The sequence below is a fragment of the Eupeodes corollae genome, chromosome 2 (assembly GCF_945859685.1).
Source record: "Eupeodes corollae chromosome 2, idEupCoro1.1, whole genome shotgun sequence".
Classification (NCBI taxonomy): Eukaryota; Metazoa; Arthropoda; class Insecta; order Diptera; family Syrphidae; genus Eupeodes; species Eupeodes corollae.
The window spans coordinates 99,137,443-99,251,989 of NC_079148.1; the positions used below are offsets into that span (position 1 = coordinate 99,137,443).

Genomic DNA, 114,547 nt, shown 5'->3' on the forward strand with positions numbered 1-114,547 from the left:
TTTTGTTGACGTGGTTTTTTCGAACTCAATTTTCGGGAGTCTATTATTACTATCGTTATGAGTCTGTTTTTTTGTAGATTGAAACTGATGTTGGAAAACATTTTGATCTTAAAGGAGTGAACAAAATTTTAAAATTGTAGAGAAGAAAATATTTGGTTCTTAAATTTAAATAAACGAATTCTAAAATTATTAAATAAAAAACTATTTAGGTAAACAAGTAAGTTTTTAATAAACTTTTGTCCAGTTTTAGAATCTCTTTTCACTTCAGTTCTCCAGAAATTCAAATCTTGTATATTAATAGAAATGACCCGTTAATCGTGTTTTTCAAGTTTAACAAAAATGTCACTGTTTTTGGGATATTTATAGTCTTGAAATTCATGTTAAAATCTAAGTTCTAGAGCATCTAAAGCAAATTCACTTTAAAAGCTAGATTTATTTAATTTTTAAGATTTTAAAATCTTTTTTATTCAACAGAATACCAATTTTTCTTCCAAAAAGCTTATTTCAAAATATTAAATATATTTTAAGATTTGAAATTGCACCTGCAAAATACGTTTTCCTTAAAAATTTAAATCCCATTTTATATCTCAAGGAACCTAGATTAACTCAATTTTTTTTTGATCCATTTGTAATTTGATTATCAACAACAGCTTGCAGAGAAGTTTATTGAAACTGGTCCATTAGTTATTGAGAAAACTTAAAATAAAATAACCGTTTAATAAGGATAAGGAGCACCCTTTTGGAGCAATACCAAAATACGTTTTTCTTTTAGAAAGAAGACAAATTAAGAACAACAAATGTAGAGAAAGTTTTAAAAACATCTATCGGTTCATGAAAAAGTTCGAATTTTCGATTTTTAACAAAAAAAATGGTACTGCAGTTATTTTTCGTTTTAAAGCAAATTAAAAAAACGCCTTACCCTAATCGAACCCCACCCCCTGCTGGATCCACTATTGGAAAAATGCAAAATTATACTTACACAAAACAAAGTTGGTCGCAACTTATTTTTTGTCCAGAACAATTTGGTGGAAACAACGACAAATCGTTTTTAGGCGTCTTGGCGATGTCAATTGGTCATCTCAGAGCTGCGGACTATAGTCTTTGTACTTTTATTTTTTAGTAACCGTGAAGGACCGTTGTCATGCCAACAATCCGGAAACGATTTAAGCCTAATCCAAGTTCTAAAGAATTTCAACAGCAACAAATTCTATTGCTGAGCCCGCAAAACTCGCCAAATTTCAATGCAAAAGCATATGTGGTTCCAAAGGATACGAACAATTATAAATACAACATTCTAGAAAAGATTATAAAGACTACAGCAAAAATCTCAATAATAAACACAAAGATTTCGAAAAAAAAATATCCGGCGAAACCAAAGCTCGTACTTTTAGAAAAGAAACCTTAAGAACAAAACCACAACTTATTACCCAAGAAAAAATAGAGCTAATCGAACTCAGAAAAATTAAAGATCTAACATAACGAAAGTAATTAAAAAATGGATTAAGAGTATAAAGGACCAACACACAGCCGTTATAAGAAACCGAAAAGACATTAATGTATATGCAACTACATTTTTTGAAAAACTGTTCACCTAGACAAAATTATTACAGAAGAAGATATAATCGACCAACAATCCCATAAACTAACTTGGAGACAAAATATGAAATAAAGATATGGTGACATTGTTCTTAGCAATTTAAGATTAACAGACAATATAGTTTATTTCTAAAAAAGCTACACCTATTCAAGACATGTTGACGGAACTAACTACGTGTAAAAATTATGGACTTAAAATAAACAAATCGAAAACTATGACAAATCACACAAAAGACGATAACGACATAGGAGAAATACGTGGAAGATTACATATATTTGGGACAGCTTAAATCATTTAAGGACCAAGAAGAAATTAATAGATTTATCAAGACCAAATCAGAGATACATACATATCTAAACTTAGGTAAAGATTATCGAAATAAAAATAAAAGCAACAAAAATGGACCAGATTCGTGAGTTTAAATTCTTAAGTAACAAATTCAGACAACATTATAAAACTAGCTATGTATTTCCTATTCTACAGGGGCCTGATTATGAGGTTCGCGGTGGATCGTTTTCAATTCGACATTTCAAGTTCGACTCGCGTTGTATTTCCTTATTAAAGAATTCGCGGCGAAGTGAAAATAGTTCTTCCTATATTCCAGTGATTTGACGCTTTTTGTTTGACAGCTTTAAAAAAATGAATTTGTGAAATTTGCGGTGATTTATTCTATAAACAATATTAAATTAAAAAAATAGAATCAATTATGGGGTATATTTATTCTAAAAGGGACGAATTTGATCATCAAGACTACGGGAGAATGAATTTTAAAATTTTATATTTGAATGTGAATAAATTATTAGAAAATTATAATAAAGCTAACTCAATTTTTTATAAAATTACAATCAACAAAGAATTCACGAAATCATACAGTGAAAAATAATAAACACTTTCAGCTGTGAATCCGCTAAAAAATATGTCGGATTTCAACTCGTCAACAAACATTATGACATTTCAAATTCGTCTTCCAATTCATTAATTGATCGAATTCAAAACGAAAAATGCGAAAGCTATAGCAATAATTGAAAAATGGCAGACATGCTAACAAAACGATTCGCCGCGAATCCTATAATCAGGCCCCAGGTCTCTTTCCGAGAGGATGGAAAACAGCACTTGTTCAGAATGTCCCTAAAAAGGCGAATCTTTCTCCCGCTTACTCCAACTATCATCCAATAGCACTCACTCCCTTTCTTTCTAACGTCATAAGAAGGCTGATTATTTATCACTTTAAAAAATATCTGGTAGAACGAAAGCTTCTTAAGGAACGGCACTATGGCTTTCGTAGCAATAGGTCCACTGGGGATCCCATTGTTTATCTAACCAAGCAGTGGAACAAATCTTTACATCGTTTTGGAGAATATAAGATTATTGATAGAATTTGCACCTAGCTCTTTTATCGAAAATGCGTGCTTTTTGAAATAATGAATCTCTTCTTCGTTGGATTAGGAACTATCTTTCAAACGGTTCAATACAAGTTGTATTTGAAATAAACGCTGGTGTTCCACAAGGCTCCGTTTTGTCTCTGACTGTCTTCCTGATATTCATTAATGATCTTCTGTCTGCCACTTATAATCCATTTAACTTTTTTTATAACTTCAGATGCCACTGTCCCAAACACCCCAGATGCCACTATCCATGAGTGGCACTTGCATCCATGAAACTAATCCATCTCGGTATGTGTATCACACTTATGATAAAATATTCAATATAGCCAAAAACTCTGCTAGATGCTTAGAATTTCTCCGACTGTGCAATAAATTTGTCGTCTCTTATGATATGGCTGTAATTTACAAAGTCTTCATAAGTCCAAGACCCTAAAACAAGCTTATATCTCTGGAATAGAACTCAAAAAAGGACTTTAAAAATGATAGGTGATAGGCGCTGCAATTGTTGTCTATAAATGATTGTTTTATCGATATTTTTACAAACAATATTCTGCCGAATTGGTCAGTTGCATTCCATCCCTTAAACGATTTAGTCGTAAAACTAACTCTTCCAGGAATTTTCGTCGGTTTGTTCTTGAGCTCAATTTCTGGCGTATTTTTAAGTAAAGAGATTCTTTCTTAAACCACACATCGAGAATGTGAAACGCTTTGGCAAACTCTGTTTTTCCCTATCATTTTGATATTCAAAACTTTAAGACCGATGTGCGTCGGTATCTCCTATTAAATCCTTCCCTTTTTTCCTAACACCCAACTTGTGTTTAAATATAAGCATAGAAAGGGTATTAATAACCCCTTGAAAGCCGGTAAATTATAAAAAAAATATGAATCTATTAAACCATCCTACGCGTCCCCCAATCATTTTCTCAAACTCTTCTTCTTGTATCGTTTTACCCCAACTGGAATACGAACACAAATTTGAAAAATGTATATAGGAGCCTATAATTCTGTCACATTGATTTCTTAGAATAGCCTATTTATTAAAAGGTATTATATTTTCTACTTATTTCATGAATAATCATCTATAACATATTTCAAATTAATATGCCAATAACTATACAACTATCATGGATGAACCTGCCTCATAGGTATGAAATTATAAAATTAAGGAATCATAATTCCTCACATTTTATGGTGGGAAAGGCACCTAAAGTATTAATAATACAAATTATTTAAATTACATTTTCTTGATGTCAAAGTGGATTATAATCATATAAAAATATAAACGGTTCTTGTGCGGTGGATAGATTTTGCATAAATCCCAAGATGAAAGATGACAACCAGCCAACTATGGAATACAGTACAAATCTGGGCCAACTTAAAGCCTCTTAGGGCTTTAATGAAGAGTAGAATCATAGCTTCTATATTTTGTTTGGTTTCATTGCCGGCTGGGTGCATTTTGATTTTGATTTCGATTTTTGTTTTTTTAATTGAATGGAGTAAGAGAGGTTATTGCGCACTGATGGCCAAGTAATATTTCGCACATATCTAGAAATTATGGAGCATAAATAAAGAAACACCTGTGTTGGAAAGAACAGTCCTTTTGCACACCTGGAGACTGAAAGTTCCTTTTACTATTATGTTTTATTTTTGTTAACTATATTTTTATTTATGACTATTATCTAAGTTATAAAACAAAAGGAGAAACTGAAGTTGATTTTTCTATATTCCTGTAAATTAGTGTAATTCAAAAGGTTCGTTAACTAACTAAAAATAAAAATGTTTACTTAATATGGAGATTTGTGTGTGGTTAAATTATTTATGAAATTTGCGAATATACGATTATTTAATGAAATGCATAACTTAAAACCAACCTTTAAGTGTGATAAAAGCTTTGAATGTTATTAAATAAGATCTCTGAGGTGCATCTCTGTTCCCAGTGTTGTGTAATGTGCATGAAATAACCAATATTCAGGTCGTAATGTGTTTACAGGACGTATTTGTGCTGCCGGCCGGCGCGGAGCAACGCGCATTTGCAAAAAATTCTTATCATAAAAATAATGACAAAAATGATTTTAGAAAAGCCGAAAGCAATTGCATCCCGTTAAGTGCTTCATCTCTAATCAATTTTTAAAATTTGAAAAACTTTCCACACAATTTAAGTGAATTTAAAAAAAAATACTTGTAGGTATTTGTTTTATTTAAACTCTAAATTGTTTGCGAAATAATTGTGTCTTTCTTTGACAAATATTGGGGCAGGTAAATCTTTATGTAATAAAAGATATGAAGAGACGACTGGCACAATTAACAATATCGTTACATCATATTAACTTATGTAAATTTTTCTGCAACAATATTGGCTGTTAACAGAAATTTTCGTAAGCAAAATTTGTGCCAAAAATGTGAAGTGTAAATTTAAATCCCGGCTATATTTAGTAAACGTCAGAGTAAGACAATCGTTATCTAACTATTTGACAATGGGACTTTGTTTGCAGTACAATGCTTTCTTTGAAATTAAATTTTGACCAAGCAAATAGTTAGTTTTTCAAGTTTCACAAAATTCTACTTCTAGTTGATCGTACAAAAATACGTACATACTAAAACCATTGTTGTCTTTAAATCACTCTTTAGGGAAGCTATTAGTCCATAGCGACTTGTGTGTCAATATTACTCATTAATTTTCCCTTTTGCATAAAATATTAAATGGAATTGTGCGGAAAATAAATACATTATATAATAACAAAGTTCAGCTTTCAATTTATTTTAACATACATGTCAACTTGACTTGATATGTAGAGAGATTTTTCTTGACTAAAACTAAGTATACACGATTGGAAGATCTTTCAATATTGGCAGATTTTTCGAAAAACTTTTTGAGACACGATTTTATCTGTCAAAAGTGATAGAAAAAAATTGATAGTCCAGCAAAAAATTGGCCGACTTCTTTCATTCGTTTGTACTCGTTCAAACACCCAATTTTCTGTGTTTTCAAATAATTGGGCGATTGTCCACTAATAAGATAATGGATGCTGTTCTTTCCATACATCACTCAATTTTTAGTCTCCAGAAAGTTTTTGAGCAGGATACAACAACACAAATTTACACGATTTTGAAACAATTTCACAACTACAATCATCAAAAAAAAAAAATAGGTAGCTAAAGCTATACCAAAAAAAAGCTTGAAAAGAATTGGACAACTATTGGAAGGAACAAATGTTAAAGCATTTTTTTTGAGAAAAACTTATTTTGCAGGTCCATTTTAACCCAGTTGCATTTCATTTCTCTCGAAACTGTTGGAATTTGGGATGCTTTCATTTGAGTCATCCAATTTAAATAGTTAGACCATACCTTAGTGGACAACAGTGTTCTTAATAATTTGATAACTAATGTTGTCATTTTAGCAATTAATTAATTTTGTTAGAATCCTTTACAAAACATTAAAGAACATTTTTAAGCGGTGAGTAAAAACTTATCTAAGTGTGTGACCCTCCCCTGATGAAAAGTCTGGATCCGCCCTTGACTTATTATGCTTGACGGTGACGCAAGGAATATTGGTGAACAAAATTTAGTGGGTGTCGCTATTGGAGCTGCCTGTCGTGACCGTACCATTGCCTTCGCCTCCACTTCTGCTACTTTCTTCACTCGAGCCTTCGACTAATCCAAATGGGAGCTATTTCTCAGACAAATGTCAATTTTGTCATATCTCATTATGGTGTGAGTATCGGTGAAGTTGGACCTAGTCAGATGGACTTGGAAGATATTGCTATGTTCCCGTATTGTTAGTGGAAGCACAATCTTCTACCCATATCGGATTCCGTGAGTTGCGAAAGAGCCGTTGAATTGGCTGCAAACACAGAAGGAATTTTCTTCATCTCCACATCCCGACCAAACACAGCCATCATTTATTCAAACGAAGAACCATTTGTCATTGGTAAAGGTTAGATTGCCATAAAATCAGGCCAAGATTATGTCTTGCTGTTCGGCCAGAAATCACTTTGTACGAGTGTTTGTAGGCCGCCGCTCTGTTGGAAAAGAGTGGGATACATTCACGAGTTATGGATCCATTCACCATCAAGCCAATTGATGCTGCAAAGATTCTGGAAAATGGACGTGCGTGTGGGGTCGTATTGTTGTTGTTGAAGAACATTACAGGGAGGTTGGTCTTGGTGAAGCTGTAAGCGGAGTTGTTGCCGAACATCGTGACTTTGTGGTCAAGCAGTTGTACGTTCCAGCCGTGCCCAGGTCAGGACCATCTGATGTTGTAATCGATATGTTTAGCATATCCGTTAACAAAGTCGTCGCTGCCGTTACAGAAGTTTGAAAATTGTTAACACTAAGAATGTATTAAAAATACCACCCCACATACATATTTAATATTAGGTGAACAACTTTATTCCGTTTATTGAAAGTTTTATTTTAATAATTTAAATTTGTTGTATGGTACTTAGTTTTCGTTACGAATCATATTTCCGCAATTTTTCTAAAAGCAATCCATTTCTATAAAGAAGCAAGGTGTTAAATTGAAATGATAAAATTATTTAAATATATAAATTTATTTACAACTTAAAGTAGAGGTTTATGAAGTGAAGTTTTGAATTTGAGATTCATGACACTTGAAAAACTAACAAGTTGCCTTGTTCAAAGTGTTTCTTTAAAAAAATTAAGTTGACTGCAAATGAAGTCCCTTAATTTGCCTGAACCTGCCCATTACTCCCCACACATGTCACTGCCTTCCCAGCTGTCCAGAAGGCTTAAATAATGTTCTGTTTCGAGAAGGTAATGAAATTAATAGTTGAAGCCATCTGGAATTTCCACGACATGTATTTTTGCTAAATTTTAGACTATTTTCCTTTCGCTTTTAAGTGTTTTACAATCTTAATTACTCGTTTCACTGTAGCCAAACACACTTAACACCAGTTTCAAGTCTAATTTCTGACGCAGTATGATGGGGATTTAGCAGCCCTGATGATTGCACGTATATCGGCCATTGATGTGGCCCTTTAAGTTTCATCTTTCATATTTGCCCGTAGTTATTATTGTTCCGCAAATAATTACTCCCTTAAAATTTTTTCTTCTTTGAATTTTGTTTTCAAACTTCCATGAAACGCTTTCAAACAATTCGCTTTACCTAACAAATTTTAGTTCATATCACCCACGAACAACAATTAAAAGTATTTTTTTTTTGCTTTCGAAAATATTCAGAAGAGCTAATAAAACGTACAAAAATACGCAACTAGAAATGACCACCCAGCATATCGGTTTTATGACCCTCATTTTATTTTAGACACCAAAGTGGCTTATCGTATAGTGTGTATTTTTAAATGAAGTAATAATTTCTTTATGACGGTTGTTTTCTTTGTAGAGGGGTAGTAGTTTTCAATCTTGCAATCCTTTTTTCGGAGTTGGTCTTTTCGACGTCATTTGATTTGATTTATGTTCAGTTTGCTTTGCCATTTCATAATGAATAGATTTACTTCTGAATAAGGTTTGAAAATCGTGCAAATTGGTTCCAACAAGACGGTGTTATATTTGTCATACAGTGAGTGCATTACCTTGCGTAGGATTAGCAGAGACCTTTCACGCCATGGAAGAGAATAATCGGCCTAATGATAACATAAAGTCCCAATTCCTGCAAAAAGCGGAAGAAGAATTGTACCTTTCGGCTGGAATTTATTCGATTCAACCGCGGCGGATAATTGAAAGAAATTATTTTTAAAATATTGACATACCCTTATCTTTTTAATCAAGCTAATTTTTCAAAATTATTTATGTTTATTTCTTCTTAAAAACAAACTTTAAAAAAAAAGACCTACAGTTACTCTCAAAATTGAGCGTACACCAGCCAACAAATTTTTTTCCTGTTTTAAATTATTAAAATCTTATATTTTTGGAATTTTATTATCAATGTTCTTTTATTAAATATTTTATGTTAACACAAAATAATAAAAATTAATACAAAAGGGAAGGAGTTTTTGGAGTTTTGCAACGACAACGGGCTCATTATTCTTAATGACAGAACAAAAGGAGACGAATCTAACTTACGTTAGTATTATAAGAGAATCGGTGAATGATATTTGTGCGGTCTCATAGGAAATGCTGATGTTCGTCGAACGGTTTAATGTAGTAAAAAAAAATGCTATATTGTCGGATTACTTACCAATAAAATTGAGTTTTCAGAAAAACAACACTGATAGCGGAACCTGCCCCAACAACCTCTTGCCGAAACTCAAATGGAATGAGACCAAAAAAGCAGACTACCAAACAAATCTAAACTTTAATCTTCAGCAAGTCAAGATCGAAAAGGAAACACTCGATTTAGCAGACTTAACCAACATAATAAAGTTGTCTGCACCCCTTCAAAACAACAATCCAAAAACGTTCAACCCGAAAACAAGTGCTACAATTCCGAATGTGAAATCGCACGAAGAAAAACTTTCAAATCCCTCAATGCATTTCGCAAATCAAGAAGTCAAGAGACTAAACTATGCTATTTAAAATCTCAACAAGACTATAAAAATGTTTGTAAAAAAAGCAGAAAATTATACCAACAACAAATTGAAATAAAAATTAATACAGTTCGAGACAGTAGAGACTGGTGACGTCTAGCCAAGGAGATAAAAAACCAAGACTAACATGTGATGGCTGACATAACTTCTTTGGAATTTCAAGCATATTTCAGAGACCTTCTTAATCCAAGGCAAGAAATGAGCAGCATACTTTACGTAGCGAATTACGTCGAGGACTCAACATTAGATATGCCATTTTGTGTTGGTGAATTAAGGAATATGCTGAGAAACGTTAAGCTCAATAAGGCGCCAGAAGAAGATAGGATTCCATATGAGCTCATAATAAATGCTACAGATACTTTTTTGGAACAACTCGCAACGACATACAGCAAAATATTAGAACAATGCAGGGTAGTAGAAACTTTCACTAAATCAAAAAGGGCGACACATATGATCTGAGCAATTACAGGGGAATTTCGTTCATGAATTGTATAGCAAAAATCATGATGGGAGTCCTTAATGAAAAGTTGTATAATGGCGTGGAACAAAATAATATATTAACAGAATGTGAGGCTGGCTTTAGAAAGAAATATTCTACAGTGGATAATATCTATAACTTGGCGTCTATTATACATATTAAGCTGGCTGAAAAAAAGAAAGTCTTTGCTTTTTTCGTAGACTTAAAGGCGTCTTTTGACAAAATCTCCAGACAACTATTAATGCTCAAGTTACGTGAAATGGAAGTCTCAACTAAATTTGTAAACCTGCTACAGTGCATATACTCTGATACTCAATCAGCAGTGTGGACAGGAAGGGAGGAAATTAACGAGACATGGCATTGTTTTTTGAGTAAGCAGAATATCAACCTCAGTTCAAAATGGAAACTCTTTTTGGCAGTATGCAAAGCTATTCAAAGTTATAGTGCACAAGTCTGGGGTTTTGGAACATTTGATGAAGTGGATAAGCTACAACGATACTTTCTGAAAAGAGTTTTAAAGTTACAATCATGCACTCCAAACTATGCATTACCGATTGAAACCGCAGCTGAAGACGGGCACTACTACACACTGGACTTACACCTCAGATATGTACAAAAGACTATATTTGAATATAGTGACAAGAGCCTACCTAAGCAACTTACCAAAATCCTCTTAGCAAAACAACTTTTTTGGGTTAAGAGATTATGATTAATATGATCGGAAACAGGTTCGGCTTGCACTGGGATGAGAACATGACATTGGATTGTCAATAACTCACAAATTCTTGATCAACTGAAATAGCATGCAAATCAAGAAGCAGAGCGGAGAGCGCGAGAAAGCAGCACACGAATTTTTAAGATGTTGGATTTTTCAATAGGACCGCAATACATAACAGATGACTTGGAGCCTTACAAAATATCATGGATTTTCAAAGCTAGATGCGATCTTATCTCACTCAACGGAAATAGGCGTGGAGGCAAAGCATCAACATGATGTAGCCTGTGCAACATGAGAGAAGAAGAAGATATACAAAATTTCCTAGGCAGGTGTCCCGTACTAAGAGAATTCAGGATGACATTTTGAAAAGGCAATTCTAAATGAAGCTAAAATTATTGCTGTCCTTAACGAAAATGGCAGGGCTGATTGGAGCTGTCTCTCGGGTTATATTTACGTGGCTATAAGCTATAGATAACAAATCTTAACAGAGTTTATTTGATTTGAAAATATTGTGAACTACGAACGTGTACACATCACTTTGAAACTTTAAAATTTAGGGTTTGCCTTTAAATTCATCTAAAATAAAACATTTTATCTTCTTTATAAATGCACTTAATAATTTGTATCTTTTCATTACCCGACAGACGACTCTTTATGTCATTGTCGTAAGTTTTTAAATCTTTCAACATAACTTTCTTTCAAGTTACACTAAAAAATGTATAAAAATATTAAATTGAAAATAAAAAAAAATTTACTACTAAATAATAATTAAAAAACTAAAAAGGTCATCGAATGTGCTGGTTTCTGGCATTATACTGCAACCATTCCTTCACAAAAAACGATTTGTGTTTTGGATCGTTATCTTGTTGGAAGTAAAAGGCTGTTGATAAATTCAGTTTTCCTGTAGATTGACGCATATTTTTTTAAGAACGTCCAAAAATGTCCACTTGTCCATGATTGTGTCAATAAATTCAATAAATTTGCCACAATTGACCCTCATAACATAACAATTCCTCTCCCATGCTTTTAACTGAGTATTATGCTTTCTCCAAACTCAATACGTTTTCGCTTATTAATTTTGGAAATAAGAGGTTTTTTTCCGAGCAACTCTGCCCTTAAAATCATTCATCCGAAGTACGCGACGAAAAGTTTCGGTTAAAACTTGTCTTTCAAAAAGTGTCGCCATTTCGGCCGCCAAGTTTGGTACAATCGTTTTGAGGTTTACCCCCAATTTTCCTAAAATAATTCGTTTGTTTTGCTGAGAAAAGATTTTAGTTCGTCCTCTTCCAGGTTTGTTTAGGGTCGTACCTTCACACCGATATTTGTTTAGTATTTTTTGGACCGTTGAATGTGTTAGGCCCACGATTTCGCTCATTTTACGTAAAGATTTGTTTAAATATGATTTTAAAATAAATTGTCTTGTAGCAATTTCGGTTTCTTTTCTCTGCCATTTCCACAAAAAATGAGGAAATGGAACGAAATTGGTTTCAAATTCAATTTAAAAAACAAGTAAACACAAGTATATCAGTTACTTTTTTGAAAGCTTGATTTAAGAAGCTATAAATACAAAGTGTACGCTTAATTTTTTGGGATTAAATGTTGAGATAATGAAGTTTTTTTTTAATATTACCTTTTGTTCATTATTTAAGTATTGTCATTTTATGTATTCGTAAGAAAAAAATAATAAAAAAAATAGTAATTAAAAAGAATTTTCCAAAAACATTGCATCTTAAATATAAAAAGTATCAACTAACTAACTCTTAATTAAGTGTACGCTCAATTTTGGGAGCAATATATGTGAGAAGGCATTCTTTGAAAAGTTTCACTGTTGTTTGTATTTTGTGAGAAAAAATTCTTTAAGGGACTATACCAAAAAATTAAATATTAAATCAAGGTTTTATTCCAAAGTTAATATAATGAATAACACTATCATTTAAATTTGTAGAACTATGCCTGAAACGAAGGAAAAAGAACAAATAATTCGTTCTTTCGACACAAAATTCAAGTTCTTAACTTCTTATGATCTGTGTAATTTTACATCCCTTGAAAGATTTACTAAATGGTTAAAAAGACCTGTAGATGGAGCTGCTCTAGGAGTATTTCGAGCTATGTTTGGTAACATTTTTGAACACACAAAGTTAATAACAACACATAATTGATCTAATGATATTATTAAAATAGGTGCAGCTATGCTAATTGACATAGCTGAAGAACGTGGAGGCAGCCAAATCGATTTGAACTTTGGAGACGAGCGGACATGCCATTTTCCGCTATTTGATTTTATTCAAAATTTCAGTCTTCCTGTAATGGGTCTTGTCTATCTGACCATGTGGCTTGGTGCACTCGGTATAGCCCTGGGATATAACTTCCGTTTGAGTTGTTTGGCCTTCATAATACCTTACTGGTATATTTTACTGTTGGATAAGCCTGCGTGGAATAACCACAGTTACTTGTTTGGTCTCACTGCGGTTCTATTAATGATGACTGATGCAAATAGATTTTGGTAAAAGAAAAAATATATTTCGATTTTAAAACTTTTAATTAAATTTATCCTATTTTTTTAAATCTTTTTCGAAAGCTCATTTGATCATCCCTTTGAAGAAGGAATCAAACCATCAGTCCCTTACTGGAATTATTTTCTTATCAAATTTCAATTCTTTATTCTCTATGCGTACGCGGGCTTAAAAAAGTTCTCCACTGAATGGTTATCCGGCTATGCGATGTCAAGTCTAGGAAATCACTGGGTATTTGCGCCATTCAGAACTGTATTCCCAGTGGAAATAATTGATTTACTTATAATACATTGGTTTACGGCAGTTTTTGACTTTACCATTCCATTCCTTATGACTTTTCGTGGTAGTCGGAGATTCGCAACACCCTTCATGTTGAGTTTTCATTTGATGAATTCAAGACTATTTTCAATTGGTAAGTTAAATTTTTCGTTTGTTATTAAATTATGGGTATAGTTTTTCTTTTTCATAGGAATGTTCCCATGGGTTTGTTTGGCTGAGGTTCCCTTATTTTTCAATTTTGACTGGCCACACAAGATTTGGCCGAGTATATGTGGCATTAAGAATCCAGAAACTAAAGTTACTCCAAGTCATGTAAAAAACGAGAAACTGAACCTAACCAAGAACAACAATAAATCCATAACAGACGAGGAAGAAGTCACTTGGAATGACAAAGCTCGCACGATATTGATTTTAATTTATTGTTGCATACAACTCTTTTTACCGTTCTCGCACTTTATTACCAAAGGTTACAACAATTGGACTAATGGCCTCTATGGTTATTCCTGGGACATGATGGTCCATTCATATGACACGATTGTGACGTCCGTCAAAGTTGTCGACAATCAAAACGGCAACATGCATTACTTGGAGCCCTTCGCTTTTACACATTACGATCGATGGACTAAGTCAGCAGACATGGCTAAACAATATGCCAAATGTATTCACAGAAATATTATTCGAGAAATTGCCAAAAATCCCAGAAACAAACTTATATCTTCCTCGAATATATCGATATATTTTGATGTCTGGTGTTCGATGAATGGTCGATTCCAGCAGCGAACTTTCTATCCAAATGTGGATATTCTTCAAGCTGATTGGTCACCATTTGAAGAGACATCGTGGTCGTTGCCCTTAATAAACGAGCTAAACCATATGCGACCAAAGCTAAAAGCTATTGCAGATGATGTTCTTTCTTGGAGTAATTATTCCGATGTGGTGTTTGTTGCAGATTTTCCTAATCTAACCTTGGACAATTTCCTATCACCCGACTTGGGAAATGTCACACTTACTATTATAGAAGGTAGTGTGACGTTCAAGAATGAGAGTAAACAATTAAATTTGAGTACTGGAGACAGTCTTTCTCTAACGGCGGGCGAGTCTCATCAAGTGATAACAACAAGTGCTCGACCATCATGTTATCAATACACTTATGTGAATAAAACTATGGAAAAACTTCAAGAGCCTATCGATGATGCGAATGCACAAAAGATCAACGGCCACCTGGCACTGTGGAAGGAATTCTCTCAAAGAATCACTAACTACAAAGTATTTATGCATCATATTTTTAAGTCCATTATGTTTATAGTATATAAAGTGCCTATCGAAAGTCATGCTAGGAATATTTAATTTTGTTAAAAATGAACAACAAATAAAAGTTCCTTTAGTTTAAAATTATTAATGAGGAAATTATCTACAATTTTTGTACATTATTTAAAGTTCAAAATATACAAATAAAAATTTTTTTCAGTTATTTTAGTTAAGTCTTTTTTGTTAGCGGCATGAATAAATAAATATATTTGTTGAAGAACCAGGCTCGATTGATTAACAGTAATTCCTGTCTGCATTTAAGATCTTGAATCGAATGGAAAGGTCTTAGAATTTTATTGCCGAAGCCGAACGACAAATTTGAGAAGCACTTTTTACAACAATTCCTCTAGGAGGATTTTTCAATAGCATGACATTTTTACGGACTAACAATCTACAATAATATTACAGATCTAAGTTAAGCGGAAAATAGAGAAAGTTATAATAGTAAAAGCCTCAAGGGTAATAAATAAATAGGACTTTGTTTTAACCCTTAACTAGTCCTACACATTTATTTACTTTTATCTTTCAAACCTATTGACTACACACAAGTTTGAAAAATTGAATGTTTCTGGCTCTGATTGGGTCGTATTGGAATTAGTTTAATGCGAACTACCGATTTTGTATGAAATATGATTTATAAAGATTATGAAATGGTTTTCTTATGAGGACCAATTAAATCACTAATACACGACTTGCAACACATAATACACATTTTTATTTGTTGTTTTGCATCAATTAAACAATAACAACGATAGAACAATTTTTTGTTTAATCAATTATGGTTTTTGGTTAAATTATAAGAGATCAGAATACCAATTTTAAACTTGCAACAACATTATTTTTGTTTGTATAAGTGAATAAATAGAAATATTGATGTACAATATAATTGATTACTTTTTAATAATTGTTTCTTACAATTTAATCCTTAATCTGTGGTACTATTTTCTTTCCATTTTACATACTAATTATTGTCTCTTTTCGGAAGGAAATCCATCATAAACATGATTCTGTCAATCATTATGGAAATGTTTTAATTGACATTTTTCAAACATCATTTCGCCTTTTTTTTAAAGATACATACATACATTTATAGAAATAAGCTTAATGAAGATCACAAGCCTCTGATAAATTAACAAAGCGTATTTAAATATTATAGCCAAAATGTTTATTTCTAGATCTACTAAATTAACATTTTTAATTTTTAATTAATTTTATTTATTATGGTTGAGTGCGATAAAATGTGGTTGAAGATAAATCTAGACTATTCTGGTTGGATCAATAACTCCGCCTGGACCTGGCAAGGTACTTGGATGTCCCAGTAGGTATGAGTCTACTTGGCGTGCTGCTTGCCGTCCTTCGGAAATGGCCCACACTACTAACGATTGTCCTCTTCGGCAATCTGAAAATTAATTAATTTAAATTAATAAATAAAATACTAAGTTAGATTTAATTATTTTTAAAACTTACCTCCTGCTGCAAACACTTTTGGATTAGAAGTTCCATAGGTGCCATTGACTGCTTTAATGTTGCCTCGAGGATCAAGCTCCAGACCAAGTTCATTTGGAACAGTTTTTTCTGGTCCAAGGAATCCCATAGCCAATAGTATCAAATCAGCTGGATACTGTTTCTCGGAATCTTTGACATTCTCCATTACCCATTGGCCAGTAGGTGACTTATTCCATTGAACTTGAACAGTATTCACTGACGCAATATGACCATCTTTTCCTATGAATTCCTTTGTGGTTGTTGAATACTGACGAGGGTCATTTCCAAATTTAACTCGCACTTCTTCATGACCATAGTCAACTCTACAATAAGAAAAATATAAATACAAAATAATCACTTGAAATATGTACCATCATTTGAAATACCTGAAAACCTTAGGCCATTGTGGCCATGGATTGTCATTTGCACGAGACTTTGGAGGTTCTGGAAGAATTTCGAATGTTGTTATACTCTTGGCACCTTGACGCAATGAAGTCGCTATACAATCACATCCAGTATCACCACCTCCAATAATTATAACATCTTTTCCCTCAGCTGAGATTATCTCCTTTTTACCGCCCAATTGTTTCTTTTGTTGTGCTTCCAAGAATTCCATAGCAAAATGAATGCCTTTGAGGTCTCGATTTGGAAGTGGGAGATCCCTTGGCCATGTTGCACCAGTTGTTATAAGAACTGCATCGAATCTGAAAGTAGAAAATAGTTTGGGGTACGTTATTAACATTGTGTTAGATCTCGAGTTGGTAAAGAACATCTTAGAGTGAAGTTTCTCAGACCGTAATTAACAGAACAATTTTTACATAATAAGAACTAAAAAGCATTCCAATTGACAAATTTTACGACTAGCCAAGTGGCTTAATGAAAATTTGTATACAATTGTGGAATGAATAAAAGCTGCATTCAATTTCTAATTGCAAATATAAGGGCTTAAAATATTTGTATAACTAAAACATTTCTTAAAAGATGCAAAACTTACTCGTTTAACAAAAGTTCTGCCTTAATATCTTTTCCGACATGAACGCCCGTCTTAAACTCAATGCCTTCAGCTGCCATAAGATCTACTCGTCGCTTGACAACATCCTTTGATAACTTCATCGTGGGTATACCATATTGAAGAAGACCTCCAACTCGGTCGTTTCTTTCAAACACTGTTACCAAGTGACCGGCTCTGTTCAATTGTTGGGCTGCCGCCAGTCCAGATGGGCCTGATCCAATCACAGCAACACGTTTACCACTACGTTTAGATGGAATTTCTGGCTTAATCCAGCCGTTTTCAAATGCATGATCAATTATAGCACATTCAATATTCTTAATCGTTACTGGTGGCTCGGAGATTCCTAAAACACAAGCTCCTTCGCATGGAGCTGGACATACCCTGCCGGTAAACTCGGGGAAATTGTTGGTTTGCAATAGTTGCCTGAGAGCCTCCTTCCATTCGCCGTGGAAAATTAGATCATTCCATTTGGGAATAATATTTCCCAGTGGACAACCATGACTGTTCGATTGACAGAATGGAACACCGCACTCCATGCACCGAGCGGCTTGAACTTTCAAATTCTTTCGCACGTGAGGGAAATTATACACTTCATTCCAATCTTTTTGTCTCTCTGTAGCATCGCGATAGATTCCGGTTTCACGCTTGTATTTAATAAAGCCTCTTGTTTTGTCCAAAATTCGATCAGCACGCTTTTGTTCCAGAGCAACATCTTGTATAGCCTCTTCGATATCTTTGACTAATGGTTCATTCTTATCGTTGGATCCATTTTCGATAGCCTTCATTTCTTTGCCAGCTTTTTCAGATAGTTTTTCCTCTTCCAAATCTTTCAGAGCCTTTTGATATTCATATGGGAATACCTTGACAAATTTACTCTGATATGTAGCCCAGTTTGCAAGAATTTCTTCGGCAACTAAAGAACCAGTCTTTTCGATAAATTCTTGCAACAGCTGCTTAACCAAATCAACATCTTTTTCCAATTCCAATGGCAGCAGTTCAACAGACTCAGCATTAACCTTTGGTTTAAATGATCCATCAATGTCATATACATAGGCAATGCCGCCGGACATACCAGCAGCAAAGTTTCGACCAGTTAGACCAAGAATTAATACTGTTCCTCCAGTCATATATTCACATCCGTGATCACCAACACCCTGTAAATTTGATGAATTATCCAATGCTCGTAGTTATATGTGAATTCTCAAATTTTACAAACCTCGACCACTGCTGTAACTCCAGAATTACGTACACAGAAACGTTCAGCTGCAATTCCTCGGAAGAAGGCTTTGCCATCGGTTGCTCCATACAGGCAAACATTTCCAACGATGACATTCAAATGCGACTCGAATGGAACAGACGCTGGTGGTTTTATGACGATTGTACCACCGCACAAACCTTTGCCAACATAATCGTTGGAGTCTCCGATTAAAGTCACATTAACACCCTTTGCAAGGAACGCACAAAAACTCTGTCCTGCAGAGCCTTCTAACTTGATATTGATGGATCGTCCTTCAGGAAGTCCTGCTTCCCCATATTTGCTATACGAAATAATAATATAGAGTAAGATATGACTACGCTGTCCCTCATAAAGGTGTTTAAAGGTTTTAATTACCATGCAATGTGGTAGCTCAAAGTCGATCCAAAAGCTCGTTCTTCATTGTGTATGCTTGACACAAACTCAACAGTGTCTTCTTTTCCTTGCAACACACCTTGTGCTTTTTCGATAAGTTTATTATCCAATCGATTTTCCAAATTGAAGTCTTGAGCTACTGATCCTCCGACAATGTTAACACCAGGTCTTAATTTAGTGGCGTCTTGCAACAAGGTAGATAGATCTAACATCGCAGCCTTGAGTGCCAGCTTATTGCTTACTTTGAGCAAGTCTGTTCGTCCAATAAGATCTTGGAATTTACGAATACCAAGATTAGCCATTATTTTTCGGATCTTTAAGTCAAGAACAAAAAGAAAGTTTCATTAATAAGGATTTCTTATGAATTCAATTAAAAAAAAACTTACATCTTCAGCTAGCATGAAGAAGAAATTGATCACATGCTCAGGTTTTCCAGTGAATTTCTTCCTTAACTCAGGGTCTTGAGTGGCAATTCCCACTGGACAAGTGTTAAGATGACATTTTCTCATCATGGTGCAACCTGGAAGAAAGAAATAATGTGTTTATTATATATTATTTTAATATAATCAGAATCATATTTTAGGTTAGGTTAAAGAGGCTGCTGGAATTTATCACAGACATCATTATAGTTTAGCATTAAGGCGGCCAAATAAGTTTGTTGACCCGCAAATAATGCTGTTAGTCTATCTACGGTTTGTTTTTTGTATGTTGTCGAGCTTTAGGCAGATTTTGCAAGTTCGTCAAGTTTGCAGTTTCCCGGAGAGTCTTTAAAAAAGATGAATATTGAACTATTTTTCATCTACGTAAGTTACGATCAACAATTTAGGTCAATTCATAGAAAAAGACTCCAATGGTTCTATGGCATCTTGCCTTCCTGAGAAGATGTGCGCTCGTATGTCAGTAGTCGATATTTTGTCAGTACAGAAGCAACCCCGTCATCAGCCTTAGAATTCATACAGCGAAACGCTTCTCTATCAAAAATGACTCATTCTCTAAGGAAGGTTTGGAAGCAATATACTCTCCAAAGTTTTCGTTGCATTTTACATTTGATTAGTCGACGGTACTTAGTAGATATCTGAACAAGTTCAGAATAATGGAGTGGCCTATATCTGTTGCCAAAGTCACTTTTTGATGGTAAAGGAACTAACAAGTTTTGCTCTCAATGATGAAATTCAGTGCGTGTACATCCTTATTCTTTGCGGCGAGAATTGCTCGTTAACTTAACCAAGCATGAATCTGATAATTCTCACTGATTTTTGGGAAAACATTTTCAATAAGAGCTAATTAAGAATCTATAAATCGGCAAAAGCCGTTGGTAAGAATAATTTATCCAGTTGTCAACTGGCACTTTTCCATTTAAAACAGCTAACAATCGTTTGGAAATTTGTGCAGCACTTTGATCATTTTGAAGTTAAACTCTCATATTAGTGGTTAGCGATAATGTTTTTACGTTATTCCACAAAAGTGATGACTTTAGGCAAGCATTCAATTCATCTGCAGGCGTTATCTTCAAAGGACGTCATGCGAAAGCAGTTATTGTATTCAAGGATGTGTTGAAGAAAATGGTTGGAATCGGGATCACTTCCATCGAACAATGGTTTCAATGGCTGTGGTGGCGGCGTAAGTAATGGACAGTTTGACTTTTGCACTTGCGCAGCACAATACAACCGTTTCCCTGGTAGACTATAAAAGGTTCCCAAAAGTAAGATTTGGTTTAGAATATAGGGCCCTTGAAACGAAAAAAAAAGTTCAATTCCACGAATCGAAACCTTTACAATAGCTTTTCTGTTGAAATTTTTCTTAAATTTTGTATGCTTTAAACCTCACGGAGCCTTAGACCTTTCCAACGAATGGAAAACATGACTTATTTTGATATTAATCATCATTATCATTAACTTACCCATAACAATCAATGGAGCAGTACTAAATCCAAATTCATCAGCTCCAAGAAGTGCTGCAACAACAACATCAAATCCTGTTCTCAACTGTCCATCAGCTTGAACAACAACTCTAATGGGGAAAAATAAATAAATTTAAATATAAACGCATTCTGCTAATTGAAATTATTTATAACATAAATTACTAATGAAACACCGCGGAACACATACATACGCATAGACGAGCTACAGAACAAAAACGAGCTACGATCAAGCGACCTACAGTCTGGTATTTGGTATTTGGTATTTAACCGCATATGACCCCTTAGTCTAGTCTCAAAGCACTGTGGTCTCGATATCGTTGTACGGTACCCCATCATCTCCACTTAACTCTGACTAGATCTGAGGGAAGATGATTATGTTCGACAAAGTTTGTTTTCTTATTCTTTTCTGTTTTCTTTCTTTTTTCTTTGTTTATAAACATTTCTCAATAAAAACGAAGGGAACAAAACATTAAAATCACATCTCACCGGAAAGACTGTGATTGAATATTTGAATGCCAAAATGCCAACAACAACAACAAATAGTGATCTGCGCTTATAAATTGCGTCCATTCGACGACCATATCCACAATCTGGATTGCGAGGTTTCAATGTTCGTGTTATGATTAATGAATTCTTCAAAATAATTTACCTTGAACGTAGATTATTTAAAACAAGAACTTGATGTGTTTCAGCAATACCCAATTCCCATGGTAAGCCGGCGTTTTTGATTCCTGTCCAGGAGCTGGCACCAGTTCCACCATCATGACCAGAAATAACAACATGTTCAGCTTTTCCCTGAATTAAATTTACATTATTATAATTTTTATATAAGAATTTTTTTTATTTCAAACCTTTGCAACCCCAGCGGCCACAACACCCACTCCAACCTCAGACACAAGTTTTACACTTATTCTGGCCTTGGGATTGGAGCATTTAAGATCGTAAATAAGTTCTGCCAAGTCCTCGATGGAATAGATATCGTGATGAGGTGGTGGTGAAATAAGTCCGACTCCAGGCACTGAGTGCCGAGTGTAAGCAATGTCTTTGGTAACTTTGTAGCCTGGCAGCTCGCCTCCCTCACCAGGCTTAGCTCCTTGGGCCATTTTGATTTGAAGATCATCAGCGTTTGCCAAATATGAAGCTGTAACTCCGAAACGACCCGAAGCAACTTGTTTAATTGCTGATCGCCTGTTATAATCGGGGTCTTGATCTGTACAAATCAAAAAATATAAATAGTTACTCTCTATGAATGAAAACGTTCCTTTTTAATACTTACTTAGATATCGGTCAGCATCTTCACCACCTTCACCTGTGTTACTTTTGCCTCCAATTTTGTTCATTGTTACCGCAAGGGTTTGATGAGCCTCCAGGGAAATACTACCAAAACTCATGGCACCCGTAGCAAACCTCTTAACAATTTCACTAGCTGGTTCGACCTCAGATATATCAATACTCTGTTTGTCAGTTACAAACTCTAGCTGACCACGAAGGGTGCATTTTTTTACACTCTTAAGAGTTGAATCTCTGAAAGTCTCAAATGCACTTTGATTCTTATTGACAGCAGCTTCTTGCAAACTGGCAATCGATGCTGGTTCGTTGATGTGACTCTCACCTCCATGACGCCAATGATACTGTCCCGGATTACGAAGAATACGAGTGTCTGGTGAAACTTTGCAGTAAGTCATTTGGAAACGATCCAATCCCTCGGTTGCAAGGATTTCCAAACTCACGCCACCAATGCGACTGTGTGTACCACGGAAACAGCGATCAATCAAGTCTTTGCCTAAACCAACAGCCTCGAATATTTGAGCACTTTTGTACGATTGCAGTGTACTGATTCCCATTTTGGCCATAACCTTTGCAATACCGGTATCAATGGCTTGAGAATAAGCTGCGTAAATTTGATTGTCTGAAACATCGGGGCTGATGACGCCATCGTTGCGCAATGAGATTGCCAACTCAAATGCCAAATATGGACATATGGCGTCAGCACCATAGCCCAAAAGAACGCAGATGTGATGAACTTCTCTTGCCTCTGCAGTCTCTACGATAATACCAACCTTCATGCGCTGCAATGTTTCGATTAGATGATGATGAAGAGCACCCAAAGCAATAAGAGCCGAAACAGGAGCTCGACCATGACCAGCATTGCGATCAGATACAACCAAAAGCTGATAGCCCTTTTCAGCAGCCATTCGGCCTTCGAGACAAATGCGATCGATACAGTTAATGTATCCTTCAATACCCTCTTCAAATGGGAATGTAATATCCAAAACCTTAGTTTTCCAACCGCGATGAGTGTTTCTCTTGAGCAAGTCGGTATCTGGAATGCTTAAGATAGGGTTTGGTAGCCAAATGCGATGAACCTGCATTGCTGAAGGCTTGAGCAGATTTCCCTCCGGTCCCACTGGACACTGCATTGACATAACCACTTTCTCACGGAATGGATCGATTGGAGGATTTGTAACTTGGGCAAACAATTGCTTAAAGTATTCATAAGGAAGTGGTTGGAATTCTGAAAGGCACGCTAGAGGTGCGTCGTTTCCCATCGAACCAAGTGCTTCTTTTCTATAAATAAAAGATTATAAATTTATTTAGTTGAATAAATCTTTATTTTTTAATTACTTACTTGTTGTTGAACATAGGTACAAGCAGCATGTTAACAGTTTCGGTGGTGTAGCCAAACAATGCCAAACGAGGATCAAATATTCCTTTCTTAGATTGATCAACTCCATTGGTATGACCATTTGATGTTGGATTCAGCTTATCAGCATTTCTAATCTCATCCATTGTGATCTAAATAAGAAACAAATCATTTATTTAATTAATAACATAAATGATAAAATTTGAAAACATGGAAGAAATGAAATATCTGGGATACAAGAGTTTTGGAACTTACCATCTAGTTCCAAAATGAATGTGTAAAGCATGAGATATAAGAAATGTTTTTTTTTATAACTTTTACTAATATTAATATTTATTTAAACAATGGATGTATATGGACAAATAAGATGATTATTTTACCTTTTGTTGAAGCCATTCAGAATGAGGTCTTGATTTAGCAATATTCGTCTTGAGTTCAACATCCTGAATAAATGTCTTCTCTTGAGTATCGACCAACAACATACGCCCTGGCTTCAAGCGACTTTTCAATGTCACTTGAGATGGATCAACATCATAAACACCAACTTCCGACGCCATAACTAGAACATTTTCTTTGGTAATGTAGAATCTCGATGGTCGCAATCCATTCCTATCGAGAACGGCTCCAATGTATCGGCCGTCGGTGAATGAAATCAATGCCGGCCCATCCCAGGGTTCCATAACACAAGCAGCCCACTGATAGAAATCGCGTTTTTCTTGAGCCATGGTCTTGTCATTTTGCCAAGCTTCTGGGACCATGGTCATGACGGCTTCAGGCAGCGAACGTTCACCGGCCATAGTTAGAAACTCCAGCACACAATCGAAAGATCCCGAATCGGAAAGATTTGGCTCAACGACAGGGAAGAGCTTTTTGATATCATCCCCGAACATTTGGCTCTCCATGACACCCTCACGGGCCTTCATCAAATTCACATTGCCTCGTAAGGTGTTGATCTCTCCATTATGGGCCAGGACACGCAATGGATGTGCCCGTTCCCAAGATGGAAAAGTATTCGTACTGAAACGAGTATGAACCAATGCCAAATATGTTTCAAATTCGGGATCCTTGAGATCAGTATAGTAGTCCCACAATTGATCCGAAGTAAACAGTCCCTTATACACAATGGTCCTAGTAGACAGAGAACATATATAGAACCGGCGACCAGGCTTTGCCAGGAGATGACTGGCTTGCTTCCGCAAGAAAAACACTTGACGAGCAAGTCTATCTTCATCTAAATCAGTGCAGGTAACAAATACCTGTCGAGATATTGGTTCGCTATTTCGGGCAACAACCCCAATAGCCGATTGGTTAGTGGGAACTGTTCGCCATGCTAACATTTTCAATCCAAGTCCCTCGGCCAGTTCGTTGAACTCTTTTTCAGCTTCAGCCTGTGTCTGTTCGTCCAAATAAAATATTCCAGTAGCATACTTGCCAAATGGAGGCAAGGTTACCCCCTGAGATTCTCTAGAATAACGAAAGAAAAACAAAAAACAAATTAATTCTATAGTTTCCCCGCAGAGCGAAATGATAACCCATTCAATAAAAAATTATTCTAGATTAAAAGTCAATTAATATAAAAAAAATTATGTGCGTAACATGCTTAACCAGATAAAGTGCTGATAGAGATTCGGGCTTCAGAAACTACGCCAATCCCAGTACAAACATTTTGATAAATCAAGTAAATCTTCATCAATGAGTTTATTAATGACCTACATGGCACAATCATGGTTGGTGCGACGACGACGAAGCGGACGATGTTCTTCAAATTAATTTAATCAGAGTCTAGCTCTAGCAATAAGCCCGTAGCTAGAAAAACAAGTCGAAAACGCAAAGGGGCTTCACAAATACGAAAATCCTGAGAAGAAGTCGAATAGAATAATTTTGTCAACAGTGTTAAATAATATAAAAGTACGTTTTTAAAATGCGAGCCAAAATAACAATTGGTATGACTAGTTTTGTGATCACAATGTATCACTTTTCCCCCTCCATATAGACTACGGTCTTGCATCTGAATATCGAAAAGAGCTTTTGATAGCTTTTTTTCGTCAAGCAAGTTGATCTTGCTGAGACAGAAACATGAATCACGGTTTCGATTAATTTCGCGTTCCTTGAACTTGGCATTGGTGGTTCGTTTATAGATAACTGAACTGTATAAGTAGGAATATGTAGATGAAGCACATTTTAGTTTAAGCGAAATGGTAAAAATATGATTCCATTAATAGATTTTCATAGATTCGAATAACAGTGATTTACATGAAAAAATCAGTTGAAAGCGCTTGCACAATCCTTAAGATTGGTGAAATTGATTCATACAATAAACCTAGAAGTATTTTTCTCACTATAGAACAAGGGTTTTGGAATACAAATTTTGTAAAAAGGTGGATACAGATATTCAAAATCCTAAACTAGCATAATTTGTGTTTAAATATTAAATGTGGTTCGGTGTGGAATTTAATGAATTAGAAAATAGACACACAAAATTGTTGACAAATAATGCAATAGAATTTTAGTAACTATCGCTTTGATAACAACCTAAACTAAGTTTGCTGTTGCTTAGTAAAGTGCCGATTTTGACGTTTAGTTCACTTCACAAAATCGATTTTTTTAAGAGTTTGTATATTTTACTTTGAGGAATTCCCGAAAGAATTGGCCAGTTTACATTTCTAAGATCTCAGTGATTTCCATATTTTTAGAAAATATAAACAAATTGTCTCGTACAAATTTGTCATTTTTCCTGTCGAAAATCTAAGAACAGAATTTATACAATTCGATTTCTCAAGAATTCTCTATCGCACAACTCAAGAATTATGAAGAGAATGAAGAATAGTATTTAAGGTCCGTTTGCGTACTTTCCTAAAACAGTCTAATTTTACGAAAAATTACGAAATTAACCTAAATCCTGTTCGCGTACTCGAAAATGTCGCAGTTTTTCGTAAAAGAGAGCGCTCACGAGAGAGTAAAATTTTTCCCCAAATTACGAATATAAGCACAAGAAATTTCTTTGGGCTGGTTTGTGAAAATTGTCAAATTTGATAGAACTTTAAATAAATTACTCGCTTTTGCTGTCACTTAAAAAAATTAAAATTCTATACCAAAAAAGAACAGCAACAAGATTGCAATTTTAAAGTTTCAATTTACTCAAGGTTTTTCATAAAGAAAAACAATGGACCAGTATGATCTTGCTTGAAGTTAACGTTTGTCTTAATTTATCCATCATTTACAAAAAATAAATAAATTCTAAACACGAAAAGAAACGATGATGTTTCAAAATTTATATTTTTTTCGATAGTCAAATTGTGGGTAAAATTTGTTGTTTTCCCGTTCGCTTACTTCTTTTTAGTTTTGTCTTTTTGTGAAGAATTTTACCCCCACTCTTTAAAATATCTCTTTTTACGAATTTTAGTGGAGAATGAAAGCGAACGGACCCTTTTTACTTTCTGTTTTGTCAATCCGTCTGACACAATTCTCAGAAATCTACAAAATATATGTATGTTATCTGGCCAAATGTTAGTGTTGATTTTGACATTCATTTCTAAATAACTTGTTAAGTGATATTTCTTACTTTGGAGAACAAAAGAAGTGGCTCTACAAAATTTCGAACAATATACTGTTTACGTTTAAGGACGAGAGAATGTTCCTTAAAAAATTCTATAAAGTCAAAGGTTCTTTTTCCAAGGCAGATAACCTAAGGAAATGAAAGTCTCGGGAGTTAAGACTTTAAAATAAGATCTTAAGAACTTGCCTTTCTACTCAAAGTATTCAACACTCAGAAAACCTGTAATTTTAATATTTTAAGACATTTTTATTTGGTGAATCAACAGATGAAGAACGTTTTGAAAAATCTCTAAAAACATTAATTAATATTTATTGAATGGATTAACACCAGATTATACCATTCCAGTTATATAATTTAAAAAATTATAAGTATTATGTAATTACTAACATAATTTATCTCCTAAGTTCCCGACTCACATTTGAATATAAAAGTAATAAACTTAGCAATAAAGTTTGATGATTTACATAAACATAATCAAAAAATTAAAAAAAAAGAATGGAACTTACAATGCTTTAACGTATAACCCGTGAGGAATCGAAGCCATAACGCCGGCGCCATCACCAGTGTCATTGTCACAGGCGCAGGCACCACGATGCTTCATCCGTTCTGACAAGGTCTGGGCATCACGAAGAATCTGTAATATAAAAAAAGAAATAGTTATAAATAAATGAAACATAAACAAATATTTTATAATGTGAATAATTAAATAAAATTAAAAAATAGGTCATCCACAAAAGGGAAGTTCTTAACTAACATTTTTTATATTTTTCTGTGAATTTAATGTTCAATTGAATTCAATTTTAAACCATTCTCTCATTGTGAAGGGGCGACGATGAGCATATTCCATTTTTGTTTCAGCGATTTAACATATTTTTAGCTGAACTAAAAACTAATGCCTACGATATTTCAGAGAAAATAATATTTTGTCATTTGGTTTAATGCAATAATAAATAAGGTTTTAAAAATTCGTAATTAGAGTGATATTTTATTTGTTGATTAAATTTAAATCAATGTCAAAAAGAACTTTACGTTTTGTCAAGAAGAACTTTACGTTTAAAAAAAAATGGTCTGAATAATAAATTTAAATTAAACTTGAAATACACAAAATTCATAGAAACATTTATAAATATTTTATACAATGAAACCTGTAGCATATTTGGAACATTTTTCTTTGAGTTTTCAATTTTACATCGAACATTTTCAAAACCCTTCGATAATTTATATCTTTAAATATTTTGCAAACAAGCGGTATAGACTTTCAATAAATTTAAGGCCATCAACAAAACATACGTGGAAATTACTAAATTTCTAGTTTTGAATATACATTATAAAATAAAATATAATAAAATAAAATAAAATGTTTGTTAAAATGAACACGTAATAGTACGACAGAAGACAAATATCTGCACTTGATTGTATTCTTTTTTTTGTATTGTATTTTATCAAATTGTTTGAAATATCAAAAATAATGTAAGCCTTGGTTTCCCTTTTCGGTGAGATGAACCTCTGAAGTTCTAGCGGAGTCATAATACTCCAGCTTTGAACTGAATATGAAATTTTTAAGATTTCTGCTAACTCTTCTGTTAAAAAAACTACTTTAAAAAATCGAGGGCACCACTGCAGAATATTTTATTAGCTTCCCAGAGGAAGTTATTATAATGGGCCCGATTTTTCAAATTCAATTTTGACATTTCTCGACGTTTCAAGGTCCCTACAGCCGAAATAAAAGATTTTTAGAAAGATGAAAACTTTTTTTTATAAAAATCCAACTGTCCGTTTTTTCATAAAAAATAAATTCTACAGGAAATAGATCGCAAATTTGGTAAGAATTGATGTTCGGTTCTTGATATGTCTCAAATTAATTGCATTCATCCGATTTGTAAAAATTTAAGAAATGCTACTAAAATTGGTAAAAATTTGTTTTTAACTAAAAATCTATTTACAAAACCAGACTTTCAAACTAAAATATTTCTTTATATAAAATATATTGTTGGAAATTTTAAAATTTTTGAGAATAATTCAACTGACAATTATTTTAACCCAACACGAAAATCTACAAAATTTCGACAAATCGACGGACGGGAAGTTATCAGTGCGGGTCGCATCCCAGCCTCTTTTTTATAATCATTTTTACACTTTTATGTACACATATGTAAGTCACCTTTAAGAGCAGTTAATACGTACAAGCTAATCGCTGTTTAAGGACCAACAATTTTATTATTGTCCTCGTCCAATAAACAAACAAAAAAAAAGAACACCTTTCACCAAATTCCATTTAAAAGCATTTTTATTTCGACAACCTTAATACGCACTGATTGGAAACAAACATTTGGAGCTGCACGTTACATTGCGCATATCTACATCTTAATCGCGCACCCCGGAAGGTCATAATGACGATGGTATTAGTACTGCATTCGCATATGAAAACTTTTGCCTGTTTCGGTCATTTTTTTCATCATCACTTTTCGACGAGTGTCGCATGGCATTCGCACGGAAAATTGCTTCGTAAAGAGTGACCTTGCACTTAAAGAGCTCTTTTTGTCCAGACCAGACAAAAAGAAAACGAAAAACCCACACGTTGCTACAATCATGTGGTGTGGCATTCAAAATTTGGGAAGGATTTGATCCAATTCGAAATTCCAATCAATTGCTATAAAAGCGCCGTGATAGTCAAATTGTAATCAGTACGAACTAACTGTTCAATCAACACAACCACTCCATTATCAACAAACCAACAAAACAATCCAAACCTAATATGGCATTCAAGGTGCGTCTTCTAGCTCTAGCAACGAGCTTGCCACAATTTACTTAACTGGAATAAATTAACTGACGATGACGGTTTCGTTTTTTTCTTTTTTTCAATTTTAGTTTGTTGCTTTCTTTGCTTGCATCGCTGCTGCTAGCGCTGGACTTATTCCCGCTGCGGCTCCACTTGCTGCTGTTGCACAACCACTCTTGGCTAGGGCTGAGCCCTACGATGCATACCCACAATACAGCTATGGATACGATGTGCAGGATGCTCTCTCTGGCGACAGCAAGAACCAGTTCGAGAACCGTGAAGGTGATGTTGTTCGTGGTCAATACTCGTTGAACGATGCCGATGGTTACAGGCGTATTGTGGACTATTCTGCTGATTCAATCAATGGATTCAATGCTGTTGTCCGTCGTGAACCTCTTGGTGTTGCTGTTGCTGCTGCCCCAGCTTTGATCAAAGCCGCTCCAGCTCCTCTTGCCGTTGCTGCCGCTCCTGCTTTGTTGAAGGCCGCCCCAGCTCCATTTGCCTATGCTGCCGCTCCTGCTTTGTTGAAGGCTGCTCCATCTCCATTGGCATACGCTCCCGGTCCAGCAGTATACGCTTCAGGACCAGCGATAGTGAAGACAAGCTTTGCGTCACCACTCATCTCGTACGCTTACTAAATTTGTCAAATGCCTTTAGTCTGATTTTATTGATAATGGAAAATAAATTAATTATGTAACTTAAACCATTTGAGTTCAATTTTTTATTTGGTAAAGGACTTAGGACGGGTATTACCGTGGGGTGATGGTTAGTGTGCTAGACTGTCATGCCAAAGGTTTTAGGTTCAAACCATGCTTCTGTCATTTAAAGTTTTTTTCACGAGTACTGACTCATGAAAAGTGCTTTATCGGCTTAAAATTGTAGGTCTTCTGCTTGACAACATTACTCGCACACACTGTTGCTCCACCTAATTTATCAATTTTATTTTTTAGGGACTTATCCTATAGACTGTAATTTTTTTGATCAAAATCTTAAATTATTTTATCGTTAGTTAAATATTTTCATAGAGATTCAAATCAACGACTAAGCGTATTTTTAAATTCAAAAACATTTTGGACAAATTTTAAATTTTTAAAATTTCCATTGATCGAAATACTTCTTTAAAAAAAATTACTAATTTGGTTTGAACCAGGTGTTTTTTCAAATCTAAAATTAAATCATGGACAAAATGTTTGTGTTACTTGGAGTAGCTAAGATGGGATTTTCCGTGAGTAAAATAATTGAACTTATTTTGTATTAAAACCTGTTAAAACTTCGATTTTTTCATATGAATATTGAAGAAGATGTAAATATTTTTCAAGATATCAATGTAATAAATATTTTTCAAACTGTGCCAGCATCAAGAAAAGTTCACTTTCAATCGACTGCATACTTTTATGTTTCATCCAAGTATTGTGTTTGAATAACACAGTGAATTGATTCGAAATGATCTTTGATATTTCTCACGTCAATATTTTTCATCAAGTCATCAGCATACTTCAAGCATTAAGCATTTTTAAGAAGAAATAGGATTTGATTAACGAATATGTTAACAATAAGTGGCCCAAGGTGGCTTCCTTAAGGTTCGTCCATCAGAAGAAACTTTTATGGTACTAGAGATGAAATTTCCTATTCCACACATTGTATCCTATCAACAAAAATGAACACCAAAAACTTTGAGCTTATCTAGAAGAATTTTATGAAAAAATGAGACAAAGCCCCTTTTACAAAATTTGTTAGTGCCAACCTGCAAGCTAGATTCAAGGGAATCGGTTACATATCTATAGAAAAGAGTGAGATTTGTTCAGTTAAATTAGCCTTGTATAAATCCATGCTGCTTAACACAAATGTGTTAATGCTAAGATTTTGATTAGATTTTTATTGTAGCTTAAAATATTACATTATTTTTATATCTTAAATATTTAAGATATTGCACAATTTACAGAGATTGGTATATAATCTACCTTACTACTGTCAAGTTTAAATAAGTTTTTAACACAAGATTGAAGGATAAAGCTTGTGTTGAAGGGATAGCTACTGAAAACCTTTATTAAAGACCAACAAAATATAAATAAATACATACATTAATATATAGAGCAGAGAGAAGGGGTGGAATGCAGTCAAAAGCTAACAATGCGAAATTTCAATAATAACTTTAACAAACCTGTATCAGTATTTAGAAATGTATACATAAACAATAAGTAATAAATAAACGAATGAATAAATAAATAATTAAATAAATAAATTAGTAAGTATATAAATAACAAATATATACAAAAATAAATAGGTGAATAAATAAATAAATATATAAGAACAGAATAAATAAATACAAAATCAATAAGTTTATTAAAAAATAAATACATAAAAAGTGAACAAATAAATAAATAACACATGAATAAATAAATCAAAAGAAAAAAATAAATATATTTATAAATTAACAACAGCAAAAATATAAATAAATAACAAAAATCAGTCTTTTGAATATTATAATTCTGAAGCCAAGTTTAAATTAAAACATTGTCAGATATTTCGCAGGAAACTGTTTTTTTTTCTTTTAATTTTACAATTTTATCAGAGATATGTTCAACATTAGCTAACATGTGTAATTCGTTGGTTGAAAAATGCCAAGGAAAGTTTAACATAATTTTTAACAATTTGTTTTGAGAAGTTTGCAACCTCCCAATATAGCTTTTTGCGCAGTTACCCCAAGCAGGTGATCCGTATAAAATGACTGCTTGAAAAATAACTTTGAAAATTATAAGTTTATTTTTTATAGAGCATTTTAATGGTTACGTTTACTTTTTTTATGATTTCTTGGACATGAATTCTAAAAGTAAGTTTACTGTCCAAGTGGACGCCAAGGTATTTAACATTTGATATCCAGTTTGCTTCTACACTATTGATTAAGATGGAATTACTTGGCAAAAAACAGGCTTTTCCTTTTCGTGTAAAAAAGAGAATCTGAGTTTTTGAAGAATTTGTCTTAATCTTCTAATCGTTAAAATATTGTAGAAGTACATTCAACGAAGATTGCAAATTGGTTTCAATAACGGAATGAAGTGAATCAGAAAATAAAAATATGTATACAGGTGTCATCTCCAAAAATAGCTTAATTGCAATTTTGCAAGATAGGAAAATTAGCAGTAAAAACTGTATACAGTATTGGGCCAAGAACGGATCTTTGAGGCACTCCTACTCTGCACTCAAACATTTTCAAAACATTTTTGCCAACAGAAACAGAAAGGACTTCACAATTTTTATAATATACGTACATTGGAAAGTTGAGCATCAAGAATTTGTGTAAGAGCCCGTCATGCCAAACAGAATCAAATGCTTTTTCAACGTCAAGTAAGACCATACCAGTACTTTTATCATTGGTAAAATTGGATTTAATGATTTTGGTTGTTCATTTGATTTGGTGGACTGTACGCTCGAAATCCAAATTGCTCAGGAGGCAGAATATTGTTATTGTTAATGAGTGTCATTAGTTTGTTTTTAATTATTTTTTCAAAACACTTACTTACAGTACTTAGTAAACTTATAGGACGATGACAAACAGGATGACTAATGTTTTTTCCGGTTTCAAGATTTGAATAATTTTAGCCTTTTTCCAATCTATTGAAAAGCAGCTTGACTTGATACAAGAATTTTAACAAATTTAAAAAAAATTGTATCCTTGACTTTGGAAGGTTTTTTAAAAAAAGATGTTATATGTTATCAAAGCCAGCTGACTTTTGAGTTTTCAATTAAGCGAGTGTGTCAATAACTTTGTTAATTGTAACATACCCGTCTTGATCCTTTAAGATGCTTGAGTTGATCAAATGCAATGATTGCAGAACTAATGATTCGACATTGCTTTTTGTTGTGGAGTTATTAGTTAGTATATGGCTATCGGTAAATATTTTGCCTAAAGCGTTTGCCTTTTCAGAATCAGATTAATTTTTGGTTCCATTCATTGTTTCTAAAGCTAGCAATACCTTCCTTAAACAAGTTTGTAAGAATTTTCATTTCTGTTAAGTCATAATTATTTCTCGTTCGTATCCATTTTCTTCTGAAACTGTTTATGATTTTAATGAGTGCAACTAAGTTAGGAGATAGAACCGTCTTGCTATTTACCCTTATTTGTTTCAAAGGAACAGATTGTTAAACACTTTCTATAACAATTTAAGTAAATATCGAAATATTTTGATCAATTTCTGAAATGGATATATCGGAAAGAAGATTTTTTGAACTCAATTGGCTTTTAAACATAGTCCAATTGGCATTTTTGAAGTTAAAAACAGTCCCGTTAAAATGAATTATCTTTAACTATAAGCTCAAAAATTTAGGAACTCCAGATATCATGAAAATATCACGACAATTAGGAACTAATTTTGGGCCTAATTTGTAAGTAGTCACTGATTGAATGGTTTTCAGATTCGACAATATTTAAAGCGGAATGGTCCAAATCGATTTAAAGAATTGAGAAAAAATTCACAAACTATTTGTAAATCAGTTTATGTTTGAAGCAGACATTTTTATTATTTAAAAAAGTCCAAAAGGTCTTTGGATCAGAAGTAATGCGGGCTTGATAACTTAAATAGAAGGATACTAATTAATTCTCTCATCAATACAAAAAAAAAACAGTATGATATTTTGTTCATATTTATGCACTAATAACAGGTTCAGTTAAATATGTACCTAACCTCAGATTGAGAGATAGTAAGTTAGAAATTGGTTTAAACCTTTCATTTGTTGTTCCTAAAACTGTGTAAAAAGTCTAATACTCAACGTTTTTTTGTTTTATTTAATTGTTGATACCTTCTTTTGGCAACGGATTTTCATCTTTTTCAACTGAAATAAACCCATTCTTCTGATATTTTACAATTGGTTACCATGAAAAAGTTATAGGTGTTAAAAAAAGAACATAGGACAATTCCTAAAAACGTTCAACAGCGATAAGCGATTATGCGTGTTCACAATTACCAAAGGCCTTAGTATACGCTCATAAGACTTAGTAAACATGAACACCTCCTGACATCTCAAATTAATGGAGATTACAGAATTCAAAGTGTCAGACTTTGATTAAAGCCAACTATTTGTAATTAATAAACATAAATTATCATGAACATTTCCAAAAATTCGGACAAAAGTTTGATGTGCCAAATAAACGTATCCAACATATTTACTGAATGGTCTATAAATGATATGACAATTCAATTTTGACCTGTATATTTTTCTTATAAATTTTAGAAAGTAGATAGAACAACTAATTCTTTTAGCGTTATGAACATTTATATTCTCTTTACATAGACGAAATTCCAATGAATTTATTAGTCAACTTAATGCATTGTTATCTAATTAACCTCTTTGAAAAAAATGTCTATACCTTCAATGCATTTTCACTTCAATTTCAGAAAAAAAAGTGAAAGAATTCTACAATGCTAAACTTAATCATCCAAATCAAAACAAACACTTTTTTGTTAACAAATTTCAAATGCAATTACTTTTCAACTCATAAACAATTGGACTTCGCTGACATTTGTTGTGTGGACTAAAATAGCAATCTCAATACACTTCCTTTGAATTCATTTTTTGAATAAGCAATTCGAATCTTAAAGTACGATGTGAAATTATAACCACTTAAATGCTTGCAAACAACTGGATAGATTGTTTATAAAATGAATAAATGCGTTGTGAGTCGTGACTCAATGAAAACTTCCTATGTCAAGTCTGCACATTCTGTTTTAATTACTTGCATCAGTGGCTACCCTTTCCTCGGTTTTATTTTTTTATCGTTGCTCCTTTGTCGTTGTTGATAACACAAAAAATCATATGACAGAAATATGTATACAATTTTTTAATAAAATAAAATAAACAAACACCTTTTTTATTTAAAACTCATAAAAACCAACTTTTTGCAAAGTCAAACTTATGTATTTAAGCAACTAATCAAAACAGCATAGCCCAAGACAGACTTCTTATCAAAAATTCTCTATCGATTCATTTGAACTTGTGTTAAGGGTTTGTAAATATAAATTAAATAAATTTAATTACCTAACATGTTTATTAAATATAAGACAATTGACACTCAGCACAACGTATATCAATCTCTATTAAACTGAATGCTGCCGTTCAAATGTTTTCAATATTTGTATGGAACTTTATAAATGTCTTTTTTTTTTTTTAAATAAAACCTTAAAAATTTGACTAAAATAAAAATAAATATAATATACCTTGTGAGAACGCTTGCCGTCAATTGCGACAATAAAGCCAACTCCACAAGCTTCATGTTCATTCTGTGGATCATACAATCCTTGTGGCCCAGGTCCTTCCCATGGTTTCCGTTTGTTATCTTCATCGTTAGCATCCAATAATTCATTTTCACTGAGGGATTTTTCTGCTTCTAGTTGATGTTTTAATGGTTGTTGCTGTTGTGAATATTCTTGACTTGATTTTTCTTCTAAATCAATTTCACTTTGATTTAAACTTTCACGATTTTCACATAAATTATTACTTTTACCACACTCAAGAATTTCATATCCTGATTCAGAATTGTTAACAATTGTTGAGGCCATTATATGAAAAAAACAACCCTAATACAAGTTTATTTTGGGTTTTAATTTTTATTTTTAAATTTATTATTATTCACCGTTATTGCGATGTTATTCAAAATAAATTTTATATAACTATAACACTAAAATAATAGTTTTTTAAAAAGTAAACACTATATTGTTAAATGCACAACGTATTAAATTTAATAACGTTTCAATAATATTTTTTTTAATTTGATTAAATTGTATATGGTTTAATAGATAGAATATTATATTCAACTGGTATTTTTGTAAGTATATATCACTATTTTCACTTTATAATAATAAATTGATAGAAATCCGTTTTATGTAATCTGAAAAATAAATAAAAAAGCAACAATTTAGCAAAATAATTAAATTGTAATCATTAAATTATAATTAATAAATGCGATAAATTAATTATAGATGCAAGAGATACGATAGACGAGACGATAGACGAAATGAGACTCGACGCCAAGTAAGGTCTTCTTATGCAGATTATATTCAAAGATAACATTCTTCTTAAAAAAAAATAAACAAACTCCTTCATTAAAATGGCTAAAGGCGTTTGTTGATTTTAAAAACCGCTAATTAAAAACCTATTTTCACAAATATGTATGTACCTAGAATAATTCAACTGAATTTGTTGTAATATTGGCGCACTATAAACTTCACATACTTTTGATCGCCTCTAACAAATTTTTAACGATGTGAACCCCACAAGAGCTTTCACGAGAATGAGCACAAATGTTCTCAGCTCGCATTTATTTTTCAATAATTTTATCATTTCAAATTTAAAACAAAATGTATGTGGATGAAAGAAAACAAGAGTCAATAAAACAGCTGTGCTCAACGGACACGACATATTTAAAACACACGCGTCTAAATAAAGCTCAAATATTCTATTCTGATCCATATCAACACTTCGTATCTCAGGATTTTAGTCACTTCTTTATTTTTAAATTTTTAGTTCTGGGACTGAATTTGACTTTTTATGGTTTTATCGAAGAAGATGTGCGTCACTTGTTGTTGTTTTCATTGTGAGATATTGGTGATTATTTTGACACTTTGAGATGTGTTTTTGGACGTCTGCCAGAGATTTTCAAAAGATTATTATAAACACTTGTTTTATTTTCTTTCAGAAAGTATTGACTTTTGGCGAAGCTAAATAATAATAAATTGTCATTGAGGTAACCATCAATTTCAATCCGTATCTCATATTTTGTCTATTAGAGTTTTAACTTTAGAGACCATAAGCATTTATATGATTTTTTCTAAAAAAATTAACTTAAAGTTACCAACAATATTTTGCGCATGATAAAATAATTTCATTTGAAAATCTATGTTTGTTAACAAGATCTTAAGTCGAAAATCAATTTTTACCAAATTTAGAATTTAATAACTATGACGATTTGTATTTGTTTTGTAAATAGTTTGGATTTTTCTTAAAACAATATCTTTCGTTAACCTCAAAATTAAGCACAGAATGGATTCATTTTGAAATCAAAACCTTCAAAACCTTTATTTATTGACGAGTCATTAAGAATCGTATATCAATTTTTACCAAATTTGCGTACTATTTTTGGTAGACTTCAATTTTAAGGAAAAACTGACTGTTGGATTAAAAAAAAAAATACTGAATATCGAATACAATATTTTCTATAAGATTTTGAAACTATATTTGAGTCGAAAATAAATGTTTTCTTCGTTGCATAAAGTTCTTTCGATGATAAAATCAGTTTTTGTTCGTAAAATATTTGAGGTGATAATTATAACTTTTATTTTTTTAAGTAACACAAAAATGTTTATTTATTTTTAAAAATTTCATAGTTTGGTATCACAGTCACAGTCACAGAATATAATATCAAATTTATTTCAAGTTCGTGAGGTATTTTGGGTTAAATTACTATGGTAAAAAAAAACACCCAATCAATTTTCTTGAGGCTCCTCTCTGCATTATAATCTGTATAACAAAATTTATTTGAAGTCGAGGTCTCTATTGTATCGTGAGATATGGACGACGAAAAAGGCTTCCCAAACCTTCAAGCACGCACAGACATCTCTCTAAAAAATCTTATATTTACATTCTAGGGACCTTGAAAGGGTGCGAAATAAGTGCGTATTTTTGGTATTCCATATATAATACAGTGAGAAATTGACAACAAAACGATCTGCAGTAGCCAGATTTTTGTATTTAAAAATTGGTACAACTGAAGATCTAACAATAAAAAAAAAAACACAAATATAAGAAATTTTTGTGAAAAACAAAAGTTTAAATTAACTTAGCAAAAAAACTAACTAAAACTAATAAAATGATCAATTTTCTAGAAGAAATGTTAAAAAAAACATCTGAAAGTATAAAAAAAGTTCATTTAAAAATTGCTCCAAGGAGGGGGTTTGTTCGTAGACTACTACAATAACATGTGGTGTTCAATTGTTTATATATTTAAATCGAGTTGAAATGAGTTTGATTTTTTTTAATCCAATTAAAGAAAAAAAAATGCACATGGAGTACGTAGTAGCATGTTTAACACGAATCAAACTATCTCACTTGCACTTGAAAAGAAATATCGAAACACCATTTACATTTTAGAACGTCAAACTTAACCATTTTTAAATCTTCTTGTGCGGTGGAAACACCATGAAGATTTATTTAATCTAGACTGAAATAAACCTTTTGTGGAAACATAGAAAAACTTAATTATCTTTTCTATTGTTTTATCTGTTAAAATAAGCCCAGTTAGTCCATTTTCACTATCAAAACTAAATAATACCAACAGTAACAGATTGATTTTTTTGTCAATGGAAAACACATGATTCCAAATGCACAACTACTCAACGAACACAGCCATCGAGATACAACTGCAATAACAATCGTACCAACATTTGAGAACAAAATCACATCAGATCCATTCGAGACTCGTATAAATGTCAAAAACCCGTCCCTAGGAAGATTCTACTCTAACTCATAACGCTATAGTATTCATACTATGGATATTGTTTTTGTTATTCTTGTAAAATCCTACTATACTAATATTAGATTTTATAAAAAAACATGGGAAATGTCAACATTTTTAATTTAATAAATTGGACCGATTACAATAGTTTCGTTGGGAATTTCAAAAGTTTTCGAAATTCCCTAAAGAACAATTTCGAATTTAAATTTTTTATACGTTATAATTAAGCTTTGGGTCTGCAGTGTTTAAAATTGCAATTTAATAACATGTCAGGTGCCAAAAATGTGACAATAATAATAAAACATAACATTATTTTACAACCAATTTGGTAAAAAGGCTGTTGTAAGAGCTTTCATTGAAGTATTTGCTAAACTAGTTGTGTGATTCTTTTGAGCGAAATTAATGTTTATAAATTAATGCACGATATTCTCAATGAATGCAACGATTACAATCTTGTTGATATTTTCTTCTCAACTTCTACTTTTTAGGGAATTGAAAAAAGCTATATTTTCAACTTGATGTAGGAATATCGAAAGTTAAAAAGTAAAAATTTGGGTGCACAAAAAGAAGTTCACAAGTTGTGACTGTATAAATTGGACGTTAGTATATTTCGTAAGAAAATATTTAGTCAGTAAAAAATAAAGCGAGTTAAAAAAGACAATTTTAAGAAGAATTAAAAAAATGTATGTCCCAAAAATCTTCGGAGAAAATATTAATGATCAATGCTTAAACAAATACTTATAACTAAGGCTCAAATTATATTTTTATAACCACCACTAAAAACTTAAGTCCATACATTATTGTTTAAATTCTGTCCAAGAGATTTCATTTCGTTGAGCACACTTATAAAATATTAATTCTAAAACAAACAAACTAAATGTCAAACTGTTCCTGAATAATTTGAGAAAAGTAAAATAATACAAATTAATTAAAGAGTATTAAGGGGGTATTCTGGTCTAGAGACATGAATTTTAGGTAATTTTTGAAGTGCTGTAGAAAAAAGCAAGCAACAATTTTACCATACATTTTTTTATACATTATTTATGCACGTTAGAAGCATACAAAAAAAATAAAAAAGTAAAAAAAAAATCAAAATTCCGTTAGTTATCAGTTCATGGAGTGGTGCGTCTCAAAAATTTGGTGCGTGACCATACCCACGATTTTAACTCTCCTAGAAATCTGAAATCAAAAACTAAAAAAGATTATTAATCTACAATAATGTCGCAATGTCTGGAACTACGGAAAAGTTACAAACATTTCTTTTTACAAAATGGCGGCTGTCTAAAGAAAAATATAAAAAATTTACCATTTTTTTGAACATTCTTCGATTTGTTAAAAATATTAAAAATGAAAATTTGGGGATGGCCGTAGTTCCGGACGTAGACAAGTCCCTAAAGAAGAATCTCTTAAAATTTCAAGTAAATCGGTTCGGCAGAACCTGAGAAATCGTGGGTATCAGATTCAAAAAGACAGTTCTGAGAAAAACGCGTTTAAAGTACCCCATTATGTCTTTTGTTCTATTAGTTGCAGCCCAACCGATTTGGATGGCTGCTCAGCAAAATACTTATTTCTCCGAAAATAATTTGAATTTGGGAAAATCCTCTCGTAGACATATTCTAAAATAGTTATACTATGAAAATATGAAAAGAAAAAAAAATCGATTTTTTTAATTTCTAGACCAGAATACCCCCTTAAATAAAATCAACAAATTTAAAATTTTTTTTTTACACTTCAGAATTTCAGAAAGTAGTAAGCTTATAGCAAGCGTCAAACTACGATCAGAGGCTCATCATAAGTGCATGTGTTAGTTGTTAGTAAAAAATAATACAAATATAGCCTAACACACGCACAAAATACAAAACAAAATTAGCATTTAACTATTACAGAACAAAAAATTACGATAGTGGAGCACTGGTTCTAAACAATGATTTTAATCCCACCTTATTTAAATTTAAATCTATCGATGAACAGTTTAAGTTATATAAAATGCTCATTCGACTTAAAGCTTCATTCTTGCCATAGTTAGTTCTATGGAAGTCAATATGTATAAAATCAAACGTGCGCAGGTGATGAGTTCCGCCCCGGTAATTCAAATGTACACAAGATAGCAAATAAGGTGCATCAATTTCACCATTAATGAGTTGATGAAAAAATACTAAGTCATTATTAACACGCCTTTGATGGAGAGATTGCATTTGAAGAAGTAGAATACGATGTTCATAGGGAGGCAGATCATAGGGATCTTCCCAAGGAAGACCTTTTAGAGCAAAGCGAATGAAATTATGTTGAATTGATTCAATACGTTTTCTATGAATTTCGTAATAGGGAGTCCATACCTGCGAAGCATATTCAAGGACGAACATGGCAATTATACAAAGAAAGGGTAACATAGGGATCATTGAACTCCTTTGCCCAGCGTTTTATAAAACCAAGCATAGAACTTGCCTTATTAACAATAACATTGATGTAATGTGTAAACTCTAAGTTGGAACAGAAATGTACACCTAAATCTTTAAATGTGGAGACACGACAGAGTTTTTGCTGTGATATACAGTAGTCAAATACGTTACTGATTAGTTTTTTAGTGAAAGTTATAGTCTGGCATTTTAAAGGATTGAGTAAGAGGCTATTTTTCCCACACCAAAATGTGAAACTATCAATGTCGGCTTGTAAAAGAATACGATCATGGTTTGACTTTATTATTTTGAAAATCTTCATATCGTCAGCAAAAATAAGAAGTTCACTTGAGCGTAGACATGACGATACGTCGTTAATAGACAGGATGAACAGAAAAGGGCCAAGATGGCTTCCCTGGGGAACACCAGATTGAGCAACGAAAGGTTCAGAATGACAATTTCTAAATTTTACCTCGTAGGATCTGTTTTCAAGGTATGACTTAATCCAAGCTAAGAAAAATGGTGGAAAACCAAGAGCCTTAAGTTTAAATAAAATAATTTCGTGGCTTAGTTGGTCAAAAGCTTTAGAAAAGTCAGTGTATACACAGTCAACTTCATAACCTTGTTCTAAAGCGTTTGAACATATGTTTGAGAATGTGAGGAGATTAGTAACGGTTGATCTTTTTTTCACAAAACCATGTTGCTGTTCGCAAATGATATTTTTACTAAAATATGCTACGCTTTCACAAACAACTTGTTCAAATACTTTAGGAATGCAAGAAAGCTTTGCAATGGGCCTGTAGTTGCTTATATCCGACTTGTTACCTTTCTTGAAAATTGGTGTAAGAAATGACTTCTTCCATATGCTGGGAAATTTGCCTGTTTTTAGGGAAAGTTTGAATAAAAACGTAAGGGGTTCAACTAAAACATTACTACACTTTTTTAGTACTATCGGGGGAATACCATCAGGACCGGCTGAGCAGTTATCATTCAACGTAGATAAAAGATCAAGGACCGTACTCTGTAGCACAGGTATGTGGCTACAGCTAGTTTGCGAAAAAGTGTGATTATTATGAAAATATACTTCATCAACTTCTTGAGGGCTATTAACAAATGACTCACGGAAATTCGTCGCGAAAGCGTTACAGATGTCAAAAGTTTTATCTAACGAAAAGTTCTTGTAATTGAAGATAACTGGAAAGCCATCTGATTTTTTCTTTGAGTTTACAAAATTCCAAAATTTTTTAGGATTCTCTTTCAAAGAGGTGCCCATATCAGTAACATAACAAGCATATAAATAATTAGAAAGAGATTTAAATTGGTTAAAGAGTTCAACATAAAAAGAGAAGTTGACTGGAGACAGAGTTTTGAGATACGTTTTCCATGCCTTATTTCTTTTGTTACGCAGTAAACGCAATTCTTTCGTGTACCAAGGATGGCTAAAGTTTGTATTTCTTGATTTCGTTATCGGTACATTTTTTTCAAAACAACAATTAAGGATCCTATAAAAAGTTGAAACTGCTTCGTCAATGTTAGAAAATGATAGTGTATCAGCAATTCCAGAACTGGTTAAATCTTCAGACAACTGCTGGAAATTGGCTCTTCTGAAATCAAAATTATATAAGCAATCAAAAGAATTACTGTGATTAGTAAGGTGATTACTTAAGTCAAAAAAAATGTCCAAAGGGGGGTGATATTTGTCATATTAGTAATTCCTGATCTAGACTCTAGAACAAGAGTACTAATAGCGTCAGAAGAAAAGACTAAATCGAGAATTCGATTTTTTGAGTTTTTAATACAGCTTGTTTGCTGTAAGTCAGTAAGAAGGACTTTATCGAGAAGAGATAGTTCCATTTGTGAAGAAGAAGGAGAGGCTTCAAGGCAGGATTCGTCTTCGGATGGAATCCAGTCAATGTGTGGTAAATTAAAATCACCTAAAAGTAAGATATTGGTGTCAGAGCTGGACAAATTTATAAGATAGTCTAATGCCAAGGAGAGATCGTTATAAACAGACTCCAAACTTTTTGGAGGAATGTAAACGTTTAAAATGAAAAAAGTCTTAGTCTGTACCATTATCTTTACACATACCAGTTCAATTGATAATACAAATGGAAAAGATACAGAAGAAGAGAAATATGTATTTTTTACCGCTATGAGAACACCTCCACCTAAATCCTTTGCATTACCAACATGACGATCTTTTCTGTAAACTTCGAACTCTTGACTAAAAAGTTCTGTGTCGGAAAAGCTTGAATTAAGCCACGTTTCTGTCAAAACGAATACGTCGTGTGGAAATGATTGGGAGTTAAGAAAAATTTCAGTAGTCTTGCTACGAAGTCCCCTTACGTTTTGGTAGAAGAGCGTAAGCCTGTTAAGTTTTTTGATTTGTTTTTCAAAGAAACACCCTGTTTTTGAATTTGAGTAAATTCTTTGACTAAAGTCTCTTCGGGCCATATGTTTGGGTTGCAAATAGAGTCAAAGTAAGTGGGATTCGTTATTAATTTAAAAGAGGAAACAAAGCTTTTTGGTTTACTGATCTTAGTACACCTGATAGATGAGCTGGAAGGTATGCTCTTGGTAGATACTAAGTGGGAAGTTATATCTTCTGGCGTAGTAACTGGGTCCAGACGAGATATAAAAATTATTTTTGGTTTGGAGACAGCTTTGATAGGGATGACGTTGTTTATTACAGTTCCTGTAACGGTGTCACTATTGGAAGCTAAATCTGAGGCAACAATTTGAGGTATATTGGTATATAATAATATTCCCAAAACATACAAAAAAACTTATCGAAAATCAAATCTGGAATCGCGTTACAAAAATAAAATGTTTATACCTACAGTAATTCATTGTTATTATTATTATTTCCATTTGTGATATTTTTCTTCTCTCATATTCGATTAAATTGGATAGTTTATAAATTTAAGATCTCAGATTTCCGTATTCTCAGAAATATAAACACACTCATAAAATATCTCACTTCTGCTGTAAGAAATCTGAGAACTTAAATTTTATGATTTGATTTTTCAAGAATTCTCTATCGCACAATTCGAAAAAGATGGAAAGAAATTTAAAGCTAATTTAATTGGTAGGTGGAGATGATAAGTGAAATGTTTTTATATTCCATAAATAATCAAATATTATATAAACTGGCCAAATGTCAATTTTGTGTCAACAAGCGCCACGAAACAAAAGTAGTAAAAGTTTTTAAGTACTATTAAATCGAAAATTACTACTAATAGTTTTTTGTTCTTACACAATTGAACTTCAAAAGAATTAATTATTTTTGTGGAAAAATAAAAATTATGCTTTGTTTCTTTACACTACATCAAATATTTCATTGTGACAGCTGCGAAAAAAATGAATCAAATGAAAAATAGCTGTCGCAGCTGTTAATATGACACACATATGGTACTTGTGTGCCACATTTTGTGTCGTTCAAATAAAAATAAAGAACAAAGACTTCTCAATTTAAAAAAAAGACATCACAAACGAAAATAAGCTGACAATTGCGATGTCAATCAAAGAATAAATCATGAGCTGTCAAAAAATATCAGTTCTAACACATATGATTTTTTGCTTCACTATACCCAATACTGACATTTACTACATCTTTTAAGATGAAGTTTTCTAAAGACTCAGACCGTAACAGTAATAAATTTGCTATGTGTAATAGAAAAACTAGTTTTGTCGAGGGTTAGGTTTTTTTACGGTAAGTTCAGATGACATAAAAGACTTTGGGTTTAAGGAGAGTTTTTTAAAAATCGGTTTGGCCAAGTGGCTAAGTGTTCTCAGTACCACACTAAAAAAATTTTCCTATAGTAAACTTGTGCGTTGGACTGCCATATAAGAGGTCTTGTTTTCCATCCCTGCCTGTGCCACCTAAAGTTTTATTCACGGGTACTGCCTCTTGCGAGGAATTAAGAAATTCTCCAAGAGTAATTCTTGTCATGAAAAAGTGCTTTCCAAATTAGGCGTTCGGATTCGGCATATAAACTGTAGGCCCCGCCCATCCCTGCAATTACTCACATAGGAATGGTTGAGAGTTGTAAGTCACTAGGCCCTAGACTAGACAGACTGTTGTTTATTTTATTTAAAGTTGTGCTTTAATTAAAATAATATTTTCCATACAAAAATATAGCAAGATTTAAAATAGACTTTTTATTGGCTGCATTCAATCTCAGACAGCTAAGTTATCCGGATTAGTTTTTGTTAGTGTTTAACGTGTAAAATGATCAAAAACAGCTGAGATGTCAAAAAAAGGAATCCAAAGGTATCCAAGAATTTCTGGGGTATGAAGGTATCTGACAGAACAGCTGATTCAACACATGGTTGAATTTCAAGAAACTTGAAAATTAATTTCAGCTTTTTGTATTCGTTGGTAAACAAAAATGTTAGTTATTTTTTATAAATCGTATCGTTTAATTGCCCCATCCGTGGCTTTGAAAACTTTCCGTTTTAAAGGAATATCTATATACTTGTGTCCACAATTAAGAGATGCGGCCAACCTTCTAAGCGTGAGATTTTAAGACCACCAAGTGATCACAGTAAATCTCATTTACTCTTATTTTTTTATTTTTATTTTATTTTATATTATTTTATTTTATAAATCAGTCTAGTGTCCAGCATTCTGAAGTTGAAGAACTAAGTTGTTACTTTTTTTTAACTTAAAATTAAACTAATTAAACATTGAAATTGTTCGAATTCACTACACTCACAAGTTTGCAAGAAAAATTCCCTGATCGTGTTATTTCTCAAAGAGGTGATAACAATTGGCTTCCGAGATCTTGTGAAGTATAACATTTATGTCTGATTTCATAAACAAGCACAAAAGCAGTTTTATCTTAAAGCTTCTTAAATTTTATCAGGCCTTTAAATTTTTTCAGTTTCCCAAGCTTGAAGTGGGAAATTTCAGGGATATTTTTGTTAAAATAGAGTTCCCCTCACAACCCTGTAAAAATAAAACCCCTTTCATCTTTCTACTTTTTTTTCTTTCTATAAAATGAGAAAGCATTATACCTATGTTTAAATGACAAGAATCTCAAAATACAACAACGTGTCTTGAACACGAATAACTAGCTATATGAAAAGATGATCAATCTAATATTGTAATTAAAAATGAAAATCCTAAAAATGATATTATAAATATGAATGATTTTGTTATCCTATTTATTCTGTATCTCCAAATATTGAGAATACAAATTTTACAAAGCAAAACATCAGTTGTTAATCTGTCATATTCGTTTTTTAATGACACTTTTAAAACTTAATGAGCCAAAAATTGGCATTTGGTTTTAAAAGCTATTTAAAATCTTGTTTACTTTAAAAAGGCTTGGTGAAACCAAAATATCCCATTTTCCAGCTTAAAATCCCGTGTAAATGTATGAAAGTTGTTTACGAAATTGGGCATAAGAGTTTTTTCTCTTGGATCATAGAAAAGATAAGGTTTCCACAATTGATTTGAAGACCTTAAAACATGCGAATTTGTTCTGGAAAATATATTGATTACTCTTCAAAGAATCTCGTTTTTTCATATGAAACTGAAACCTCTACTAATTGGAAAACCCTATATAAACAAATCTACTGCGTCTTTAAATCTATACCAAACGCTTATCCAGAATACAGCGTCAAACCGCAAAAGCAAGTTTATGTAATCTGATCTGGATTAAATCCAGTGTTTGTGTTGTATTCTTCATATCAAATCACATCACAAATCACATGGTTGCATAACTCTTGTCACTTTGATTTTATTTGTTTTATTTTTGCAAGAGTCCATATCACGTGTATATTGAAAGACAATTCTATAAATATAAATATTTTTAGTTAAATTTTTTTGTTTTTAAAAGAGTAAAGTTTTAAATAACATTTTTCAATAATTATTATCATTTCATTTGACGACAAAAATCACAAATCCCCGACCTTGTTGTGATACGAGCACATTTTATTCTAACAAAACATATTCCTAATGAAATAACGTATGAACATTGAACAAGTACATACATCAAAGATCATTTAAGTGTCGTCATTCGCGTCGTATTCATCACCCCATATGGAACTTTCCGTTTATAAATGATATGGGCCATCACAAGCACTTTAGAACTGGCGCTGCGGTGGCGCTGAGATTCATATTTCGCAATAACTCTTGATGTGTTTAAAATTTAATATTAATTTCAAAGAAAAAGCAATAAACACTTAATTTTATACTATGTTCGTTGAAAATATTTTTTCTACGTTTTGGTTTGAAATCACTATCGTAAATTTATAAATGTATGAACATGAAGTTGAATGAACGAAATATTATCGTAATGATTCGTTTAATTTTTTTTTTTATAAATACACCATAGCCGTGGCGTCCATACCTGATCTGGGTCAAAAGCAAAGTCATTTCTATACACTCGTACTAACTGATATCTATACAACAATTTTAATTTTTTTATTTGATTTTATCTTTATTGTTATTGTTTTTATTTTTATTGAACTTAACTGCGCTATATTTTAAATGAAAAGAATCTCTCTTGTTCTTGAGGTAGATCAAAAGAAGCTTTGAAAGGATTTCTTATATTTATATGTTTGTTTTACGTAAAATGTGGAAAAACAAATGAGCTTTCATATTGTTTGTTTATTTTGAACTGAGGGTACTTTTTTTTATTAAACCCACTTATGTAGTACTAAGAAAATCAAACAGAGAAAATAAATAAATTTGTTTTTTTAGAATCACAGTGCAGAAAATAATTAAAGGTTTACCAATAACTTGACAATTCTTGTTTAAAATAAAACGCAAACCATTTGAGGTATTTCAAAAACTTTGATATGGGCTAGAAGCTTAATCAAAATATTTATGAATGGAACTCCTTTTTGGTTCATGTGACAACCGCATGCACGTTTGTCTCGACCAAACATTTCGAACGAAAAGGCCAGTATTTCGCGTTCAAAGTGGGCCCTGAGCTTTTCTAACGTCGTCGTCGGCTTCTTCGTATAAACCAATGATTTTACGTAGTCTGGCGACTGGCCTATTTCTTGAGGTAACACATTCATAAACTGACTTTTCAAAAAATCGATTTTAGGATGTGATATAAGGCTTGTGCCACCATCCTGTTGAAACCACATGTCGTCCAAGTCTATATCTTTCGATTCGGGTAAAAAAAAAGTACTCAATACTGGTGCAATAAAGTTGGCTATTCAGAGTAACGTTACGATCGTTATCGTCTACGAAAAAATATAGTCAAGTACCCGTGGCATGATGGTTAGTGCGTTGAACTGTCATGCAAGGGGTCTTGGGTTCAATCCCTGCCTGTGCCACCTTAAATTAAAAAAAATAATTTTTCGCTTAATGCCTTGACAAATCCTTCAAGAGTAATTCTTGTCATGAAAAAGTGATTTCTCAAAACTAGCCATTCGGATTCGGCCTAAAATTGTAAGTCACTTCCATTCCTGACAACAGTACTCGCACACAGGAATGGTTGAGAGATGTAAGTCACTAGGGTCAAATAAAATTAGGCAATACTAGCGCGATAAAGTTGGCTATTAAGAGTAACGTTACGATCGTTATCGTCTACGAAAAATATAGTCAAATAACGCTTTTTTGTGAATGAAGTGGTGATTCGGAAGGCAATTGCGAATTTTCATCCCACCAAGAGAACATATTTTACTTATTGACGAACCCATTGAGCTAAAAGTGAGCTTTATTCAATGAAGATGATTTTGCGATAAAATTGATCAGCTTGGCACAGGGGCGAATGCAGGTAGGGGTTTTGGGATTAATCAAACAAAGTCAAATTCTCAAACTATGTTGAATGATTTTTTTTTTCAATTTGCAACGGTAATAGAAATTGTGCTTAAAATACAAACACGCTAAATTAGAGTATGTCTGTATTTTTTGGTAAAGAAAGCAAATATTTTTCTTGTTTTCATCATTTATGCTAACTATTAAAATGTTTTGTATGTTTATTTTCAAACACTGAGGTAGAGGGTTAAGGGTCTTTAAATTTTTGTATGAAGCTAAAGTATTATTATTAACACAGAGATGCTCCCTTTCGCCATGTTTTTTATGGCTAAAAATGAAAAATTGAAAACAGAAAATGACCTTGTTGTACACGTTTTTGAAACGATCTCACAGCCTCTTATGACACTTTTAAACATTAAAACACCTATAAAAATTGTTCGATTTATTTATGCAAGTTTTAATTGTAAATTAAAATAAAAAAATCTTTTAACTTAACTGTTTTAAGTTTTTGAATTGTGACACACAAATATTTTAAAACAAAAACAGCAACTCTCTTTGCCTTTGTTTCGTTTTTTTCCTATTTTTTAAAAACAAGAATCAAACTAATAATGAAAGTTACGTGATGTCTCCTAAAATCAATATTTTAAAACATTTGAATGCGTTTCTACATTTAAACATACCTTAATGTAAGATACACAAAACTATTTGGGGCATATTCATAGTCATATTTTAAACCCGATTCTATTTGATCTGGAGTCTAAATTTAAATATAGGTTAAGACACAGCTGCTATTAGTAAAGAATTTGCCAGCTGTGTTTAGTAAGAAACAGGTTTAAGGTTTAAGAAACAGGTTTAAGACTTATACAAAATGGCTTGTAGAGGAAAACAAAATTAATTTGCTTTAGCTGGAGACCTAAAATCTTTGTAACCCTTTAAACTATTTTGTTTGTTGTTAGAAAACAATTTTATGAAGTCCGGCTGGTGTTTTTAAGACTTGGAAGCACCTAGATATCAGCAAACATTTCATTGAATTTCGATCTACTCGTATAATATTTAGAAGGTCAATCATAAACTTGACAGTTTTTTTCTCGAATCGATGCCTTTCATATCTACAAATCGTCTTCATCTATTTCAAAGGGGTCCAATCGGGTTTGTTTTTTGTTAATTGGTAGCATTCCAACATCCAGCAAAATATCAAAATATTAATATCTGCTTAAGTCTTTTGACATTTTAATTTTTGTTTTTAAATTTTCAAATAAAATGTCTCGTAACTTAATTTACTCAATCAGTTTGTTTATTTATGACGTTTAATAGATTTAGAAATAGCTTTAACAGATTATAGTTTTAAAACGAGTTTAAATTGTGTGAGAATAACATAAGTTGAAGTTTAATCTAGTAAAGACAAAATCAGAACTTATCAAAAAACTATGAATATGAACTCATGGTGAGTTTAAAAAAAACGTGTTTGGCAATATTTCAAAATTCAATCTAGCAATCCACAGCAAATTTGAATATGCGAAAACAGTACCTATATAAAAAAGTGCCGAAAAACAAAAAAAAAAACACTTGACATTTAAAATATTATAATATATGTATATTTTTTGAAACCCCTCGAAATTATTTTCTGCGTTCGCCCTGTCTTAGTACATCTTCCCTAGTGTTCATTTAGAGAACGTAACATCGCTTTAAATGGTCCATCGACTTCAATTATTAAAACAGCTTGATCTTGTATAGATGTAAACCCAGATCCAATGTGGTCTGAGCGAACTCAACTCTTGAGAACGCTGCCACCACCGCCGCGCCGCCGTGAAATTGACTGATTTGGATCGTTTGCTTCGGAAATTTTAACCACAGCAATATTTGCGAAACATCGATTCAAAATATTGTACGATTTAAGTTTGTGTTGAAGCTCTTAAAGTTACGGAAGTTACGGTCACCAACTCCTAATTAAGGTGGAAAATTAATATAATTTGCTCGTCAATTTACTTTATACCTAAATGATATGTCGAGATTACTTAATAAATTCACAAAGATAGTTCGATGATTGTTTAAAGGTATTGTATAACCTGGTAAGTATTTGAAAACTCTGTTCACTGATGTTTTTGTATCGATGTTGTTTTGCGTTTTGAGTATTTTAAAAATAGTAAAACAAATGTTTAATACTTATATAGCAGCTTTAAAAATAATTTGTAAGGAAACCATTATTATTAATATAATAAAGTGTAAAGATTTTGTTTTGTTTTTCGAATTAGAGGAAGACGTATAAACGAGGTTCTTAAAAATAAATCATTAGTGGCCTTAAAAATTAAAAATGTTAAAAAATAATTCCAACTCTAACTGACCTCTTACTTCGAACGTAAGGTCCTTGGTCGGTTACTTTTTTTTAAATGACTTGCTTTTCCTTTCAAAACATAAGAGGGTCAAAGACCACAATCTATAGACCAAAATCATACAAAATGTCTGTGGACTTCTGACTCGTATTTGATGAGTTAAAAGTCCATAATTCAAATAAAGTGATTTATGATAACCTTGTGAACTTTTGTCTCGTAAACCTGAAACCCTATGACATTTTGCAGTAAAATAAACAATAAATATTTAAACAAAAAATGTGTAAGGTATAGTTTTTCTATTCTGTTTCTGTTCAAATTAATAGACTTATTTTGTATAATTTAATATATCTAATCAATTCAATTAGAGATTCACACAAAAACAGCATGTGAACTGCGCCGCAAGAAAAAAAAAAAACAAACAAAAAAAACATTTTAAGACTCATCTTCAACTGGATGACCCTATTGCACCTTATTATTTTACATTTGACTGATTCATTAGATTATTTGAAATGAAATATAAAGATAATTATACAATATTTATTTCTTTTTTTATTAATTTGTTACGTAACATTTTCGCTTCAATACTTTTTACTTCCCCATTTCTCTAGAAGTTCTCGACGACAGATACAGATACTCATAGATTGTCGTCATTTTATATTTTGTTTTAGTATATTCTTTGAAATATCATTTTTTCTGCATGTTTTGTATTTAAAATATAGAAACAATCTTTGTACATACAAATATAAACTTTTTTCAAATTTTCTTGATTAATGTGTATCATCATTTTGAGTGTTATAAATACATGTGTTGTTTTTTGTTAAATACAATTTAGAAAAAAAAACATATTACAATAAAAAACAAATAAACCCTTGCGATGGTTTTGACATTGATTGTCATTTTATTGATAAAAATTGAAACACACTTGTAGGTTTAGTTATTTGCTTGGTGGATGGAAATTTAATGCACCTTCTATACAGAGATAATAAATATTATCTATATATTTATATATGATGTGACTGGCTCCCGGAAATTTCGTCAGAGGAAGTCCGTATTTTTTGTGTTAAAAAAAAAAACATTCACCGTGTTTTACAGTACAGCCAGATACTGCGAAAAAATTCTTCGCAGAAGTCTGGTTTTGAACTGTTAAAGTTTTCGAAATTCAGACCAGCACAAATTTTAAGTAAGTAACATATATAATTTTTAAGATAAATTAAATAAATTAAATCTGAATGATATAAAAATTGAAAGAAGGGGTTTTGTTGGCATAGACTACAGTCTAAACAAAATGGTTCTTCACGTGCAGCAAAGGGTACTATCGTTGATAAACTGAAATATTTTTTGTTGATACCAACTTTTTGCAGAATTACAAACAATAAAACAGCTTAGTGTATAATAAAGAAATGAGCTTACTAAGAAAATGTTGTATTTTTGTTTACGATCAATAATAATTAAAAAAAAGATGAGATGCGACCCACACTTATAACTTCTAACCCGGTCTGTGGATTTGTCTTTCTTAAAGCTTTAACAAAATATTCTTTCTTTGTTTTTCTAATACTTTAGTCGAAAACCATTTTGTTGTGAAGGTATTCGTGTTTCGTAGTTGAATTTTTCTTAAAAAAATAGCAAAAATTACTAATAATATTTGGCATAAGATGAAAAAGTTTGATTTCAAAATCTATTTTTGTTAACGAGATTTTTAATCGAAACCAATTTTAGTAGCATATATTGAAAGTTTTACTTTTTATATAAACAAATCCGGATTGGAATTTTCTAAGATGTTAATAAGTACCTTCATTTATTCAGGAGACATCGTGAATCATATATCAATTTTTACCAATTTTACGTACTACTTATTGTAGATTGTAATTTCTATTATTATTTTACATTTAGATTTTTATAACAAAATTACTGAACTAAAGAATATTCCCAAAAAGTTCAAATTAGTTTGAATCAAGTATTTTTAATTATTGAAAAGATATTTAAGTCAAAAATCAATCTTCAGCTATAAAGCTTTACTTTAGTGATGTTTTTTTAGGTTTTTATTTTTTGTAAGAAAACGGTTTTTCTAAAACATAAGATGTCAAAAACTTTATTTTTCGTTCCATAAATTTATTTTGGAGATTAAATCATTTTTTGTTCGTCTTTTTTTATTTTTTTTTAATAATAAAAGTTTGGTAACACGTCACAATATATTATATAAAATTTATATCAAGTCGCTGGCGTAACTAATTCGTGAGTTAATATTGCTATGTTAAAAAAAACCACTCATTTTGTAGAGCCCTTTTTCTATCGTTCTGTCTTCTCACCTGTATAACATTTATTTCAAGTCGATATCTTTACTAGTCCTTGAGATATTTATCAAAAAAAGACTTCCAGAAGGCAAAGGCGTAAGTTTTGATTCTAGGGACATTAAAACTTCGAGAAATGCTAAAATGTTCAGTTCGACAAGTATGACCGATTACAGTAACATCCTATTTAAGTAAAACATAACACAAGGAACCGTGGGGAAGTCAAAGATCGATTTTATTATAATAATAAGAAGTATGATTTGAATTTTGTATCAGTATCTTTTTTTACCAAGTTTTAGTGTTTTTTTTTGTCAGGTTTTTATGTTTTGTAAAAAAAACTGTCAATTAGAACTTTGAGTAATGATTTTTTAGGTTTTTATATTTTTTAAAAAAAACTATCAATTCGATTTTTCTCAAAATTTTACCAAATGTTAAAAACTTTATTTTTCGTTGCACAAAATTGTTTTGGAGATAAAATCATTTTGTATTCGTAAAATTTTCGAGGTGATAATTTTGTTTCAGTTTTTTTAATTTATAAAAAAAAAACAGTTAATTAGATTTTTTGTCAAAAAATATATTTGTTTGGTATCGGTATATATTATATAAAATTTAATTCAATTCTCTAGCGTAATTGGTTCATGAGATATTTAGGGTTAACCAAAATTTACATTTTTTTAAATAGCTATGGTAAAAAACCACCCGCGCAATTTTCTTGAGATCCCTTTCTGCATCTTTCTGCATTTTATCTGTAAAACAAAATTTGTTTCAAGTCGATATCTGTACTGGTTCTTGAGCTATGGACGACAAAAAAACGTCGCGAACGTACGGACGTACGAACGTACGTACACACGCACCCACAGACATCTTTCTAAAAATCTTTTAATTCGACTCTATGGACCTTGAAACGTCGAGAAATGTCAACATTTTCAATTTGACAAATCGGACCCATTTCAATAACTTCCTATAGGAAGATAAAAATCAGACATACATATGTACATATTAATTCCGTGCGCGTACCTTCCTAAAACAGTCTAATTTTAACATAAAATTACGAAATTTAAATGAATCCTGTTCGCGTACTCAAAAATTTCGTAATTTTTCGTAAAAGAGAGAACTCACGAGGGAGTAAAATATTTCCACAACTTACGAATTTCAGCCCAAGAAATTTCTCTAGGCTGATTTGTGAAAAGGGTCAAATTTGGTATTTGCTCGCTTTTTGTTTTGTCTTTTTGTGAGAGAATTTTTCCCCCACTCTTTTAAACATCCCTTTTTACGAATTTTAGTGCAGAAAGTACGCGAACGGACCTTTTATGTATTCAAAATAAATTACACAAAATTCAATACTTCAGCTGATGTAAAAACACGCAAGTTACAAGATTAGAAAAATTCGTTGAAATAACATATATTCAAAATATTAAATGTTATGTAATTTCCACAGTAAAATTTAAAATAAATATTCCTTTGCAAATTCCCATATTAAAACGATTTGTTTTTGTTGCATAACACAAACGCACTATAATAAACAATGTTTACCAAAATATAATTCAAAATGACCTCAATCAGACGTCGAGCAACGACGCGACGGATGCCTCTGCTGCTGCTATTTTAATAGAAACTACAACAAAAACTATTCGCAAATTTGCAATAGATGATTCTGCTGGATTTTCCAAAAACATTTGATTCCGGGAAAATAGCCAAGTTGTTTTTATTCCACGGTACAAAAACATGTTTGTGTAAAAACAAAAAAAACTGTTTAAAATGCTCAACACCCACGACATGAAAATATAGATATATTGAAATGTGCATGAAAAGAGAATTAAAAACAAATACACTATTTATACTGCCTCTTAAGATTCAAAGGCAAAGGTTTTAAAACTTGTATGAAAGAAAAAACTAGAATTCTCTATACAAAGTATTATTAATTGAACTTCCCAAAACAAGAAAATATAATTTAAACCAAAAGAAAGGAAGGTGATAGCATTTGGTTGTGACTTCATTCTGCATCTGAAAATTCCAAATTTCGACAATAAATTTTAACTTCAAAATTTGGTCGTTACAATTTAATACATACTGCTCGTACATATTTATGTACATATGTATATGCACATATGTATATGTACTTCATTAAAAAAATTACATTTGCACAAAATTCTTCTTCAGATGCAAAAAAACTAAAGGCGATTTACTTTTGACTTGAATTTTAAAATGTTTCCATGGCAATTATCGATCTCAAAGAAAAAATCACTTTTGCTTACCTTAGTTACACTGCGTAGCTTTTAATTATAAACTATTTGAAAGAGTTCATGAGATACCATGAATTTAATGATAATGGTATTTTTCAAGAAATTCTTTTGCTTATCTCCTACAAGCAAAAAAAATGTTTTTATAATTACTCTCGCGATGGATTTCTAAAAATAGTTACACGAAATTGAAATGTATTTTTGTTTATCTTGATACTGGGATTATATAGCGCTGACACTAAAATTTATACACACGGCTGGTGGAATGTTTTTTAAGAGTTGTTTAACTTTGTTCCTAAATCTAACAATGGCAAGCATCCCAATTTTATTTAAACATCATAAAAAGTGATTCATTGTCTTTGAATATAAATTTATGTCAGATTTCAGCTTTTGAAAAAGATCATCATTAAATCAATACCCGTGTTTTTTTTGGCATTCTATAAATAGTATAGTAGACAATTCACAAGAAAACCCATCGTCAGTAGCCAGATTTTTGTATTTACAAATTGTCACAACTGAAAGAAGATCTGTCAGAATAATAAAAATAAAAGCACAAATTGAAGAAAGTTTGTTAAAAATCAAAAGTTATAAGTAACTTCAGCAAAAAAACTAACTATTATTCCGGTCAGAGACCAAAGTCGAGTCAAAGTTTATGAAGAACAACATGTGTGGAGAAGTTGGTTTTACAGATAATGCATTACAGTCTGTTTAATTTAATGTTTGTGTAAGAAAATATAGTTTTGCTTTCATAAAATTAGAACAAAAAATTGGACATGAAGCAGGTAGCATATTCTTCTATGGTGCTGAGCTATTCAGTTCTTCATTGTTAAACACGAATCAAACTAACACCATTTGCATTTTAGGAAGCAAACTTGATCATTTTTAAATCTTCTTATTCGGTGGAACACCAAAAAGATTTATTTAACCTAAACTGAGATAAACCTTTGGTGGAAACATAGAAAAACTTAATTGTTTTTTCTATTGTTTCCTCTTCCAAAATAAGCCCAGTTAGTCCGATTTCATTAACAAAACTAAAAAATATCAACTGTAACAGATAGATTTTTTTCCCCCAATGGAAAACACATGATCCCAAATGCATAATTGCTCAACGAACACAGCCATCGATATACAAATGCAATATCAATCGTACCAACATTTGAAAACAAAATCATATAAGATCCGTATAAATGTCAAAAACCCATCCCTAGTAAGATTCTACTCTAACTTTTAACGTTAGTATTCATACTATGGTTATTGTTTTTGTTATTCTTATACTATTGATAGATTTTCCAAGAAAACACGAGTATTCCTAAAACAATAATGCTAAAGTTTCATTACGTTAAATTAAATGTTTGAGAATAGCTTAGATATAGCTTTATTTATGGTTTATAAACCAAGAGATAACAATTAAAATTTAAGATTAAGTTTCTCAGAACAATATTAAAACGATGTATAAGTTTGAGACACCTTCAGGAAATCGGAAATTCAAAATTAACATACATATTCGGCACAATTTAACAATTTAGTAGTTAAATGTTATATCTACTGTACTTTTAGGGTTTTGTCAGTGGCTGTAACAGGCTGGTTTGTGCATACGAAACTGTCCACGCTGGCGTATACGTAATTTTACAATTTCTTTGTAAATAATTTCATTATTTTATTCTTAGAACTTTAATTTATCATTTTAGTGTTTTCAATAGTAGTAGTATATAAAATCAACAAATTACATACATATTTAATATCATATCTCAGCTCGAATAGTGATAATTTATTAATATAAAAACAACAAGTTAACTATTTTTCTTCTGAGTAGTTCAAACTTGCTTATGAGAAATTCCCATGTTTTTTGATTAATTCACCTCATAATTATATTTATTCAGTTAGCATTTTAATTTGCACTCTTCATTAGAAAATGTTTTAGACATTAATATATTTAAAAAACAAAACAAACAAATATGAACATAATAGAAAAACACTTAAATTCTTAAAAACAAGTTCATAAACACTTCTTTTTCTTTTAAATAATAAATATTTCATCACATATCGTAACATACCTAAATAAATATTTATTTTTGTCATCAGTTTTGCACGTATTGTATTTCTTATTTCATTTAAAAGTGTCACATCCCGAATTCAGTGCATTTGGTTATTTATTTGACATTATTTGGCAGTAAATAGAAAAATAAATAATTAATTTTTTTAGGAAAATATTTTCTATTAATAAAATAAAAAAATAAAATAACTTACACAAGTGTTTTCTTAAGTTTTAACACAAAAACAAAAACGAACATTTAAGCGTAGATATAGTGCAGTGGGAGTCTGCGAAAGTTAGTAATTAATCAGAAAAACCGCTAAAAAATTAATTTGAAAAGGGATGCAAAATATAAAACTATCATCATAATACAATTAACTATTCAAATATTAAGAATTTCAAAGAAAACATATTCTCTATTTGATATCTAGCTGCTATAAAATGATAAGAAGGTTTGTCAATAACCGCTTTTTAAAAAAATACAATCAACAGAAAATCATACGCAATTTAGTGATTTATGTTTCTTACTAGGTGAGGGCGAGTGTTGTCTTAAAAGATAAAATACAAGTAGTTACATATATGTACATACATGACTCTTCAGACGAGTGGGATATTTTCGTATCTTTGATCTTATCATGCTTGTTTCAATATGAAGGATTATTCCGTATTTAAAGATACAGTAAACGTACATAATGTGTGTGTGAGTGGACTCTTGATATATTGTTTGATTAAATTTTCATTGATCAAATACTTAATCTTTCATAATAATCACAATGAATTTCTACTTGTGACATTGGTAAGTTAAGTTATGCCATAATCAAGTAGTCGTAAAATATATAATTAAGTTTTATATTGCAACACTTCAGATAGGAGATTTAATAAACAAAGGTAACACCATTTGAGGAAAAATTATACTAACTTAACTGCGAGTCATGCATGAATAAAATTATTGATTGTAAACATAAATGATAAGCGAAATTTTCCTCGCAATTAATGCGTATCAGAATTAAATTTTTCAGGTTAGTTAAGCGTCTTTAGAAGAATGATAAAGACAGCAAAAGAATGCAAATTAATGCTGGAAGTTTACAATTAATGTAATGAAATTATTGGGCAAAACATTAATAAAATCTCCTGATTAGTGACCACCAAATTTTAGGTCCAAAGCTATAGTTGCATTTAATGAGTACAATCTTTAAATTAGGCACATAAAGTATTGCATTCGTGGCGTGATAGTTAATGCGTAGGACTGTCATGCGATAGGTTTTGGGTTCAATCCTATAAAAACGTTTTTTTTTTAAGGGTACTCCATCTTGCGAGGATTTTACAAATCTTCCAAAATTAATTGTTGTGAAAAAATTTTTCTTAATTTAGCAGTTCGGATTCGTCATAAAACTGTAGGTGCCCTCCATCCCGTTGAAAGTTGTCATTTCCTAATTCTTAACGGAATGTTGCGTCACTATTATTTATTCTATTTTCATGTTGCGGTGCCAATTAAATTGCTTATATATAATTGAAAATAAAATATTCACTTTATTTCAAATCAGTTATAATGAATCATTTAAGCATATTTTTTATAGTTATACCAAAATAAATCACGTTTAAATGAATTTCAAGAAAATTCTTTAAATGCTTAATATATTGATCAAATGATTTTAAGAAATTTTAAATTTGTATCGCAATCATTAGTAAAATTATATATTTTGCAAAAATAAACTTTACTTCCAGAAGAAATTTTAAATTATCAAAAAAAAAACTGACAGACAATTTTGTTTATATCGATATTGGAAAATTTATCAATAGTATAGTAGGATTTTAAACGAATAACATAAACAATATCCGCAGTATCAATACTACCGATAACATTTAAAGTAGAATCTTATTACGGATGGGTTTCCGAAATTTATACGAGTCTCTAATGGATCTTATTGGATTTTGTTCTCAAATAATGGTACGATTGATATTGCATTCGTATATCGATGGCTGTGTTCGTTGAGTAGTTGTGCATTTGGAATCATGTGTGTTTTCCATTGAGGAAAAAATCAATCTGTTACTGTTGATATTATTTAGTGAAAAATGAACTAACTAGGATTATTTTGCAAGAATAGAAAAGATAATTAAGTTTTGCTGCTATGTTTCCACTAAAGGTTTATCTCAGTTTAGATTAAATAAATCTTCATGGTGTTCTGGAACAAGAAGATTTAAAAATGATTAAGTAAGATGTTTCTTATGAAGTGCAAGTGAGATTCGTGTTTTACAATGAAGAACTGAATAGTTCAGCAACATATAATAATACACATACTCCATGCGCAAATTCTTTTAAATTTGATTAAAACAAAACTATATTTTTTTTAAACAGACCATAATGCATTATCTGTAAAACCAACTCCTTTACAAATTTTGAATCGACTCCGATCCCCGACCGGAATCGAGTCAAATCAAGCTCATTTCAACTCGATTCAGTTATATAAAGAATTGAGACGAGCTTCAAGCAATAAGAAAACATCTTTGTTAAAACTTATCTGTTTTAGACCAAGCGAGCATTCACTTCTAGTAAATTAACTCAACACAGTCAGTTTGGTTCACAAATTCGAAAGCCAAAACTTATTTTTTCATTCAGTTAAGTAAGTGAACTCAAAAGTCGAAATAATTAGATGCATGTCATGATCTTGAGTAAATATCAAACTCCAAATTTGGAATCTACTCGTATCAATACAAGTTTTGTTGACTTAACTTAACCCTAAACCCTAACTTATATTTGCAAAAGATAAGAACGGATTATAAAAAAACATGATTTTGCATCGTGCGGACGCGTAAAACCAAATTTTATTTTGGCATCAAATTGATAGTCTTGACGTAGGATGATTTGATTATGTATTCTTTCAACAAAATGACGTAATATGCCATCACACAGAGAATGCTTCTGCAATTTGTTTTTAAATGTTTTGAATGAAAACTAATAATAAATTTAATTCACTTCATGGTGACGTCAATTTGTCGCCAAGCGCTAAGCAGACGTGTCTAGTACACAAACAAATCTAAAATAGTAAATAGTAAAAAGTAGCAACATAGCGCCTTTATAAATTAGAACATAATGAATAATCATGATCATTGATATGTTGCGCATAAATAATGGGGTGGCGCAACAGTCCGTTGTGAACCAGGGCCTAGTGACTTACAACTCTCAACCATTCCTGTGTGCGAGTACTGTTGTCAGGAATGGAAGGGACCTACAATTTTATGCCGAATCCGAACGGCTAGTTTGAGAAAGCACTTTTTCATGACAAGAATTACTCTTGAAGGATTTGTCAATTCCTCGCAAGAGGCAGTACCCGCGAAAATTATTTTTTAAATTAAGGTGGCACAGGCAGGGATTGAACCCAAGACCCCTTGCATGACAGTCCAACGCACTTACCATCATGCCACCATCATGTTGCGCATACATTATTTATATTTTCAACATACAACTGTACTTGTGACGCACTTTTTGAATTTCTTATACAAATTTTCATTGACTGTGAGCTATTTTAGACATATTTAGGTTGCTTATATTCAAGTTTAAATATACAGTGAGAAGGCAAAAAGATAAAGCTACAAACACACTACAGAGCATAAACACATGAATTTTGGTTGACATGTGTCAAATTAATATGTCATTCGAATTATCAAAATTTTTGTAGATTTATGTTTGGTAATGCAGGCTGTTTTGGTCAATCGATTTTAAATGCAAATAAAAAACTTTATTTCATCTTTTACCCAACGTTTCGTCGCTACTCACGACTTCGTCAGGCTTTTTTATTATGATCTTTATTTGTTTAACATTATGAAAACAAATTTTTTTTTTGAAAATTGAAAATTTTAGTTGAATGTCTTCCATATATGGTAATGTAGTATTATTAATCAAACAACTCTTCAAATTATTTAAACTGGCCTAGTAAATTCACCCGTGAAATGATGGTTAATGCGTGTCATGCCAGAAGTCTTGTGTTCGATCCGTGCCTGTGCCATCTAAAGTTTTTTTTCATAGGTACTGCCTCTTGCGAGGAATTGACAAATTCTCCAAGAGTAATTCTTGTCATGAAAAGTGCTTTCTCAAATTAGCAGTTCGGATTCGTCTTAAAACATTAGCCCCCCTCCATTTCTGGCAACATAACTGGTACACAGGAATGGTTGAGATTGTAAGTCACTTTGCCCTATAGTTCTCAACGGACTTTTGCGGCAATTAATTTATTTATTTATGAAATACACTTTTTGGCGGATTAAATTGGTCACCAAGATCATGAGATTTGACACCGCTTATTAAATGTTTTTTATGTTAAATAAAAGTCTGTTTTTTTCACCGATAAGGAATTATAAATTATATTTTACAAAGCTTAAAAGATGATTAACCTAATTTTAAACGATTTTAACATCTTTCTACCCTTTAACAATTTCCTAAAGTTAAAATTACAGAATGGCAACTTTAACTTTTAGCAATTTTCTAAATCCATATCAAGGTCGGAAAAGATCTCACCAATGCCTTTAATTTCAAAAAAAGGTTTTAGACAAAGCATTTTCATGCGACTTCTTGAACATCGTTCTGGAAATAGGAACAATCTTCCAAAATTCAATCCAATTAATAAATGCAGATAATGACACTATTCCTGAAATCAAACAAAGAATAACTCTTGCAAATCGCTGTTGCTTTGGGACTTAGAAGGCAATTGAGTAGTATAGTACTTTCTCGAGCATCTAAAACCAACATCTATATAAGACACTCATCATCGCGGTTCTCATTTATGACGCTGACGTCTGGACCTTGTTAAATAAAGATGAGAGCATTTTACGATGATTCGGCAGGCATGCAAAGCGGCGCTGCATATAAGAACGAGAGCTGCTCATGAGCTCTATGAGTATAAGAGGCGACATTAACACTGACTTCTCAGAAGGAAAAAGAGAGGGCATGAGAATCGTGCGCTCGAAGATGTTGAGAGGTTTAAAAGCAGTAATGGAGTTTGAAAGTTTTATGAACAGGTAAAACGAAGTTCACAGGTACATAAACCTAGAACCGAAGGCTGCAAAGACGAAAGTTGAAACATCATAGTGGAACCGCTGGAGCGAATGGCTTGAATGCTTAGCTCTTTAAAGCAGCTAGAGATAAGTTGGTTATGAGCATGCACCAACGCATCTGTAAGATAGAAAGCATGTCCGTTGAATGGAATCTCAGTATTGTTTGCTCGATTCTGAAAAAAGGAGACCCTCTAAACTTCACCAAGTATAAAAGAATCAGTCTTCTTCACATCGCTTACAAAACCTTTGCTGCCATAATATGTGAACGTCTTAAGCCCATCGTCAACAACCTGATAGGTTCTTATTAGTGTGGTTTTAGACCAGGAAAGTCCACAGTCGATCAAATATTCACATTACGGCAGATCCTAGAAAAAAACCATCAAGAACACTAAATCGACACCCACCATTTTTTCTTCGATTTCAAGGCCGCATATGACATCATCTACAGGGACGAGCTGTATAGAACCATGTCTAGTTTTGGCATCCTTGCCAAACTCGTCCATTTGTGCAGGATGACCTTGGAGGATTCACGCTGCTCTATAAAAATTGGACAGAACCTTCCGATGTCAAAAAAGATTTAAGACAAGGTGATGTGCTGTCATGCGATTTTTTTAACATCGTACTTGAAAGAATTAGTGCAGAGCTGACACGTCAACACTAGAAGCACTATCTATCAAAAGTCTGTCCTGTGCTGTGCTGATGACATTGACATAATGGGAAGCATGACACTGAGGCAGCGGTGGCAAAAATGGGTTTAACGGTTGATGAGGGCAAAACAAAGTACATGCTGTCGTAAAGAAAGGACATACAACACCGACGTCTCGGTCAAAACGTCATCATCGACAGACGTAACTTTGAGGTAGTCAAGGAATTCGTCTACCTAGGCTCCCGCTGTAAACGCAGAGGACAACACAAGCGCTGAGATCAAACGCAGAATAACACTTGCTAACCGCTGTTTCTTTGGACTAAGAAAGCAATTGAGTGGTAAAGTCCTCTCTCGATTGACCAAATTGTTGCTATACGGTGCAGAAGCATGGACTATGACAAAAGCTGATGAAAGCACCTTGGGAGTGGAGGAGAAGATGTAACGATGAGCTGTACGGACTGTACATCGGCGTAGACTTAACCAGAAGTTTAAAAATCCAACGACTTAAATGGCTGGGTTACGTAGAGCGCATGGAAACCAATGCTCCGGCCCAGAAAATCTTCGAATCCACACCCACAGGACAGCGCAGTAGAGGAAGACCGCGGATCAGGTGGTGCGCACAAGTGGAAAGTGACCTAACCCAACTTGGAGCGCGAAACTGGAGACATCTAGCTAGGGACCGAGCTAGATGGAGAAGTTCGTTCGGTGAGGCCCTAGTTCATACAGGATTGTAGCACTACCTTAAGTAAGTAAGTACCCACGCGAAAAAATACAAAAATTAAACAATAAAATGACAAACTTTTTATTTTAGCAAGTAATAATAAATCATTAATAAAATTAAAGCGAAATGAATAAAATTCTAATAAAAAAGTTTGAGAATGATCATAATTCATAATACCAAATGATTAATTATTTATTTAATCTAAGGAATAAACTCTGCACTTAACCCTTTGTGTATAGATAATCGCATTTAATCTAATCAACTTATTTAAATTTCACATCTTTATTAATTTCGATTTGAAAGCAATTAATTATCATTTTCGTTCTTCTATCTCTTATGAAACCAACAAAAAAAAAAGTAGAAGAATTCAACAAGTCTCGTGGAATACAGTACCTATAGATAAGTCTGAACTTGAGACTATCTATTTCGATGTTATCAAAATCAGAATCACCTTACGTCGTTGTTGGTCGATTGATGAAATTTGTATTATTATTGCTTGTTCAACCGGATGGTAGGTTAGATACGAGTATGTAATGTATTTCATCAGTGACGATAGTATTTCCAATTTATTTCGCAGAAACAGAAAGGTAGACATATCTACGAACACAAGATCGAACCTAGCCACAACCATCACATCAGCTCAAGTCAGCTCAGCAGAGGCAGCGTGTTTGTTATCAATGAAACCTGATATGAAGCACTTATTGGAAGTAAACAATTATTTATTATTGCGTGGAAATCAATAAAATTACGTATGTTTCAATCATTCATATCGAATTTACACCACACCAGCCACAAATCAAATGAATATGATTTGAGTGTAAAATGTGTCCAAACTAAAAAAAAAAAAAACAAAATCAATTTTCAATTTGAACCTGAAAGGAAATGCGAGAGCAATACTACTTTTCTGCCAATTCATTCTTAAAATATGCAATCATCTCAATTTACATCGCAATAGAGTGCCCTTGAGAGGTCAATACGTTGCAATAACGACGACTACGACAACGACGACTATGACTACGACGAAGTCTCCATCATCTCCATCTCTCCCTCCAGCAAGGAGTACATTTCCTATGTAAACCTACCTACGTTTTAAACTACTTATCTGGATGTTCGTCGGCGGCGGGCGTTGTTGTTGGTAAAAACCTATTTACCTATGACGATGTAATTTCAGACTGATTATTATGCAACTAATTATATATGTACAATAATTTGCATACATCAGTAGTTTCATATATGTAAAATTATATACACAACTAATGTCTACAGTTCTACATAAATAGAGATTATTGTGAATCTTGAGTTGCCATAGCAGAAGTTTGAATATTCGTTATTTTTTAAAAACGTATCTTAAAAAAAGCGTCATAAGCGTTAGAGTGAAAAGTACACAAAAATTGCACAAGTAGGCTTCATGAAAAAACAAACTTTTTTAAACAGTTAACTGCAAAAACTGCACAAAAGCCCCCCGTTCACAACATTGTTAACTGCGCAAACCTCAATTTGTGCAGATTTTTATTGTGTCATAAAAAGGCAGTTTTAAGGAACTAAAGTTATTTTTTAAATTATCGTTTTAATCTTATTGAAATACATATCTGACAAATCCATGGAAAGTATGAATTTGAAATATAGTTTATAGACAATTTCAACAATTCCAAGTTTTATAAAAATTTTATATTGTAATATAAAAACGTTTATTTGGATAACAAGTTTATTTGATTTCAAACTTTATTTGTTTTCTTTATAATTTAGTTTTTTTACAAATATATATTAATGGCCGTTGGCTTCTCGAATTTGAATGCCTTCCTTTTCGTTTTTTACTTGAAGTTGGCTGCGGTTCATTGAAGTGCAAAACCAAGTATAATGGTCTTCTTACACTTGGTCTTAATTAGAACTTAAGTGCGCAATCGATTTTTATCTATGATGAAAAGAGTGTAAGCTTATAGAGTATCTAATATAGGGCATTAATTTTGGCTTTGGAATGAGGGCAGAAATGGGAGAGGTACCTTATAGATAAATTATCTTTAAGCCTTTGAGTGTTTGTTGAGATTTATCTTTTTGCAAGCAACAAAACAAACAATACAAAAATACATAATCTAAAAGGATTTGTTGTTTAATCATGTGGAATTTGGAACAAAATATTCCATGGAATTGGGTAAAAAGTAAAATGTGTTTTTTTTTAGACGTGTGGTCTTGAAGAAGCAATAAAAAATTTGTTTAATGATAAGGTTTTGCTGTTATGTTTGAAGAATTATTCAGGCAAGCAGCTGGCTCAAATAAATTCTTACCGAGAAGCCCAATTAGGACCACTTATGGTCCGTAAGTCAGCAATAACTCTGCGAATATTCTCCTTCAAGGTGTCAATCACCTCGGGTTTATTTCCATAGACAAGCGACTTTAAATCAGCCGATCTTGAAGGAATCGCCACAGGCGACACTACGTTCCCTTAATAAATTAATTATTTCGATGCATGCGTCGCTCGTGTTAACCAAACTACTCGTATTATGTTGGTAACTAATTTGAACGATTTCCTAACGGTGTTCAGGGGTAAGTATTACATTCGAAACTGCGCATTAATCAAGTGACAGCTGTCGAAAAGAGCAACTTTGAAATAAGTATTGCCCGATAAAAAATTACACTTCAAAAAAGACAATCATTATATTGTGTAGAAAAATGAAGTGCATGATTACATTGCAAGTACTTACTCTTTTGTTCATAGTTCAAGTAAAAAACTCGGAATTATAAAAGAATGCTTGAATATTGGTAGGTATTATAGAGAATACAATATTTTATTTAGACTTATTTTACAACAACGGGCTATTCGTTTTTCGATTTCAAAAGTAAAGCTTTTTCATTGATTGTGAAAAGCAATGTTATACTTCGGCTAACATAAAAATGTTGGGTTTTAATGCGTTTAAAGTTCAGAGAATCTCTTATGTAGTCCTATAGAAAGAATCTAACTCGTTTAAATCCTATGATTCTGGTTGCCATATTGACGACTGAAATTGTGAGACCAACAAACATCTCACGCTTCTTGTGCAGTATTGTTGGAAACTCACTTTCGAGACATTTTACACATTACCCGTGTGAATAATAAAAACAATATCCATAGAACGAACTCTAGCGATAAAAGTTATAGTAGAATCTAACTAGTGATGGGTTTTTGACATTTATACGAGTCTTGAATGGATCTTATGTGATTTCGTTCTCAAATGTTGGAACGATTGATATTGCATTTGTATCTCGATGGCTGTGTTCGTTGAGTAGTTGTGCATTTGGAATAATGTGTCTTCCATTATTCTGACAGATCTTCTTTCAATTATACCAATTTTTAAATACAAAAATCTGACTACTGCGGATCGTTTTGTTGGCAATTGCTCACTGTACTATATATGGAATACCAATAAAACGCACTTAATCTTATGTTAAACGAATAGTACTTCCATTTTAACGTTTTATCAAGGTTAAAAAGAGTGTCAGAAAAGTTTTGTTCAGAAAATATTTTAGACCCGTTTAAAACTCATTGTTTTAATTTTAACACAATGGCATTATTTCCAATTCATTAATTTATTTATTTCAAATCACCTCGTTTTTCATTTGCGTTTTAATCTAGTTAGTCTAATAATGACGAAAAAGAAAGCAATTTATATTTTTTAATTCTTATATACATATGAGAATTGTCAAGTCATTAAAAAGTAATTTGTTTTATCTAAAAAAACTACAAATCATACATTTTAAGAGAAAAATTTAGCAATTAAACATTTTATGGGGTTATTCAATAATAAAATGAAACATTTTTTTTTCTATCATATTTGAAGATCTAAATTACTGGAGATTTACACAGGCCTCTATACAAGCCTTCTGTTTCTCTAAAGAGAATGCTTTTACATACAATTATTTTTAGATCCGAATTGGTTTCGAATTCCCATGAAGTACAGTGAATTCTCTTGCAGCGTGATTTCGACAAGATTCAGCGATATCGCAACGACTGGAAACTGAAGTCGGAGACAATTCTGTTCCGGACTCCGTTGACTACGGCCACGAGGGTTACGTCCAAGAATTGGCACAAGATGGTCATCGTTGATCTTCATGAGCAGCAATTAACGAGCAAAAGTGTAGTGAAATACTTCGGTACCTGGGGTGTAATCGGCTAAGATGATAGTTGATTATCAATTTTTTGATAGTCAAATTGATTATCATTTTCATTCCGTCTGTGTAAGATGATTCAAATCAATTCAATTCGATTAATCAATTTCAGATTCAAATTGTCAAAATTCGTTGTTGCCATTGTGAATTTTTTAATTGATTCCTATAAAATATCTAAATAAAAGTTTATAATTGGCTGATTTTGAATAAAATTCTTACTTTTCTTGCTTTTTTCGAATGTAGTGAGCTTTGTCGATCACAGGAATGTGTTTTTTTAAAGAAACAAAGTGAACTAAGAAAATTTTCCAGCCGTTTGTGTAAGCGTCTGGTAGCTCTATTTGGAAAAAACATATTTGCTTGAAAATGACTATCACATTTTTTTGTGATACCTAAAAAGTATCAATTTTACTATCAAAATGATCAAATGCAATCATTTTGATTGTCATTTATCAACAATCACCTTAGCCAATTTCACCCCTGGTTAGATCAGTAGACATATAAATGCGGCTTTAACCAGGGCCGGAGGAGCCTGCGCTCTGACGAAACGTCTGTTTTACAGCATTCGGCTCGACCCCAGAGTGAAGGAAATTTGCTACATGGCCCTATTACGGCCGATGATCGTTTATGGTTGTCCTGTGTGGTTCAACGTTGCCTCTTCCCAGATGGAGAAGCTTCGGTGTACGAGCGGCAGGGTAAACGACACTGTACCGGCTTATATGGATCTGCCGAATCTTCTTACGTGCATTACTATTCCAACGAGGTCCTATACAACGGGGCTCGATTCAACAGAATTGACAATTTCGTAATAAAAGATGAAAACAAAAAATCAAAAACAAAAAATGTCCAATATGCCTCACAATGGTGGTATGTGGTTTATTGGCATGAAATTGTGGCTTTAAAAAAACTCGAATAGAGAAGTCATATCGGGCGGTTAACAAAATGTTCGCTTGAGTGATTCTTTTTCTTAAAGCCCCCGAAGACCCGAGCAGATATGCATAATATCGTTTAATCTTTTGCAATGAAGAAAATAATGGAAACATATATACAGAAAGAATATGAGTAAACTAATATTTTTAATTCCTTAACATTTACAGTTTTATACTAATTAATTATATTTTTATTTACTTTACTTTAACAATAACATATTAACAAGCTTAACTTTATAATTGACTTATGTAATGAAAAAAAAGACCTAGCTTATGCAAACCTATTATTTCTGTTTTAAATATCACACATGAATGATTTTTAGAGATTTTCAAGACCCTGGTTATATAAAATCAATAATAAACACCATTACTTTTTAATGAACAACATTATTAAATAAAACAAATTAAGAACAGTGTTAAAATTTGTATGTGTTTATAAAAAACAATTATAAAACTATAAATTGGTTTTTTAAAACATGTATTAAAACGAAATTTGAAATTTAAAACTCCCGGCGAAAAAAAGAACAATTCCTTTTTATTTTGCAAACTCACCTTAGACTAAGAATACAAAAATTAAAAAATTAATTAATTATATTTGTCTGCGTTTTTACAATCAATAATAACGTAATTACGAGTAAGTCAAGTCAGCTGATACTTCTTTATCATATTTTAAAAAACCACAAGTCTTTGTCTTTATCTGGAAGATAAAAAGGCAAAGCATAGCAAAAAAACCCCAATTCCATAATGAATCATTTATAGAGTGTCTGCATTTCAACGCATTATATTCCATTCATTGATTAAAAAAGAACATACATACTCGTACATAATAGACATTTATTATTTATTGTGATGTTTAAAATATAAAAACTTTTTTCAAAACTTTTCTAACCCTTTATTGGATAACAATTCTTGAAATTCTTTGAAGTTATAAAAGTTATCATTTATTGAGAATGAAAGATGATTTTAATTATGATCGATTAATTATTCGTTTCCGATTGGATACTTTCAATGGTCACTCTTTTTGATATTTGATTTGTGTGTGTGTTTTTTCTTTGATTAGAACTTTTAAACTAAGTTTTTATCTATGCCTTGGTAGGTTCCTACAACGACGCACGGAGTAAAATATTCTGTATTGTTAATTAATTATCATGTAGGTGGCATACTGACTGCATTGCAAACGGTTTTAGAAAAGAATTAATTGTGCTAATTTTACTTGCTATATACATACACTCAGAGGCATAACTTAGGGCCTTGTTAATATACATTTATGCTAATTTTTCTAGAGAATAGTTTGTTGCAATGTTACAAAAAACGTACAACATTAATAATGTAACAAGGCATTGTGATTCGATGTTAATGTAAATACGGTAGGTTCGGTAGTTTTATATTCGAATATTGTTTATAATTCATGCTATTTAGAAATGTTAAGTATATGCATTCAAAAACCTTATTTTTTTAAACACTTTTCACATGATAATAACAACTTATTAGTTTAAAAACGTTCAACTCACATTATAGTATATTTTTTAATGTTTTCTTGTTGGTATTATACTTACAAAAATAAAACTTGAAATGAACACGCCTAAAATTGTTTATTAACCAAGCTTTTCTACCCAAAAAGTTATACGCTAGTATAAAATAACAATTGTTAATTTCTTTAGATTTAAATATATAATTCGCTAAAATTTTGTACCATTATTTCCATATTCATTATTTCATAAATTTTTTGAAAAGTTAAATAAAATCAAAAGACCATGCAACTGTGTCGTGTACTTTTTCTCTTATTTCTATCTTCCCAAAAAAATAAATTTTTCTCATAATAATAAACTTTTAAGGTACTTAGTATTCCATTTATATGGTCAAAATAATCATTTCGAGTGGTACTTTGAAATGGGGATTATATAAAAACTATATATAGCAAACGTAACGAGTATTTTTTTGTGTACTTATAAATAAATTATTAAACGTTGGAGGGAGATTTTAATTCCTTATTCGTCTCGCATTAAAAAAAAAGAAACCTACGTGCTATGAATTTTAATTAGAATTTATCCAATTTAATTTGGTAAAAATAAAAATAGTTGAAATCTTGATTTGAGAAATAGTTGCAGTATTTAACAAAAATGGAAGCTTTTAAGTTCGATTTTTTAAAACTATTTAGATTGAATTGAATTGAAGATTTTTTTTTATAATTATGTATATTTCATAATGTTACGTATTTCGTAATGCATAATTTTGTTTAAGATCTGAATCTAAAATATTTTTTGTTTGGTATATAAAACTCTTTCGACTCGTAACGCAAATATTTTTAAGAAGCTCTTGCTTAACCTATTTATATTTATATGCTCGCATACCTGTACTTCTTGTACGAAAAAAACTTTAGAAACGGTCCATACGTTTTTTCTATTTTTAGGTTATTAAAACCAGGTTCGAAAAGATTTAATGCCAATATACCTCGTTATTCATAGTTTTGATATTCTTTACTGACGGTGAAAATATTGTCAGCCCAGGTCAACATTTTCCCTTAAATCTATAGGCGTTAGATATTTTCACCAAATCGACCAAATTGAAAATAATTTTACTTACATTTTTTTCTGTATGATTCGGGCAGCATTAGCAAACCTTTGGGCGTTAAAAGTTGTTTGGTCTTATTGCCCAAAAATAACGCCAAGATATTTAAAATGTCATATCACTCAAAAATGGCACATTTGCTTAAAAACTTTTTCAGAACAAAATATAACAACGCTCAAATTACTTATTAACATATCGCCCAAAGGATGTCATTTGTTTCAAGATTTGGGAATTCTGACAAAATGTTTGTTTATTTTGGACACTATGTCAATTGTGATTACAAATTTTATCGCCCAAACTTAAACATTAAAGGAACAAATTGCAAGTATCCCAAAACTCGTAACGTGAAGAAAGCGTAACAGATTGCATTTGATACCAAATTTCGTAACTACCCCTATTCTTATAGTGACCTAATTCAGGGGGTGTTGCATCCCATTGCTTATACGTCTCAATTCCCAGCCATCTAAAATCTTTTGGGCATTATGAAATTTCTAAATTTGGAAGTTACGACATTGAATATAGGTTTGGGTGATGTGATATTTTTTGTAGGCTTTGTGATGTTTTCCTATTGATATTTTTTACGCCATTTCTCTTTTTGGACTTTATGTTATTTTATGATTTGGGTTATAAGTCGATGGGTTTTAAGACACATGAAAGGATAGGAATTATAATCATTGTAATGCCAAAAATAAATGTTACAAAGCCGAAATTCAAAATTCGTTTGGGGAAAAATGACAACTAAACGTTTGAGTGTTCTTTTAATTAAAATTTATTTGGGCGTTACAGCATTCACAACTGATGACCTCCAAGTTTTCTTTGGTCTTCCAACGCGTCTATTACCCTGGGGATTCCATTGGACGGATTGTTTTGCTATATTGTCGGTGTATGGCCTATCCAACGCCATTTCCGTTGCATGATGTCTACGTCCAATTTTTTCTGTCCGGTCCTGTTGCACAACTTATCGTTAGATATGGTTTGCGGCCACCGGATCTTCAGAATAGAGCGCAGAAAACGGTTAACGAAAGCTTGTAGTCTGCTCGAGATGTTTGCAGGACATTTCCATGTTTCAAAAGCATATAACAGCACTGATTTGACGTTGGATTCGAAGAGTTTCAACTTGGTGCGTAGCCATATTTTGCTAGAGTTCCACACAGGAGAAAGGATTCCAAATGCACTACGGGATTTTGTTAACATTTTTGTTTTAGACCTGTTAACATCCAGGTCCTCTCCACCATCGAGAGCTATAAAACTTCCCAGATAATTAAACTGTTCGACCTCCTCTATGGTCCCCTGCCTTAGAATAACTTGTGCGCTTTGGCCCGTGGTCATTACTTTGATGTTATTTGTGTTAATCCTGAAGCCAGCCATCTCTGATTTAAGCCTGCCGTATTGTTTGCCATGCGACATAAATCGTCAGCATAATCTATGTTCTAAGCTTGTCAAACAGACTCCAATGGATACCGTTTCTTTCATTTGTACCCACCGTGGTAGTCATAAAATCGTCAATGGCCAGCAAAAACAGAATTGGTGACAAGACATCTCCTTGTTTCACTCCTTGACGCACATCTAAGAAGTCGGAAAGCTGTCAATTGTTCAACACAAAACACCTTCCGTTGTTGTACGATTCTTTAATAAACAGCGACAATTTTTTCAGGGATTCCTCGCGCAATAAGCGATCTCCAGATGCATTCACGATTGACCCAATCAAACGCCTCCTCAAAATCTGCAAACATTTGGTACAGTGGTGATTGGTACTCAGATGATTGATGTGGTCGACGAACGATCGGCCATTGCGAAACACCGCTTGGTGCCTATTAAGGGGAGACCCGATCCTGGACTTAATCCTCTCGAGAATAATAGTTGCCATTAACTTCGGAAAAACGGACAGAACTGTAATACCGCGCCAATTAACACAGTTTTTGAGGTTTAATTTCTTTGATAACTTTACAATAACTCCATCCTTCCAGTCCCTTGGGTTCGTTTCACTCTCCCAGACTGCCTGCACGAGTTTAAGCAAAGCTGCCTCAGGGTCTGCTTTTAGGAATTCTGCGGGAATACCATCAAGTCTAGCTGCTTTGTTTTTTTTTAGAAGATGTATCGCATTACTTATCTCTTGGGGGGACTGGCGTCAATAACCCTAAAAGATCTGCGCATGTTGTTCAATTGTTCCTTCTATCTTTGTACTGATCTTCTATCGTCACTAAAAGGTTGCCGTTCAAATTTAACACGGGATTGTTAGTGTTAGTGCTACTACGCTGTCCGACTATTTCCTTAGTGATTTTATACAGCTCCCTTACTTTCCCCTTTTCCTGCAGCATGTTCCGCATTTTCCGCAAGTTTGTCCACCCTTGCCCTCTTGTCACGTCTCACACACCGCTGCACTGTCTTATGAGATGCTCTATACTCGTTTCGTAGAATCAATTTTCGCTGAGCATCACTATATCCTTCGTACCAAATAATTTAAAAAATCTCTGAATTTTCCTGACAAAACCAAAATCTTAAGAAACAACATTTTACATGGATTTTTGACTTAATTAAATTTCTACCTATAGTCAATATAAAACCGAACATATCACAAACCACATCAGCCAACTGATTGAGTAAAATAATTGGCAAAAGCAAAGGTGTGTAAATTTTTCAAAGAATTGGATTATGAATACAAATTTTGATTAAAAACTAATTAATTTATGTTACCTATTGCATCGAAAAAGAGAACAAAATCCCTGTTTTGACAAATTAAAATCAAAAATAAATTGGTTTATGATCCTAATGGAAAAACTCAAATATATTTTTTTCGAATTAGTTTTCTTTCTTTGTCAATGTGTGAAACCTTTGTGGACAGCATTTTGGATAAACAAATTATCTTAAATGATTCTTTTGCTGATTGAGATTTCCTAACAGTGACTTTTGCTTATCTCTCGTATTCTCATTAATTAAATCATTATTTGTGGATGGCTTCATTCATATATACATATGAATTAATGGACTTTATTATTTTAAGACTCGATAGTGTTAAGTGCTTTTTTTATGTTTATTGTTTGTCTTATTAAATTTGATGCATCAACATAATATTGATATTCAAACATTCGAATTCATAATTCCACAACGATAGTTGACAAACACGTGGATCAAGATCACTCAAATTATTATTATTTATGTTGGTAGAACATTTAATTCCACCAAGAAATTGATTTATTGCGATATATGTAGATCAGATGGTATTTTATTATTCGCTTTAAAAAACCAGTACCTAGTTGGGACTTTCACAAAGAAGAGTTTCTGTTTAACTATCTATTTTCATGAGATATTCGTATTTATTAGATGTTCTTAAAAAGCAAAAAATTAAAATTAAAATTGTAGTTATAATTCCTTTGAACAACCTTGCATCGTCAACTTATCTTGATTCAAATCATAAATCTATAAGCCGAAACTTAGTCGTGTGTTATTTCCTAGGTGTTTATTTTATTTACAGAAATTGACATTAAATTTTTTAATTGTTTAGCTTTAATTGCACAACTGTACAAAAGCTTATAAAGTGTAATTTTCCAATTAATATAATTAACTATACTTTAGATATCTACTGTTTATTAGGCAGGTACTAAGAATATACCAGAATTATAATGGCAAACATTTTTCTTTCTAATTCGATGAACTATTAGTATCTATAGTTGAAGATTTGTCAATTTATTCAATTGAGAAAAAAAAATAATCTATACAAACAATGTGTTATGATCAATTGTACAATAATCATAAGGAATTGTATAAATTATTGTGTGAACAGAACTATGATAACAATTATTTTCGTTCATTCCATAAATAAAATAAATGACTGATTCAACTGCAAATTCAAGCTACGAGTATAACAGATGAACAAGTGCTCTGACGTCCGTCGGAAATGGATGATTTTCATTGGTAAAAAAATCAATTTTATTTTAATTTATCATAACGTCAATTTTGCCATTTCCTTTACAACTTTCCATTGCATCAGAACAAACTGTTTCACTTTGTTGTAATATCGATTTTTATAAACAAATTCTGTAGCATATTTTTTTGATATTGCTAATTACCATAATAGTATGTTAAAGACTGTTTCCGAATTCAATCAAACAAACCGTGAACAAAAATTTTGCAACTACACCAACAAACCAAGAAAGAAAATCCGAATGAAACAATCAGATTGAACTAATTTAGGCCCGTTTAAAAATGTTTGAATTGAAAAACAAAAAACTAATTATTATAAGGACCACACAGAGGTTGGCAAATGTCAAATAACACCTGATATAATATTTATAATAAAATGAAAGCAAAATTGAAAATATTTAAATTAAATTCTAAATTTAAATTAAATCAAATAATTCTTATTTGTTTGTATATGTACCTAAACATATAGCAACGTTTGTGAAACATATGCTAAATGACAATATTTAATCAATTATATCGTTGTTGCGAGTATTTTTATATTTTTGCATTTGCACAGTTGTTTTGATCTTTTAAGTCAAGTTAAACGTTTAAGAAACTTTATTTCTAACGTTTTACCCTTAAAAAAATTTTGATCCAATTTTGAATTACTAAAAAGGAGTTGTTTTTGATGATAACATGCATTTTGGTCAAAATAAAAGATCGAAATTTGAGGCACAACTAAAAATATTACCTAAGAAAACACCAAATAACATGTTTCAACAAAACGAAGCATTAATATTATGAACATTTAATTTATTTTAGATACTATATTGTTTTTATTTTTTTATAGTTGATTGGCATTCAAAGGATTATTAATACCGATAACCGATACCGATACCGATGCACATTAGTCTTAAGGTTTTGAATGTTAAAATGATAGGGGAAAAACAGAGTTGGATAAAGCATTCCACATTCTCGATGTGCGATAGTTAAAAAATTAATCTCTGTACTTGACAGTACGTCCGAAACGGAGCTGAAAGGTAAACTGATGAGCATTCCTAGAAGGACGAGTATTACAGCTGAATTGTTTGAGGGGGGAATGCAACTGGCTAATTCGACAGAACACTGTTTATAAAAAATATCGGTAGAACAACGAAAGGCATGAACCATTGCGGCGGTGTTCGAGTGACGTAATTGTTTCGGTTATAGGTCTATCGCCTATTATTTTCAAAGATTTTTGTTGGATCATGTCCAAAAAAATTAAACTTTTTTTAGGGGAACCTGCCAAATATGAGAGTTATATTCGAGTTTTGGACAAATGAAGTCTTTGTAAATTACAGCCAGATCAGAAGGGGTACAAAATGTCTTGCACCGTCGGAGAAATCCTAAGCATCTAGCAACATTTTTGGCAATATTGAATATTTGATCATTCCATTAAAGCTGATCTGTGATACACATACCGAGTACCTACTGAAAGTTGATTAGTTTCCTGGATGCAAGTGCCACTCATAGATAGCGATATCGGGGGTGGGTTACGCTTTAACGACAGGAGACAGCATTGAGTTTTCGAAGCATTAAATTCTACACGGTTTTTAATTCCCCATTGGACAATGCTGTCGAGATCAGAATTGAATGGGTTTATCATACGCTGCCGTTGAAGTTCAACATCCGAAGGACAGGAATGTGAATCTAGAAACGAATATGAAAGGCCTAGGGTACTATCGTATGTTAATTAAAAATATAAGGAAGAGAACCGGAGACAAAACGGAGCCTTGGGGCGCACCAGCATTTATTTTATGAATTTTAGACTTGTAACCACCCAATACAACTTGTATTAAACGGTTAGAAAGGTAATTTCTAATCCAACGAAGAAGAGATTCATCAATACTAAAAGCATGCATTTTCGATAAGAGAGCTTGGTGCCAAACTCTATCAAATGCCTTTGAAATATCAAGTGCAATAATGTTACTTTCTCCTGAACAATGTAAAGATTTGTTCCACTGTTCGGTGAGATAAACCATGAGATCACCAGTGGGCCTATTGTTACGAAAGCCATGCTGCCGGTCATTAACGTCCGTTCTTCGATTTTTCTTCAGCTGATAATCAATCAGCGTTTCCATGACCTTGGACAGAAGGGACGTGAGGAGGTTTCGCCTTTTTAGGGGCAGGCTGTACAAATGCTGATTTTCCACCCGCTCGGAAAGAGACCTGTAGAGTAGGAAAGATGGAAAAGCTTACTCGGTGGTTTCGCAAGCGTTGAAGAAAACCTCTTCAGAACAATTGGGGAAATACCATCCGGGCCAGCAGATTTGTGTATGCCAAGGTCTTTCATGGCACTTTCCGGCAGCGTCGAATTAACAGCAAACTGTGCTGCAAGCAAATTGGCTTTATCGAGCGTTGGGACCGAGGATGACGTGGTGTTTCGTACGTTTTTTACCACTGACCAGAAATATTTACTACCTTTGGGACATTGTAATATTTTTTGTCTTAATTTATGATCAGGCAAACGTTTGGTTCGTCAAATATGAATATTGAATATGTTGATGAAATCTAATCTATTCATCCTTAAACTCTAAAATTTTGTTTTGTATGCCATTTGAAACCTTTAAGTAAAAAAGTCATGGAAGTGAAATTAAAGCTAATTAATGCAGTTTATACTAATTGAACACGTTCTAACCATCAAATTGTGTTTATTACTTAAAAAAATCATTTATTTTGTTTTAAACAATATTCAATGATAGATTTAATTATTTTTCATACTGATTACAAAACAAATTACAGTAAATAAAACCCAATATATTTTTGTTTTGGTTTGGGATAATATAAATGTCGATACTAAATTATTTTTTCCGTGACCTAAATTCTTATCTAATAAAATATAACAGCCTAGTTGTCGGTCTTACACCTTGAGTAATATTGTAACTGATCGAAAAAAAGTTATTCAAAAATATAAATTAATCAACTAGCGAAACGTAAAATTTGGCGTATTAACACGCAATATCCAACAGCGATAAATTCAAAGACCAGAGAAAGAATGCATCAATTTACGGTTAAATTATGCCAAGTGGAGCTTACACTATCGGTCTTTCCATCTTTCATGCTATGGAAAAGAATATGAGAGCACGACATCGTCATTCAACAATAAATTTCCACTGATAATAATAATTAAATATATTTCACTTTTTTTTAAATTTTAAACTGGCAATTTTAATTATGGAAGAATTAATAATATAAACAAAGTAAAAATATACATTTGCCTAAAAATCGTTTTCGAAAACAAACACACCTATTTAAAAATCCTACAACCCTCTTTACAAAAAAAAGCTTAATTATAAAGCAAAGTGTAACACGCAAAGTGTACCTTAATCATTTTTTCACTATACTCAAGAAAATTTTAAATGTTAACATTAACACTACAATATTTCACAACATAAAACAGAATTTACTTGTTGAAAAGATTATACATTCCATCTGACATTCACCGACGAGTTAGTCAACAATGAAAAGCAAACATTTGAACTAAAAATATACAAAAAATAGGTTTGTTCGTCAACTGATAATAATTTATTAAAGGCGGTACCTACTTATTGCTCTAGCGTTATATGTGAAGTAAAAAGTTTTTGACAAATAAATTTGGGCCAGAATTGGCATAAAATTTAAAAGTACTTGTGTTGTAAAAAGATTATGTGGCAAAATATTATATGACACATACAGTTGTGGACAAAAATTAAGCACACTTGAAGAATATAAGAAATAATGTTATTTTACTTGTATAAGTTTTATTCAACCATATTAAAAACTTAAAATTGTTACTCTAAATAAATAAATTTGCTTGCGTTTTGAGAAAACTGCGTAAGTTTGTAATTCAAACTATTTTTATCTTCACATAAATTTAACACATTTTAGTTCTAATACATTTGTTAATCCGTTTAGTTGAACAAAAGTACCCCTTTTGAGGTAATGGTATTTGTTGATATCAACTTATTAAATAAATTAAAATGTACTTAAATAGTCATGGCAAAAGGAGAATGGTGCTCTGAAGTTAAACAAAAATAATTTTGCAGATGAAAGACAAAGGAAGGACAGTTTTTGACATATCCAAGCTGTTAAAGTGCTCCAGAAAAATAGTTTACAACGCACTCTGGCATGTTGAAGAATTTGGAACCATTCAAAACATAAAGCATGTTCTCTATTGTTTAAGAAAATTATCATCAAAGACGGAAAGACGCCCGTTTAAATGAGAAATATTTAGGTGGTTGCGTTGCCCAGCAAAAGCCACTCGTTAAAAAAAACTTGAAAGCCAGATAAAAGCTTGCAAAAACAAATTTGAACAAACCACTCAGTTTTTGGAAAAACTTGATTTGGTTCGACGAATCCAATTTCTGTCGGTTTGGTTCAGATGGCAAAAAGTATGTATGGCGTCCACAGAATATGCAAACCAATCAAAAACGGTCAAACATGGTGGTAGGAATGTTATGGTCTTTGCTGCATTTTCCTAGCACAGTGTTGGTCCTATAGTAAAAATTGAAATAAAAAAGGACTAACATGTGTACAAAAGTATCCTGGTTCACCATATGATGCCATTCTCAGAAGAAAATTAACCACTTCTATGGAGATTTATGTATGGTAATAACCCTAAGCACACATGTGAAGAATTGCTTAGAGATCAATAAAATTAACGTTCTAAAGTGGTCAGTGCAATCACCCGTGTAACATCAAACTGAAAAAAGAAAGCGGAAAATGTGCAAGAATTATGGCAGTTCATTCAAGATGCATGGTATGGCATTCCAAGACAACGATGTGTGGCTTTGTTGAAAATTTTCCTAGAAGAATCAATGCAGTCATAAAACACAAAGGATTCCCTACCAAATAGTGAATCCTTCATAATGACAAGTGGAATACATTAAAAGTTATCCACATAAAACTAAGTGTGCTATACAAATCTCCAAATAAAAGAGGCTGTTTTTTATAGTTATATCTTGTGCAATATTCTTTTCCATAAAAACATGTATATCCCACCATATTGCACTCGTAAATAATATTAACTTGCAGCTTTCAACGAACAAAGACTTTTAAATACAAGATATTTCATTTCATCAAATAAGTGTGCTTGTTTGTTGTCCACAACTGTATATGTAAATAAATAAAACTTCATTTGGAGTCATATACAAACTTAAATATTATTCTTATCTTGATACAAAACTTTTTAACTAATACAACTACACATTTTTGTTTTTAAATTCCCATAAAAAGTTATTGTAAACTGTCCGAGTTATCGAATTGAAAATTTTAAAATTTTTCCCCGAATTTAAATGAAAGATTTTTAGAGAGAATCCGGTGCTTGTGTGTACTTACGTTCGTAGGTAAATTCGTTGCGGAAGCTTTTTTCTTCAAATAAATTTTGTTATACAGAGATAACACAGAAAGATGCAGAAATGACTCTTAAAATAAATGACTGGGCAGTTTTTTTTACCGTAGCAATTTAAAAAAATATTGAACATTTTTGTTAACCCATAATATTTCACGCTAGCGACTTGAATTAAATTTTATATTATATATTGTGACGGATACTAAGGTGATATAATTTTGAAACAAATTTAAATAACCCTTTTTTATAAATAATAAAAACTGACAAAAAGTAGTGGTCACTTCGAAAATTTTACGAACAAAAAATGATTTTATCTCCAAAATAATTCTATACAACGAAGAATTACGTTTTTGACAACTGGCCAAAAAATAAATTGACAGTTTTTTCAAAAAATAAAAACCTAAATATTGATTTTCGACTCAAATATCTTTTCAAAACTTAATAATAATAGCGTCAGACTAATTTCATCTTGTCGAAAATATTGTTTTCGATATTCAGTAAGACTTTTATAAGAATCCAACAGTCAGTTTTTTTTATAAAAATTAAAAAAAAAAAAAATAGTACGGAAAATTGGTAAAAATTGATATCCGATTCTTGATGTCTCGTGAATAAATGAAGACATTGACTTCAAAATGATTTCATTCCGTGCTAAATTTTATTGTTAACGTAAGATATTGTTCTAAGAAAAATCCAATCTGTATTTTGGAAAAATAGAACTAAAATTGTTAAAAATTGCTTTTTTTTCGTTAGCAAAAAAAGATTTTGAAATGAAACTATTTCATTATATGCAACATATTTTTGGTAATTTTTAGTTAATCTTTTAGAAAAATTCAATTGACAACTTTAAAAAAAACACGAAAATCTACAAAAACAACAAAAAAACTGTCAAGCAATTATTTAATTCACACAAAATATCGTTATGAATATTTTGTCAAAGTTCAAAATTCAATGGTTCAAAAATGTTAATATTTTCAATAAGTTCCAATTTTTAAAAATTGACAATAGCAATCAGATAGGTAATTATTTTTTTCCAAAACCGCTCAGTAAAGGAGTAACGCTACATAACAAAAACTCTGTTAAAAGGAGTTTTTAAAAGTTTTGATGTGTTTTGATACCGACAAATCTGTCTTGTGCATTACAATTAACCTTTGTTAGATCCAACAATAACCATAACTTCTAACCTGCTGTCTGATGTGGGACCCTTTGACCTTTTCGACAAGAATTGTTTGCCCTTTATCTGAGAAATGATGATTCTGGATACGATTCCATACTTATGTATATTATATTACATACATATATTATAAGCCGTGTTTTTTTGGTAAGCAAAAACGATCTGCGGTAGTCCGGTTTTTATATTTGAAAGTTGATACAATTGAATATTTGCAAAAATAGTTTATCCAAAAATTCCAAAAAAATAGCGAAATTTAGACCAGGGGTGAAATCGTGTAAGCTGGGGGGTCATTCCGTGAAACGATTATCGTTAAACGATAGCGTTTTGACAATAGTCTCACTTCACGTTAGACGATAATCGTCAAAGTGATATCGTTAAAACGATAGCGTTTGCACGATAGCTAAACAGGTATCGTCTGTCATTGGTTTTAAGTACTAATTAAGCAAATTAAAATATTTTTCGGGACAACTGAGTTTTGTTACAATGTGAAAATGATAACTCAGAAAAAAATTAATACGCTTATTGAAAAACTAAAGAGATAAATCAGCCCCTCTTACTCTTATTTCTCACTTGGCGTAAAATAATTTTAAATATTATAGTTTTGTTCAAAGTTTTTTAAAAGAGGCCTTTATAAATTTATTGGAAACAATAAATTTGCCAGACTGTTTGCTGTAACCATTAAAACTTTGAGTGGCGGAGAGTTCCAATGTTCTTGCACGAAGCTAGCTATCAAAAATAGTTTCAGACACAAATAACTTACATGTTAAAATTATAGTTACGTCGACGGCAAAAAATAAAAACAGCAACAGTAAGAATAAAAATAAACACAACAAAATAGTTGGTAAGTTTGGTAAAAAGCCATTTGTTGCATATTTTTACAATTTCCCATAGACAAAAACCAAGTTTAATAACATTTTCAAGTTATCTTTCGTTGAGTTTATTTTGACATTTCAGTAATCTTATACTAAAAACGATACTAACAAAGTTACTTGAAGCAAATTATTGGCGATATCGTTTTGAAAATTAGGGAATGACTCCCCTGACTTTTGATAGTTGACTATCAAGATCAAGAAAAAACGTGTGTGTAATGTGACAGCCAATTTCAAAGTTTTTACCAAACAATTTGACATGAAATAAAAACTTCAAAAAGGGGGTTTGTTAGTAGACTACTACATTAACATGCGGTGTTGAAGCGAGCTTGAAGCTCCCCTAAATTCTTTATATACTTGAATCGAGTTGAAATGCGATTGATTTGCCTCGATTCTGGGCGGGGATCGGAGTCGAGTCAAAGTTTGTGAAGAAAAACCTGTGTGGAGGAGTTGGTTTTACAGATAATGGATTATGGTCTGTTTACTTGCATGTTTGTGTACACAAAATTTTGTTTTGTTTTAATCAAATTAAAAAAACAAAAATTGCACAGGGAGCAGGTAGCATATTCTTATATGGTGCTGAACTATTCAGTTCTTCATTGTATAACACGAATCAAACTAACTCACTTGCACTTCATAACAAACATCGAGACACCATTTGCATTTTAGAAAGTGCTCTCAAACTTAATCATTTTTAAATCTTTTATTGCGGTGGAAACACCAAAAAGATTTATTTAATCTAAACTGAGATAAACCTTCGGTGAAAACTTAATTATCTTTTTTATTGTTTTCTCTTGCAAAATAAGCCCAGTTGGTTTATTTTCATCAACAAAACTAAATAATATCAGCAGTAACAGATTGATTTTTTCCCCAATGGAAAACACAACGAACAGAGCCATCAAGATGCAAATGAAATATCAATCGTACCAACATATGAGAACAAAATCATATAAGATCTATTCGAGACTCTTAAAAATGTCAGAAACCTATCCGTATCAAGATTCTACTTTAACTTTTGTCGGTAGTATTCATACTGCAGATATTGTTTTAGTTATTCGTGTAAAATCCTACTATATTATTGATAGATTTTCCAACAAAACACGGGTTTTATAAAAACTCCAGTCTATCACATACACAACTGCCATGAGCAAAGAGGTACCGGCGAAACTCCACCAAAAACACTAATAAAAAATATAATTCTCCCACCAACAGGACATACTCAAAATAGTTTGTTTACGCGGATATGCATTTCTCTACCGGTCTCTATTTTTTTTGTTCATATTAAGGGAAATAAAAAGTGAATTTCAAAAACCTACATGTGTAACAGGGACAACTTTTTTACAGATTTTTCTAAAAGAAATTCAAATAAAAACCTATTTAAATTCACATAATTTAGTCTTGGAATTATATTAATTAACATTTTATGTTTTTTATTCCAGAAAACAGAGAATTTTAAATTTTATTTCAATCAAAATTTTCAACAAATAATTTTGAACAATTATTACATACTGTATTATACAACCCACACTCAAATTTACATTTAATATCGATATTTTCTTATATTATAAATCTATTAAAATCCAGCTGATTTTAAAATATAATAAATATGATTAAAACTAATTTCAACAATAGAACCCACTTTCTAACATTTAAGGATAAAAATAGCTAGCTATATATTTTTTTTTCTTTAATATGCGCACTTATCATTGTTATCATAATGAAACAAATTAATAATCCAACAATGTTCCTAATTATCAAAATGAACAAACACGATCCACCACAAAAACAAAACAAAAAATATATTGAACCTATTCAAATAACTGGCAGTGTGTGTTCTAATTAATCATAAGATAGTATAATTATTATTTTTTTATTAACTTGTGATCATTTTTCCACAATTTCACAATTTTTCCTTCCACATACATACATACATATGTACCTATACCTAAAATGTACACCCACGTACTATGTACCTACCTACTTCTACAAACATGAGAAAAAAGTAGTTCCATACTCCTAATCGTTTTTTGAACCCTGCTTTATTTGTTTTATTACAATAAATATATCCATTCAAAATCAACTTAAACACATTTGTTTAAATAATATTCAATAAGATTTGAAAAATAAAATTAAAAAATATTTAATGTAAGTTCATATTATTAAGAAGGAAACCTTGCATTCGGATAAATATATTGTCCAAGTCACCCTGCGCAAACTCCATTTTTCCTATTTCTCAAATAAATCGTGAAAAAAAAAGAAATAAACCACACAAAATTACATACATACACATATATACATATAGATAAATATGTACAAACATACATATGTAGATAATATAATTTCCGACGCACTTCTTTAAAAATTTAGAATTGAGAATTTTAAAAAAAATCACAAATTATTTTAAATGCAAAATTCAAGTTCATCTTCTTTTGTATTTTGTACTCGTATTTTTAAAACTACCGGATTTAAATTTCGGAGAGGATTAAGGATCTTCTAGTAAGAGAGATAACAAAAGAAGACAGATGGAAAGGAAAATTCCCGAATAATAATAAAATCAGTGCAAGGATAACTTAAATTCAAAATTAAATGGACTGCGAGTTACATAAATCCTCCATTAGAATTAATTTTTTTCTTGATATCGCATTAAAACAAAACACTTAAACAATAAAATTAATGTCCTTATTTCATCATAATCATCATCACGGTCATTTCTTCATTTTTTCTCTTTTTCTGAATCGAAATTAGAACTTATTCCGATCACACACATTTTGAAATTTCATTTCATTTAATTTATACATTTTCCATATGAATTTTTCCACATTATTTATTATTTTATTTCCATCAGCATTGAGGTTAGCAAATAATTATTCTATTCTTTTTTCTAATTTAATTTATGAACTTAGAATGCATGGGAAAATGGAGAATAAAATATTTAAACACAAAAATTACTTAATATAATAATTTTTATAAGAAATAATAAAGAGAACATTTACTTGTTTCACTCTTCTTAAGGTTTGCAGCTGGAACTTTTACGTTGAAACGTCCTATGATAACCGAACACCGAATGAAACTGAACGCAGGCGATTCAGTTTTTCTCTTTAGAACCCTATTGTGCCATCGCCATGCCGTGTCATGACGAATCCGAATACCGAACACGAACAGCTTTAGCTCACAGACTCACAGAATCACCAAAAGCATTAGAATACCGCCAGAGAGCCGGGGGAGGTCGACGAAACTGCCTTGCCGCGCTGCACCTCGCCACGCCACCGGTTGTACCATGCCATGCCATGTTATCGAAAAAAAGAACATTGCTTTTGAAATTCAATGGAAGACACCGGGTACCAGCTACCAGGAGCTGAGTGCGTTGGGACTTGGGAGTTGAAAGTTGTAAAAGAAGGCATGGTTAATCTGTCAAAAGCAGACTCAGACTAGAAATAAAAAGAACTCTGGGTAAGAAGACTAAAATAAAGTACACGGTTGGGTTGAATATTGTGGTTCTAGTAAAATATTATTTCATGTAAAAAGGATAATTGACGTCGAAAGTAGATAAAAAGGAACACATTTCATTTGATTTAAATTTACAAAAAATTATTACAATATAATTCGAGTCTGACTTCAAAATTCATCACGTTAGGTTTTAGGGAATTCCCTTTTAAAAATTTGCTCAAGGCTTTTTGAGGCTATCTACATTTTTTTTTTCGATGTTAGGGGCCTGTTATTGCTATCATTGAAATCGATCCGGGAAAATTTTGGAATCGATATTTGAATAAGTTTCCCTTCGATTAGAAATGATAAGTAGGTATAAACTGATCGATCGGAAATCAACCAAAGAATTTTTTTGAGGATTTTTTTTTCCTAAAAATGTTTTTGTCTATTTTCCGCACTTTTATGTTCAAAAGTAAAACGAATCGTTCCACTGATTTGCGTTCTAATTTCACACAATTCCAATCACAGGTTCCTGTAAGTAAAAGTTTTTCAGTGGATTTCAGAATATTTTTTTTCAATGACAGAAACTTTAATGATAGAGCTATAAACGACCTGTCAAGAAAATTCCAATGTTTGTTTTCAATGATGAAAACCAATGATAGCTACAACTGGCGCCTTATAAGCAATCAGGGGCGTCTTTAGACTTTTGGGGGCCTTGGCCAAAAAAAAATAGGTATATTATATTTTTTTAATTCTTTAGGTTAAGAAAATATTTTTAAAATGAAATTGTGTATTATATAATTTAAAAATTTTTACTTTTTAAAAAGAACTTAAGAAAAACAGACATTTTGTGTACTTTTATAATTTTTTTTAAAATTTACTTTCAATAGTTAAACATTTTTCTTTACAGTTGATTTTTGATAATTTTTATTGTATTTTTGATTGATTTCTAATGTTTTTATATATTTTTTTAAGTTTTATGTAAACATATTTTTTTATATTTGTTTTTATTTGGTTTCTCTTTTAGATGCATATGTAAGTTTAAGTATACAATAAAATATTGTTGAAGGCATACTTTTCTGACTTTGTCAGTTGCAAATTGATGAATTAAGTCATCAAATTCAATTTCCTGCAGTAATTTATTTTCCATTGATAAAATTGACAAGCCGTTTAGTTGTAGCATTGTGCTTCGAAGTTAATGTTTTATCCGGTTCATTCAAAAAATCTACAAACAGTTTCTACATTTGGAAATGAGTTTAAAATTTCATCCACTGTAATTAGACACTACAATTGTGATATTGTAATAAGATCTTCATTTTCATCTTTGTTGAATTCTTTTAAATTATGTACGAGGTGCAGGCATTCTACCGCAAGTTTTTCTGCATTGACATCTCTATGATATCTTTCTGTTCGCAAGAAATTTGCAACTCCTTTGAAGTCAAATATTGCAACCGACAAAGAAAGCCAAACAAAGCATTCATTTCTTGATAGCAATTGGATCGTATTTTTAATTGCAAAGTAATAGTGTCTTTAATTTGAACTTTTCTTCTAAGCTGGACGGATGGTGCAGGACCATCAAAAAATGTGGCACTTCGTACTATTTTTCGTTGCATCAAGACTTTATAATTAGCATCCGGATTTTGGCCTACGCTTCAAATTTATCACATTTCACCCTTAGGTCATTTATGAAATAACATAGTGAACAAAGAAAATTGGCAGCAACGTCAATCGTTATTGTTTCCCTTTGAAGGCTCTTGCTGGTTTTATGAATTCTTTCTAATACTGTGCTCTAAATTTCTGTTAAAATAAGGAGCTCCAGTTTTGACATTTTCTTAGACAGGCTGTGTCTGGAGCTTGCTCTGGATCTCTAGAGATAGATATCAAGGCTTCAGTAATTTGCTTATAACCATGATAGAGCGCGTTAACTGCATCCGTTCGTATAGACCATCTTCTTTCAGAAAGGCTTTTAAGAACTCTATCTAGAAGCAGAAAAAAAGTTGTATATTTTTTGAACTACTTGAAAGAAACTTGTTGCCTCCTGCACACAACCAGCCGCATGAAGGCCTTCTAAGTTAAGAGAATGCGCTGCGCAATGTGCTCCGAAGGTAGAAAATTCACACTTCTCCTTTAACCTTGCTTGCAAACCAGAAAATTTTTCCGACATATAAGACGCGTTATCATAGTTTTGTCCTCTACAATCCTCTATTGAAATATCATGATTTTCCAGAAATGTCAAGATTGTGTCAGCCAGTATTCAGATTTATCCACGTAAAAAGGTATACATTTTAAAAACGTTTCGATGAGAACAAAATTTTTCACATACCGAATTACAAAAGTCAACTGGTCGATATGAAAAAGGTCGGGTACTGTCAACACTTTGCCCAATTTCACCCAAAAATTTTAATTAGGACCTGTTTTCCCATTATGTCAATGAATTTTTTAACACTTGCAAATATTTGCTGGTAAATAGGAAGTGTATCACTTTCCTGAGTTCCCACATTTTTTTGAATGATCTGCGATGAATGAATCAAATTCACCTAAAAGTTGCAGGAATCCCAAAGAATTTCCATTGTTAGGTGACCCAATGGTTTCGTTAGGAGAAATCCGAGTTACATATTTTGTATTTTTTTTTCTATTATAAAAGCTTCCCCAAGCAAAATTAAAGATGCATGTTGCTAGAAGTTCAAGATTTTGAGGCTGAAAATTTCAACGGAAGGCAGAGTAAAATGAAACCTGTTTTTCTGTTACTGTCAGTGTCTGCTAACCTTATTTCGTTTTCTATATAATTCATTCACTTTGAGTTTTTGGATTTGGGGGCCAAATAATTACGGGGCCCTGGCCCACCGGGCTCATGCTTAAAGACGCCACTGTAGCAATTCTATTATATCGAGTTTTTGAAATATATATACATAAAATTAATGTTGAAAACAGGTATTTTTAAAACTTCAGCAAATAATTAAAATTAAAGCTTGGATTCAAAAATAGCACTAAAAATTAAGTCCAAAACCTATTTCCCAAAACTATTAAAGTATCAAATTCAAGTCTTTTGAAACTTCATATACAACTTAGTTTCCAAAAAATCACTTCAGGTGAAATTAAAGCAGCTGTCATTGTATCACATTAGTCAATAAATAATTCAGTTGATTGTCGAAGTTTGTATAATTTTCTATGTCTTTATTTGTTCTATGGTTTTCAATAAAACAAATATAAAATATTAGTGGTTTGTATTCGCATTGTATTGATGCACATAACAGCTAGGTGCAGATTTGTGGTTCTTTGCGATATAAGCAGTTGCCGGAGTATCGTTTGGGAAAAACTCTGACGTCGAAGCTTAGCTTTTGAATGTTTCAGTTTTTAAAAGAATATCATTTTACTTGAAGTATTATGGAGAAGACATTGGACTTGCCGAAAAAATCATTTCAAATACTTTGTCCGTTCCTTAAACTATAAAGTAGAAGCTCTGACTTCTCACGAATCACGCGCAAGAATTTAAGGTTTATTTGCTTTGAGTGAAAATATTACTGTTTTTAAACAATGTCCTTTTGTCAAATTCAAATCACACCAACTTAATCTAGTCACAAAAATCGAAAAGACGATGAAAATTCATTTCGATTTTAGTTAAAAAGGAATGACATCGTTTTCGATAAAAGGGATTTTCAGAACTCAAATTTATATTTTGATTCTAATTCAATTTAATTTCGAGTTAAATGTTGAACCTTGCTGATAGATTCAAATAAAACACACCACTAGTCCCAATTTCCAGAAACTCAGTGAAATATAAAAATTCTTTAAATTTAAATTTAAACCTAATAGAGAAAGATTTCTACTTTTCAAAATATTTAACAATTTATTGTTTAGAGATATTTTGAGTTTAAGTTAGGCTTAAAAACCCGTTTTTGGTTGTTTTAAGCATTGTTAAAGGGGTATATTTTAAAAACATGAACATTTGAATTCTTTAAAAAAGTTATTTTTCGTTTTGTTTGTGACTTAAGTAAACATCTGGGTATCAATATTGTGCTTTCCTTTAATCAATTGAATAAGCTGTGTTTGCTATCATTGAAAAAAAAAAATTCCATAACATTGGGCTATATGCACAAACGATAGTAAATGATTTTACTGGAAAAGTTCATAGTACTTACTATTTGTCGTCGTATGCATAAAAACAAAGTAAATAGGTACTCGAACAATAGTACTTACTCGTATTATAAGAAACAGCTACGGATGAAATTTTCTAGTAAATACTTAAAATGCTTTACTGCAGTTTTTTCAGGTAAATATAAACCAACCTTGATATTTTATAGTAATTACTTTTGTGTTTTGAAAAGCAACATATTTGCATTATATCCAATTTCAAAGCAAACGGTACATTTTATTTATTATAAATGGCAGAATTTCTACCTATTAGCTTAGAAAAAGTTCACAAGGAACGAAGGCTGGCCAGAAGTAACAATTTACAAATGTTTTACCATTTTAAAAAAGAAAACGTTGAGTATGGTTATGTGAGTATTCAATAAGTAAGAAATTAAATTTAAAAATTATTACAACCAATATAAAACATTAAAAAGTTACTCAAACTGAAAAAATAAGTGAAGCAACTTTCTCTAAAGAAAAGATGCGAATCATGCCTATTACCGATGTCGTCTGAGTTTTCGACGAATCTCGTTTTCTCGGACGTGTGGTTTTTTAAGTGGCATTCCATAAGTTCTTCGAAACGTCGAATTTGTAACAGATCTTTAAATGATGAAAAAGTAACAAACACCTGTTAAAATGAAATTAAAGTCTAAATAAAAAATCATTGTTCAATGTTTAACAAGTACGGTTTTAGTTAATTATTGGTAAATAAATGAGTAATTAAAATGATAAGTGTGGAAATGTATTACAACACGAGTAGCGATAGTGATGATGATGAAGAAGGTGGAGTGCGAAGTTTTGAAAAAGCACAATTAATTATAAAAATAAATTAGATACGAAAAACCTCAAATCCATTTGATTTGCCTATTTCTTTTTAAGTTTTAGAAGATATTCTGGTATCTCAAAACAGATGATTTTTGAACTCTTGCAGTTTTTTACATGGTGGTTTCTTGTAATGAGTTGTACGTAAGCTTCTTTTCTTGGGTTTCTATGTGTTTCTTTTTTATTTCTAGTTCCATCATTTTTATTTTATTTGTTTCTTTTTTTGTGCATCTTTGTCCATAAGCCATTCAAGCCATTTGCAAACCTCTCCAGGTGAACAGCAAGGGTCCTCCTCAAAGGAATTCCATTCCCCTTTTATATCAGTTTTGTTGATTAACTTCAAAAATCTCCTAGGCAACTGCTCGTTGCTCTCCATCAGCTCGACGAGGGCCTGGAACTGATTCTGATTTGTTAATTTCAACTGCAAATGTGAACAAATATTTTGTTTTTATTTATCGCAAATAAAGTCCTAATAAATTATTTAACAAGAAACTTACAGTTTTGCCAACTTCCATTTCTTCGACGTGAGCAAATTTTCAAACGAGAGATACCGTCGTATTTTTCATTGTCGCCGTTTTCTTTCGCCTTACGGAATGCTGAAAGAAAGCGTTTAACACACTTGACGTTTACACACGACAACAAAACAAGTGACAAAAGTTGAAAACGACTTATAAAATGCAGATTGTGTCTTGTCGTATATTTTGGTGTCGTTTACGACTTCGGTAATAGGTGTGAATATTTTTAAGATATGTATGTTGGATATCTAGGGTTTCAAGTTGTCGTTGGCATATCCATTTTTCGATATATCCGTTTTCAATATTAGAATTTACTTTATAGAATGACTTTAACTTTTACAAAGTCCAAAACAAAGGAACAATAAATTACTAGTAGGTACTTCAGTTCTATGCATTTCGCTTAAAACTATCAATTGTTGATGCTTTCGCCTTAATTACGCCAAAAATGGGCCAAAACATCAAGCTAAAAAGAAATATGGCTGTTATTTACCATCTATTTACAGTGTAAACTTATATTTAATATTTTTTAAATACACCCCTGCTGGTTCCATTACAAAACAAATTTATTGACGTGACAAAAAAAAAACAGAAAACTATTCACCAGATTTTTTTCTCAAGGATTCAGTAGGTTACCCTTAAAGCTGACAATTAAATACCTCTTTAACTTCCCACATCAAAAGTCTAAACCAAAAAAAAAAACAACAATAATGCGCAGGACGGATATGAAGAGAAAGAAGAGAAGCATTTCTTTTATTTTGTTTTAAATATAAAAATAAATCAAGCATTGACAAAACGGGCAAGACTCTTTACCGAGAGAGGGTACAAATTTGCACAGCACATGTTCCAGGTTCCTGCAAGTGTGGCACATCAACAACATAATAGACCGTCAACAAAAAAGCCGAAACAACATACCTACAACTATTCAACATAATTATTTATAATATTTAATGTTGTATGTAAGTCATTATTTATATATATATATACAAGTAATTAATAGAACTTCGGTTTTTAGATAAGCAGGGTGTTTTCGTTTGTATTGGGAAACACAAATTCCTACTTATAGATAAATAAATTACGAGATTAAAGTCTGTATTATGCAAATTAGTTTGGAGTTTTATTAAGGGAGCCTTCAGCAAAAATCGTTTTTATCAAGCAACAGATTAATTTACAGGAGACAAGGAATCGGTTCAAAATAAGTGTTTTGAAACAATAACAAGTAGGTACATACACTCCGTTTCAACTGAATACGCACACAAGTTTTTGAAAACACTTTTAACTTTTTTTTTAAATATTGATGGGTATTGTGCCATCTGTTGGAGCTAACCGTTCCCTTAAGATGTTAAAAAAATAATTATCTAAAATCAACCACTTGCAAAGCTTTCTACTAGAAAAAATTAAATATTTTTTGAATCAACTGAGTAGGTACAAAAATTAAAATTGTTTTTGAATTAGTATAAAACAAGTTTCCTTTACTCATTTCGTAAGTAAGTTCCGATAATCCTACAGTCTTAAGATACAGTTCAACGATACCTCACTAAACGCTTACTTAATTGCAGAAATTATATTTAAAAAAACTGTCAATTCGCTTTTTCCCAAAAATTTAATGAATGTTGACAACAATTATTTTTAAAAGATAAAAGTTTTTTTAAAGCTAATATGTATCTTAAAGTTTTGAAAATACATTTGAGGCGAAAATCAATTTTTAATAACTTTTATCAATGTTTTTGTTTAGGTTTTTAAAAATTGACAAAAAAAAAAAATTTCTTGAGAGCCCTTTCTACATCTTTTTGCATTATTATCTGTAAAACAAAAATTATTTGAAGTCGATATCTCTGCTGGTTCTTGAGCTATGGACTACGAAAAAACGTCGCGATCGTACGGACGTACGAACGTACACACACGCACGGGCATCTTTCTAAAAAATTTTAATTTCGACTCTAGGGATCTTAAAACGTCGAGAAATATGAACATTTTCAATTCAACAAATCTGACCCATTATTTATTTATTTATTTAATCTACAAGCAATATTACAGCTAACAGATATAAGCACTCCAAGAGCAAATTAAAAAGTGAATAAATATAATACTTCAGTTTAAAATTTATTACGATTAAGATTAAAAAAGTCAATATTTGAAGACTTCATTGAAATATACAATAGATCTGATAAAGTTTCATTAATACCAAAATTTTTCATGTGAATTCTTTGGAATAAGAAGAATCTAGCTCTCATAGACCTAGAGGGAACATAGATTGGTACCAAGGTAAGAATAGATGGACATTTAATATGGTGGCATAGTAAGTATCTAATAAGCATTACACTATGAACTTTCCTTCTTGATTGTAACGACTTTATTCCAAGTAATTGGAATCTAGCCTCATAAGTAGGACTAAAGTTCCAGCAGATTTTCTTAAATATGTATTTTGTAAATCGTCTTTGAATCTTTTCAATCCGATCAGAATGAACTATAGAAATAGGAATCCAAATAACATCTGCATAATCCAAAATTGATCTGACGAAAGATATATACAAGGATAATAACACGAAAGGATTTTTAAAGCCTTTTCCATTTCGTTTTATGAAACCTACCAGCGAGTTGGCCTTAGGAACCAAATAATCGAAATGACCTTTAACAGAAAGTTGGGAAGAATTACTCCTTAGTCTTTAATACTTGAAACCCTATATAAATTCACAGATTCAATTGCATAGTTGAATAACAAAATATAAGATTTTCTGGAAAAAGAAATCGTGTTACGCTTTTTGATATTCAATTTAAGGCTATTGATGTGACACCAATTTGATAAAGAATCAATGTTAGATTGTAAAAGTTGACAATCGTCAGAAACTCGAAACTTTTGAAAATATTTCCAGATCGTCCGCATATAATAAGCATTCACAATAATCAAAGACCAAGACAATATCGTTAACGAACATTATGAAAAGGAGCGGACCTAGGTGGCTACCTTGCGGGACACCTGATGTACACTGAGTTCCTTAGGGAATGTATCTCCAATCCTAACTTCTTGTGTTCTACAAGATAAATATGACGATAACCAACAAAGAAAGTGAGAATGAAAACCAAAAATCTCAAGTTCACAGAATCAAAGACTTTACTAAAGTCAGTGCATACTGCGTCTACTTGAAATGTTTGTTCCATAGCATTAGTTACATACGAAGTAAAATAAGTTAAATTGGTAACAGATGATCGACCGGATACAACATCATGCTGTAATTCTGATAAATATTTACTTGTAAGAAAATCAAGCTTTATTTTCACCATGCTTTCAAACAATTTGGGAATTGCGCAGAGCTTACAAATACCCCTATAATTTTCTACATTATTTCTAGAACCTGATTTGTGTATAGGGAGCAAGTAAGAAAGTTTCCATTCATAAAAAAAAATATCTTCTTGGAGGGACTTGTTGAATATGCTTAGTAAAGGAACACAGATGGAATCAGAACAATTTTTTAACACTGCCGAAGGAATGCCGTCTGGTACAGAACTATAATAAGGCTGAAGTGATTTTAGTCCTTAACTGGATCGAACCAATATCAAACCTACTTATTATGTTATTCAGTGAACTATTATTAAATCCTGAATGAGAATAAAAGGATTTGAAATAATTAGCAAACAATTCAACTATGGAGTCTAAATCCGACGATTCAACACCTCTAAAAAACATGGTATTTGGAATCCCTATCGATTTTTTTTAGAATTGACAAATGACCAGAACGATTTACTGTTGTTTTTTATATTACTTTAAATATTCAAGATATAAGCTCTATATAGAAACTTACTAAGAACTACAAAATCTTGTAATCGTAATTTAGATAAAATTATCATAATTCGATTGATTTTGTGATTTATTGTATTTCACGTATGCATTACGTTTCTTTCTTTTTAAGTCACGAAGCTGCTTATTAATCCAAGGTGATCTCAAGAATTTTTTTTCAAAAGAATAATTAACAAATTTTTCAAAACCTATTAATACAATTTCAATGAAGCGGTTGTATATATTTTTCAAATCAAGAAACATAAATTCGTCTAACCAATCAATGTCAGAGAAATAAGTATTTAGTTGAACAAAATTAGTTTTTAAAAAATTATACAATCTAACAGTTTTTTAACATCATTTAACGAATAAGTGTAAAACTCTATGTAAAAGAATAATTCCTATTGATGAATAGAATCGTTTAAAAGAGAAAAAGGTGCATTACATAAATTAACTTTGATTTTATCACAACATATACAAATTAAGTCTAAAGCATTATCGATATGATTAACTTGCACTAAGTTTAAAGAATATAAAAAATCAATAAATGTAACTTCGAGTTCTTGTTTAATATTAAATTTTATTTGTTTCGGACCAATTCCAATGTATATCAGATATATTAAAATCACCTAAGACACACCAATTATCAGATATAGAACAAAGATTATTAATAAAATCAATATTGCTAATATGTTTTTCACACAAATCAAGTGAGCTACTTGGAGGCACATATCTTACAATAAAAAATACATTTGCTTTGGAAAAAGCATTTAAGTTGACAATAGCTTCCTATTGGAAGTTAAAAAGTGTTAAAGGCATTGAAAGCTGTCAGCTATTATAGAACAGTTAAGGTTAAGGACATAACATGAAAAATTACTACAGATGTGTATAAGGGAATCTTGGAAAGAAATTTTTCTTAATAATTTAAGATTTTTTGACCCATTAACTTTGCCAACCAACACGATAACGCGCCTTTTTACTCGGTTGGATTAAAAAATTTCTTGGACATAAGAGTAAAATTTGCGATTCCTTCAATAACTGCTGAACTTAATTAATTAAATCATTTAATTTATTAAATGTACATAATATAGTAATATTTTTGATAACTTTTCAAAACTTTGAGATTATGGCTTCCAACTTATTTTGACTTATAAGAAATATTGTTTTGAACATTCGATAAAATATTGAAAAAAATCGAATTGACAGTTTTTTACAAAAAATAAAAACCAAAAAAAAAATTAAAAAAAGTTGGTAAAGAATAATTTTCGACTTTAATATCTTTTCAAAACTGATATATTGGCTTTAAAGTACTTTTATTTTTTAAATAATATTCTAATCGACAGTTTTCTTACAAAAAAAACAAAAACCTACACAAAACAATAATAAAACTTGGTAAAAATGTACTTTCGATTCAAATAGCTTTTCATAAATTAAAATTATATTCTTCAAACTTTTTTATTTCACAGGAAATATTGTTTTGGATATTTAGTAGTTTTTTTTTTATAAAAATCCAAAAGTCCGTTTTTTCATAAAAAATGAAATCTACAAAAAATAGTACCCAAATTTGGTAAAAATTGATGTTCTGTTCGGTGATTGTCTGAAATTAATTTCAATTGAGTTAATTTATTCACCAATTTGTTTAATAATTGTGATTAGTGGAAATATAGTTTCGTTGTAATTAATTTCATTGATCCAATTTCTAAAAATTTAAGAAATCCTACTAAAATTGGTAAACATTTTTTTCGACTAAAAATCTATTTAACGAAACTAGATTTTCAAACTATTTATAAAAATATCAAAAGTATTGTTGTTGATTTTAAAATTTTTAAGAATAATTCAACTGACAACTTTTTTAACCCAACACGAAAACCTTTAAGCAAGACAAATCGACAAACGGGATGGGAAGTTATCAGTGTGGATCGCATTCCAGCCTCTTTTTATTTTCTCAAATGCTGAAAATAAAAGGTTGACCCATCAGGGCCACCGAAATTTAATAGTTTTATCGTCTGAGTTTTGAGTTTTGAAAAACTCTAGGTAGGTAGAAATGGCGATCTCAAGGCAACCTAGCCTGAGATCCAATTAGCGCTGTAGTGCGCCGCCGTTTTCATAAAAACTCTAATAGCATAACTTTCTGTTGTTCCTTAAGGAGTGGTTTTTTCTTAAGTTTAATTCGTTTAAGATAGATCGAATTTAGTCTTTCAACTGTTGAGAGACCAAATTTACTTTTAATTCAAGTCGATTTAAGCCTTTGAAACAATTCTAAGGCATGTATGATCTACCATTGGGCTTCAAATTATTGATTTAAACTATCATAATCAACGAATAAATTGTCATTGTACCTATTCAGTTGACTCAAACGAATTTTCTTCCTTACCTGCGGTTCAATTTGTCACAAAAACCCTCTTCATTCGGATAATGTAAAGAAGCGTTTTCAAAAATGTTTGTAAGTAGGTATTCAGTTTAATTTGAATGCTAAATTTAATTTCATCGTTCTTTTATCATCAAATTTAACCGTATTTACTAGCTTCTTTCTGCTCGTTAAAATTTTAAAATTTCTAAACATTTCTAAACATAATGTGAGCTAAGTGATTCGTGGACATGTGCTAATACTAACGGTTCATTGAAGTAGAGCCGTTTTTGGAAAAAATGTTATTTATACATTTTCAGATTTTATTTTGAGAATTTTTGTTACACAAGGTAGACAAAATTATTTCTACAAAATCAAATATTTCCTGCATTAGTAAAATGAAGAATTAAACTTTTTTTTGACATTGACAGGTTCAGCAAACATAAGGAACTTGAAAGTAAGGCAAGTTTCTAGAATTAGAGCTGCCAAAAATTTGCTTTCCAATCAAGCCAACTTTATTGGAAAGTTGACAGGAAAGTTAGTCAAGAAAAATCTCCCTAACTATCAAGTCAAATCTACTGATGTCAAAATGACAATTGATCATGTTTATTCATTTAGCTGAAAGCTGAACTTTATTTCTCTATAATTTATGCATTTTTTGCACACAATTTAAAGTTTTCTGTAAAAGGATTCCTTGTCAATTCGCAAAAGAAATAAGTAATATTTCCTTACAGAACAAAATACAAATCGTGATAGACTTGTAGCTTGCCTGATGAGTGTTTTGTAGATAATTATATTTTTGTTAGTTCTTGCACTATAAACTTAAAGTAGAGGTTTGGAAAGTAAAGTTCTGAATTTGAAACTCATGACACTTGTCAAAGTATAGTTGCCTTTTTCAAAATTCATGTTCAAAGAATGAAGTTGACCTCAATTGAAGTCCCTGTCTGAACCTGCCCATTGGATGCTTTCAAAAATCTTTTAACTTAAAACTGAAATTCTACAAACCGGGAGATATTGTCTCTAGCATCAATACGATCAAGATACTGTGATAAAATGTATTGGTAAAAAAGATATGTTCACATTGCCATTTACATATTTGAACATTCACTCAAAAGTCTAGTGTCGATTGTTGTAAGGCAATTCTTCAGAAATTCAATAGTGGTGGTTTCTCAGGTTATGAATTATGTGTGCCAATATGTCTTAAACTAAACATGCAGGGACTGGCATGAGTCTTCAAAAATGGACCACATCCAACAAAAGTTGGAAATAAATAAAAAATAATAAGGTCAGATACTTTAAATTCGCAATATTAATAATTACTAATAGTTCTTCGCATACAAAATTTAAAAAAGGTAAAAATCATAATTCAATCACCAAATGAACTCTAAATTTTTTTTTTTTATCCGATGGAAATCTTCAAAAGACACTCGGTAAGAATCGGTACCGAGTAGTGTGGGACTCTTACCGCACTAAAACCACCGGTGAATCAGGACCAATCTATGAAAGATCGACAAATGATTTTTATTTCTTAATTTTTAAATCGCATTGGGGGAAGTTTAAGGTTATAACACTTTCCCGTAGCTTTTAGCCCATCAGCTCATGAGGCTTGGTTCTTCTTAATCTCCGAACATTGTCTCGTACATTTAATACGGTCTCCATTTCAGAGTTAGTATGACTTTGCAGTCGCTGATTGTGTGATACAGCGTGTTTCTTAACCACTTCTGTAACCATTTCAATTTGAAGGTCACGATGTAGATCGCTATTTCTTATATACCAAGGGGCATTTATTATTCCACGAAGGACCTTGCTTTGGAATTTTTGGATGGGTTCAGCATTTGTTTTCTTTGTACAGCCCCATAGTTGGATGCCATATGTCCAAACGGGTTTCAATACTTGCTTATATAACATTAGTTTGTTCTGGATAGATAGGTCAGAGTTCTTTCCTATTAACCAGTACATTTTTCTGTACTTCAAGTTTAGTTCTTCTCTTTTCTTTTTGATGTGTTCTTTCCATTTAAGCTTTGCATCCAAATTCATTCCAAGGTATTTGGCGGTATTGGTGTAAGGTACTTCTGTACTGTTTATAAAAATTGGAACATTGTTTATGTTTTTGTTTGTAAAGTTTATATGCGTCGATTTTGTTTCGTTTAATTTGATACGCCATTTGTGCGTCCAATCACTAATTTTATCGACTGCATTTTGCAATTTTTGTGTAGCCTTCGTAACGGATTTATCTGGCACCAATATTGCAGTATCATCAGCAAAGGTGGCCATGATAGCGTTGATGTCCACTGGAATATCCCTTGTATATAACAGATACAGGGTTGGTCCTAGGACACTTCCTTGTGGTACACCGGCTTCAATTTTCTTAAGTTCCGAGTAATTTTGGTCGTACCGTACTCTAAAGAGTCGGTTCGTAACGTAGGATTTCAGTATTTCGTAGTACTGCCTGGGGAAGTCCCTATGCAGTTTGTACTCAAGTCCCAAGTGCCAAACCTTGTCAAAAGCTTGAGCAACATGTAAGAATACAGACGAGCATACTTGTTTTTCTTCAAGTGCCTTTTCCACAACATCCGTAATTCAATGCACTTGGTCTATCGTGGAATGTTTATTTCTAAATCCAAACTGATGGCTCGGAATTAGTCTTCTTTCTTCAATTATTTTGCTAAGCCTTTTCAGTAGCAGTTTTTTCAAAAACTTAAAATTATGAAGAATTTTTCCTAGACGAAAAATGTTGAAATTTAACAAAAAGTAAACAACCACTCTAGTAGTACCCGTGGCATGATGGTTAGTGCGTTGGGTCAGTCGTTATTTGACTTTCAAAGAGTTAACAAGTGTTTAAAAGTGGATAGTAGATAATTTCAAATTAAAAGTGCATTTGTAAGGCTTTTTATTTAAGAAGGCAGTAAGCCACAAGTTTTACTAACTAATCGGTAGCCTAGTTGAGGTGGCGTCCGAAGACGGATCCAGAGGTCGTGGGTTCGAATCCCGTGCGGAGTGCACGAAAAATATTCTTGCTTTTTTCCACAATCGAGAAATTGTCGACTTTATTGATTGGGAAGAAAAGCTGATGGAGAGGGAGAGAAAAGCAGGGGTATCGAAAGATACCTCTGCCAACACATCAGGTGATGTTACGGTGGTGCCAGCAGCGGTACCAATAATAACAGCAACAACATCTGGTCAGGTATCTGACCAGTGGATGGAAGCAACTTCTAATAAGAAGAGGAAGCTAAAAAAACACAGTCCCAATAAAGTTGAAAGAACCAACTCCGCTAAGCGGCGTGATATGAGAAAAAAAATGGAGAAGGTTAAAGAAGGAATCACAACTGAAAGTGAATTCTCAGACTACGCCGAGTCTGAGAAGACAGAATATGTATCCGAAGGTGGGGAGGGGCTTTTCAGGTCTCCGAATATGGATTTAATCATATCGGAGCCAGAGACAGTCCGGCCGACAACGAAGGCTTTGGAGGTAGAGGCGGACCTCCAAGATGAGGCAAGACTTGTAAAGGCCCTGCAAGCCAAACAAGCAACCATCAGCCAATTTGAGGAAAACCTCAGAAAGCTCAAGGAGGAAATGGAGCCCCTCCTCACGCAGCTAAAGGTAAAACAAGAGGCACGCCGACAACAAGAGGCAGCTCAACGGCAACAAAAACAACAGCAGCAAAAACAACTGCAGCAGAAACAACAGCAACAACAACCACAGCAGCAAAAACAATCACAACCCAAGCCCGCTAATAAAAACACAGGAGCGGAGCAAAAGAAAAAACCGCCATCAGCAGTGACAGGCCCGGATGTTGAGGGCCCATCGACATCAAGCAAAGCAATGCAGCAGCAACAACAGCAGCAGCAACAACAGCAGCAGCAACAACAGCAGCAGAAACAGCAGCAGCAACAACAGCAGCAGCAGAAACAGCAGCAGCAGAAACAGCAGCAGCAGAAACAGCAGCAGCAACAACAGAAACAGCAGCAACACCAGAAACAACCACAGCCCAAGAAGGAGAAGGTGCCACCTATTAGGACCTACCGGGTTGACATACAGGACATAAAACAGGTATGTAAGTCGGCCACTAAGGGCAAATTTCTTATAAAAATTTTGAATGAAAAAGAAAAGAGCTATTCGGTCCAGTGCTTCTCACTGGCCGAATACAAGCTAGTAAAAGAATTGCTTAAAGAGGCCACAGCTGAGTTCTTCAGCTACACACCCAAAAGTGAAAAGTTTAAGACGGTCCTTCTAAAGGGCATAAGTTCTTGCACGGAACCGGAGGAGCTCTTAGCTGAGCTCCGCCAAAAAGCCAGTGACGATCTCGATTTTATCGGGGTCAAGCCTTTCACTACGGTGAAGTCCAGGCGAGGGGGTTATAGGCTGCCAATGTTCCTCGTAACATTATCGCCCCAAAGCAGTTTTAGTAGTGTCGAGAGAATCGAATCTCTCGACAATCAAGCTGTACGCTGGGAGACATTAAAAAGGCACGACGACATTCTACAATGTACGAAGTGCCAGAGGTTTGGCCATGCCAATGCCAATTGCAATATGCAGTTGCGTTGTGTGAGGTGCGGAGAAACCCACAAAGAAGGAGAGTGCAAGCTGGGGAATGAGCGGGTTGAGGATTTGACCCTGCTCAAGTGTGTCCTTTGCGGAAACCAAGGGCACCCGGCTAGTTATAGGGGTTGCCCTAAGGTCCAAGAAATTAAACAAAAACAGGCCAGTCAAAAAGCCGAAAGAAGTCGAACAGTTCGACAGGCTCCAACACAAAAATTCGTGGATCCCAAATTCTCTTACGCCCAAATGGTGTCAGGGAGTGGAAACACGAGACAGGCTCCACCAACGGTTGCCCCAAAGGCCCCTGTGCCTAAGGCACCAGAGGTGCAGCCTGACATTGTAGCCTTGTTGTTGAGCATTCAAGGTCAACTAACAGGACTGCAAAGTCAGATAAAGGAGCAAGGCAAAAGGGTAGATCATCTCTACTCTTTGTTGCCTGGCCTGGCGCAATTTAGACCATAATGGGCGCGCTGCCGGAGACGCGCCTAAAAGTCCTAGCTGTGAATGTAAATTCACTGATTAGGATTGAACGAAGAGCCAATATGTTCCAATTGTTGAAAGACTACAGTCCCGATGTGTTTATGGCTAGCGAAACTAAGCTAAACCACAACCACAAATTGACTCATAAAAATTACAATATCGTAAGAAGAGACCGGCCCGACTCCACTCAAGGGGGCGGTGTCGCTCTCTTTATACGAAAAGGCATTAATTATAAAGTCATATACAACAATGAATTGCGAAAGCTCAAGACGCTTGAAGTTTGCGTCGTATGCATCTCTCTCTCACAAGGGAAGCGGATGTATATGATTGCGGCTTATGCGGCTGGAGCTCCGCAGGTTACTTACTTTGCTTCAGAACTCGAGATTCTTTTTAGGGAACTTAAACTGAGCTTGGAAGAAAACTATTTTATCTTGGCCGGTGATTTGAACGCAAAACATGAAGATTGGGGAAATCAACATAGTAATCCCAGAGGTAATCATCTTTTTAATTTGATGAATCTTTACAGCGTTGAATATGGCGTCGACCTGCTGGCTACTGAAAGGCCATCGTATCCAAGAAGCGGCTCCTTTCTGGACCTTTTGCTGTACGACACCAGACTGACAGTTACAGACAAAGTGGGTAATCACCCGCGAAACTGCTTACAGACAGTCGAGTACGACAGTGATCACTGCGGACTGGCTGCTGTAATGCAGATTCCGAACGAACGCGTGGAGTTGGAGGAATACGTTCCAACGCATTCTTACAATTACAGTAAGATGCGGTGGCCTCGTTTCACCAATGCCCTAGCGAGAGAACTTCGTTCGAGTGACATAGCCCCACCAAACAACAGAAACCTGACAAATACAGAAATCGACCAACACTTACAACAGATGGACGAAACAATAAAACGAACGATGGAACGGACAATCCCAAAGTACAAAGAACGGGACCAAATGGACGCTTACAGAAACGCGACAATTGACGCACTACGTAGGCACAAGAGTGGCTTACTGACAAGACTCAAAAACTTGTACAGACGACTTACAGACCCACGCGACTTGGAGGTTAGGACACTGAAATCGTCAATAAAAAATGTCAATCTGTTGATTAAGGAGAACTACAGGTTATCAATTAACAAGTACTGGGACCGCAAGATCCGGTCAGTTAATTCGAGTGACCCTAGTATGTTCCCCAAAATCAACAAGATATTCAGGAAGAAAAACGATAATGACCTTCCGTGTCTTAAACTCCAAAGAACTGAAGAGAACAGAGACGTACTCATGACTGCGCAAATAGATCCAGAGGAAGCCATCTTTGACGATGACTTTTACATAATTGAAGATCCGAAGGAAAAAGTGGAGGCGGTGGGAGCTGCTTTCCAGCAAGTGTACAAGGTGAATGTCAGCATTCGCCCCAACCACGACCTGGAAAACAGAGCCCTACTTAATCACTTTTACCTCCGTAATGATATCACACATTGGCGATCTGAGAACCGCGGTTTCATGCGGTTCAATGACGATTCCTTGGCAAATGCCATAATCGCCGAGCAAACGGGACCAAGTCCCTTGTTAGTGACGAAGGTTGAGCTCCAGCTCATCTTCAACTCAATAAAAAACAAAAAGTCAGCAGGTATCGATGGTATATCCAACGTTGTGCTAAGACATTTACCGACGGAAGCAATTGACATTTACACCACACTCTTCAACAATGCACTGAATAATGCATATTATCCAGTGCATTGGAAGACCGCTGTGGTTCATCCTCTCCCGAAAAAGGGAATGGACAACTCCAACCCGTCAAATCTTCGGTCGATAAGTCTTCTTCCGAGCATCAGCAAAGTTTTCGAAAAGATCATTAATAGGGCTCTGACTAAGTGGGCTGCGGACAACAAAATTATTCCGGATAAACAGTTCGGGTTCAAGGCGGGTCATGACACGATTCATGCTGCGTCTAAACTCGTTTCTGATATCCAATGGAATAAATCAAAACAACAATGCACAGGTGCTGTCCTGGTTGATTTGGAAAAGGCCTTTGACACCGTATGGTTAGAGGGTCTTTACCTAAAACTGAGCAGGCTTGGCATTAGCAAGCCATTGTTGTATATACTTTATGATATGCTTAACGGTAGAAAGTTTGTTGTCAAAAGTGGCAATGTAACTTCTACCACAACATTCTCAATTAAAAATGGTCTTCAACAGGGAGCGGTGAATTCGCCGATTCTCTTCAGCATTTACACCAGCGATCTGATAGGTAGTCTTACAAAGGCAATTGCGTACGCCGACGATCTAATTGCGTACAGAACGGCCCGAAAGGTTGAGGTTATTAGAATTCTCTTGCAGCGTGATTTCGACAAGATTCAGCGATATTGCGACAACTGGAAACTGAAAATAAATGTCCAGAAGTCGGAGACAATTCTGTTCCGGACTCCGTTGGCTAGGGCCACGAGGGATACGTGCAAGAATTGGCGCAAGATGGTCATCGTTGATCTTCACGGGCAGCCATTGGCGAGCAAAAGTGTAGTGAAGTACCTCGGTATCTGGTTAGATCAGTATTTATATTTCGACAGACATATAAATGCTGCTCTGACCAGGGCCAGAGGAGCCTTCGCTCTGACGAAACGGCTGTTTTTTAGCAGTCGGCTTGACCCCAGAGTGAAGGTAATTAGCTACATGGCCCTCATACGGCCGATGATCGTGTATGGTTGTCCTGTGTGGTTCAACGTTGCCCCTTCCCAGATGGAGAAGTTCCGGGTGTTCGAGCGGCAGTGTTTACGACGCTGTACCGGCTTATATCGAACAGCCGAATCTTCTTATGTGCATTACTATTCCAACGAGGTCCTATACAACGGGGCTCGAATCAACAGAATTGACAATTTCGTGATAAAACTCGTTCGAGGTCACATTGCAAGAGCTATGTCTTCGACCAACAATTTAATTTTCGGGGCGTTTTATCCGAACGACGAGTATTTTGAGAGTGCACGCTTGAGCGGGTTCATTCCACCAGAGGCATTCCTCTTTTTAGACAAATGCGGTCTGATACAGGATAGATTGGCAGTTCCGTTAATCTACCACGTCAGACGAAGAACCGTGGATAGGCGACTCCCGTACAGTCGGGACGTCATGGCACAAGGCGGAGCGGAGCTCCTTCGGTTCAGTAGGGCTGTGTCCGAACGGGACCGAACTGATAGGGTGAAGCAGGAGAACCAGTTTTGGTGGCTTCAATCGGCACTTGATAATGGGTAGGTCGGGATGGGGTTTAAGCCTTGGCCGGCTTACATACTTGTTTTATAGTTTAGGGTTTAGTTTTAAGTAGAATAGGCATGGTGGCACAAATAAAAAAATTTAAAAAAATTAAAAAATAAAAAGAAAAAAAAAAAAAAAAAAACAAAAAACAAAAAAAAACAAAAAACAATAAAAAAAAAAACAAAAAAAAATCAAAGAAAACAAAACAAAACATACAAAAAAGACAGTAAAATATAAAAACAAAACACGTTAGATTTGCTGCTATGGTTGTTCTAGTTTTAAGTAGTTTATAGGTAGAATAGGTAGTTTAAGTTAGCTTTAAGTTTTATTTAAGGACCTAATTTTAAGTAGTTTTTTAAGTAAAAATAAAAAAGGACCTTGATATTAGTTTTTTCTCATAATTTTCTAATAAATACAAAATAAATAAAATTAAAATGAAGTAAAATAGATCTTAGGGCCGAAAGGCATTAGTTTTAAGTGTTATAGTTTAACTTAGAGTGTCCGTATGGGACCATTAAGTTAGTTGTAAGTTATGGATAATTAGGCTAGTTTTATGAATTTTTGTCTAGCTTTAAGATAGGTTTAAGAATGAATTAATAAAAATGAATTTAAAAAAAAAAAAAAAAAAAAAAAAAAAAAAAAAAAAAAAAAAAAAAAGTGCGTTGGGCTGTCATGCAAGGGGTCTTGGGTTCAATCCCTGCCTGTGCCAGCTTAATTTAAAAAAATTAATTTTCGCGGGTACTGCCTCTTGCGAGGAATTGACAAATCCTTCAAGAGTAATTCTTGTCATGAAAAAGTGCTTTCTCAAACTAGCCGTTCGGATTCGGCCTTAAATTGTAGGTCCCTTCCATTCCAGACAACAGTACTCGCACACAGGAATGGTTGAGAGTTGTAAGTCACTAGGCCCTGGTTCACAACGGACTGTTGCGCCACCCCATTTGATTTGAAACAACCACTCTAATTTGGAAAGTTACATATAAATCACTTAGTACGTCCCTACAATATAAAACTACATATAAATCACTTAAAACAAATAACATTTTATAGGATAACATATTCAGCCCTATCTTTTACGAATCCCGAAAAAAGCTACTCGTAGTGGAAAATCTCATGCAAATCCGCCCTTAGAAGGCAACTTCGTTTTTCGGTATTCCTCAAAGTTTCCGACTACGATTGAATTCGTGATATAACGAAGAAAATCAACAACTAATCGGATCCTTACATAGGCCAATGAAGAAATTCTCGTGTCGTATGTCTAGAATGTAACGTTTCAACTTAACATCTATGTGTAATAAACTTTAATATTGCATTTAATACTATAGACAGGATACAACTATACAAAGCCATGGAATCTCGAATAAATTGAAACAGTCTAAAAATTTGATATGTTGAATGCTTAGGCGACTCCTTGTTCATCCAGAGCAAACTGTCGAAGACAGTCTACAGATGTTGCTGCAAAATAATATCTACCCATAGCCTACGATGGAGGAGTCACTTAAATGTAAACATTTTCTGAATATTAGGTATACGATGGTTTAGAAAACTCCATATGCTAAAATAATTGTTCCTAACTCTTCTGCTTACCTGGATAAGCGAACGAATGTCGATGCTTATTTTAATGCAACACTGTTATATTCATTTGAATGTTTTTGAGTAATCTTTAGTGCAATCAAATACATTTCATTAAAATACAATTATTCACAAAAGAACACACTTACCGAGCATGAACGCTTTTATTCGGCATCTAAAATGTTACTGGCCTATTTTTAAGCTTAAGCGCATTAACCGTTGTAAGACTAGGAATACAAACGTCGACAACTACTAAATCCAAGGGGTTTGTTATAGACCTTCTAAGCACGGAAAACAAAGACTTGATTGAGCATTACGATCTTTAAATATTTTTCCTTGGGAGGAGGTAAAAACGTCCTTGGTAAAGTTGAGTGTTTTGTAGACAATAATATTTTTGGAAGTAGCCAAGTAAAGTTCTAAGTTTGAAATTTATGACACTTGACAAACAAAGTAGTTGCCTAGGTAAAAATTTACGTTCAAAGTATGCAGTTGTCTTCAAATAAAGTCCCTATGGATAACAGAACATATTAATTGAATGCCGGACAATTTTTGCCAAGAAACCGTTCCATACTTCTTTGGCAGTCTACATACATACATCTCTCTGAGCGGAGTTCATCACCAATCTTCAAAATTTGTCAGCCCAACAATTTCTGATTACTTTCACGTAACTGCCAGGTAAAAAAATTCGAATACAAAAATGAATACAAATCTTGAACCACATGAATTGTAGAAAAGGCTCAAAGATAATCAACCTTCTACTGGTAACCAAGACTTTCCGGCGAAAATCAAAGCTATCATTGGTTTCATCATTGAAAACAAACATTAGAATTTTATTGACAAGTCGTTTATAGCAATCCTTAAAAATTTCCGTCATTGACAAAAATTTCCTTATAATTGGAATTGTGTGAAATTGGACCACAAATCAGTGGAACGATTCATTTCACTTTTGAACATAAAAGTATCAGCTGTTCAGGAAAATGTATTTCCGTCCGGAAAATAGAACAATAAATGCGCTTTTACACTTTTTTCTCAAACAAATTATAATTTTCATTTCTAATACAAGGGAAGCACCGTTATAGCTATCATTGAAATCAATTCGGAACATTTTTTGAATCGATAATTGACGTTGTTTCCCTTGGATTAGGAGTGAAAATTATATACTGATCGATCGGAAATCGCACAAGGTTTTTCTTGAGAAAAAAACGTTAAATAGCGCATTTATTTTTAGCTAAAAATGTGTTTTTTTATTTTCTTGAACAGCTGATTCTTTTATGTCCAACAATGGAACGAATCGTTCCAATGATTTCTGTTTCAATTTCATTCAATTCTTATGACACATTTCTGTCAGTAAATATTTTTCGGTGGATTTCAATCAGGAAATTTTTAATCATAGCATTCAAGGTCAACTAACAGGACTGCAAAGTCAGATAAAGGAGCAAGGCAAAAGGGTAGATCATCTCTACTCTTTGTTGCCTGGCCTGGCGCAATTTAGACCATAATGGGCGCGCTGCCGGAGACGCGCCTAAAAGTCCTAGCTGTGAATGTAAATTCACTGATTAGGATTGAACGAAGAGCCAATATGTTCCAATTGTTGAAAGACTACAGTCCCGATGTGTTTATGGCTAGCGAAACTAAGCTAAACCACAACCACAAATTGACTCATAAAAATTACAATATCGTAAGAAGAGACCGGCCCGACTCCACTCAAGGGGGCGGTGTCGCTCTCTTTATACGAAAAGGCATTAATTATAAAGTCATATACAACAATGAATTGCGAAAGCTCAAGACGCTTGAAGTTTGCGTCGTATGCATCTCTCTCTCACAAGGGAAGCGGATGTATATGATTGCGGCTTATGCGGCTGGAGCTCCGCAGGTTACTTACTTTGCTTCAGAACTCGAGATTCTTTTTAGGGAACTTAAACTGAGCTTGGAAGAAAACTATTTTATCTTGGCCGGTGATTTGAACGCAAAACATGAAGATTGGGGAAATCAACATAGTAATCCCAGAGGTAATCATCTTTTTAATTTGATGAATCTTTACAGCGTTGAATATGGCGTCGACCTGCTGGCTACTGAAAGGCCATCGTATCCAAGAAGCGGCTCCTTTCTGGACCTTTTGCTGTACGACACCAGACTGACAGTTACAGACAAAGTGGGTAATCACCCGCGAAACTGCTTACAGACAGTCGAGTACGACAGTGATCACTGCGGACTGGCTGCTGTAATGCAGATTCCGAACGAACGCGTGGAGTTGGAGGAATACGTTCCAACGCATTCTTACAATTACAGTAAGATGCGGTGGCCTCGTTTCACCAATGCCCTAGCGAGAGAACTTCGTTCGAGTGACATAGCCCCACCAAACAACAGAAACCTGACAAATACAGAAATCGACCAACACTTACAACAGATGGACGAAACAATAAAACGAACGATGGAACGGACAATCCCAAAGTACAAAGAACGGGACCAAATGGACGCTTACAGAAACGCGACAATTGACGCACTACGTAGGCACAAGAGTGGCTTACTGACAAGACTCAAAAACTTGTACAGACGACTTACAGACCCACGCGACTTGGAGGTTAGGACACTGAAATCGTCAATAAAAAATGTCAATCTGTTGATTAAGGAGAACTACAGGTTATCAATTAACAAGTACTGGGACCGCAAGATCCGGTCAGTTAATTCGAGTGACCCTAGTATGTTCCCCAAAATCAACAAGATATTCAGGAAGAAAAACGATAATGACCTTCCGTGTCTTAAACTCCAAAGAACTGAAGAGAACAGAGACGTACTCATGACTGCGCAAATAGATCCAGAGGAAGCCATCTTTGACGATGACTTTTACATAATTGAAGATCCGAAGGAAAAAGTGGAGGCGGTGGGAGCTGCTTTCCAGCAAGTGTACAAGGTGAATGTCAGCATTCGCCCCAACCACGACCTGGAAAACAGAGCCCTACTTAATCACTTTTACCTCCGTAATGATATCACACATTGGCGATCTGAGAACCGCGGTTTCATGCGGTTCAATGACGATTCCTTGGCAAATGCCATAATCGCCGAGCAAACGGGACCAAGTCCCTTGTTAGTGACGAAGGTTGAGCTCCAGCTCATCTTCAACTCAATAAAAAACAAAAAGTCAGCAGGTATCGATGGTATATCCAACGTTGTGCTAAGACATTTACCGACGGAAGCAATTGACATTTACACCACACTCTTCAACAATGCACTGAATAATGCATATTATCCAGTGCATTGGAAGACCGCTGTGGTTCATCCTCTCCCGAAAAAGGGAATGGACAACTCCAACCCGTCAAATCTTCGGTCGATAAGTCTTCTTCCGAGCATCAGCAAAGTTTTCGAAAAGATCATTAATAGGGCTCTGACTAAGTGGGCTGCGGACAACAAAATTATTCCGGATAAACAGTTCGGGTTCAAGGCGGGTCATGACACGATTCATGCTGCGTCTAAACTCGTTTCTGATATCCAATGGAATAAATCAAAACAACAATGCACAGGTGCTGTCCTGGTTGATTTGGAAAAGGCCTTTGACACCGTATGGTTAGAGGGTCTTTACCTAAAACTGAGCAGGCTTGGCATTAGCAAGCCATTGTTGTATATACTTTATGATATGCTTAACGGTAGAAAGTTTGTTGTCAAAAGTGGCAATGTAACTTCTACCACAACATTCTCAATTAAAAATGGTCTTCAACAGGGAGCGGTGAATTCGCCGATTCTCTTCAGCATTTACACCAGCGATCTGATAGGTAGTCTTACAAAGGCAATTGCGTACGCCGACGATCTAATTGCGTACAGAACGGCCCGAAAGGTTGAGGTTATTAGAATTCTCTTGCAGCGTGATTTCGACAAGATTCAGCGATATTGCGACAACTGGAAACTGAAAATAAATGTCCAGAAGTCGGAGACAATTCTGTTCCGGACTCCGTTGGCTAGGGCCACGAGGGATACGTGCAAGAATTGGCGCAAGATGGTCATCGTTGATCTTCACGGGCAGCCATTGGCGAGCAAAAGTGTAGTGAAGTACCTCGGTATCTGGTTAGATCAGTATTTATATTTCGACAGACATATAAATGCTGCTCTGACCAGGGCCAGAGGAGCCTTCGCTCTGACGAAACGGCTGTTTTTTAGCAGTCGGCTTGACCCCAGAGTGAAGGTAATTAGCTACATGGCCCTCATACGGCCGATGATCGTGTATGGTTGTCCTGTGTGGTTCAACGTTGCCCCTTCCCAGATGGAGAAGTTCCGGGTGTTCGAGCGGCAGTGTTTACGACGCTGTACCGGCTTATATCGAACAGCCGAATCTTCTTATGTGCATTACTATTCCAACGAGGTCCTATACAACGGGGCTCGAATCAACAGAATTGACAATTTCGTGATAAAACTCGTTCGAGGTCACATTGCAAGAGCTATGTCTTCGACCAACAATTTAATTTTCGGGGCGTTTTATCCGAACGACGAGTATTTTGAGAGTGCACGCTTGAGCGGGTTCATTCCACCAGAGGCATTCCTCTTTTTAGACAAATGCGGTCTGATACAGGATAGATTGGCAGTTCCGTTAATCTACCACGTCAGACGAAGAACCGTGGATAGGCGACTCCCGTACAGTCGGGACGTCATGGCACAAGGCGGAGCGGAGCTCCTTCGGTTCAGTAGGGCTGTGTCCGAACGGGACCGAACTGATAGGGTGAAGCAGGAGAACCAGTTTTGGTGGCTTCAATCGGCACTTGATAATGGGTAGGTCGGGATGGGGTTTAAGCCTTGGCCGGCTTACATACTTGTTTTATAGTTTAGGGTTTAGTTTTAAGTAGAATAGGCATGGTGGCACAAATAAAAAAATTTAAAAAAATTAAAAAATAAAAAGAAAAAAAAAAAAAAAAAAAACAAAAAACAAAAAAAAACAAAAAACAATAAAAAAAAAAACAAAAAAAAATCAAAGAAAACAAAACAAAACATACAAAAAAGACAGTAAAATATAAAAACAAAACACGTTAGATTTGCTGCTATGGTTGTTCTAGTTTTAAGTAGTTTATAGGTAGAATAGGTAGTTTAAGTTAGCTTTAAGTTTTATTTAAGGACCTAATTTTAAGTAGTTTTTTAAGTAAAAATAAAAAAGGACCTTGATATTAGTTTTTTCTCATAATTTTCTAATAAATACAAAATAAATAAAATTAAAATGAAGTAAAATAGATCTTAGGGCCGAAAGGCATTAGTTTTAAGTGTTATAGTTTAACTTAGAGTGTCCGTATGGGACCATTAAGTTAGTTGTAAGTTATGGATAATTAGGCTAGTTTTATGAATTTTTGTCTAGCTTTAAGATAGGTTTAAGAATGAATTAATAAAAATGAATTTAAAAAAAAAAAAAAAAAAAAAAAAAAAAAAAAAAAAAAAAAAAAAAAGTGCGTTGGGCTGTCATGCAAGGGGTCTTGGGTTCAATCCCTGCCTGTGCCAGCTTAATTCGTGATATAACGAAGAAAATCAACAACTAATCGGATCCTTACATAGGCCAATGAAGAAATTCTCGTGTCGTATGTCTAGAATGTAACGTTTCAACTTAACATCTATGTGTAATAAACTTTAATATTGCATTTAATACTATAGACAGGATACAACTATACAAAGCCATGGAATCTCGAATAAATTGAAACAGTCTAAAAATTTGATATGTTGAATGCTTAGGCGACTCCTTGTTCATCCAGAGCAAACTGTCGAAGACAGTCTACAGATGTTGCTGCAAAATAATATCTACCCATAGCCTACGATGGAGGAGTCACTTAAATGTAAACATTTTCTGAATATTAGGTATACGATGGTTTAGAAAACTCCATATGCTAAAATAATTGTTCCTAACTCTTCTGCTTACCTGGATAAGCGAACGAATGTCGATGCTTATTTTAATGCAACACTGTTATATTCATTTGAATGTTTTTGAGTAATCTTTAGTGCAATCAAATACATTTCATTAAAATACAATTATTCACAAAAGAACACACTTACCGAGCATGAAC

General features: G+C 32.8%; 3 protein-coding genes and 1 pseudogene across 5 annotated transcripts; 3 read left to right on the top strand and 1 right to left on the bottom strand.

Moving 5' to 3' along the window:
* The first annotated feature begins 4,597 nt into the window (after window positions 1-4,597).
* LOC129946951 (vitamin K-dependent gamma-carboxylase) lies at window positions 4,598-14,966 on the top strand. The gene is made up of 5 exons (XM_056057335.1): window positions 4,598-4,733; window positions 12,627-12,796; window positions 12,863-13,184; window positions 13,260-13,606; window positions 13,664-14,966. Exons 2-5 carry the CDS (start codon window positions 12,631-12,633, stop codon window positions 14,818-14,820), a joined length of 1,992 nt encoding a protein of 663 aa, XP_055913310.1. The 5' UTR covers window positions 4,598-4,733; window positions 12,627-12,630; the 3' UTR covers window positions 14,821-14,966.
* On the top strand, window positions 6,643-7,300 carry LOC129945143 (transketolase-like protein 2; annotated as a pseudogene).
* Window positions 14,967-15,923: 957 nt separating the features above from the next.
* On the bottom strand, window positions 15,924-86,813 carry LOC129946950 (uncharacterized). 3 transcript variants are annotated; one of them, XM_056057333.1, is made up of 16 exons: window positions 86,671-86,813; window positions 36,021-36,691; window positions 27,536-27,663; window positions 23,854-24,937; window positions 23,459-23,625; window positions 22,106-23,397; window positions 21,681-22,039; window positions 21,479-21,624; window positions 20,809-20,918; window positions 19,295-19,428; window positions 18,891-19,222; window positions 18,495-18,816; window positions 17,261-18,432; window positions 16,653-16,970; window positions 16,249-16,589; window positions 15,924-16,180 (listed from the first exon to the last, which is right to left on the bottom strand). In XM_056057333.1, exons 2-16 carry the CDS (start codon window positions 36,360-36,362, stop codon window positions 16,038-16,040), a joined length of 6,390 nt encoding a protein of 2,129 aa, XP_055913308.1. In that variant the 5' UTR covers window positions 36,363-36,691; window positions 86,671-86,813; the 3' UTR covers window positions 15,924-16,037. The 3 variants fall into 3 exon arrangements, with proteins under 3 accessions (XP_055913308.1, XP_055913307.1, XP_055913309.1); XM_056057332.1 differs by lacking the exon at window positions 86,671-86,813 and adding an exon at window positions 36,980-37,125; XM_056057334.1 differs by lacking the exons at window positions 15,924-16,180; window positions 16,249-16,589; window positions 16,653-16,970; ... (4 more) ...; window positions 20,809-20,918; window positions 86,671-86,813 and adding an exon at window positions 36,980-37,130 and having other exon boundaries at window positions 21,475-21,624.
* Window positions 29,643-30,511, top strand: LOC129946952 (larval cuticle protein A2B-like). The gene is made up of 2 exons (XM_056057336.1): window positions 29,643-29,796; window positions 29,898-30,511. Exons 1-2 carry the CDS (start codon window positions 29,785-29,787, stop codon window positions 30,444-30,446), a joined length of 561 nt encoding a protein of 186 aa, XP_055913311.1. The 5' UTR covers window positions 29,643-29,784; the 3' UTR covers window positions 30,447-30,511.
* Window positions 86,814-114,547: the final 27,734 nt, after the last annotated feature.

Excerpts from the sequence above, each read along its gene's own strand:
- LOC129946950 (XM_056057333.1), bottom strand. The coding sequence starts at position 36,362 with ATGGCCTCAACAATTGTTAACAATTCTGAATCAGGATATGAAATTCTT. Across the intron at positions 23,398-23,458 it reads GTACCTATGTTCAACAACAA|AAAAGAAGCACTTGGTTCGA; the intron begins GTAAGTAATTAA and ends TTTTATTTATAG. Across the intron at positions 19,223-19,294 it reads TCTTCATGCTAGCTGAAGAT|ATCCGAAAAATAATGGCTAA; the intron begins GTAAGTTTTTTT and ends CTTGACTTAAAG.
- LOC129946951 (XM_056057335.1), top strand. The coding sequence starts at position 12,631 with ATGCCTGAAACGAAGGAAAAAGAACAAATAATTCGTTCTTTCGACACA. Across the intron at positions 12,797-12,862 it reads AGTATTTCGAGCTATGTTTG|GTGCAGCTATGCTAATTGAC; the intron begins GTAACATTTTTG and ends TTATTAAAATAG. Across the intron at positions 13,185-13,259 it reads ACTGATGCAAATAGATTTTG|CTCATTTGATCATCCCTTTG; the intron begins GTAAAAGAAAAA and ends CTTTTTCGAAAG.